Source organism: Ammospiza nelsoni, chromosome 8 (genome assembly GCF_027579445.1).
Source record: "Ammospiza nelsoni isolate bAmmNel1 chromosome 8, bAmmNel1.pri, whole genome shotgun sequence".
Classification (NCBI taxonomy): domain Eukaryota; kingdom Metazoa; phylum Chordata; class Aves; order Passeriformes; family Passerellidae; genus Ammospiza; species Ammospiza nelsoni.
Window position 1 is genome coordinate 22,971,592 of NC_080640.1, and position 102,778 is coordinate 23,074,369.

Genomic DNA, 102,778 nt, shown 5'->3' on the forward strand with positions numbered 1-102,778 from the left:
AAAGTCTGCTCTATTGGGTATCTGTACTTCTCATAGCATTCTCTTCAGTTTCCAAGCCAGTGCATATTTCTCTAGTGTCAGTCTACTTTAACAGAAGCTGTCCATGTGAAGTGCAGGCACAGAATTGTAGAAATTACATGAAGCCTTGAACCTAAGTCTAGAAAAGATTACAAGATGGTATTTTAACCACGAATACATCCACCAGAGACAGACCTAGGAGAGCCGTTCAAGACTGCTTAAGGCAATGTTTGCATTCACAACAAAGGATTAGGATATGGCCTCCAGCTTCATCAGGCACTGAAAAAGAACCCTTGTCTGAGGCAGAGAGGTTGGCAGCTGTCACAGGGTAATTTTGGATCAGGCAAACACTTGCCCTGCAATTCAGGTCAATGTGAACAGAATGTAGAGATTTGAAAGGAAGTAGATGTTTGTCAACAACAAAACATATATATGGGCTGCAGTATCTTCAGCCATTTTATGTCAGTTTAGCTGTGGAAAAATAAAGTTCAAAGATTTTTATTTCTAGTTAATTCTACCTGCAGCCACAAATGCCCAACTGTGGCTTGTAAGAACAAGGGTGAAATTTTCAGACTTTTTGTTTCTAATGTTACTATTTTGCAACTCCTTTAAAAATATCCACATAACTACATTCTTTATTTAAACACTCTTTCCAGAACAAGGGCTAAATCTATGTCTGGCATGTTATTATAAAAGAAAACGGTATATCAGGAAACTCCTGATCTGAGCTAAAGGCATCTCCTCCTAGTGTTCACTCATGACTTCACTTCTACTTGGTTGTGATCAGAAGATATGCAATGTATGGCTGTCACCTACCTGCCAGAACCTGACTGTTCTCATTTTCTTCATCCCCTATTAGATGCTGTTACTGTGGTGTGGCTTTTTCAGGAGCAGGTAAGGTGCAAGTCCTTATGACTAAAGGCTATTACTAGTTATGCAGATTACAAGACTTGTCCATCCACAAACTGGGTTCATGCTGAAGCTGACTATCTGGCATCTGAGAATAAAGAAACTGATAAAGCAGAAAAGTTAGTACATAATTATCTTCCCTAGGCTTTTGGATAACTCAGTGAACAAAAGAGACTGGACTGTCACAAGTGTAAAAACTGAGAGCATTCTACGATGTGCCTTTGAGCAAATATCCTCACTTTTCCCCAGTGACACTCCCCTGAAAATATCAGTGATAGACTCATTCTTCAGTTAAAGCCTCCATCCAAATCAGCTGCATTTCCATTTGAAATCCTTAACACCAATGAGCCAGAACATAAATGTTGGTTTGTGTTAACATTTTTTAACTTCTCGTGTCCTACAGTCTGTGAACATCTCTGGTATTTATACATCCCAGGATAGGCAACAGCAGAAAACAAACTTGTTCTTCTCAAGGTGGGTATTCGAAACTATCAGGTGGGTATACCAATTTTAGTCAGAAATTCAAACCTCATATGAGGACTCAACTAAACAGAGTTAAGAAGAGCATGAGCTCTATGCACCCGTTATACACAAGTGAAGTTACAGAAATTGACCTTTATTTAGCAATCAGTTTCTTTAACTTTTTTTTTGATACAAAGTGACATTTTCATTTAGTACAGAAAAATCCATGTCAGAACAGTACCTGTCTGTTTCAGTTGTACCACTGGAGTCTACTATGATCTCGAACTTTAAAAAACAAACAAAACAAACAAAAAATTGAGATAAACAAAAAACAACTTCTGTCCCTCACCATGAGAAGTACTTCAACTACTAATTACCCCATTCAATTTAATATTTTTTAATTTATATATACAGTATTATAATAGTATGGTATAATACTATATATATTTTAGATGTTTTTATAGTTCAGAATACTGTATATAGTGTATAACTACATAAATACTATAAAAAGTACTTTGAACTATAAAATACCAACTGTAAAACAGAATTTAAATTTAGGACCAGATCTTTCTTGAAGAACTGTGCAAGAAGAATCCCTTTTTTAATTATAAAAGCTGCAAACAGAAGCAAAATTACAGCCTGTAGTGTAAAATTAGAAACCCTACATAATGAAATGTTAGAAACAGTGACTGAGAAGTGAGTCTACTCAAATAATATTTTAAAAACAATTAAAATACAGTACCCAGGAAACATGGCACAAGAGACAGAAAAAACAGGTACAAAACCTGTGTTAGGAACACAGAGTCAGAAGTGCAAAAAACCAAAAAGGGAACCGATATAATAGAGTTTGGTACAACAGGTAAATAAGTATTGCAACCAAAACTAAACCATCACTTATTTTTTGACAGTGAAAACACTAACAATTTAGTACCTTTCTAAAGGCTTTTAACCAAAGCCCTAAAACTGGGTCTGCTCTTAAATAAAAACAGTCTATGTGAATGCTACACACTGAAGTACAAAGCTTAAGAATTACCCTGCAAAATTGCACCAACATAAGCTTTCCATATTTACAGTATCTAAAAGTGACAGAACACAGCATGCTAGGCCTAGTTTATAACTCTACCCCACCTGTACTTAATCCAGGCCCAACAACCAAAAATTATTACTTGTCAACACATGTTAAACTTGGATTGTTTAGATACATTATGATGTTTAAATATTAGCTTCATGCATAAAACAAGAAACGATATCTTTGACAGACAAGCATTGACAGGATACAAACAGTGGTCTGCCCTGTGCAGGGGTCTACTTCCTTTTGAGCTCACTCCCAAGACGTACCGATTCAATCCCACATTATTACCTGGTTGTCAAGTCAACAATGTGCTTAGAAATGGTCAAAATTGTAACTAAGAGTCACATTGCGCATAAACCATCCACTCATTCTAAGAAATTTCACTCCATTTTGGAGAGTTACCTCATTAAGTGAAAGGACACAGAGTTAAAAAAAGAACAAAACAAAACAAAAAGACATTCAAGTAAACAGCAAGAACCAAATACTTTGAAAAGGTTTTTGTAAACGTGTCATTCTACAGGGTTTTGCAGCATTGTTAAATTCATTACTCATGGACAAGTACACACAGGTCACCGCCCTCGTGACGACCTGTCAAGTGTACACATACGATGTGAGAGACAAGCTCGGTGAAGTGATCATCTACCCTTCCCACATGCCTCGTCAGGTCCTCGTGTGTTCAGTGTTATCATTCCCCTTCACAAAACAGAAATCACTTATGGATATCTTTATAAAGACAGAAATGAACTGAGTCCGTTGGGTAGAAAGTTAGTTGGTTATTTACATCTGGAAAGTAGTTTCACAGCAAAATAAATCTACAGTGGGCCAGCTGGGATCCACAGGACCTTGTTTTGTTCTTGGTCGACAGTTGTCATAATCTGAGTGCAAATGCTTGAAAGGGCTCCTCCCTGGACAATGCCTGCAGAAAAGGAAACCCCACATACAAATGAGATGAGAGCAAACAGTTATGAGTAATTACCAAGAACAGTCTTCTGCATTTATATCCGAAGTGTTTATCAACAGATCAGAATTAAGCAAGTCAGCTCACTATCTGACAGATGCATGTCTCTATTTAAAAAAAAAATAAACAGAGCAAAGAGGTCAAGCATTCAAGGCACAGTTTCTTCTGCTAGCTCCTAAAACAATCCAGGGAAGTCAAGGAACTGATGGCTATAATCAGCTAAGACAACTGTTTTGTAAGTACCCTCCATGTACTATTTTCAGAGGCATCAGGTGGCAAAGTTTAAGTCTAAAGATGGTCAGAACCTGCTATAATAAACCTCTGTTCAACATGTGGTGCTAAGAGTTTTATATTTACGGGGTAATATACATAGAGACTATAGCTGTAGCAACTAGACACTATTTACAAATATTAGAAGTAAATTATGAGCAGCTCACAGATCGTTGAGCTAAATAAAACAGCAGTGGTTGCTACTCCAATTCTTATCGTCAACCAGATTCAAGGAACAAAACGCCAACAGCAAGCAACTCCCTGAAAATCAATTCACAAGATAAATGAAAACCTTTTATTCTATCCTTGCTAAACAAAAAGTAAAATGCCACCACTGACATATGAGAGGACAACATACTGTCCTCAATACTTAAAAACAGAGGAACTTTTTGACTTAAGAAATATGTCAGCCAGCAAAGCCTCTAGCTACAGCTAACACTAATGCTGAAAAATTATGGAAAGTCTTACACAGCTTAAGGCATAATTTTTCTTTTTGAGAAGAGAAAATAGGATGTCACACAAATATATAATGTCTGGCTCTGCAATATATACTACAGTTAATCATGTCAGGTGACTTCGGATACAGAACACAGTAACTGAGAAGGTCTATGAAAAATGACAAATGGCAAAAGAAGTGATTCAGATTACACACTGTATTCACAACTTGGTAGAGGAAACAAAGCCAAGTTGAAAGTCATTAGTCAAAAACTGAACTCCATGAAGCAGTTAAAGAGTATGACCTATAGCCCCATGACTAACCTAATAGATAAACCACGCCTATATCTATCTAGATACTATCTACAGGCTTACTTCATGTACAGTATTATAACTTGAATGTCAGTGCAATTTGAACACCAACTCTCTCTGACTACCAGCATCTGGAAGTGTTGATGACAGCTGGAGCCCACAGCACAGAGGCACCAACAGAAGACACACATAAGACTCTCTCAGACTAAAATGCCACAAATGCCTAAACAAGAAGCAGAAGATAACATGTGGTGATGTAATTTGGCCATGTTCATGTCAAGTTCTCTGTAGGTTTAGTATGCACCATGTAAGAAACATTTGTATGGCTAGTATATAACATTTGTTGAGAACATGGCTTCTCTCAGGATCCACTGAGAGAGCTCTAAACTAAAGACACCCTTTTGTCTCTCCGCATTGGCAGTTATGCCTCAAAATATTTTTGTAAGAATTCCATTGTTCAGGAGATGAAAAGTTAGGTTTTGGCTAATAGGGTGTTTGTTCTTCTTTTTAAATTTTGTTGCCACGAACATCAAGATACATTCAAAAGAGTGGGGATAAAATTCTAGGTATGTGGAACCACAGGGAAATATACTCTGAAATGAACAGAGAATCTCCAAACACTGTTGTTTTTTTTTCTCCAGTAAAAATACTACAATCCAAGACTGATTTCATAATTTTATGAAGTTAAAAAGGCTTCTAAAGTTGAATTTAATTATTCCAAATTCCAATGCATGCTCAAGAAGCCTTGGACAATTTTTTTTCCATTGTTGAAACATTTAAAGTATGTCTCACAAATCAAAATCACACAATTACAGAAGGGAGGTTGAGTTTGGAAAGGACCTTTAGAAATCATAATTTGTTAGTTTAAACTACCAGGAGTTTCTGCTGTTTTGATTGATTTTTACAATTTAGAAAACTCTTCTACTCCTTACATGGTATAACACTGACCACACTATGTGAAATCATCAAATCCTGACCATACTTTCTATACTACTGGCTAGTAATGAAACCTTTTCAGAATCTCTTTAGATCATAAGATTCTAATATTCAGAACAAAGGAGATTTCTATCTTGACATTTCCTCTTCCGGTAAAATAAAATAAGAGAACAAGAGTTAGTCAAAAGGGAAGGCAGAATGAAAAAACCAAGCTGCTCATTGAAAGGACATTGATCTCTTGAATTCAAATGCAAATGGATTAAATTACCACTGTGTTCCTACTGAAAGTTTTATTAAATACTAACCTGTAAAGTACTTGCTATACTCCTGTTCTATTTTTTGAGCTGTCTCAAATTGTTCTTTGGAATGCTTTTGTGTAACTTTGTCCCTCAGGAAGATTGGGTCTTTTTGCTCTCTGAAAAAATAAACAAACAAAAGAGAAAAAAATAAAAAGAAACACCTTGTATGAGAGTAATGTTTTTTTATGGACTTGAAAAGAGTGCCTCTAGTTGGGCAAACAGGAAAGGCTAATTCACATGCAAGCAGACTCCTAGGCCCAGAGTGCCATCTACTGTGTCTCAGCAGCATCAACAGTCATCAGGATCATTTCAGTGCTAACAAATTTATTTGCTCTCAGACCAAGATGGTATTTCTTTAAAGTTTCAGAGACTGGGAGGCAGTGGATGAAGAAAGAATATAAGTTTTCCCATTTCATATGAATTGGATCATCATCTCATACACATGCCAGTACTCCTTACACAAAGCTGGGCACAAGCATCACTCTTCTAAGGGCTTGTGAAGTATCAAGCACCAAGTAAACTTAGTATTCTCACGTTATCATATCTATTGACACATTTTTGAGATGCCTCTTTTCTATTATACAAGCTCTTGAAAATAAAAGATGAAAAAACAGAGAAATACAAATGCCAAAATAATTATTTAAAAACATAATTACTAAACTAACCTATCATTGCTGTGGTGCATTTCAGAGAATGCCAACTTATGCTATATCAAAAAGGGTGTTTGGACAAACTTTTGGTGCACACAACAGGCAGACAGAATGTGCGACTTATACCGATGACTGCCAGAAATCCTTGCTTGACTAGTTTGACCATTATCCCTTTGCAAAAAAAGGAAACAGCTGTAATGGTCACAATTTCACTTCCAAAGGTGGTCAAGCCATGACAGTTCCATTTATCACAATCCTATAGTGGTAATGAAATACACCTCATTGCTCTATGTCCTGTTTCTACATTAAAGTAGTGATACTTATCTTCTTTATCAAATAGATAGTAGTCAAATTTACCTACAGATTAAGAATATAAGGAGTCTTCAACTTTAGATACAAAGACAGCACAAGTATAAGATTTTTTTAGCAAAATGTTCCTCAATATTCATGTTGGGAGATGATTTCCCTTCTTGCCAAATCAATCTATCAAAATATGTGAAGGCTTTTTCAAGCATCAGGGGAGAGACTGGCATTTGCACGTCCTGTGCTTTATTCCTGGCTATATTCAAACAGGAATTTCACAATTACTGAAAGAACACAGCCTGAGAAGACCACAGTATTTGCACTATGTGGCAAAAGGGGACTTCCCTTGCTTTGTTTACTGGAGAATGAAGGTGGGAAAGCTGAGGCTATGAATCAATTGGCACTGCACCCATACTCTTGGCCCTTCTAAGAAGATGAAGAAAAGCTCTTTCTCATGGTCAACATGTCAATGGACCTCACTCACATCAGTCTTGCAATGTACCACAAAGGTTAGCAGGAAAGATCCTCCTAGAGGAAATTCAGTTTGGTCTCTATGGATTTCTTTGATAGATTCACTTAATTGTCATGCAACCCAAATGAAGTTAAGACCCTATACCTCATAGTGGGTTTTATAAGGACTATTTTCCCCATTTTACAGAATCTCAGAATGTTCTGAGTTGGGAGGGACCCAGAAGGATCACTGAGCCCAGCTCTTCAGTGAGTGGCCCATACAGGGATAGAACCCACATCCTTGGTGTTATTAGCACCAGGCTCTGACCAAGTGAGCCAATCTCCCTGGATGTCCTAAGAGATTTAAAATGGCTAGGATGAAATAAACAATAAAGGTAAACTTAGACTTATTTAAAGGTAGAATAAACATCCCTGAACTATACCCCTCACAGACTTACTTGATTTGTTTAGCATTTTTGTAGCGAATAAAAATTACAATAGGGTAGATATGAACACTGTGGAGCCGTTCGATGGCATGAGGAGCGATGTCAAGCAGACAATGACAATCCTAAGATCAAATGTAAATGCAAAACACTCATTCAGTTAAAAAGCACAAGCACACATGCCAATCCCCCATTTCTTCCCCCACTTAAATCATAACCCAACAATTTTGCCATACATATAGCATTTTGGGACTACTGAGCAAATTGTACCCGAAGGATTTATAACAAAAGATAATAGATGAAAAAATGCAAGAAATAGCATTCATAGTACCAAAAGCATGCATTGATGGAAAAAAACATACTTGAAGCTTATAGCATGAAAACTTAGATTGAAATATATGCATTACACTTTTTCAAAGTTTAAATATTCCTATTAATTTTCTCTTTCAGAAATCATGGAAACACAAGTGTTTTCATGCAAACACAAGTGTTAATAGGACTTTCATGTGGTTTGATTGAAAACTGTAAGCAGTGAACAGACTTCAGGTAAACATCTGTCTCCAGGATTATGATGATGTTTATAATCTATAAGACTGCATTAAATGCAATAGTTTAAAAAATTAAATCCTTTTTTTTGGAGGTGATAGAGCATGGAATTTAAGAACATTATTTCTAACTTTATTTAGTAATACTGTAAAAGAATAAGAACACTTCTAGTTCCTATAAAGGTGAGCTCATTTTAAATAGTCACATGCAAAAGTAAGCTAAGTTTTGTTTTATTTTATTTAGCAACCTGCAGAACAGTTCCCTGAATATCTTAAAGGATAACACTGCTAACATAATTTCCACCCCCCAACATAAGTATGTAAATTGTACAAAGAACTACAGCATTAAAATTGACTCACCTTTTCTGTTATCTCTTTTATTGAAGCTACAGTTGTCACATCGAAATGTCCACTCCTCCGTTTGTAATCGATGAACAGACAATCCTTCACACCCCGCTCTATGGCTTGCTGGGAAGCTTTCATAACCTCTGTTGCACAGAAGAGAGCCCCTTTCATTACTGTTCCTTAGGCACAGAACAAGGCTGAGACGACAATGTCTGCAAATCCAGATTCTTGGGACGTTATCCGTCTTTGTGTTGACATTTTGTTGATTTATACAGATGTTACTACTGTGTATTCTAAGCATGGGTAAAATAGCTGTATTGGCATACTTACCAAGGGGACACCTGCAAAATTTTCCAGGGGATTCCTTGACCAGCATGTCTTTCACAGCATCAAGTAAAGGTCCTAGAATGAGGACAGGCCTAGGGGAGGTACAGTCCACTTTCTGGACACGCTGATAAGCCAAACTTGCAGAATCTACACACACAGAAGATATTTATTTGTAAAAGCATACATTTCCAGGCATTCCTCAAACAAGCAGAAGCATCATTATAGGAATTATGAGAAGACCTCCTCCACAAGGGATGGCAAAGTACAAAATATGGTCATTATGGAAGTTTTTCCACTTGACAGCTGAAACTAGAAATTTTTTTAACTGAACCTGTTGTTGAATTAAAAAAACTGAAATCCTCATCTTCCCCAGTCATCCCTAAAAGTGTAAACAACACACAATATTTGATATATCTGGCTTGATTTGTTGAGCTCTTACAAGGCAGTAAGCATTATAACTAATGTGATTTTTCTAAAGGAGTGAAGAAATAAAAGAGAAGATTTTGAGTGGTGCACAGGATTTCTGTCTAGACTAAGCAACCTGGACTGAAATTCAATAGTTGAAAGGAAGATCAAAACCATGCATCAAAAAGAATCTCTCTCTCCAAATGAAATAATAATGCTAATAGGTTCAGGGAGAAATTAGGAAAATATTTTGAAACACACTGGCCTGTAATTTAATACAAAAAAAAATTCTTATTAGAGATAATGATCACCATTTGTATTCAGAGCAATTAGAAAGTAACATTATTTGTTGCACTGTGCTACACCTTCTTAAAAATGAAAGAGAAGTAAAGGCAAAACCCTCCCAAGTATAACAAAGGTACTTGCCATCCAAGAAAGGAATCGAGTCTGTACTGATTGTATCCAGAGCCAATAAATCTTTTCCATCTTTGGAACCACTTCGCTTATGTTTATGCCTTCTTCTGAAGAATGACCTCCTTGCTGCTGCTGACAATGTCTTAGATGAACTGTTTTCATCTTTAGCCTCAGACATGCTGTGTCTCCTGTAGAATTCCTGATCCATCCTAGAATAAAACACACAAAATGGCTGGTATTTAAAGTTATATTTTTAATACTTCTGACAGTATCACAGCTGGTGATGCTGTGCCTGATGTGCCCCAGGACATTGTCATTTCTAGTTTACTATTTAGCAGCATTAAAACCAACTTGATACAGCAATATATATAATTCAATGTATATTAAAGAATGCCATCCTTAAAATGGCATATCTAAGTATTACAATCTTCCAGAAAGAACAGAAGCAAGCAAGTCTTTTATGCATCTCACTAGTCAGACTTGTAAAGACAAATAATTTTTAAAGATGAATCCTGTAACTGAGGTCACTTACATATATTTACTGGGAATCTGTCCTCTTTCCAGCTTCTGAGCATTCTCATCTAGCTGCCAAGCCATCCAACAACCAAAATTTCCCTGTGGTAGAGTGTCATCCACATACAAAATGTCATCTTTCTTAAAGCTTAAATCCTGCTCCATCTCTGCCACACGGTCATAAAGTGCTCTGGAAAGGAAGACAAACAGGCTCTGCAACTGGTCTCTATCAAATCAAGGGAAGAACACCCCTTTTCTGAAAAAAGTTAACAGATTAGTGGCATTCTCTACATCTCAGGAATACATGAGTGAAAAGTGAGAGAAAGACTTGCTATACTAGACTGTGTACTTGCTGTGAGGGAATAGCTGGATAAATCAGTAAATTTCACATTTAAAAAAACATGGCAGTATTTCCTAACAGCCTTATGTTGTCATTACCAGTCATGCTCAAATACCTGATGTAGAATCCATCTCCAGGAAGGTCTTTTATCTTATTAAACTCTTCTATCCTATATTGAGTCTTTATTTTGATATTTTCTCCAGGCTTCAACATTTCAAGATAAGCTTCCTCAGCTGTTTTATTTCGCATGTCAATGGACCCGTACTGCAAAACACAAAAATAAACCTTTAGAGGTGAAATTGTATTCAACAAGCCATAGAAGTAGGTGAGCTTGTAAAACATGCACAATTAGTTTGTTTTTCTCACTTGCAGTTTCTATATTTGTCTTGTCACTTAAAACTCAACTACAGTTTGCACCTTCAGATGTCTAGCAAGAGACTGAGACATTATAGTGGAAAACAAAAAACTCAAGTGCAAACAGCAGACAGGTACTGTGACAGAGCATTTCTTGAGAAAGTTTTCCAAGTGTAAGCTGAGAATCATAAAATTCACACTGAAAAAATTATTATTTTTAGGGGTAGCAAGTGGTCTGAAGGAAGTCAAACATGATTACAAAGCAAAATCTGGACACTAGAAGTTCAAAGGGAGAGTCTCGGTGCTCACTTGTATCTGGAAAGCTCATAAACATTTAACAGTCTTGACAAGTAGATAAATATTGTCATTTCAGATACAGACAGCAGAGTCAAAGACACAATACATGGTTTTCCCTAAAATCTCTTTAGAATTTCATAGTGGTAAGATCAATATTGTTCTCTGTTTCACAGTGTCTTTTACATCCTTGCCTCTCTCCTACATACAGCCATGGGATTCAAAGCTTCCCATTTAGATGAAGGGAGCAGTTGTTAGTAATTACAGGCAGACATATGTGAATCCTTTCAACTTTGAGGCATCCTGTGCCATCAACAGTGATAGTACTCCAGGCTCACATCATTGAGCTCCTCATGTTCTGCAAAGCAAAAATTCAAGTTTGCTTTCTGACCATTCTTACCTAGGTTTTGGGGCAGGAACTCCACACTCACAGAACATTCCACACTGTGGGACCGCACAGCACTTGGCACCTCCCTCTTTATGCCATCCCAGCCATTAGTCAGTGCACTGCAGACAGTGCACTGCTTACCTCAAGTATCATGTCACCCAAGACCAGTCCATCAGGTCCTTTTGCTGGGCTGTCATCATCTACATCTGAGACAAAGATTCCATACAAGTTTCCACCACATATCTGGATCCCAAGATCAACTTGGGATTTTTTAACAACAACAATTCTAGGTTCAGGGGTCCTTTTGTTTGTGTCCACAGGGCCCCTTTTGACAGAAAGAAATAGAAATAACATGTACTAGAATTGAAAAATTTGCCATGCATAAAATCAACTTGCCATCTGAAGAATACATATTTATATAAATATTACTCAGAATAGGTCACCTACAGACAGAGTATTCAAAAACAAACAGCACCTTTCCAACTAAACCAATCTTGCAGAAAGCTTTCTTCACTCCTTGCAGATCTTTCAGAAACAGTCTGAAAACATGTACATTTCTATCCTGGGGTCCACTTAACTTTTCTGCTGACTTATTTTAACCAGACACAGCATTCACAGGAGTACACTTCCAGATTTAATACCCTTCATATCCCAATCATGACCATTTATTTTCCTTTAAGACATAAGTTTCGCTCTCTACCTTAAGGAATTCCGGGGACTTGTAGTTGGAGTGGTTTGTTTGGATGGGGGTGTCATTGTCCCTTCGTCCTGCTCACTCACAGTGTCGATCACGGAATGATTGTCAGGCGTTGCAGCTCCGCTGCCTTGGGGGGTGGAATGATTACTCACAGGTTCCAAGCGAGAACTAAGACAGGGGAAAAAAACCAGAAGAAAAGACTGGTGGGTTAATGCTAAATATTTTCCACTCAAAATTTTTAATTTGGCTGTAAGTCAATTTTAGAGTAACAAGAGATAAAACCCAAACCCTATAACTCAAATGGGCATGACAAAAAACATATGTTCACCATAAGTCTATGAGAAAGACAAAGCTCTGTTTTGAAGTGTGATCATGCATCAAAATCAGATGGGTAATTTCACCAGGTCATTTGCCTTCTCTAATTGGGGGAAAAAAAAAAAGTAAAAAATACTTGAAGTATTAAAATTTCATAATCCTAAGAAGAAGTCATCTTGGATTTTATGTTAGTATATTTAGGGATTATGCCCAAATAGAAGAGAAAATATATTTTGATGCATCCAGCATTCTTCTTTTGACAAACATGCATTCACCAATTATTTTTCAAAGCAATCACACTTTTCAGCACACGCGTGCTCGCATTTGCAAACATATTAAGTGTACAGAAGTTAGCTATCAGCTAAATAATTGTGTGGACAGGACAGCTGTCTTTTTCCAGGTCTAGGCAGCCTTACCTTGACCGTGAGTGATTGCCAAGCTGATACATGTGTGGGTTATACTGAGCCAGAATAGTGATGGTGTCGCACTGCTGCCCAATGATTAGTCGAGCTTGTTGCTCTGTAGCATTTCTCAAATTAATTCCATTAAACTATGGGAAAATTGCACAAACCAGAATGTCAAGTTTGCAAATGGAAACCAGCAAGCTCATTCTTTCAGTGTCCTAACTAGAGTAATGTCTAAATGCTCACTTATTCCCACTGGAGAAAACAGGAGAATGAAAATGTTGCTATACAGTGAGTTCTAGGGTTTACTCCTTGGAAGTAATATATAATAATCATAATTTTCAAATATCTTGTAACTTGACAAGGAGTTTAACAATACTTTCACTCTTACAAGACATACATATTCTGAGCTGTGCTATGATTTGATACAAATTGATTCAGATCACTAATATGAGTAAATTCAGAATTTAAAGATAAATTCAGATCTATTCAGGTCTATTTTAGTATCAGAAACACGCTGTGCAACAGAAGGTGCTTTAACACGATATTACACTTACAAAGCAGTTCTGTACTTTACAAAAGGCTACTCCATGTGTTTATCTAACACAGTATGCAGAAACATCATTGAGCCTACATAAATAATTGTTAACCAGGTATCTTAGCTAAGAATATGGCACAGCAACAACAGCATGAAACTTGGTAAAAGCCAGCTGCTTGAAGATGGACTCCCCTTACCAAGCAGAGCATGGGATTGGGACTGAAGTTTAAGATTAAGGATGGAAACTAACTAGCTTAAAATTTAATTACATCTGTATAAGACAAGATGAGGATATACCATCAAAAGACATGATTTTTACCATAAACCCTGAAAATGTCACAACAATCACAATTATGGACTATTAGAATAGAGTCTACCCTTGGCTACATCTCACAGTGCACAAGGCTTCACAACATACTTGTTTTGGGCAAGGCAGATATGGCTGCAGCCATACAAGCAGATTTATCAAACCTTAGCAATAGGAAGCAAACAATTACCTCCAGTAACTGATCACCATATTCAAGGCCAGCTTGATGGGCAATGCTCCCACCTGTTACTTTAGAAACAAATATTCCACCATTTTCTCCGCTCACAATGGAAATCCCGAGTGGCTCAGAACCCTTCTGCACTTTAACATGGCGTGGCTCTTCCATGTAGGGCCTTTTAAAAAGAAATTTAAAACTGAGTTGGAAAAAATTGCACTTGAACCATCACAACACCAAAGTTACATGCAATATTTATGCCTGTCTGAACTGTAATAATAAAACAGCTTTGAACAGTTACTTAAAAAGCCCCACTAATTGCCAACAGTCTTAAATGCATTCCTTTATCACCATGCAATGTACAGTGGCAGAAGTAAGTGTACACCAGGTACATGACTGCTCCAAAAATGATGGCAAATATGAATTATAAACAGAATGGTCATGAAGTTGATAGGAAAGAAGCTTCCAGATGCATATTATATCAAAGTAATTGAACCACTGTATATAATATGTCATTGTAAAACCATATTCCAGAAGGATATGTTACAAATACAAATGCTGGGGGTCTTCATTGCCAGTGAAAATAAACAAAATGAATAATAAGGTGGTAAACCAAAGGACAACAAAGTACAAATATAATATTTCATATTTGTATGCTGGGAAACACAAATTAGTAATGAAAATTAAGCAGTTACAAACTCAAGCCATTGGGACAGCAGTTTGCATGGTAGCATTACAATTACCATGCAAATTCTCCTTAGGGCAATTATCCAAACGTAAAAAAAGCACAAAGTGCGCAATACTGCTCGAGAAGGACAACCTTAGATCAGGCCAACCTCAAACTCCTTAGTGATGAGAACCTAGGCCTAGGAGCCACAGGGATTCTCAGAAAAGACCTATTACGGAACAGATATCTGAAAGATGCAGAAGATTTGAGAAGACAAGAACACTTAGAACAAGACAAACAAGTAAGACACTAGTAAGTATAACAAGAAAAAGGCTTATACAAAGAAATACCCTGATACCTTCCCCTTTTCTACCCCCATATTTGGGATATATCCACCTGTACAAATGAGGCTGGTCCATCCATGATGTGCATAAACCAAGAGTAGCCTTCTAAAAAGTCCTGGTTTTCACTATTATAAACTTTAAAATGTCTACACAGCAAGAAGCACCACCAGGCATTAACAGTTTAGCTCAGTGCAAATGAAATAGCTTAGTGGTGTATTTTTTATTTTAATAACACTATACTGCATTTGGCATGCATTAATTTGAATGCTTTCTTTCCTAGCATTTCATTATGCCACATAGATGGTAGCTAAATTGTGCCAACTGCTTAAACTATTTTATTGTGCTAACTGCTTAAACTATTTTATTGTGCTTTTCAGAAACAAGAAGAGTTAACTGGACTTCGCTGACTACCAAAGTGCACGAGGCTGAGGAAGGGTATTTTTGGGAAAAGTAGGATTTGGGGCTGGGGACAGAGGGAAGGGGACATTGTTTCATAACCATGCATATTGCCAGTCTTTGAAGGGATCTTTTTGGTAGCCTTCTGCAGCAGAGGCACAACAGTTTGCCAGCTTATTAATGCATGAGATAAAAACTGTTGGCTGCTGACACAAATGCAAGTCTGGAACTCAGCCATCTACATCACCATTAGAGGTAATGCCCCCAGCAATTGCTTACCCATGTAGTGAACTTATTACTGATACTCACATTTTTTGCATGTAACCTAAATTAACTAAATTCTGATAACTTGCAGAAAACTGATTTTTTTTTCACTCACTTATGAGCATGTAAGCAATATTCTATGAAGTTTCTTCTTGTCACAAAATTTACCAAGGTCTATTCCCACACTAAAAACTAAAACTGCATCTTTTGGAGCTTTGTTTATTGTATCTTTCTGTTTTTTCATCCACCACACCCATTATTAATTTGTTTCAGATTGGAGTAAGAAGGAATCAAACCTATACAAATGTATCTGAGAATTCTAGTAAGAACAGAATGACAGATAATTATGCCTGTACAGCAAAGCACTAATAAAGTAAAAAAGGATAACATTAAAAAGGTATTTTATTTGATAAGCAGTTTTATCAAAATCAAGTTAAGCACTTCCCTATAATATTCAGACTGCCTGCCAGAATCACTAGACACGGAGTAAAAAGTCCTTATTGATGAGATCTTGTAATTTTCGTTTAAATTAAAATAAACGAATAGAAACATTGATTTTTTTAAAATCTATTTAATTATTAATTTTATCTGGGGAAAGGCCAAATGAATTATTTGTATTTTGTGGGAAATGGAAAGCTTATTACAACCCCCCAAAATTCAAAAACTTCTTAAGATAGATTTAAGTAGCTACTTTCCTAAACTGAGAACGGTTTAATAGTTTGTTTTGTTTTAAAAACCCACCACCAAACCTTAGAATTATACTATTTTTAGAAAATCAATTCAGACTATGGTTTATACATAAGCACAGCAAGAGCGATAGGGCTGGAACCCGGATGTACTTCAATAATATGATCAAGAGTAACAAAAATTGTTATTTCCCAGAGATCAGAACACGTATCTTGTGCTCTAAGACACAGAGATACAGACTGCCAAAACCCCAGCTTGTTCAGCTGAACACTCACATCATTAGTCACGAGAAAGAAAAAAGACACTCGGAATTTGTAAGTGACAATCAGAGAAACATTTATACGAGAACAGAAACTGAGTACATGTACTACAAGTGTCACACTGAAGTAAGAATATAAATACACAAAAATCTCTTTATGTTTCCCTTCAAATAAAGCTGTTCTTTGTATACAAGACATTCTATAAATGCTGCAATAACTTAGTCACAAATTCTTCAAACAAGACAAAAGTTTCAGGTAGTATTTTATGAACAACTTTTTATTACCACCAGAAAAGTTAAAATACAGAATATCCTCACAATATTATCATTCACATTTTTATGGTCAGTGTTTTTACATAAATTAGGCATACAAAAGTGTCTCGAAGTTGACATAAATCTGATTTCAACACATCAGAGCTCTTTTACACCGCCAGAATGGCACTTAGCTGTCTTACTGGAAATAAAAGTCTGATTCAAATTTGTATCTTACTATTCTATGCTTCAAATTTGTGTAAACCTTTTCATATATTCAATCTAGCCAGATTAAGATCAAAGGAAAACAGATGTCCAAGACTTACTATAAGCAATGTAACTTTGAAATGTTCATTGTGAGACATAAGGTCATTAAACACAAAGCACATGTTTTTAAGAAAGCTATCATGTTAGATTTCAATTCTGCAAGCACATACACATATACTAAATGCTACTACTAGCAGTGGTCCAGGTACAGCCAAAGGGATCAGTCAGAGCAGTGAAATTGCATCTGTATATGTTCTGTACTGTTTGCAGTAAAACTGCATCTGTACTGTTCTTCCTCAGTTATGTGCTCAATTTTTCATGTTATCTGGTTACATGTAAACAAGGCACAATGGTTGGAGCATGTATTCTGCCATGCTAAGGCACTTGATATTTAGCTATCTAATGTTACTAGGTCTTAATTTTGTTTAGATTTCTAGAATATAGAACAAGGCTATCATAAATAAGCATGTGAGGTAGTTGAACTGAAAGGGTATATTCCAATTTAAACTGCTCTTACTTAGTGTTACCATTGGTCTAACATGGAAGAAACAAAACAAAACCTTTATGAAATTACCTATTCTTAGAATCCACAAAAAGATCTCTTACATACTTTCTAAAGAAAAAGACATTCAATAACAGGACCTGAGATGCACTTCTACATCTCTATGTTTTTCATTTAAATTAAATGTTCACATTCCTTCAGACTAATAAACAAACACACAAAATTTCCTCAGATACATTAGTATTATAAACAAAAAATGTGGGGGCCTTACCTATCTTTTCTACGTTCTCCGACAGATACGGGGCTAATGGAAATCCGAGGTAATGTGGAAAGGGAGTTCTGAGACTGGCTGCTGGTGAAGGAGGACGTTTCCAAGTTCAGAGGTGACTGGGGAGGAGTTATCAAGCTGGGACTGCTGCATTCTGAGTGTGACAAGGAGCCTAGGAAGAGGCAACAGTTGAGTGTTAGTGTCCTGCATCTGTCATGGTTGGCAGATCTACACAGACACAGTGAAAGACACCACACACACACATCTGAGACGTGAAAGAGGAGGTAATAGAGGTTCACTATCTATTAGTCATGGCTTAGGAAGACCAGGTAACTCATTTCAGACAGTGCAAACTCACTGTCAATGACTGTGTTAAACCTGTCCTCTCCAAGTGCAAACAACTACAGCCATTTTCAACAGGAGACAAGCTTACAGACAAGCTACAACATGAGCGTGTCTGAAAAGCATTTTAAAGAAAAACAAAAGACAGGAAAGAAGTAAAACAAAAATCTAATATGTAGGTTTGTTTTCAAACAAAATATTTATGTACAGCCCTTCCCTTTACATAGGAGGTACATATGTGACACCTGAAAAAGACAACAGAAGTCAAGCATGCATCCTACACAGAGACAGGAAAGCTCTGAAATTTCAAACAAGCTTGACATGACTTAGATTGCATCTTTACCCTGGTTGCAGCCTTCCTAAGTAATCTATAGAACAACTGCCCTGACATTTTGCTCCCTTTGAAAAGCTACAGAAAATAAACCTCAAATTATTAATCACAAATGAAAGTGATTTTTCAGAACTCTCTCAGCTCAGTAAGGAAAAGCACTGCACACAATACATTAAGGCTGCAGAAAATTTGAGCAATGATGGCAGCAAAGAGTTGCTGATTGCTGTCAGCCAACTCCTGATTCTACAGCACTCCAACTACTGCTTGTCTTGAACCATCTTCCACTAGGCAATTTTGCGTGAAGTACTGAAATATTTTCACTGCATTTCAAAGTATAACTTACAACCAGTGATACAACAGTAAGCAAATAATATACTTAAAGAAACAAGCAAAAAAAACCCCATGTCAGCTCACTGTTAAAATTTTCAAGGCATCATTCTAGAAGAACAACTACAAAAGATTCAGCAATGCTTATTCTTACTTCTGTCTGCACTTTTACTCACTGTGCCAGTACTCGAGTCAACCACCAGAAAAAACAACTTTCACTAGGAAGTTTCTTTTCTTTTTTAACATTTCTCTGGCAAAATGTAGATTTTGTAACCTTAATAAAATTGTCCTACTTAGACTGTGGCACAACCTGACTTAACAACTGCCAGGGCTTTGTTTTGGTTCTGCTGAAAACAGTATAACTACAATTACTAAAATAATTCACCTCTGTCAGAGCCCATCATGGACCTTGGATATCTTGGTGTTAAAGGGATCTTAATTCGTTCGGTTCTGTACTGCAAGTTAGTCGAAGAACCTATTTTTAAACAAGGAAAAAATAAAAAGACAAAAGTAAAAGCAACTACAATTAACAAAAAAGTACATTTAGATTGTACTTCTTCAATGAGCATTAAAGTGACCTCTAAAGGATCAAGATAAAAACTTTGATGATTACCCTCATAAATGTGAATACCTCAATTATAGCAAATTATCTTGATTACACAGTCAGCATAAACAGAACACAATGCAGGTACACAGTATATAGGCACTATACATTCTTGTACAAAAAAATATTTTTAGTATTTTCCTACCAAATTAAACTTCACTCCAAGTCCAAGCAAGAATCTAAAATGCCTGTTCACTAAGAATCCATGGGACTTTGCAAAGGGCATTTAAAGTATTTTGATTACATTCTGCTTGGATGAATACAGGACCACTGATACTGGTTGCAAATGGTTACATCCCTATTTGCTGTGCTTATAAAGCTACCATGCTCTATTCAATATTTGATGGAACACAGGAAGACAAACACAGATAAAACCCCCAGTTATTACATAACTAAAAAATTAAATAAATCTAAAATATTAAAATGCTACCGCTATAAAGCATGCATTTGCTTTGGTATCATTAGGCTAGGCATAACAAAATATTTACATGTCAATCAACTAGACATAAGTATACTTTATTTTCCAAGAATACAATTTACATTTGGCCATTACTCATCCTTGACATTTTGTTCAAGGGGCTCTCTCCTTTCCTTCTCACCAGCTCATTGAACCTCAGCCTTTGGCCCTGTGTCCCAACTCTCTAAGGATACTTTTAAAGGGTAACAGGCATGGAAAGGAGAATCCCTCACACACAGAGACCATTTCAAAGAGACTGTAAAGAACAAATTAAACACAGCAACTTCTAGGGAACACCTTTAGTCATAAACCCACATAAAAGAAATAAAGAATATTATTTTCTTCATCAAAAAATGAAGCAAAGGAACACCGGAAGCCTTCAGGCTTTGCCAACCATGAGAATCCCATAAGAAGGGTATTTAAGGCGTTTTCCATTTATAATTTTTTCCAGTATACAGGAATCCCACAGAAAATAAATCCGAAAAGTTGGTTACCAAGTCTGGCACTAGAGGGCAACGAATTTGAGCCATGAGATGCTCTTGTACGTGAATTTTCAGGGTAGTCATTGGAGTGTTTATGACTTAGGTCCAAACTCAGGCGACCTTGATGCTGGGAACTACATCAAAAGAAAAGTAGAATAGTGCAACAGTTAGAACTGGGCAAAGAACCTCAGCAAACAGAAACTGGCCAACCAAAAATTTTGGTTAGCCCATGTATGGAATGAAATGAATGCTTCTTTCATTTCCACTTCCACATTGTCCCACCATTTTATGAACTATTACAAGCCAGAAGAAAAATAGCCTGAAGTACTATAAAACAGAAGAAAGCTTTGTTTGTTTTGGCAGTGACAAGAAAAAAAATTAGAAATTAGTTCATTAAAAAAAATTAATTTCTTTGTCAGTATCAGTCAGTGGGACAGAGGAAAACCTAATCCATCAGTTACTGAAAGACATGAAAGCAACTGGCACATCATTTATATGCCATAATGGTTTTGAGACCAATGGATCAAAATAACACACATGAGCAGCATATTTCAGTCTGCACTCTACCAAACTGCTAGAAGCAATTTTACCCTAATGAAAAAAAAATTTTAGGGAGACATAAATTTTAAAACACCTGGGATGCAGATGCTGATGACATATCTGGCTGGCAACTGATGGGCAATTGCTGGTGTGAACTCTATGGCTCCAGGCAGTATAGATTGGATTTCTCATGACAGCAGTCACTGCAGGACACGGTGCTAAGCTTCTTGGTACTGTCCCTGCTTCAATGATAGAAGCATATTCTTATCAACATTATTAGCATATAAAGTCCAGATTTAAAACATACCTTAATATTTTATAATAATATATATTTACATTTACACTTATGATAAAAATATTAGTATACAAATACATTATTATGCACCATATGACACCTTTTTGATAATACATGCATGTTTAAAATCTTCTTTATAACTCTGCAATGAGTCAGTAATAAAGTGGATTGTATTACCAAAAATGAATGCACTCACAGAATAGGATTTTAATATGTGCTAGTAAATAAAAGATTTTCTGTTTTCAAGTACAGAAGTTTTTCAGCGAGGAATAGAAATGCAGAATTTAGTCATCCAAGCAGCATGCAAGATTTCATTTGGCACTTGAACTGACTGCAGCTACAGTTATTCTGGTTCCTCTCTTTTGTTGCCTCAAAGAGTCCCACTTCTATTGTGACTTTAAAATCTAATATTTATTACTGGAATTTATTATTCAAGCTGCTTTAAGTATATTCATCCTTCAGTACTAAACAGAAATCTAACTTAAAATTTCCTCTTAAATGAGTTGGTAGCATAGAACACAGTAGCAAAAATTTCAAGACAGACTCATATTATCTAATATTGTCTATAGTAGGCTTGACTTGACTCAGTTATTGTGCAAAAGTATCATGCTAAGATAAAAGTTAACTACAAGGTTAGACATAATACTTTTAATACTATTGCTGCTGCAATTAAGATACAAAGTGAGAGAAGAGTAAAAGAAAGCACAGAAGAGCAAAAGCTTCTTGGTCTGAGCTACTCTTGAGCATGTCTTTTCAACTGATTGGGGCACCATTGCTTGAAGCTGTCCATTGTTCCAGATACACAGATTATTACCTTCATGTTCTCCAGTAAGAATAAAATCTTCCACAACTTCTAGAACTTAGAGGAGGAGTTTGGGGGGGATTTTACAAGAAGAGAGGATAAACTCAAAAATCAGTATCACCTGACTGGAAATATAATATACTACTGCTGAAAACTGAAACCTAAAACTAGACACTAAAGACTGAGCAATCTATCTAAAAAACACATTTACCAAATGCTTGGCTATAATATCCTAATTACCTCTTAAGCACTCCATTTAGTCAGTGCCAATTCAAAACCTGCTAACATGAACTTCAATACTGAAAACTGTTCTATCAACTGAGACAAAATGCTGTTTTCTGTTCCACCTGATTATACTGATATATATTGAGCTTCTTATGAGTCCCCTTTTCAATATCTTAATATCTCAAACATACTCACATTTAACTTTTCACTATGATAAAGATCAGAGCCAGTCTGGGCACTCAACATTAGATACCCCAAATGCTTCAAACAGGTAGAACTTAATATGTTTCAATGCCTGAATATCAGATTTTTTCCTTGGAAGAGTTTCAGAAATAAAGCAGCTAAACCCTGGGATACCTTCATTTACTTTCAAAAATACTAAAAATCTTATTTTTCCTCCTAAAGGACAGGCTACACCTTGTTCTGCACTAATGTATTGAGAACTCCTCTGCACAGAAACTGATGAAACACGAATCCTTCAGCCAGAAGTTGCTCAGCTTCCTTAGTGATTCTTAACCAGGCTTCACTTCTTTACAGTCCAAAATCTGAGCACACCATGTTCAGACTACAACAGACCATGGAAACAGGTTTGGTGAGTCGAGTTTCTTCTGTACTCAACACGACTAATCCCCAATGTTGTCCAATGTGGACAAGTGCCTTGGGGCACTCCTCGAAAGCAGTCTGGAGTTCTGCCACTCACCTGCTGACATGCTGCCAGGGTATAAGGCAGGAGGCACAAAGCCATCGCTGTGCCTAGCAGAACGTTTGGGGGAATATGGTGCCCACTCCTGTAGCTCTGGAGACAGATGCTCCTCACTAGCTGGAGCATATTTCTGCACCTACAAGAACAGAGAAATCGGATTACAGGAAGTTAGAGATTTAAAAGAGTAAAACAGCCAAACTGTGGGACTATAAGCAACATCAACTTCCAAGCAACGGTTCCAGAATGTGCCACCAGAGTGCCTCTTAGACATTTGTCTTTCAATGATGTCCTTCTATCCATTTTTGCTCCATCCTACTTTGTTACTATTTTTTATTATTTTGTAATCTTCTTAGGCCAATATTTGCAATTTAACTGATATCTTTTGCATCAATGAAACACCCAGCATACAGTTACGTTTTTCTGCTTTCACAGGATATTTCAGCTGCTATTGTCATGAGTGGTTGCTACAGAAAATCTGGCTGAAAAGTCAGAAAGCATTTTCCTCTAAGCCTGCATTTCCAGATACATGTAGAGTAACCTCTCTTCAACAAGCAATTCAACTTGTTATTGAACAACAAGTTCTTCTTCACAACTTCTGTTCTGTATATAGCAAGTAGACACTGGTGAGTTAAGAACATATACAAGAATAGCTCAGACATTGACAGAGATGCAGGAGAGCTGCAAATGCAGGGCTCAGCACGGGGCGTTCACACATTTCACATGTATAATACAAAATATGTGATTGATGCATGAAAAAAGTGAAAAATAATTATTGAAAATGTACTTGAAGTTTTTATGATAACAGTATTTTAATTAAATGAAGAATTACTGAGAACACCAAGACTCAAAAAGGCAGAGGGGCCTTCTTAGAACAGTACTTGATCATTTTCATGTCTTCACTAGTAATTGTTCCACCTACTATTCAGGAATTAAAGCACACCTAAATTTATCAACTTATGAAAGTAGACAAAATTAGCTATGTATATACACATCTAAGAAAAATTACAACACCCACTATGGCTACAAATTTTGCCATTACAAATACTACTTCAGGAGTGAATGCATGCTGACTGGGCACCACTGTCACAAACAGCGTGATGTAGTTGACACAGACAAGGGCAATTCCACCGGAAAAAAAATTTTCAGAGTGACTAATGACTACATTTTGAGGCACAATATCACTTGTGCTCTCTGGCCAACAACTTCAGAGTTACAAAGCTCTGCCTATTTTCTGGGTGGACAGGGGAAAGAGAAGAAAAATTAAAAAGAATCATAGAAACTAGTTTTAACTTAATCCTAAAACCAAAAATTAACAAAGACATAAAGTAACCTTAAGAAAAAAAAAAAAGTCATTGTAATTCTATTATATAATTTTCTTTTTTACCTCAAACCAACACCTACCTTGCCACCTGAAACACAGCTTGGCAGCACATTGAAGCAAATTCAACATGTCCCCATGCACCCTTTGGGTCTCTTCAACAGTGAGTGCCAAAACCACCCACTCTGTTCCAGCTAACAAATCTCCTGGGCATAAGTCCCCACCTACATGTGTCCTTCTCACAACTGGCAACTCTTTACACATTACCACAATTATAACCAGGGCTGTGCATATGCCCATGACAATGCACTACAATGAAGAATGGGCCTATCAGTGCTAATGGATCGACCTGATATTCTATATAAAGCAAACAGCACCTACTCAAATGTGTTCAGTATCTTGATCTTGTTTTGTTGTTACACACATGCTAAAATATGAGATCACAATACGCCCTCATTCACTTCGTGCAGTGCCGTTCTTGTGACCCCTTCTCTTAGCCATAATGCTCTTCAGACCAAATCTGCTGATCACAGCTACAAAATTAAACTCTTATGCTTTTCAGTCATTTGTTGTGCTGGTTTTGGCTGGGACAGAGTTAATGTCCTTCATAGTAGCTATTATGGACTACAGGGTTTTTGATTGTGTAATAGAGGTGTGTTTCATTTTTTGCTGAGCAGTGCTGACACAGGGGCCTAAAACTCTCCGTAACTATTTTTCCCTAAAAATGTTTGGAAATGCATAAGGAATGGAAGTAGACAAAACAAAATGGAAGCAGACCAAAAAAAAAAGGCATAAAAACCTGCCAGGTGTTCTCTTACACCAGTATTTTTGCAGGATATGGCTCTTATCCTGCACTACTGCCAATTCAGCTCTGCCATCTGTATTGCTTCTAAAACTCTGTGAACTGGGTGGGATTACCCAGGTATAAACAAGTAAGGGAAAAGAATATGACCTTCTTAGTCATTATGATGTAGTTACACTTAAAAAAACCCCACTTGTACAAATTTCTGTTTTCAGTTGGAAAATAAAAAAAAAAAAAAAAATCTCTATCTGCTAGCTGAGCAAATCTGAGGCAGTAGACCTGAAACAGCATTATTGATTATGTCAGTTTATATAATGCACTCATCTAAATAGGACCTTCCCAGAGCACAAAGTTTTTCTTCCATCCGTTCTGTCAAGACATGGCCCACCATTTTCTCAGCAGGGTTCTTTATTCTAACAAATTATATGCTGATTTTGAACGTGCATCATAGCCTAATAAACAGTTCACCTTTATAGTGTAACGGGCCTAACATCCTTTGAATTTCAGATAAGATGTACAAAATTATTTTGACACATCAAAAGAATTTGAAAAAAACAATATCATGGGTGGCACACCTTAGTCCATTAAATTGTACAGTGATCTGGACAACCAATATGACTTAGTAAAACCTCAGAAACCCTATTTTCAGTTTTTCTAAACCTGATGCTTTGTGGTTTTATTTATATCTTTCCATATTGTCAAAAGTATACAAGAGCCCAGATGTTCCAACAAGCAGCATTAAAACTCCAGGTACGGCAGCCAAGCAGAACACCATCTTTCTGTGTGGTGGCCACCACTGCCTGGTAAATACTGGAACTCCACATATTGCTTTTGTATTTTGTGCTACTGCCAAGGGCCAACTGAGCCTGAGTTCAGAGGACCTGAATTCTGAGGATGGGCTATGCTTCTCCTGCTCTGGTACATAACTGGGCACCCAAAACCACACTGCTAGTACACTTCAAGGTTTCTAGTTTTGTGCTTCAATATACCAAGATGCTACCTGAGGTGCAGTATTAGGAATGGGCACAGGGGTCATTTTATGCCTCAGAGCAGGAGCCGATTTTGGCCGTGGTCTTTTGATCTCTGGCTCTTCAACTCTCTGAAAGCCAATGTCATCTTCACAGGATTTCCTTGAAGCCAGGTGAGTGCAGTCAATTCCCTCCTCCCGATAATAATGCCCAGCATTCCTGCTGCGCCCCTTGAGAGTAGCAGAGTCCTGTTTAAGTGCCAAGGAAACTGGAGCTTGGGCAGTGGCTGGGCTGGTGGGTGGTGATCCCGTTGTTACCGTAGACTCTGATGCAGAGCTTGCCTGCTGTTTATGTTTAAATTTGATGGAGTCACTTCTCTTAGGAGGAGTTGGAGGAGTTGAAGCCACTTCAGCTTTTGATGGCTGAGGTGAATGGCCTGTCACCTGATTAGGGGAAAGGTAGTCCAGTTTGGGAGGAGTTGGTGGCCTTTTGAAAGTATCAGGGTCAAAGATAGATTTCCTTTGTTTTGGCTTTTTATACACAGAGAACTTCTCTGTTTCTGTTGCTGAGATATTAACCATGACTTTTGGCCAGGTACCACCACTATGCTTGGTTCCATGTCCTTTGTCAAACGCTGTCTCAACCATCACACAGTCAGTTCCTGTTGGTTCGTAAGGCAGCCTCCTGTTGTCCAAGTCAACAGCTCCATAGCCTTGGTCCCCATAAGTCTCTGGGCTGAAGGAGCTGAGACTGTGCTCTGAATTACTATGGCAACTGTGCACTGTGTTCCTACGAGAGTCAACTCGTAATGTGTTACTAGGGAAAGGTTTGTGATCACAAAATGAAGTGCTGCTCTGATCGCTCTGCTCCTTCTTGCCATCCATGATGTCTGGATTGAAAATGTCAGTTTGGGTTGAGCTGTTGAGTTTCAGATTTCTTTTATTTTGTGCTTGTATCTCTGATGCATGAACTCTACAGTTTGACATTTTTTCTGAATCCTTCAAATTTTCAAATATATTTTGACCACTCCAAGATGAACTCTGAGGAAAAACCTAAAACAAAAACCACATGTGATCACTTTATTATTGTGTTTCATTTGTGTTTAGTATGAGTCATAGCCTAGCCTCCTTGATCTGAATATACACTTAATATCTTATCTAAATATACACATAGTATCTTACAATTCAAAACACAGAACATCAGATGAAATGAAGCAAGAAAAATTATTGTAACATTTTCAGAACAATTCCAAAAGGGCACATGGTGGCAAAAGTACTCAGTTGAAAGTGAAGGGCCTTGCATTCTACTTCTGCCTCTGATAAGTGCTGCCAATAAGATAAATTTCATTGCCCACTTCCTCTCAAACATTTCATCTTCTTACTTTCTTAAAACCTCAAGCTCTCTAGATCTGAAATTACAACTCAAAATCCATGCAACAGGGCCAGAATAATGGGATTTCAAACTCAAAAAGCAAAACAGAATAACTATTTTATAGAAAGAAGACTGAAAATCAAAGCCTTGTACTTAATCATCATGATAGCAAGAGTTGAGCTTTGTGCACAGCTCCCTCCTGACTAAAAGAGGGAGGCAGTTTATCTTTCATGTACAAAAGTGCTGCAGCTCTAAAGCAAAACCCAAGAAGCAGCAAGCAATTGTGGTAGCACTCATTTCATGTAACCACCAAATAAATGGCAAAGAAGACAGCAAGTTAGTCTAACTTCCTACTAGATGGCACAAGAACCTTACTTTGGAAATAACTGTTGAGGAAGTGTACCACCAGAGAAATGCATCCAGATGGTTGTCTTGTTCCCATTTTGATATACTCATTCCTTGCATGTACTCTTCCTTGAACAACTACAATAATTCTGCACAAGTTCAAGAGAATTCTAAAAATTTAGCTTCTGCTACTCACCTTCATGAGTGACAGAGTAAGGGAATCCCTACAGTTTCGTAGCAGAGCTTCACATTCAGTGAGTGACTTATTATCTAGTGCAATGCCATTGATCTGCAGAAAAAAGAAACCACAACAGACATCTGTAAATCAAAGCTAATAAGTAGGGAGGATTTCAGGTAGATGATCTCTGAGACAGAGAAAACACTAGTCTACATATGTATATGTGACTGAAGTCTGGTTGATGTTTGTGCATTGTCAGAAGTGGAAAATGAACAACTCCTAAATCCAATCTGCTACTCCTGCAGGGACACAGGGTGACACCACCAGTTCACTACACCCTCTGTGCAGTTGTACCAGTAACAACCACCCCCCCTTTCATAGTGCACAAACCACACCAATCCTGTAAGGCTGCAAAGGCTGCAGGGACAGAATCCCTCCCCAGAACAGATGACAGCTATGGTACCAATAGGAACCTCTCATTCAATGAAGGGATGCCTTTTTGGAACTGACCCTTCCTAGTCAGTGTAAGAATGACAGATATATATATGTGTATATATATATGTGTGCGTGTGTGTGTGTGTGTATATACACATATATATGTATATGTATATATACAAGCCAAGTATAAAGAATAAGTTAATGCTGCTGACAAAAATTCTCATATGAACTCAGGAAATAAGCTGCACGTTATATTCATCCCTCAGCACACAAAAAACATTAATTTAGAATTAATATCCAGTGAATTTACAAAAAGGATTTAATATTGCAAAAGTAAAAATTAATTGGAACGTTTGGCATCTTAATAAGCAGCACCAATGATAACACTACAAAATAAATAAAAGTTTAAGAAGGCAAATGGATTTTTAAGACTTACAGCAATTATTCTATCTCCCACAGTAAGGGAACCCTCTTTGGCAGCTGGGCTTCCGGGCACAACAGCAGCAACAAATACTCCATTTTCTAGACTGAGCCCACTATCTGAAATAGATAAAGAAGAATTTGATTCTGCAATTCAAATATATTGCTCAAACGGCATGTCTGACATGTCTGCACAAGAAAGAAATATGACTTCCAATCTAGCTGAATTTCAATTTCTGAAAACCATTTCAAAGAAATAACAAGACAGGGAAAACAAGGACTCTGAATATCCCAGAAATTAATATCATCACACAAACATGGGGTAGCTGGGTTTAACAGACTTTTTTACACTCCCACAAACATTCCAAACAGGCAGCCAACTAGAGACAAGTATTTAAAAAAAGAATCAACTAAAACCCACCCAAGGACAAAAAGAAAACCTGTACGTACAAGATGAAGCTATTATCAATAACAGCATTCTTGGTTTTCTTAAAAAAATAATGAAAACTGCCCTCTAGGAGGCCATTAACATGTAAATGTGATTTAAGCAAAGGCTCAGAGAACATGTACCTTTATGTCAAGCCTTATTTGCTGAACAAACATATGCCATTTACATCCATTCTTTTTAGTCATTACCTTTATGTCCAGAAACATTGATGTGAAGAGGTGTTATCACTCGCCCACCTAAAGACTTCCTTCTTCGAACCACCATATTAATAACACCTCCTCCATTCACAACAGCTTTTATAACTTGCTTTTTATCCTTATTGGTAAGATCCACATCATTTATCTTCAGCAGCCAATCATTCACTCTGGTAGATATACAGAATTAGGCAGGTCAGTTATAAGCACACTTTGCTGGACACAGCACATGAATAATATTCCATGAAAAGGCATGCAACAGAGCTGATCTCAATAAAATCATCCTTCATTATCTGGAGTTATCCATTCCTGAAAAAGCATTAAACAGCAGCTAGATGAAAACCAGAACTACTAGTTTGCTCTTCACCAGGAAAAGAATAACCTCAAATCACTAATGACTACTTCTTCTTTAAAAGAAATGCTTTGTACTGAGAGGAGTTAGTAAAAAGCTTCTATCAACACCAAGAATAACAGATGCTTCCAAACGACCCCTTGCTCTACTTCCCTTTTCTCTTGCCCTCCCTCAATAACTTACCCTCATGTCTTTCCCAAAATTTAAATAAATATAGGTTTGAGGGGATTATAATAATGGAGTAAACAGGGCACAGCACAACAAAAGAACATTTCAAATTCTTTTGAGTTTTGAGTGCTGAGTCAAACAGTGTTTAATTTCTGTAATGCTTTTAGGCATCGGTCTTCTCAGTTTGATTTCCCAACCAACATTAATAATACACACATGGCAAATGATAAAGAAAAAAAGAACTTAAAAAATGAGAACAATGATGACAACTCCCAATATGCTGAGATTTAGTTTATTATGATCAAAAAACCAACAGGTATCTTCCAAAGTCAGGGCCTACCTTAACCGACCATCAGCAATACTTCCTTTGTCTACTTTGGTAACGAAGATCCCGCAGTCTCCAGGGAGGTACGGCTCGTTCACACCTTCTGCCACATCAAAACCAAGTGCTTTCAAGTCCATATCATCCTGGAAAATATTAATAACAAGTGATACCACTGCACTGTTACCAAGAGGGATTACTGCATGTTTGCTCTATGTACTTCTATTTACAGGGTTCCTGCATCAGGTAAGGTTTTATTTTTTTATATATAAATATATAAACTCCCATTTCCATTAGTCTTCTGGCATTAGAATGATCCTTCTCTCTCAGATTAAGGCTTAAATAATACAAATGGGAACTTCGCCAAGGAGGAACAGAAAAGCACCTGAGCATGTGAAAAAGCCCATTCAGACTCATATAACCTGTTGTAAGGTACAATATTGGTTGTGTAGTAGGAAAACAAGGACATGTTTCCTAAGAATGGGGGAAAAAACAACTGGCAAGGTAAGCAAACAGCATTGTCCATTAGTGATGAACTCAGGTAGATCTCTGCTGTGGTATGACTAGAGACCAGAAATAAACAAGAAAAACAGCTCTAACATTATGGGGGACCGTTTCTAAATAGAGATTTAGAGGTGATATTCTACCTAGCCTGACCCAAACTAGATCATTCTTGACATGAAAAATTACAAAAAGCTTTAAAAGATTGGTGATTGAACAAATCAGGGAAATTTTCATCTAGTTCTTGCTTTGGTAAATAATAAGGTCACTGTAAGGAAAAAAACTGATCCAAAAAATAGCACAATGGTATCAACTGACCACAAACTGAATTATTATTGCTTTTTTCACTGTTAAATAATGCACTTCTAAAAATTAGAGAACTCTACTTGAAGCTGTCAACAGGATCAACAATCTCAGCATAATGAAGGGTGATGGTACTTTAAGTTTAAAATCTAATATGAAAAAAAATCCTTATGATTCTTCAAAATGTCCCATGTAGGACAAAAACTTCATAGAGAAGACCATGAGGCTGCCATAAAATAAGGATCAAGTAGAGATCACAGTATCATTACGCAGCATCAGGGCTGAAAAGTGAGCATTATTTCAGTTTTGAGCTGAATGACTACATATAACACAAGTTTAATCAGATAGGTGAAGTTTAAGCAAAAATAAAACGACTGAAATGTATTAAACTCTATAGTCTTGACTCTGGAATTCAAATCCTGGTAGGTCAGCAAAGATTTTTCCCTATATTTGATCAAGGTTGGCACAGTATTATTACTATAATTTGATAGCTGCAAGTGTAATCCCTATGTTTAAAAAAAGGAAACACATTGAAATGATGAAGTGCACATATTTGATCTCAGTGATGCAGACATGTAGAGCAATCTTTGAGGTAAAGAAAAACTAAATAACTACACATGAAGGGAAAATTCATCACGCTGCAATGTTGTTATGCTTGACTTACTACTTAATTAAACAGACAATGGAAAAGTGAAACTACTAGTTATCAGTTAAAACTGAGGAGATGGCAAGGAACAAAACTGATGGAGCTGATCAGAAGTGCTGAAACAGCCTGGTCAAAGGGGAATTATTACTTCAGAAGCAACTTAAAGATGGTCATTCTGATGGATCAACATTGGTACTCAGTTCATCTTATCTTTCCAATATGTATTTCAAAATATAATAATACTAAATGATATTTTTTGTGTCAAAAAAGAAACATACCAATGATTTTGTAGACATGCACTGTCAGAACGTAGACAGATTGGAAGAGCATAAGAAAAGATGACCCCTGAATACCGCAGTAGAATAAAAGGGATTTAATTGGACAGAATTTAATCACTAAAGTTTGTCATTCAGGAATGACAAAGAAATTGTGGTATATACAGAAGCTATGATAAATTAATCACAATCTGGAAGACCACTGCATATTTTATATGTTCAAAAAAGTTACCATTAACAGTGGGATGTACTAACCAAGCATTTCACAGAGAAGAGCATAAAAGAATTACATACATTGAAGCAAATAAAAATTTTAGACTACAATAAAAAAAAGCAAAATTATATAGAGAAAAATACTACTAGGATAATAAGAAGTAGAGGTTATCTGGATTGCTAAACTTAAGCACCTTACTTAATATGCCAATATAGAAAAGAGATTAAATTTCCTCTACAGACAAGCAAGAGATTAGCATTTCCTTTCATCTCAGATTTTCAAACTGAACAGTAATGTTGCCCTAAAATACATGTTCACCATGAATAAGTACTTTTGATACTTTAAAATTTCTAATCAGCATATATGAGCAAAAGTAGGATAAATAGCTTAATGTAAAACATTAACTATTTTATAAATAGATTTTAAGGGTTGTTGCCAGTAAAAGATTAGCCTCTAATATCCCTGTTTCCTTCACATTTTAAGTTTTGTCTGCCTTAGCAATACCATGTCTGCACTGAATCACAAACTTAAAGACCACTATATTACATTACATGGACCTGGGTACCCTGCAATGTTAGATGCAGGAACTATTTTTATTTATCATGCATATGAAGAAAATTATAAAACTTGTATATAACAGCATGGTTTTATCAACTACTTTCACATAGCTATAACTGCACTTGTTGCCTCCACGTGCACCCATACGGTTTTTTGTCAAACAATAAAGAACTAAAACAACCAAAATCATATTTTTAATCTTAACTAGTACTTAAAGATTATAACTGGCTTCAGAGCTATCCAATACACAAGACAATGCAGTGTATGATTTTTACTTACTCTGTCTTTTTCAAATTCTACCACTTCTGTTTCCCATTCCAGAGAATCTGTGTCTATGGCTGAGTCATGGGAACTGTGGGCCATCAGTTGACGAAATCTGGCCTCCTTTTCCAATTGATTTTCCATCTTTTCCCTAGGCAAAGAAAATTATTACTTGCAGACACAGACAATCCCCTTTTCAATAAACTGAAAAATAATGGTAAGATTGTGATGGATATTATATTTGGTTTTCTAAATCACAAATCCAAGCTGTCAAAAATTTCTTTCGGCTTCTGTCTTTCCAATATTTTTGGTCTGTTCTCAAATTGACTTTCCATTTCTATATACTGTCTTAACATAGTCTTACATTTTTTGCAATATTTTTACATGACTAAGTGCACAACTAGGTTTATCACATCTTCCAAAATGCATTTAATTTACCCTCAGATGAGATTCATTAGTATGTAGGGCATGATAAATACCAATGGCAAAACATCTCCCATAAACCAGTGAGTAAACAGTTGAGAGGAACTAGGCTGCAGTTGATAAGACTTCAGTGAAAGGATACAAATATTGCTTAAGTGCATCTCCACAGCAGGAAGTTTACACTAGGAGTCTCATTAATAAGATAAAACAGATACTGTCCAGCATAATAATTTCCATGATAACTAAAAATATAGGCATTGTTTCCACACACAATAACATGAATGCATGCTGCCTACAGCTGCAACAACATATGGCTCTCTTAAGAACACAGCTAACAAACCTAAGTTTTCATCACCAACTGTAATGCAGTTTGGTCATTTCTCTAACATACTTCAGTTCCTTCAGTTCACGAACAGCATCATTTTTCTGCTTTCTCATGTCATCCAGGTTGCGCAGAGCTTCAGCCAAGTCGCTCACAGCTCGGTCTCTCTCCCTCCTTAAGTTGTCACACAAAGTTCTTCAAAAGAAAAAGGTTTCAATCTAGTTACTTAAAATCTTACTGAAGTAAATGGCTTTACCACATTGTATAGTTAATGTAAAAGTTCAAAGAGCAGTTTCAAAAGGTTTCTATCTGCAAAATAAAAAATTATAAGGAAGAAAAAATGACATATGCTAGGTGTTAATTCTTCATCCCTTTCAGAATCTTATTTCTATTTATCTTCTTTAAACTAGCAGAAAAAAAACCTTATTTAAGTATTTTTCTTAGTTCCTTAGATATATTTAGTAGCAAATTTGTTGGATACTTTTGATGCATGTCCCCACAGGCAAAGAATTACGTGCAAGACTAGAGCTACAACAGGATTATTAGTATAGCATGCCTAAAAGATTGCATGATTGGCTGGTCCTACACAGCAGTGCTGATAGACTGAAGGGTATTTACTAGAGACATTTTGGTTATGAAAGCACAGAAAATGACAAAGATCTTGTAAGGTGCCCTCAACATTTTTTAAAAAAATCACCATGTGACAGCTAATGCAGAGGAAGTGCTGGCAAAATGCAGCCATCCTAGAACTGCATCAGCTGTGCAGCCGGTGTTACAGAGATCACTCAGGTATCATCTAGCAGTTGTTTACCGTATGCTTTCCCTTTCTGCAACAATCTTATCCCGCTCTTGAAAGGCCCAATCCCTCCTACACTTGGCTACTTCTGCTTCCTGGACAGCTTCCTTTAGTTCTTGTGACATTGCCTCATATTGCTTCCGAAGCATTTCAATTTCTTTGTTTGCTCTTTCTATGTCTAGGGTAGCAGAATCTTGTATCTAGGAATTAAGAAACAGATAAGTATTTTAGGCACAATTTTTAGATACATATGCACAAACAGCTTTTGCTATCTTTATGTTGCTGGATGTATTAAATTCTTATGATTTAATGAAAAATATTAATTTATTTCAGCAACAACTTTGGGAGGGTTGAGAGGAAAGATAAAACCTGCTGTAATGCATTTCATCCAGCAGCACACAAATTGGTACAACTACATGAATAAGAATCCTCACTTGAAAGTAACATCAGTGAATGTGTCATATTTCAGAGATGGCATTCTGTGCTTCAATCTTGATCTGCTTAGCAGACAGGAGAAACCTTCAAGTATGCTTAGAAATCAAGATACACTACCATATGCAACTGCATATAGTATATATATATATATATATATAGTATAGACAGACACCACATATTTCCCACATTAACACCTATTATTTACCCTGAGACAACAATCCCAATACTTGGAATCCATACAGGTCCCTTAATTCCAAAGCAACGAAACTGAAGAGCAATGGAATTGAAACAAAGTTTTTCTTTAATGCTTCTTGTTTTAGATAAGAATTACTTTATTCTTAAGTTAACTTGTCCCTCCCAAAACTCCCTATTTTGAATAAGAGAGATGGTGACAACAGTAAGACAAATACACAAAGAAAACTCCAAGCTTGCAGCACAATAGCACAAGCCAACTACAACAGTACAGCCCATCAGAAGCTGTGGGCTTGCAAACAACTGCGTGTGGTTAATTTCAAGAATGTAAATGAAACTAATCAATCTAGACGTATTGACTTACAATTTGGTTAAAATGTAAACTTTTTCTTTTCATATTTACAAACAATCTTAACACAAAGCACAACCACATTTTTTCCAAACAAGAATTTCTGTCAGTATGTCTTGAAGAACATACATGCACATGTTTGTATTTTAGAGTGACTTGAGAAAAAGAGGGAGGACTCCCAATGTGCCCAGACCTTTAATGTCTTGCAAGTTACTGACTTAACTAAGGTAAGAAAGAAAAAGGCATCATTAAAGGCATCACTTGCAATACCTGACGGGCTTGATAATATTCCCTCAGCAGATGGTCTCTCTGGATGATAGCTTCTGTTCTCTCTTTCCTGGCAACATCTCTTTCTTCCTTCACTGTCTCTATATCCTTGCAAGCTTGATCAAGTTCCTTCTGGGCCTCAGCTTTGTCCTTCACTTCATGACAGTATTTTTCCAGTAACTCATTCCTCTCACAAATCGCTCGATCTCTTTCCACTAGAGCAGAGTTTAGCTCCTAAAACAAGATCCATTGTTTGTAGTAGGTTAAGTTCAGAAGGAAATAGTTCATCTTTCCAATTGAATACATGTCATGACACCTTGAAAGCCTAAAGATTTACCACTAATGTTCTGAATAATGGGGGCAGATCACATTACATACAAGTAAGTACTACCAAAGAATATTAAATATGGTATTAAAAATATCACACCATCACATGAGCACAGTGCTTTGTCAGAAGTAAGCAAGATTCTGGGAGCACTGATAGGTTTGAGGAACCTAAATGAGAAAAGGTTATTAATCAGACAGACTTGGTATTTTTTAAAAAAAATGTTGTTAAATATGTCAAAGGGTAAGAATACATCAAAAAATATATTTTAAAAAATGCTTCAGTTTTACAGGACTGAAATAATGTAGACAATTTAGCTACGTAAGCATCTTACAGCTTCTCTATAAATTTTAAAGGAACCTTAAAGTTATATGCCATTAAGATAGCAATGTGCTACAGAAGGTTGAAGATAAAACTACAATATTCTATAAAGTGGAATGACAGTACATCTTAAGTGTGGAATTCAACTGCATTGTAATAAAAAATATAAGGCAAATGTAGTAGTGTTCTAAAATAATATCTGCCCTTCTAGAATTATTTAAATTAGACATCCCATTAGAAGAATGGGTCATTGAAACAATCCAATTTCATGCCACTACATTTTCAAGATGGCTCAGGTCTCTAGAAGCATTCAGTCAATGGCTACAAAGCAGTCCTCCTACACATAGGCACTCCTAGCTGGAAACTACTGATGTTTTGATTGCTAAGAGCTCACCAGAGACAGCTGGCATCTCAAAAGCAAAAGAAAAAGTTGAAGTGCTTAAGGATAGAAAAACACTATGTCAAACTGATTTTAATCTTATTTTCTACTACAGTTTGCAAAGAATAAAACTGAATATTTAAAGCGCAGTTGACAATTGCATTTTGCCATACTAAGAGAATTGTTTTTGAGATGTGCATCTAAGTAAGGCTAGTCAGACTTTTAACAATGACATGAAGAGTGTCATTTCTGCTGTAGAGTGTAGATGAGCACTGAATTAATGACTCATTCTGTAGGTGAATCTCAATTACCATAACACCCAAGTGCTTTCAACACCAGTGAGACCTTCCTTGCTCAGTAATTCTGAAGAGAGAAAAATCCCTGAACTGTCTGTTGTTGCAGGCTAATTTTAGTACTGAAACCAGAATTTTGCACAGTTTAACTAGAGATTGTATAAAATCTGCATTCAAATGTGTGTATAAAACTTACACAATAATATTAAGTCTTTTTCCACAAGCAGTTGAGATAAAATTCACCAAGGCTGAGAGGAAGTTCTCACCAAGACCTCCACTAAACAAGAATTTACAGTCCTTTAAAGTGTTTGGAAAAAAAACCACACTATCACAGTTTAATTCAGCATGCTCAATATAAACTATCTGAATAGGAGCAGGCATTGCCTCTGGTGGTCAGTGATAAAATTTCACCTCTGCCTTTTTCCTAAGACATTTGCACAAAATTACAACTACACAGCACAGGGGAATGCACCACATTTGGCACTGACTAGAACAGCTTCTGCTTGATAACAGTACAGCAGTTTGAGTTGAATGATTCTGAATTTGTGAATTATTTTTATATTTTAAGGAAGTTCTCACACCTGAATAAAACATAAGGACAAACTATAACAGAATAGTTAAACTGAGGGGAAAACTGACTACCACTGAAATGAAACATAACATTCTAAGTATTTGCCAGAGTAAAAAATTATGCTAAACAAAAAAACACCATTGGAGAAAAGAGAGGGGGAAACCTGTAACATCCAACCCCTGGCTTTGATTGGGTGAGTTCATTAGACCTTAATCCTAAATTGTCCATTAGCGGAAAAATACTGAGATTTCTCCTATAATTTATAAATACCAAATTTGTACATTTTAGATGTCTATTAAACCAATAAGTTTGGGCATGTGTTACTAATAAAAGCTTACATATCTAACTTGGAAATTAACTGTGTGATCTCAGCAGTAGCTGCTCAGATATAATGTTTAAAAAAAAAAAAAAAATCAACCTCTTCTCCATTTCAGTTGCTTTACAATTTCTCTAGGATACCAAAGATGCACTAGAAAATACAAGCTTCAGGGGAGAAACTACATTTAAAATTACCTAAATGAGTTCAGTGCTGTTTTTAACAATCAATGAGCACTACATTATAGAGCACTTAGAGGTGCCATGTATCACAGGCAAAGTGAAAGTCACTATGTTGCCTTTTCAAGGAGCACCAGAACAACTATGCACGGAGAGGGCAATCCCACTTACAGGGGACACACTTCAGGATACTATTTCAAGTCAATTGATGCACTGATTGACACACTTTTTTAATATATCAAACCTTTTCCTGGGAAGAGTCGTGGCTACAAGAAAGAAAAACAGGAACAACAAGACAACTCAAGTATGGCTATTTTACACCTTTCAGAATATTACAGCAGCAGTTATTTCTGATTTCTGAAGGGCCACTTCTGGGAGTGAAGAAAAGTACGTGTCTCCACCTTGCCAGCACCACACTCCCCAGTCCTAGGTTCTTGCTGGTTCTTGTTCAAACACCCATTTAAGTCAATACCCATGCATTTAAAACTTTAATTCCCTATCCCTTAAGGCACTTTGGCAAATTACTCATAGTGCCACAATGACAGATAAAACAAATTGGAACAGAACAACTAATTGTGGCTATTTCTGTGAATATTCCTAACCTACCCAGATCCCACTGAAATCAAGAGATGTTTTGATTGGCTTAAATGCTTTGATGAAAGTAGAAGAGGTATGAAACATATTAAAACCTCACTCACTGTAGAGCTGAATTACTGAGCTGACAAATATGCAGGGCTGGAAAATATGACTTCTAAGCACCAGAATTAAGTCATACTTAGAAGCTCTGATGCCACATGTTCACTTATGTTCCTCAAAAAATAGTGTTATTTATTTAAAAGAAAGCTCCACCTTTAATTTTTTGTAAGAATATTTTGTTCAGATGTAATGCTATGAAAAGACTAAAATAAGATTTACAGGTAACAGAATACATTTGCTTGTACGTATTTCATGCTGAATTAAGTATTTGTAAACCAAACAGTAAAGTGAATGCATGTCAGCAGAAATGAAACTCAGCAGCAAACTGTTCTGCAAATCATAACACCTTCATTCTGACATGGCTGTTAAACAAGCATTTCAAGAACATATTGGAAAGTTCCCGTTTTACACACTAATGCATGCCTAAATTCTAAAGAAAAAAAATCTTGAAAATATCCCTTTTAACTTAGAGGCAGTAGAAAGGCAAATGAGTAAGAACATGCATGTCAGCACAGGCTTTGCCTAAGCATTCAAGATTACTTGATCATGTACTGTCTTAAGTCACAGCAGAGAGTATCCAGTGGTTCCTGTAGAGGTTAAAGGTTTAAAATAATGGACATTCAGAGCTATATTATTATAGAAAGTATTACTTAAGAAGATTTAAAAGACTAACATAGCAAAGGAAAAGATTTATAATATGCAGGACAGAATTAAGTGTATAGGAAATTTCAGCAGGCAGGTACTCTGTTCAAACACGGAAATTGACAGTAAAAAGGTATTGTATAGGAAAACATCAGAACACAATTCCCTCTTTGCAGTGGATCCTGTTTTCCATTAATCAGTGATACATTCCTGGTTCCAGCATCAACAGCATACACCCATTTCCCTTCCCCACTAAGACAATAGATTAGTACCTGTCTCAAAGCTTCCATCTCTTCACTGGCCACTCGCTTCTCAGAAGAAGTGTTCTTCAGCTTGGACTCAGCAAGCTCCAGTTCTGTTTGCAGCTTATCTACCTCTTTGATTACTTGATCCCTCTCACTCATGATGAGGCGGTACTCATTGAAAACTGAATCCCTCTCTTCCTTGTATTTTTCTGCATCCTTGGCTGCTTTCAGCTGCATTGTTTTGAACCTTGTCACCTCTGACTGTAATCTCTCCATCTCTCTCTGCAACTCTTTGTTCTGTGCTGTGGCATTGCTTAGTTCCTGCTGTACTGATTCAAACCTGAAAACAAGCAGAAACATCAGTAAGACACTTGTTACTCATTTTCGTACATTAAGGATTTGGCTGGGTAACCACACGTGTCCATGGATAAAACATAACACCAGAGGATTTGTTAGAAAATGTATTCTCTATGCTGCAAAATAACCACTGCTTTAGGAATGTTAGCGAACCTTAAGGAATAGTACAGAACCTATTTAAGGACTGAACTGTAACAATTATAAGGAACCATTTACGAAAGTGGAGAAAACCATTTTTGGCTTTGGTCTGTGGGAGTTGTGTATCACCCCTAACAGTCAATGAAACCATTCCTAACACACCCATGGATGCTCTCTGCAGTCCTCATGCGTGCTGATGTTAACCCACCCCATATGGTTAACTGTGCAAGCTTGGTACCAAGGAGCAGAGTGGGGGTAGGTGTGCTATGAGTGTCTGTGCCCTTGTATTTTAACATGTGTGCTGCTCATAGCAGCACCTTCTCAGTGAAGCATGACTCCCAAACACCTGCAGCCAGAGAACTCTGCTCCTCCCTAAAGCCCTGTCTCACAGTCCTCCACAGTCTGCAATTCTAACACCATGAAAAGTTAACTTAGGCTTGAGATGATCTTCATTTGCGAAACATCTGTAGAAATTATATTCCCTTACTGATTTGCTTTTAGTATTTAAATAAGGACATATATACACAGGCTTGCCATGAGTTAAAGAATTTGTTTAGAACAAAGCCTGAGGTTTAACAAAGTTCTGGTTATATTTGACTCATGTATCTACAACTAAAAATAAACATAGGTTGAAAAGTAGAGTATGCCTTCCTCACACAAGCTAAACAATGGTTAAAATTCCTCATACAATTCCAAAACTGTAAATAGGAAACCCTTTTCGTAAGAAAATTTCTCCACCAATTCTCCAAATTAGCAACCCCATCACACATTCTAGGATCTTCCAGAAAATTTTATATAAATACACATGCTTACTCATCACAGCAAGATTACATACACTAGAGGAAAATTTTAGAAAAAATATTAGAAAGGTATTTATGATTCTAGCACAACGGAAGTAAGATGCTACATTAGCATTGATAAGTCAAAGGTATGAAAATTCAGTTATACCTCCTAAGAGAGGATGAATATTGCTGCTGGAAATGAATTGCTGTGTCCCTTTGCTTCATGAGCATGTCAATCTGTTTCTGCAGACGCCGGTTCTCCTCCTCCGCCTGCTCCAGGCGGCTCAGGTCCGTGTTGTGGCTCGCGATCTTCTCGTTGTACCGTTTCCTCAGGGCGTCGTAGTCCTTCTTCACGCCCTCCAGCTTGTCCATGGCCGTGTCGTAAAGTTTATTCAGTATCTCTGATGATCCATTTTGCTTCATAACCTTAAAAAAATGCCAGGAATCAATAACCTTTACTGTTAATCAGTTCAAGAAATTTGATTTAAAATGTATACATAAGAAACAGAATTAGAACAAAAATATATAGACCAATTTCAATAATCTTTTTTTTTAATGACTAAGGAAATACTGAACTTCTTTCAAGTGCCACTGTTATTCTAAGCATTATTACATCTGCTTTCTGTTGAGTTAAACATCTGCTTTATCACAAGAGCACAAGTGTATGAAAATCTCTCTTATGGCAATTGTTATGAACACCTATTAAAACCAAGTTGTTTTTGAAGAACTTGTAGTTTTAACAAGAGGCAATCACTACTTGATCACCAAGATAACAGTGGCAATTCAGGAGATGCCCACGAGGTGGCATTCATGATAGGTTGCCTGTACCCTCTGGCTTAATTAAATAATTAAAAGCATAATGAAAATAAGATCTACCCAAAATATGTTATACACTCGGGCATATTATTTTAATATTCATACAATATTTCATCTGAGAACTTCCCACAGAGGTCTGGGTTTCAAAAAGCATACAAAAAAGTTGAACAGGAAGAGAAAAATCCATTTAAACATGAATAAAACCTGACCTGAATCTTAGTTTTAAATTAATTTACATCAACGTAGGAATCTTGCTGTAAACTGCAACACTGATGATACATGACCAGCAGCAACATAAAGTCCTAATGAGTGTCAGCAAATCTAGTTCTTGTTCATTCTCAAAAGGCAAAAAATATGCCTGAAATAAAGCAGTAAGTTTTTTGTTGTTGTTCTATGCTTCTTTTTTCTGGTTTTGTCTTTTAAATTGAAATCTGGCCCTGATGGAGCAGTGCGAAGAAACAGGAATACTCTATATATAGAGAGGTGCCAAGAATTATATAATACTGACAATTAGCCTACAGAGGTATCCCTAACTATCTGAAAATAAACTAGGATTGAAGAACTAGAAGGAAGACAGAAGAAAACATGAGCACTGTAAAAATTTGAAACCAAACATGCAGCAGCTATGCTGCACAAATGGGCTCCTCATCTTTTGTAACTTATATTTGAGTAAGGACCAGTTCCTGAACACGGAGGAACCTGGATGCCTGCAGACCAGAAGGGAAGGGGAGAGCAAGAGCCTGCCCACTCTTCACTGCCCAGAGGTGAAGGCTAACAACTGTCACTGCTAATAAACCACTTGGCTACACAGGCAAGATTACAGAACAAAAGTTCTGCAGCCTGACACTGGTCTCCTTTAACCTGCCAGGATATATAAAAGTGGCCCTGGAACAAGACTGCACTTGGGCTATTTCCACACATATCAAAATCCTCAATGGATTCAGCAGCACAACCCACACAGAGCTGGACACATGATTAGCCAGCATACTTCAGTGAACCACTTCAGATAAGCTGAACACGTGGTAAACTGTAGGCATATGTAAAACGCAAATACATAGACTTAAACCCAAGAAAGCCATTTTCCTCAAGACTACTTCCCAAATGAGTTTAAGAATAGCTTTGGCAACAAATTATTTAGCAATTCAAATAAACCACTTTTCACTGTCCAAAGCATATATAGAATGTCTTTATGTTGAAAACACACTAAATAATTAAAGAAGACTTAATACACAAGAAATTTGATGGAATTCAGTATAAACTTGCTAACACAGACCTACCAAAGGAAGATGGAGGCACCAGTGCAATAAACATCTCCCATTCAAAACCCCAGCGAAAGAAAGCAAATAGTCCCAGCTGGCCCAAGGAACACAGCCATGGCAACATGAAACTCCATATGTGAGCAGCAGAAACTTAAGCTGGTCAGCTGCTACACAGCAAATCCATGACAATCCCACACAAAGAGCAATTTGATCAAAAGCTTGTGCTCTCTGAGGCCACCAAGATGCATTTTGTTATGGCCTGACAATGAAACAACACGTCAGAGGGATCAACAGAGAGTTAGACTAATTCATATGAGAAATTACAGGGACAAGATAAGACTTTGGCACCCCTTCAAGACACCATGAATCACTCTGACAAGCTGAGAAATGGAGTTAGACGATTTTCCCACTAAGAGTCACATACATCATTTTCTTTAAAGGTTTAATCATGATGTTGACATAAGACTGGATTTCTTTAAATCAACCCTGACAATGATACATCAGCCTCCTTCTGTCCTTCCAGATAATTCCAAGCTTCAGGACAGAATGGCAAAGAAGAACAGCCTTCTCTCAGAGGTTTTGCATCCTTGCTTTGCAGACTGGGAAACTGAGGCACAGACTAATTATGGTATTTGCCCAGGATGACACAGTAAATAATTTCTGCTATCTTCTGAACCGATCCACTAAACAGTTTCACACCAGAACTCACAAGCCAGAACTCATTTATCCAGAAAAATGGATAAAAAGGAAGAACCTATCTTCACTCCTCCTTGCACATCTTCAAGCACCTCCTAAAGTACCATTCAGCACATCCAGCTTGCTTTGACCTTTGCCCCTCCTGCCCTAGCAAATAATTATTTTGGCTTGCATAGATTTTGCTTCTGAAGCCTAATGTTTGACTTGCAAGTTTGTCCTGTGATTCAGCCTACACACAGTGAACCCAGATACTCTGTTTAACCATTCCACATGCTACTGTAACAATTCTAACTAAATGAACAGACTTTTTCCTAGGTAACAGTGGACCTGATACAACCAGTTGCTCCTTAGCATTACTGTTTTTTAAATTTCTAGAATATGTGAACAACACTGACCTGTAAACAGCGTGTGATACAAATATCTGAAATGTCCAACTCTTCCAGTCCTGAAAATTTTGTCTCTTTTTGTTTCAAGTTCAAAAACATGAAACAACTTTTTGTGATTCTTCCCAAAAAATCAACAACAAACATTGCATGCAAGTTTAAAGTAAACCCTGTTCCCATAAAAATACCTTAGGAAAACAGTAATCTTTTTAATCACTTTGCAGCTTCCAGTTAGGTTTCTGATGCCTTTCTACCCATTGAAAAAAAAAAATCATGCAAATACCATCTTCATGTACACTTTTTCATCTCTGCATTTAAATACACTTTTTTTTTTCCAGTTAAACAAAGAAAATGAATTAGTAATCACAATGTCATTATCTCCCCAATACTGTACAAGGCAAGGAGGCTGTTTGGGACCCATTAAGACACTCTAAAGGCAGCAATGCTGCACAACCCCATTTCTCTATGGAAGGAAGAAGCCAGGATCTCTTCCAGCACAGGCCGTGGCTCACCTGCTGCTGCTGGCTGCGCAGGTCTGTTATCTCCTTCTGATCCTCATCGTGCAGCCTCTTCATCTCCTCACAGGACTGCTGCAGGTGGTTGTGCTCCCTCACCAGCTGCGTGTTCTTCCTCTTCAGGGTGTCCATGTCCTCCTTCAGCTGGGACTGGTCGCTCAGCAGCCGGCTGTGCAGCGTGCTGTCAGGGCACACAAAGAACACTGAGAGGCCAGCTTGCAAGGACAAAGTCCTGGAGGAATTCATTTCAAGCATGAGTTTCCTACCAAGAAAGCAGGTCAAACTAACTCAGTTCTGCATATTTGTGTATTCCAAGCACCAGGGAAAAAAAAAAAACCAATCAACGAAAACCAGAAACCAACAGGGGCTTAAGTGTGAAAATACACAGACATATACAGCACCCTTAAACCTCATCAGAAGAGATGATGGATTTATGCCACCTGTCAATGCCATTTCATAGCCATTAAAAGCAGGCAGACAAACACAAATGTCATAATATGATGATTCTTGAGATAATAGCCATTATCCCACCAATCATTTCCACTTTGTCTTGAGCTCCTCAGCTGAACAGCAGCTAAACAAAGCACAGATGAAAATGACAAAAATCTCCTTGTGTGCTACTGTTTCAAAAACAAAAAACCCATTAAGTTATAAAAAAAACTCCACAACCAAGAAAACCATAGTGTGTGTGTTTCAACTACACTCAAGATAAAAATTTCCTCCAAAGTTCATTATGGCAGCTATAATTATTGAAATAAATACACTCTCACTTCAACAGCTGAGAGCCACAGGAGGAGGCTATCATCCAGATTAAAATTCAAGCTGCAAGCCTAAAATTATACTAAAGCAATGCTGAAAAACAGCAGATCAGTCAACTGAATGTATTTTACTACTACAGATCAAAACTTAAGTTTTGAATACTGACAAGTATTTTTATTGTTGAAACAGAATGATTCCACTTAAACTCTCATACTTGCTGGTAAATATTTAAATATGTATTTATATATAAAAATTTGTGTTCTAAGATATGTTGCATTTCTTTCTCAGGAAATGAAGTACTAAATCCTCCCTGCATAGAATGACCAAAGCATTAAAACATTTTCCTTAAAATTAGAACACCCTGCTAAAAAGAAAAGCATTTTCACAAGTTATATTCCCAATTATATTCCCACAATCAAGCAAATGTAATCTTTGCATGCAGATTACTAATCTGCTGTCATTCAGATTGCAGTGCAAATGATAAAGTCTTTAGAAGGCAAACATTTTTTTTAAAAGAACACAAAGGTTTAACAACTACTGCAGGAGAGAAGAACAGCCGAATTAAATCTGTGTTATAACTTACACAGATTGTCACAAGAACTACCACGATGTATTAAAAGAGAGTAAGAAATTCCATTCTCTTGGATTATATTCTGCTCTCTAGCTTGACAGTAAAACTGTTAGATTGCAACTTCAAATCAGTAATCAGGCTTCCTTTTTTGATCCCATGAACACACTGGAGATCCTATCTCAAACTCCTAAAAGTAAAACAGGCAGGCCATACTTGTTCATTTCAAACAGGCCAGAAATGTTTTATCTTATGGATTTTATCTATCTTGCAATTTAAGTGGAAAAACAGCATTAAAAAAATTGATTACCACATTCTAATACTGTTTGATAGGGCACAGACTGGTAAACTCTTACCTTGAACAGCTTTACTAATACTTACTGATAAAAATCTGCCTCTTTTGCTGCTTCTTCACACCTTTTCAGTGTCTTGGTGTGCTGATTCTGCAGAGACTGTAGGTCTGACATGGCCTTCATACACTGAATCTTCAGCCTTTCATAATCATGATTTGGTTTTGGACTAGGCCTACCATAGAAAAAGAATATGGGATCAAACACCAGGTACTAAAGTGAATGGAAAGCCTGGGAAATTATTATCCAGTAAAAGTGTTATCACACAACTGTTGACACTAAGGTTATAATGTGCGTTAATTTAAATACTGACCAATTCCCTTTAAGATGCAGCTACTAATAAAAAGTCACTGAGTTGAACTTACATTAATTTTATATTGCAATGTAACATCCCATAATGGGATGATTCTGTCTAATTATCACTAACATGGCCAAAAATACTGAACCTGCATGTTCCTCTCTTCTGAGCAGCAACACCAGCACAGAACATGACAAGAACGAGCTCATCACGGCACACTTGGCTTTCCTGGGCCACCAAATTCAAGTGGCAGTGACAAAGCCCAGACCTGCAGTGAGGGCAGGGCTGGAAGAGGCTGCCAAAGTCAGCTGGGTGTGAATGGAGGCCTGGGCTAAACAAAGCTTCTCAAAGGCAGCATCTAGAGGACCTTGTCTTTAACTCCCTAGGAAGGACAGTTAGACTTGAGACAAAGACTTCCAATGGAATATAAAACACAGACATCTGTGCTGGCAGAGTTTGACCAAGTCATTGTGCTGAATTACACACCTGTTTGTGTGCTACCATATTATTTTAAGCTATGATAAATAATGGGAAAACATGTCAGTATCTACCACACATTTCTATAAGATAATTATTTGAACAAAATTTGGGTTATTAGTAATCTCCAACACAATATAATCTCTGACAAGCATTTTTCAAAATAAATGCCAAAACCTATCAAAATAAATTTTTTTACTCAAATTTCTTTTGGATGATTGGGAGAGCAATTTTCTAAAACAATCTACATGGTCAAGCAATTGACAGCATAGATTATGTCTAGAATGTACAGTACTTGTACATGATACCTTTTTTGTAGATTAGAATTAATTAGATTTGTATATATGCTAGAAACTAAATTAGCAGGATTATATCTTCTTGCTTTGTAGCACTAAGCTTCTAAGAGACTGAATTGAATTGTGTCTCCTCTGTACAGTCACAGGATTTTTCACACCATTGAATTTTCTAGTTTCAAAATGAAGCTTCTGACATCTGTCCCTGTATTATCTCCTGAGTCTCTTATAACCCCACAGGCAATGAGAAAAAAAACCAAGCAAACCATCAAAAGAGGAAACTAATGCCTCCAAAAGAAAACAATTGCTTTCTAATTCAACTCTGCTTGTTCTCATATCAGATTTGCTCCATTGCTGCACAGATCACTCTTCCTCCCTCAAACCTCAGACTCCTCCAAATGGCTTCTCTGTAAGCACAGCCTGAAAAGCAATCAGAATTTTCTCTGCCTCATACAAAAACCAGCAACATGGATTCTGGAACTGAAATGCAGCTGGCAATTGAATCAAAATGAAAATGGTTTTGCACTACTGAAGTGGTAACAGTTGTTAGAAAAATAATAATAATAAAAAACTAAAACCTAAAAAAAGAAATGCCAGCCACATCTGGTTCACAGATTTTCTGGGAGTGTGTGTATGATATAAGGTACTTTTTGGCAACTCAGCTGCATATGGGTTGCTGAATACTGAGGCCTTCGAATCTAATTCCTCCTTTTCTCCTTTCTCTAGAGAAGTGCTTCTGGGGAGAAACAAAACAAAAACTCCCTCCTTGATTAAAAACTTGACCAACAATTAAAATCCAAAATCACATAAATCAAATGTTCAAGTCTTGCCTACAGGGGTGTCTTTTATGGTATTTTTAAATTCATTCTTGATGGGTATCAAAAACTGTATCTTGCTCATACAGTATTACACTTATCACTGCAACTAGTGAAGGGTTATTCTTTTAAAATACAGATGTAGTTAGCATAAGTTAAACTTGATTTGAAATGTTTACACCCTTGACAGAACCATTAAAACCCAAGTTACTGATTTAAATTAGACCTCAGGGTGAAATTATTAAAAGTAGATACCATCTGTCCACCACAGTCTTAAATGACAGCATTAACTGGAGTACAGTTTTACTCTCAGCTGTGACATCAAGCTTACTGCAACCTATTAACTGTTGATGTTCATATTAAACTATTAGGCCAGTCTGAAAGCTATGGTGAAACTTGTTCTACAAGTCTAACATCCATCATGTGTGTTTTATATGTTGTTGAAGTAACACTAATAGTATTTAAAAAAAAAACCAACCAAACAAAAATCCACAACCAAAACCAACCAACCAACACCCAAACCAACATTAAAAACCCAACAAACCACCTATGAACATATGCAGACCACGAAGGTAACTACACAAGTTAGCCAACCTACACAGCGAGGAAAGACCAACAATGCCACCAACAACATTCTGCATTCTACCTCACATACAAGAAATAAAAACCACATGGATATCCTAGGCCATATGTTCCACACTGCTGTTCTAAGGCTTTATGTCTCAGCAAGAAAAACAGGAATAAGAGAAGAAAGAATATTGGTGAGAAGTCAAAAATCAAAACTGTTGCAAGACAACACTCAATTCAACTGCATGTAGTGGCTGACTCTTGTTTAAGCAAGACCACCAGAGTTTTATGCTAAAATGCCCCAGAAAATACTAAAAGTTACAATTTCAATAAAGGAGAAGTATCAGTTACTACTTTGGAAGTACTTGTTCAAACATTAACAAAACTTAAAATGCTAGTGTCAAAGGCCCAAAATCCTTCATGCTATAGTGGAATTACCCTGGCTGTAAAACAAAGTCACAGTCAGACTGACATTTACATATATCTGATGCTCACATAAAAGCTAATGCCAACCACAGGTCCAATTTTGTGGGCACTCATACCTAACACTTTCTAAGGAGTTATCATTTACTAATGTAACTACAACAATTATTACAGATAACACACAAAACAGTCTCTTATGAAACACAATTTTCAGGGCATTTCTTCATGTTGTGGTTCTCTTCTACTGTTACTATTATGTGAGTAATAACAGCAGGTTTAAGTCTATAAAGTGTAACTTGAGCATGCTAAATTACTTGGTCAAACCTTCACCTAATCTCCAGCACACATGCACACATACAGTCACTGTCAATCCACAGGCAGAGCGTGAGCAATCCTACTCCTGGCCAGCAGGATGGCACATGCTGATCTGAATCAGCACATCACAATCCACTGCTGTGGCACCTCTGCCACTGCTCTAGACTTAGTCAACATTTGCTTTGGAAAACAGCTCTCTGTTTTGCAACCTCCTCAGCCAGCACAGTCCAGACTCAAATGCGCTGTGAGCTATTGTGAGACATCGAAGGTGACGTGCCAAGGTCTGCCTCTGCACCACCTGCGTTTGGTACAGCCATAGTTACAGCAGCACACACAGCCAGGAAAATAAAGCCAGGGTAGTAAAAGTCACCACCCACATCATCATCTCTCAGCTTTCACACTTCAGTATTAACATTTTACCAAGTCTGAGCTTGGACTCCTGGAGGGATGAAGATTAATTTTATAAGAGGAAAGAATTCAAAAAGTAAAACAAATACCAGTAAGATTTCAAAAAACAGAGATGTGTATGCAGGTGGGAGCAGTAGTTGCTTTTACACTGAAGAAAAAGTAAGTCAATAAAAATCTTCATTCATTTCCCACTCTTGAAATGTTTGATTGTTTGGAAGCCAGCATTCTCCATCTAACACGTACTCTGTCCAGGGACTGCCCAAATGCAAGGTTTACTTTGATGGGCTGTTCTGGAAGCTGTAAACGTTCATGTTTTATACAATATACAAATCCTATACTGAAAGTAAAGGATTGATTTGAGAAAGGAAAACTAGGGCAGGCTAGAGGACAGCTCATCAGAACTTTATTAATAGCATCCTGGATTATGCAGAAGATTATTGTGAGCTATAAAATCCTCTATGCCTAAGCTCCAGTAACTTCAAAGAAGAAATCCTTCTATTTAACTAACTGGAAGCTGAGCAGAAGATGTTGACATTTGACAATCTTTTCCTTTGCCATCCCCACAATGCTTTGAGATGGCTACAAAGAAGATGATGCTCTTAAAGGAGCCCTCAGAACTCAAGGAGGGAGGAAGGGGGCATTAAGATAAGAAGCTATCGAGTTTATAAAAACTCCAGATTCTCTCTATGCCAGTTCACTGGTTCAAATCTTAACCTTCTCATACAGACAAAAAATCTAATTAACCACCTGACTGCATACAGACAGCTGATTAAGTAACAAGCAGCAACAACATTAAGGTACAGAAAAGTTACACAGGATGGCAACACCTCCCAGAAAATTTGTTCTCTGCTCTTATTTCAGACTCAGTGATACACAATTTTTTTCCAAGGTTCTATACATGTACAGGCAAAAAGTTCTCAGTGTACCCAGACACATTTAAACATTAGCAGATCCTTAACCATTCAAACCAAAATAATTATATTGCCTATCCAATAAAACCTTTTTTTGATAATTAATTCATACTTGGACTACTGTCTACCTCATAATGTCAGGCCCCAAATTAGAATGAGCTTGACAAGCCTGCTGGCTGTTAAATGACGTAAAAAGCATGTTCAATCGAGGAGAATTCCTTATTCTCAACATATTTCTGCTACAAGTTCCCCAACATATGTATACCAGAAAGCTGATCTTCTAGAAACTACTTACTCCACTCAGCAGAAATCCAAACCTCTCTCTTTGCAGGAGCATAGGAATAGCTGAGATTTTTTTTCGTCTCCTTATTTCTGTTCTCCAGCCAAGTATTCTGAGCTATTTCCCTTTCTTCACTCTTGTTTTCAAAACACCAAATACTTCATCACTGTCCTTTTTCTCTTCCTACAACAAAGCCCATGAAGTCTAAGCAACTTTTTTGCTTTCTTTTCTCAAATAGAGATGAAACCTTCTCCCCTCAGTCCCACAGAAAAACTGCTGGACAAAGTGGGATAGGCACTCAACAGGAAGCTCTGAAACATGGACGTAGCCACTTCACCAGGATGCAAGGAGGTTATAAGCAACATGTATACATTGCAAGCTCCTTGATGCTTTCCAGGCAAGCAGGTGCCAAGGCACGAACACTATTATTTCACTGGATCAAAGCCTAAATGCAAATGCTGCATTTCCTCCCTGTTTACCTGCAGTCATCGAAGGTGGAGCCAGGAGATGAAAGCGCAAGTTGCTTGCGCAGCTCGTCCCTCTCCCGAGTCACCTGGCGGAGCTGATACAAAATCGTCTCCAGCTTCTCACTCATCTGTCTCGTGTCTATCACGGGTGGTGGAGATGATGCTTTACCAGTCGTACCTGATGAAGAGAGAAATACTTGGCAATGAGCAAACAGCTCAAAAGAACAATACAACTTCACTAAAGAAGTGAACACTAATGTTAAAAAATCCTGTCTTTCTGTCTGCAGAATCCTGTTCAAAAATGAAGCAATTGATATAAGCTCTCACCAGCGAGTTGAAAGAAGAATAACTCCAGTCAGATCCCTTGCTAGCAGAAAGGCCCTGTGTTGCGAGTTCAGTTTGCATGGGCAGGTGCCTTGCTTACTCAGGAACTTACAAGCAGCTCAAAAGGCAACGCAAGTCAGCAGTAACAATTGCAAAGACCTCAAACTGACATACTGACAGAAGTCAAGTTCCTTGAAATAAAGGACAATCCCCATGCTTAAAAAAAACCCAAAAAACAGTAAAATTGACATATCAGCTTATTCCAGAGATAGCAAAGAAACTACTACAGCACAGGGGCTCTTCTCCCCTTTGTTTTTCTAGTAGCACAGAAATACCATTCTGCCATGGGCTACAGAAAACATTTACTTTTAATGCAATTCTGTGTCTTCATAGTTCACAATTTCTTAGTCTAGTATGTGAAGTTAAGGATTTCACTTAACAACAAATCATGAAAACAGGGCTTAATTTTTAACAACACTGGCTAACACAAGCACATTACAATCACTGCAACTGGACTAGACATCAAATTTCCTCTAAGGGGCAGTCATACTTTAAAGTGTTTTGTGGGACTTTTTAATTCTCAGCTTTCCTAATATCAGAGTTGAACAATGATGGCTACTGTCCTCTCAGACAACTGTGAGAGCACAAGGTTGTCTCCTTCCCAAGAGAACAGAGTCTGGTATATCACATCCTAACAACTGCTGACAAGTAATTCGACTCTAATTTTAGTTCTGCTCATTTAAAATTAAGTTGTAAATGTAGTTTTGCTCATGTATCTCTCAGACACATGAAAGCAAACCCAAAGATACAGGTCACAGATCTGAAAGTTAAAGGCTTAAACATATACAGGCAATTATTTTCTACCCAAAAGAGAAATTTTAGAAATAGTTTGCAAAATTATACAACTCAAACAAGTTGCTGACATATGTATTAACTTGTCAAGATGTACCTTTATTAGGCCATTTTTTAGTTAATTAAGCAACAACAGAATAGAAAAACAATGCTCTCCACTCATTGTCCTTTCAAAGAAAGAAACTCAAAATTATTTCACTGGATCAAATGCTAATGAATTGTAAGGACTGGCTTTTTATCCCTAAATCCAGTTCATGAAGGTAGTGCAGAATGTAAAAAACCCCTCCAACTTTCCAGCAAAACTACCTGTGCTTTGAAGTTCCCACACCAAAATAACTGCAGTGTCAGGACTATCATATGTACAGCATCTGCAATAACAGGATCTCTGGTTTTATACCTTCCAGCTGCTACTGTAATGACAACTTATGAGCACAGGCTGTTCTTTTAATCTATTTCCTAATAATATATGCAAACACACTAATAGCAAACTGAAGAAATAAAAAAAAGAGCAGAAAGAAGGTACATTCTGGAAAAAGACAAACTCACATCACTCTGAAGAACTCTCAATGCAGGCTGCTTTTCTTACTATTTTGTTTCATTCCTGCATCTAGACAAAGCCCCTTCGTCCATAACGACTAAGGATTTTCACTTCCAAAATGAAGTTAGCCTTTCGTTTAGATGAGAAATATTCTACATATTTTTATGGCAAGAAACCAGTAATAATACACATGATACAGGGGATAGAGAGAATAAAAGAAGGAAATAACTAAGTAGATACAAAAAGGCAGAACACAATCATTTGAAAGAGTTTAGACACATCGATGATAAAGGAATTTCAGATAGACAATCTAAAAGGTGAAGGCAGACAAATCAAATTCAGGTACTGAGAAGCTGCATGGTCTGATAAATTCAGCAGCAACCTGCACATCATCTCAATTGAGCTGACACATCAGAGGATGTGTAACATGGAAAAAATCCCCTTCTCATCCTTACAGAGAGGTTCAAAAGCTTATGTCATCCTGAGGCTGTTTGCAAGCAAAACAGATGAACAGGATGCAAGAGGTCAAGAGGAAGGAGGAAATGAATCAGGAAGGCTGCTGTGCTATCCAGGGAGGAAAGGGCACTGGAGGAACAATGTCCATCACTACTATCACTGCTAACCCCATGGCAGTCCCATGGACAATATCTGCTACACAAGGCCTAGACAGGCACACAAGGGCTGCCCTGGGGACCTTTAAGCACAATAAAAGCAGGCCAGAGATCTACCTCTGCTCCTCAGCCTCCCCTGACAGCTTTAACAGCATCCAAGTGACAATCTTCTTCAGGCAAGAACATTTGTGCACAGACCAAAACTGTGCCAAGAAAGAAAAGTCTGCTTTAAATAAAGACAGGCTAATTAGCCTTAGGAAAGAAGCTTTTTTCACAATTGTGAAACCATTTGTCTTAGCACCAAAAGGGGTTATTTTTCATTAACTTGTCAATTTTTACAAGTACATCAACAGATACTTTCGTCTCTAATGCAATGATATTTTTGACACAAAATATCAGCCACAAGATGTATACCTCTTAAGTGCGGTAAAAACACGGATCAATATAATGCAGTTCTTCCTACTCCTATCCTTAGAAGGAGACTCAAAATTTACCTCTGCTTTATTTCCTGACAGGCTTCCATTTTCAATAGTTGTACAAAAGGTCTTATAAAACTTAAATCAGATTTCTGAATGCTTAAAAAATAAGCACACACATTCAGTAAAATCCTTTTTCACCAGAAAAATTCCAGTCTTGGTTTCTTTTAAAGGAGCTTTTAGAGCTGAATGCTAAAATTCTTTTATTGCATCAGACATCTTGATGCAGCAGAAGAAAAGTGACCTGTGCTTCCAGCTTCATATTCTTTTTCCATTTGACTGCGTATTTAACGCAAAAGTACTTCCTTTTTGTACTTCAACCCATCACACAGATCTTAAAACGCAGGAGCCTGAAGGCTAAATCTCCATTATCCAAATTGTGCCACCTTTCAGCAACTCGCCTCCTTTCTCCGACAACCTGGATTTCTGAAAAGGCATTTACTGCATATCCTGCCAAGTGTAACTCCTTCATCTGCTTCGATGAGCCCCACAACTCATTCCTGACAGGAGCTGCACTTGGGTTCTGAGGACTCAACTCTCTCAAGTCACACCCTGGCCAGTCTCCAGTGAGCAGCACTCACCAAGCCCTGGAGCAGCTGGCAGCAGGGATGTGTGGTGTGGACAGAACACACTTCACCCACAATGCAGTACAGTCACTAAGTCCTGACCATGCACTGACTTCATCCAAAGTGAGATTTTGCAGGATTTCCATCACAGGTTGTATAAAAGAAAAGCCTTAAAAACAGAAGCTGGAGCAATCCTATCTTCCCTGTTACAGCCCAAATGCTGGACTCCACAGAAACTACAAAGATCCATTACTGTAGGACATACTGAATAGAACTCTTGATGATTAATCAACAATGACTGAAGAGATGATATATCCACACAGAAACTACAGCTTAAGAAGTTAACTTCATATGTGAGGAAGAGGTAGCATATTTTTTGAAGAATAAGAGAACATTTTAACAGAAACAGGGTTGAAAAACTTAACCTGACCAAACTGTACCATAACACCAAATATGTGCTGTAAAAGTAAGTTGTGATAAGAGTAAGTTGTGATAAGAAAATGGGTACCAATGCATAAACAGCCAATTTTAAGAAATAACATAAACATATTTTGAGTTATAATAAAATCTTTGGTCTTTGAGAAATAAACTTGTACAACAGATTTAACTAATTCAGAAGGCAAGCTAACAGAATGGCTTATTTTTACAATGATTTTTCATAAACTCATAAATTTGTGCTCCTTCCCGCTTGAAAACAAGCAGGAGACTACTCATGGTACAGTCAAGCCTTTTGCATTGTTTTCTTTCATAAAAAAAGAAAATGAACAGAGATATTCAGGATATTATTTCTTCATGGTCTTGTAAATCATGATAGAAAGTGCTAAAAAATACTTGCAAGAGGTATTGCAAAGCATGATCAACAGGGTTTCTCTCCAAGCTAGGGAAGGTATTGAGAGTAAAGACTTGTGTAAGAAAATTGCATTCTAAAATATTTACTTTCTTTCAATAATTTATGAGCGCTAGAAAAGGGTTAAAATCTAAATTACATTCTAGTTATCATTTAGATACATTTCTTCAGATGTACCTTTTGAATTGATCACGGAACAGCAGAGAGCACAGAACAGAATTGCATGCACGTAAATAAAACTTCAGAAAAGACAAGCATCAGTACATTGAGGAAAGAAAAATGAAAGGTAGAATAATGAACTGTAGAAACAGTTTCATCTGACAGACAGAAAACCTAACAGATTATGAAAGCAGTGACAATCACGTAACATGCAAGGAAAAAGGATGGGTAGCATTTCAGTATATAGTTTTAATTCAGAATATAAAAACCTAAACAAAGCCAGCAGCATCTAAAATAAACTTTCAGCCTCAATACGTTTAAGACTATAGAAAGAACTGAACAGTGGTTCTAGGAAAGTCAACATGAAAAAAAATCTACAACTTAAAACTAAAAAATAGCAGAGATGGGGCAGTGGGGAAAAGGCAGACACATCAGTTTGAGAAGCCCTTGCAGAATTTTGCTGAGCTGAAATACAACTGAGAGTAAAATCTGTTACCATGACCAAGGCATATACACCTGGCAGCTTCTGAGTTTGAATTTACAGGAACTCCCTGGCTCAAATCCCACCTTTGTCAGGCTTAAAACTGTGTACTGAAAATATAGCCTACATTGAAGTTTGCTCACTGAACCCAAAGGGGACAGTGACAATGGTCACCAGCTGCACACCAACCCAGGGGATGAGGCTCCTCCAGCACTCCATCCTCCACATCTTCTCCTGCAGGAGCTGCGATCACTGCCTCACCACATCAACTTCTCAGCTCCAAAAGAAAACCACAGTCACCAAAACGATTTCCTGAATGCACAGACTGATAAATGGTCTCAAGGAGCAGTGAAAGACACCATGCTCCAGAGGTGCTGTCTGGAGTGCAGGAGATGGACATTCACATACACTACTTCCATTGAAATCATTGCAGACCAACCAAATCTTCAACAATTCCTATATGGAGCTGCCAAATGTTAAGATGCTATAATAAGCAAAACACCAGCAAGTGGACAGCTCTATTATTAGTTGCTCTCTCACCAAAAAAAACCCACTGTCCCTTTTTCAAGGGATTTATACTGCATCAGTATAAATGAAAAGTCAACCTTTGCATTGTTATGTTGCATTTTTAAAAACAGGGCATGATGTTCATGAAGCACACTCAAGTACCTTTGAAGAGAAAGAAGCTGAGAGAACCTTGTGCATGACTAATATCAGACTGCAGCTGCCTGAAAACAGACACCAAAGAACATAGCAATAACACACTAAAGCTATTCATAATGCTTATTATTTACAGGAGATATTTATTAATAAGCACACTAAAAATCACCTAGAAATTAAGCATCAGTCCTAGAGACAGTTACATGATTTGCCAACAGTAAAACCAAAGAGTGAAGTTTACTTTAAGTGTGTGGAAGTGTTTATTTCCAAGCTGAAAGTCTTGCTTCCAGCAAACTAAATGGGTAGTTTACTACAAAGGAAATAAATCTAGATGAAGAGTTTTAATTCAGTCATTGAGACCAAGGAAAACGACTTCTGAACAGAAAAAGGGATGGATGAGGAGGCAGAACATCAAAGGTAATTACTGCTGTACAGAAAAGCAGTATGATGTGACATCCTGGTAGTGTCCCTAGTATCTCTCCTTACTTATTCATGGCCTTTCAGCAAGTGTAATGTCACCACTTTTTCCTTTGTGTTAGCTGTTGAGGAGTCTTTAACAAATATGAACATTTTGTCAGTAAAAAAAAAAAAAAAAGGCAAGAAATACAAGGAGAGACTACTATGGGTTGTCAGGAAAAATAAATAACTCTTTCAGACAAGGATAGAGTGTTTATTTTAGACTAAAAGTGCATCATAAGCCACACCTGCAACTGAACCGTTCCTGTGAATAGTGAAAACAATTACTTTGTTACATCCAGCTGTAGAAAGTATGAAGCAATAAACTGAAATCACAACAACATGAAAGGACACTTGTCAAAATGGCCAACATGAAAATGAGGAGTGAAAGACTAACATTGTTGGGAAGGAATCTGATGGGAGGGTAGGAATGTTTGCTTTGGAGTAAGAATTAAGGCTCTCAGATTAAGCAACTTGAAGTGCAATTAGTGAAAAAACCCAATTTGTAAATAGCCTGTCAGGCTGATAAGCTAAACAAGTGTTAAGCAAGGAAATACTGTCAGTTGAAGTCAAAGTTGGACAAGTTGGTGCAGACAGACATATGACCACCTGATGGCTGCAAGGAAAGGCATAAAACTGTAGAGCCAGTGGTGGTGGCTCTACATTAAACTGTAGAGCCACCACCACTGTTAATCCCCATAACAATCTACATCTACTCTGGAACAGAAAGCCTCACCTCCTTCTGAGAATGAAAATTCATTATAAACTCCAAAATCCCCATCAGTCTAAAAATAGATTTCTACTTCCTTACCTTCTTCCCCATTGCACTGTTTGTATCATGATCTATCCTACAATTTGCAACATTATATATAGCCTCAGACCCCTTTATCACAAAGCCCTATATCTATGTAAGCTCCCACAGCAAAATGCAGCACAGTGATATGAACTGAGAATAAGAAGAAACACTTTTGATGAAAAAGATGAGACACCATTTGCAAAGAACTGAACAGCTAGAAAAGTAATAGTCTGTTAAAAGAGAAAGGTGCTAATATGCAATGTGGAATGAAGAGGCTACAAGATTGACAGCTGTAATCAAAACAATGCAAAGAGGTCCGGCTGTGGAAAGAAGAAATTTATACATGTGAAAAGACAGAAGGTCTTTTCCATTCCAAAATTCATCTAATTAGGAACTCAGTATACTTTAAAAGAATGGAAGAGTATGCAATGCCTCTCTGTTAAAAACTATTGTAATAAAAAAAACTAGTATGGAGCATCTTCCCAGTCACAGCCTGTCACCTGCATGCAAACTGCTGTGTTCCATTAAAAAACATTTCCTAAAACCAAAGCAGAACAAACCTCAAACATCTGAGCATTGAGGACAGGAGGAAAAAAAACATTTTTATAGCACTAAAGAAAATCTCTGAAGCTTCATTATGGTACTAGGATAGGTGAAAAATGGCTTGATTCTAGAAGCCATAATCCTGTCATGGCATCAAATGCCAAATTACTAAGTGCACTAAACAAACTGACACTTTTTAAAATCTTTGTTTTTTAAAAAGGGCCTTGATTTTTTGTTCTATTCCTCTCTGTTATCATGACTGGTCAAGTGGAGGCTTGCCAGGGACTGTCCCACAGAGCTGTGTTACTGGTTTCTATCCAGTTCCCAAGTGACACTGTTGTTCCGTGCTTGGCACGGCAGGCACTGAATCTCCATAAAAAATTGTTCTGATATCAGAGACACAGGACTATAGTTCTGTTCAGAGAGTTTGCTGGTCACAGCGAGTGGGCAGATGAAGGATGCTTTTATTTACACACAAAAATCTTTGTCTTGACCAAGAACAAAGGGAAAGGATCTACAGAGAAAGACCATGACAATTTAACGAGGATTTGTTCCTTCGAGGGGACAAAGCTGGGGCTGACAGCCAGTGCCGGTATTACACCATTACAGCAGTTTATATGGTACCTCTTTTGGAAATAAACTGTGAGTATTTGCTCACCACACCACCAAAACCACCTGTTTTACACTCACAGAATGAATTTTATTAAAACATCAGGAAGAAACGGAAGAAAGCAAAAGAGGGAAAAAAAATATTGCCATTTAAATAATTTTGAACAATGAAGAAAATACACAAGAAAAAACTGCTATCACTCAGCATTTTTATTTACATACAGATACAAATGAATAAAAAGGCAGAGTTTCTTCTTCAAGACTGCTAACCTGCCATTACACAGGGAGGGAAACTGGTTTCCACTCAACTGCTTATGCTATCACATGTACATGAGGATGGAAGTTCATTTTTGCTTCCCTCATGCTCTGCAAGCCACACAGAGACAGGGAAAGAGAAAAAAAGCTTGGATGACAACAGAGTACTCAGAATAGACTAGCCCTAAGCTTATCCCTGAGTCACACTGTGCAAATTGCATCACTCTCTGCTCTACTTGTATATTGACATTACTGAAGACTGAGAGAACTCAAAAATAGCCATTTGCTCCCCATAAAGAAGCTGCTGGATAACTGTTCATTCATCTATGTTGCTGCTCTCCATGCTGATTGCACTCTTGGCTTTCAATGAGAGAATCAGAACTGCAAACACCCAAGACTTCAGTACACCATGGTTTTACACAGTGATCAAATGATGTAGTCTTATCTTTCTCTCCTTTCAAAATACTACCACTAGGCTTTATTTATTGGACTGAGACTGAGCCCAAGTTCTCAGAACTAACAACAATCTTAGTTCTATTTAAGATTAGTTCATAGATCAGAGTCTTTTTCTGGAAAATAAGCCCATTGTTATATACTATAGCTTCATAAATTAACTCAAACCCAGGATAGCTGTAAAATGTATAGCAGCATCTCCATTTCACAACTTCCTGACTTACTTGGAAGTATTTCAGAAAAAGATCATGCAATTAAAAATGCTGGCAGCAGAACCATCTCTAACAATAGCTAGGGTAATTAAGGCTTGGGAAGAAAAGAAGAAGCACATGGACATATGAGTCTCTAGTTACATTTATGAACTATGGAGTCTAACGACTACATATGAAAGATGGTATTATCTCTCCTAATTATACGATGCTAAGCTTAATTATCTGAAGACTTATCTGGGTGTACTTAGTGGCCCCAAAACCTTTAGCATTTCCCCTAAAAAGTCAAACGTGCCCATCTGTTTCTGAGCTACTCAGCAAACAGAATCAAGGTATTAATTTTAAACCAGTGTTTTGAACACAGCTATAATAGAATAGATCCCTTATCTTTCCCGTGAGGAAGGTCTGTGTGAGCGGGGAACTAAAAATACTCCTTTATATATATGTGTGTGCACATATAACTACCAATGTCAAACTGCACAGATTCAAAACCTTGCACTACCTCCAAAACATGACATATTTACCTCTTTTCACTGATGCATTCATTTCATAGTTTAAACTTACTATTTCAACTGCACAGAACTACCCTTGTGAAAATTATTGGGACAGAGAGGGGGCAAGATGTATAGGAAATTCCTCAAATGCTACAGCACCTCAGTATCTGTTAGGATTCCATTCAAACTAGTCATATGAAGCCTTAGGGGAGCTGGCATGCAGTCAGATTTAGTTATGATGGTTTGTCATTCAATAAATCCATCAGTATTAAAATAATCTTTGAAGTGACTTGCAAAGATGTCTATTAGTGTATGTCAGTTATTAAGCAATTTTTCTATTGATATTGGATCAGAAAAAATACTGTCTCTTGTAGAACAACACATGAGGGTGACAAAACAGTTGGAGCAAAAATCAGACTCATTAATAACAAGTCTATAATCACACCATAAAATAAACAGTTTCAAACAAAGAACATGCCTGGCTGTTAATCTCTTAAATATTAAATACCCAGCATTCATTAATAATTTGAATAAAACAAAATAATGGACAATAGTAGCATTTAATTGTCAGGTCATAAAACAACTTCAATTCACTGCAAACTCCAAAGACAAACTAATTCTGAGGACAGTCTCTTATATCAATTCCATAGATCCAAATTCAGTATGAACTTCAGGATCCTAAAATATGAACAACACATAGCTTGTGGGAAATAACATAAAAAAAAAGTAAACAAAATTAAGATTTAAATGTGCCACTCCTTTTTAAAATGAAGAACATGGAAGTAGACAGTACCACCCACATTTCTCCTGTCTCAGCCATCACTTCATACAATTATCCCACAAACTTACTGGATTTTGTTTTAGAATAACTACCTTCTTTGGAAGGTGCCTTTCTGATAGTCCTAAAAATTTAGTAACTTTTTTCTTTCTATTTCCAGTCCCCAGTTTACTTGCAGCAAATGAAATCTACCCTTCCTTCAGGCAGTAGCACACAAGTGTGGTCTTGATTACAATCAAACTAACATGTCACAGCTTCCAGTATTTTCAGTAAATAGTTCATTCAGGCCTAAAATCTTGTTCCTGCTTGCTGGAGTTAAAAGTTCAACTCAATGACTGCAACAGATGTCTACCCACATCCTTAAAAAGACAACTGACTTGCCTGGTGCGGTCAGGGAAGTCTACAGATGCCTGACACAACATTGGAACCTTAAATATGCAAGAGCCTGCATTCCCTATTCAGGGCAAATGACTTCTATACAGATTTCACAACAGAAGGTATTTGTAAAAGTAAAGATGAGGAAAATAATAGAGCTGCTTGAAGAGCATCTTGTGGACAAAACACCTCTAATACTGTTTCTCATACCTCCAATTTTTTTTCTATTTTATACCTCCAATTTTATCTTCCCAATGATTTTAAAAACAGAGAAAATGTAGCAATTCATTGAACACAGGGGAAAAAATGCTAAAGCTTACAGCCACTGTCAAAGGTTTAGAAGGCTATGGCCTTGGCTAACATTATAAATAAATTTCCATGATGCTTTTGACTCTCATCATAATTTTCAGATCTACAGAAATTCATACACACACACATGCTTAAATATATTCTCATATGTTCAGATGTATAAACACAATGTTGCCACTTTTACACCATTTTACTAAGTAACACAAAGCATAGTTACATCATTTAATATATCCAAATGTAACAGATTTTACATGCAACAACTGCAGCCAGCCATGACAAGGCTGAGCTTGCACTGCAGGAAAGTACACTTGTTCCTGGTGAAGATGGATGGTTACATCTTATAGGCCAACTTGTTTGATTTTATGACCAGGATATCTCTCTACTCTTCCCAGAGGCAACCTTAAAAAGTTGTTCTCCCAGTTCCCAAAAGACACACTCATCAAGTTCCAATATCAATGCTTTACTCACCAATGCTGCTCAGAGAACTGCTGCTTTCTGAGTCAGAAGGCATTATGGACAGCACACTGTAAGTGGACCCTAGAATCAGGAAAATAAAAATAGTATTAACTTTTTCTCCCCTTTTCCTCTCTGCAAAAAAAGCTATGATTCATTTCCTTGATACTGTAGATGCCAAATAAATTAACTAAAAATACTAAAATTATTCAAATTACTAAATCAGAGAGAAGACACATCACTGACACAAAAATCTAACAGGCAAAGCATAACCTGTAAATGAACACTTCACTGAGCACTTTTTGTGGTAGAACACCATTTTGGATAACATGGCAAAAACGAGTTCAGCAAAATATTAAGTACATCAGTTATTTCAGACAGACTGAAAACACAGAGTTTCAAGTCTATTACAGAAGATTAGGAGTGATACTTGTGACAACAGTAGCAATCTCTTTTGGTTTCTCCTGTCTTTACATGTACCAACTCCTAATTCATGGTGTAATTACTTGGTATTCTTCTTCTCAAACTTCATTCAGACTTAAAAATTTCATTTAATTTGTAAATAAAATTTGCTTGCATCCATTTGCAACTTTCAGTATCTGGTCTTAAGAGCAAGGACCCACAAAGCAGCAAGTTTACTCATGTATTACTAAATCAACAGACAGAGAAGCCCTTTATTTTAGCTATTTTAGAAGTATGCCAGATTTTATTTACCAGAAGAACAGGTCCTACTTCAAAACATTAACCAAACAGCTCCACCATCCCTCACAGACAGAATAAACACACCATGGTAGAAAGAAAGGCAATGATTATGTACAAAAGCCATTAAATCTAGGCTATTTTCAGCACTTGCCAGGATGAGAGAGCTGTGCTCACAACAGCCAAGCCCTAAGGCTGCTTCAAAAAATTCAGGAGCTCCCTTTGCTAGAGTCCCTCCTTCTTATATTTCAATATTTCTCTCTTATAGTTTCTTTGAAATGAAGAAATAAAAACTGAGAAGAAGCAGGAATAACTGCATGGAATAGACTGAAGGAAGGATAGGCTAGAAAATAAAAAAGAAATTAGTTTTTGTTCATCTCCTCTGCTTCTTACTAGAGAAGAGCATGACATCTGTAACTACATGTAACTATGATGTTAGATGAATGAAAGCCAAGATTTGATAAAATAATTTTACAAACACAAGTAATAATGGAAAAATCAATTCAAAAAAGAAAAAAATTGAAAATAAGCAAGAAATTGCATCTTGAAGTAGACTGTTTAAACTGAAAAATCTCTATGAAGAATGATTTAAAATATATTTGGTACAATAATTCTATTCAATTGTACGGGACCTAATTTTTTTGTTTTGTTCAAATTCTTAAACAAAATACAATAAGTACATCACTGACACACTGGCTTCAGAAAAAGTCTGCTGCACCTTTTTGCTTCTATTTCAGACATTTTCAAATAATAGCAATTTAAGCTGTATTCCTATTTATTTAAAGCTTATTAAAAGCTAAATAATTTCCACATTAGTTATACTTAACCTCCTTGCATATTCTAAACTCATATGCCTTGCAGTATTTCTTGCAGTCTGGACCTAACTGACTAGAATCACAAGCTGAAAAAAACAAATCAATATATTAAACAGAGTAGGACATCTTTATGATAGACCACATGTACTGAGATTGTATCAAAACCGTGTGGGACTCAAGCACAACGAAATCTTGTACCAGGAAGTGATATTTAATTATGCTCAGCAATTGAAGGCAAAATCGCCCAGTTCCTCTAAAAGATTACACAGGAGTTCCACACCTAAAGAAACTTGTAGCAATTATTAGCTGCTTTTGCTTTTAAGAGAGAAGAATTAAAAGACTCAAAAATCTCATCATCTTAACTGATCTTCATTTCACTTATCTTCAAGAAACTAATCCTCTCTGTCTTCTTGTCCAGCATTACAAGCCAGAGACGGGACTTAAGATGAGTTAAGTTCTGCTCTCTGGAATGGACAGAAAGGTTTTGTGAAGCTGACTTCATGAATGGAGATATATGACTCTCCAAAGCCATGTTCTTAAAACATTAGCTCGTATTTGTAGACACAAGTTCCGGTATGCATGGCATGCTATCAAGAAAACCGACAATTGTGAAGAGGGGAGGAATCATCTGACCCGTTCATAATTCCTCACTTACAATAACAACAACAACAATCTAGTCACATTGTCTGGTTTTGTTTTGTTTTTAAGTTACACAGGGTACAAGTTCACTATCTGTAACAAGTGCCACCTTTGTCATCAGAAGCATTAGTATTAGTAAGCATCAGAAACAACAACCAGGTCCCTACACAGCTGTCACAATATTAAAATTCATCTTGAGGTACTGTCCTGACATACATCTTTGTATTAAATCCAGGCTAAAGTGGCATTGCACTTGGCATATTTTGCTTGATCAAGCTAGCAATATATCATTGGTACCTGCAAATGCTTCAAGCAGTATTTCCCCACTCATTAGAATGCCTCCTTACATAAATGAAAACACTCAAAATCATCCCAACAACAATTTAGATACAGGTTTAAAAAAAAATAATAATAATAAAAGAAAAAGGCACACGTCAGTTTCTACAACCAAAGGCACTAGAACACCCTGATTATTTGTAAGCTGCACAGCCATGGTATTCTAATTAACTTGTTGAAAATTCACCTTCCCCCAAAAGAATTTTCCACTTTATTTCCTGTTCTTACTGTTTTCTGACTGTCCATCTTGTCAAATTGCACCAAAAGAAAAGAAAATCTGAACATTAAACCCATTAAGAAGACAAACACTTTTTTAGATAAAGGTTGAAAGTGCTTCACACCTAGTTCACAGGCATTTCATCACACTTTTCCAAATAGTTCACTTTAATATTTTTCTGTTAGTATTCACTTTGCATACTGAAATCCCCCAGTGGTAAAACTTGCTACATTTGATTTCAATTCACTGATTTATAATAATTGCTGACATGTTCCTAAAGTTTAAGACCACACTTGCAATGACAGGATTCTGAGAAACACAGTAGAACCTATACCCACTTAAAAATAGAAATAAGAAAAAACTCTAAACCCAACAACTACATCAAAAAGAAAACCCCAAGAAGCACAAGCAAACCAAAACCCAAGCATATCTTCTACAGATTCACATGGCGAGGGAAAATACATGACCATCCTGTCCTGACATGGCAGACTTGCTTTCTCTTTTACTTATCCAGACATGAGCTTTGGATCAGCTCCTGGCTGTATTAAACAGCTTTGGCAGAGCATAGGGATTTAGAAACTGCTACACTATATACTTGAGAACCTTAAGAATCTAATTTCCTTCTATTTTCAACAACTAGAGCAAGTCAAATTTCTTTAAGTTATTACTGTCTTTATTAATCAGATTACAGGAAGGCCACTTGAGAACTCACAGATTCAGGAAAGGAACTTGTTGTTTAAGTGTGGAAGCCACCTCCAGGGACAACAAAGAAGTGTGTTCCAGTTTGCCTTCATCTTTCACACAACAGCCACACAGAAGGAGTGATATGTATTTTACTTGACAAGAAGGAAAATGATGGTGGAAACAGGGAAAAAAAAAAAAAAAAACCAGAAAGAAAAAACCTAAAGAAGAGTTACACATCCTGAGAAGACTGCAATTGTCTAACCCAGAAATATCCTCATCAGGAGTATCAAATCAAGACTGGTGGAATTAAACCAATCATACAAAATGAAAACAGAACTTTTCTCTCTTCTAACTTCTGAATTGTGAAACACCATGTAACACTGGACATCACCTGTTCTTAAAGGAGAAACTACAAAAAGCCAAGCCAGCTGTCTCCAAATAATGTCTCCAAAACAAGCTTGAACTTGGTACCTTCTTTAAGAAAGTAGTACAAAGGATCAAGTATGATATCTGAATGACTTGTGAGAAAAAATACAGTGTTCAGATTAAGAGAACTAAGCTGTCAACTGGCAGCACTACACAGAAACTTCTCATCCTCCTCCTCACAAATACGCAGGCTCTGCTCACAGCTCTAAAGCACAGCGTATCCCAGGGGACTGCAGTGGCCAAAGAAGGGACAGGGATTCACCGTGGCAAAATTCATTGCACATATACCTTCAATCCTCTAATTATTCCCTTCCCCCCTTATCTTACAACTCGACTCAAAGAAGGCTATTTCATCTTGCAAGCTTCATTATATGAACTAAACTGTGTCACAACAGCTCCTCTCTCCGACAAACACCCTCAGCACAGGGCCAAAGAGACCAGTATAGTGAACCTGCTTCAGTGTGTGAAAAACAAGGGGGTTTATTCAAGGAGCATGAGCTGTTTTATCTCGCATGATGGGGAGTGCTCAGATCTTGGCTGCACAGCTCTGGGTAGGTCATCCATCTTTAGGGATGGCATTTACATCTGCAGTATGGTTGACTCCTAAATTAGGCACAATTTCTAACCAGGAACACTTAAGTTAATGTAGGACTGAGACTGGAAGGAGCCTTTGCCCACACAAATTTCTTTTGCTACTTCTCTGTGTTTAAGGATAATGTTAAACAACCCTCCACGCTCCTCAGCTACAAATTGTTAATTGAATTCTGCTCCTCCTCCCACCTCCCTTTGCAGTGCAGTGACTGCCAGCTGATTCAACTTATTGTCAGCAAATGATTTTTCTGACGGAAATCCAACGCACCGGATGAGAGGGCAGCACAACAAACATTGCTTTATCCACATCTCCATGCACCAAACCAAACAGACATTGGCAGAACTCCCACGTGCTGGGGGAGCAGTTGTTTGATTACAACTGGAAACAACCCAAAATTCAATGTTCCCTTTGCCTTTACAAAAACAAAACTGCCCAAGGAGCTCAAGACTACAAGGATCTGCCCTGCTCTGTGTCTGAAGCTATTCTTTCCATGGCAGCCTGTGCACCCAGGTTTGTCACAAACCACAGGACATGGTCACTGCTTGCAAGCTGTGTGAAATTCAGACACTAAATTCTGATCTCATACAAAACCTTCAATGGAGTATTTGCTTCCACCTGTGTCACACTTATTTCAGATGTTTCACAGCCATTTACCCAGAAGGATATGAGCAACTCCAAGAACAAAGGTACAAACTTAGCAGTAAAGGTCAAACAGAAGTAGATGCTATTTCACCAAAAGTTAGCTATTTCTTCCTTGTCTGCTTTCAGGCACAGCTTTGTTATTTATTCTGTATATCTATTTTTAGGACACCATGAAAACTAAATGAACATGAAATGGCTTTTTAAATAATTAAGCAGCTAAAACTCCACATTTTTTTTATTTCCCAAATAGCTTGGTCTGTAACAGTTTTACAGAAGTGGTGAGGCTCAAAAAGCTTATTTTCCTTTTCAATAGAAAAAACTTTTTATAACAAGGTATTAATGAGATATTTAGATATTAATATTAAAAGAGCTGTTTGGGAAAACATAGCTGCTTTACTGTTTAAGTCAATCTGGAATTTTAAGTGATTACAAATACACTCTTGTTAAGGACAGAACACTTCACACATGAAAAAGGACTGAGGCACCTTTCTCTGAAACATTTAGTAAAAATGAACCTAAAGTCAGATTTAAGTAATAATCATGATTTAATATGACAATTTATGTTAAGGCCTAGATTCAAAAAGTTGCCAGAAGCCAGAGACATCCATAAAGATGCCCTGAATTCAGTTCCTAGCTGTCAGTCAGTACAGCATCAGATCTTCAGCTATAAAAAACAATGCTAGACAAATATCTGTAAAATTGTTATTTTCTTAGCAACATCTGAACAAGAGAAATATTTACGTCTATAGGCTTATGCACAAAAGGCAGAGAAAAGAGTAACTGATTATGAATTCTTCAACATCAGTATTTAGTGCAGATGGGAAAAATTTGAATTTAAAATCAAGTTTTAGTAAAAATGCAGTGCAGGTACATGAAGCAAATTATCTTATACTTGAGCTTGTGGATTGCACATGAGCTGATTATTATCAATGCAGCAGCGCTGTCTTCTGTTCTAAAACATGATGTGGCACTACAACTATCTTATCAAACAACTACAAATTTCTTATTAATTATTTTAATTTTTGTTTTTAACACAGATGCTTTAACAATTCCTATTAATATATTCTGTGGAATCCATTCCACTTGACTGGTAAAAAGGCAAAGGCATCCATTTTTTCTTCCTTCTAGCTATCAGGAACATTTCAGTTGTCTGCTGGATCATGTATGATAAACCTTGCTGGATTATGTATGATATGCTGGATTATCTATGATAGCATCTCCTGATACTATCTACCTTTTTAAACTCATTAAGTACAATACAATCTTATAATACTATCTATTTTCTCTGAATATCCTGATTTTTATAACCCTAGCACACTGACATGGGCCAACTGACAGTGGCCCATGTCAGTGTGCTAGGGTTATAAAACTATATAGTTCTAACAGTGTTCTTGTTAGAACACTGACTTTGTTCTAACAAGAGCCAGAACAAAGTAGATGGAATGCTCTTCTCAGAAAGCAGCCCACTACTACTGAAGAACCAAACCAGCAACTGACTGAAGAAGTTACTTACACAATACCTCCTCATATGAGCCTGATGTTTCTAGTCTGGAATCCTCATTTTGCTACAAGTTACAAACCAGTTCACATCCTCTGCTCTTAGGACTGCAAGAGACCTATCAACACAACCAGTCAAACTTGGACTACGTGGGAGTCACTACTAAATGTGCCTCCTCTGAAATTACGAGTCATGTTGGGAGATTTGACTTTTCCAACCCATGCATCTCTCAAAAGAGTGGTTCATGTTACTTGTGTGACATCTGGCATAATTCTCAAGAAGCTTCCTTGCAACCTTGAAAGGAGATGCATACTCCCCAGCTAAGCCCTAAAAAAAATGAATTCTCTCTATATAGCTCTTCATAGCATACTTCAATACTCAAGCCTTACTCAGAAAAACACAAGGGGAAAAAAATGTCCCCAGATGGTTCCATTAAGCTATGTTACAGAAGGGTTTTAAACTCAACTTTGTTGTGTTGTTACAATGGAAAAAACTATACACACTTTCATACAGAAGAGCACTTAGATCCAAGCTTCGTCTGTCTCTGTTTATAGCAGTTTTTACTTAAAATGCTAAGAGAAAAGATATATCTAAGCTAAACAATTTGATTTGAATCTTCTTGTCACCTTGGCAAGTTAATTTTATTCCTTGACACTCAATTTCATTTAAGATAGCACAAGTAAAGAAGAACAAAAACCACAGCTTTTTCCCCTCCCAGTGCTGTAGATAAGGAAATCCTACTGCCAGTAGTAATTCCATATTAAACACAGACACATTTATTCTGTAGGCATAGAGTACAAAACTCTGCTCAGTAAGAGAGGTCAGTCCTTGTCACCTAGAGACTTCAGGCCCAAGTCCTTTTCAGGACATCTGCAGTTACAGGAAGGTCATCAGAACTGTGTGAAGCTACTTGCACACACCAAGTACCACAGACAAAGGAAAAGTCAAATCCATGGCCAAGTGACCAAGACCCTTCTCAAAACCCAGACAGATTGGAGCAATCATTCTGTGTGCCTCCATACAGGATCTTCCCAGAAATCTATCAGTTTTCACAAAGCTAATAGCTTCACCAGACAACTCTTCCAAGTTCCAAGCACAGCTGTGACCTCAGAAGGGGCAGAGAAAGTAACAACATCAATTAAGAATATATTTGATCCACAGACTGTATTTTTTCCAAAGACAAACACACAGATATAAAAAAGAAACTACACCTATACTCTCATTCAAACAACACAACGAAGTACGTCCTTAATTGCTCTGCTGTACTGAGTGATTATTACAGGAGTCTATTACCTATGAACTATTTACAAAAATAGCTTGTTGCAGAAATCCCCAGGCATGAACTTCATGCCTCTTCTGGTTACAGCTGCACCACCCACAAGAACTGCCCATCCCTCACCAGAGGTAACCTTTGGCTGTGATGGGGCAGTGACAGCCCGATAACCTCAGCCACTGGTCGTGTGTGAGCAGATCTCTCCCTGACACACACATGGAATACACAGAAAAACAGTGCTTAAGCTTCCTAAAGGCAAAAGTAACACATGTAACTAAATAGAACTAAAAGCCATCTTCCTCCAAGTAACAGAGTGCTCATGCATACAAATGCTCACTCTACCTAGGAGCTGAGACTGCTGGAAAAATAGAAACTCATCTGGAAGCAATTATAGCTCCAACTCCTGCTTTTTGCCTCTTCTCTGGAGGACACCAGTGCTGCTACTTTTCCTTCTCTCTCAGTCATGGCAGGACAAGGAGGAGACCATGTTCCCAGCCTCTGCTGTGGCTTGATAGAGTGGGGAGGCAGCCACACAGTGCTTTTCACCGTCAAAGGAGTTTCCTTGCTTATACACAGATGTTCCTAGTGGCTTCTTAACAACAAGACCCTGTATGGAGACTAAAACCATTTGAGTATCTAGAGAGGATGTTTCCTACATAGCAAAGGTATCAACATACTAAATTGGCCTTTGAGCTTTTTTGTAGTTATTTTGGGAGAAACGCAACTGCTGCAAGTGTAGCAAGTCACCTAGTGCCTAATGACTTAGTTAGGACCTTTTAAACCAACAGGTCTGGGTTACCAAGCAATCAGTTACTGTGTGTGTACACAGCAATAGGTGGGAACTTGAGGCCCTAGTGAGAGGCAGGCAGATCTTACTAAGGGGAGGATTTCTAGAACCCAAATTTTCACTGTAAGAGCAACTTTAAGGGCGCAGGGGGGAAAGGGGTGGCAATGCCTGCAATATAGGCAGCCAAATGCTATTGGCTCTATCAATTCTGGAAAAAGTTTTAAAGCTTAACAGTGTACTGATAAAAGCCTGAAATCACACTCTGACAGGAAGCAATAGCATTAGCATTACTTGACACCACACACTAAGCTATATGGAGTGCAGCTGACTTCCTTGGGGTCTGTGGAAGAGACACAGGCTAAAAATTCAGCACATGCACTTGATGTCCAGCATGCTACTCCAAATGCAAGTATAATACCCTAGTCCACTAAGACAGAAGTGACAAAAGAAAAGAAGAAAGAAAGAAAACAAGACTACAACACAGAAGAAGTAGAACACGGCGTATTGGACAGCAGAAGTCAGAGCTGTTGAGGGGAGAAAGAGTGGCCTCTCACCCAAGAGAGGTGACTAAGACAATAAACAAGTCAAGGCTTGTCATGACTGGGAAGTCACCTGCCTGAAAGAAAGGTCTGGTTTCTCCTTAACCATCTCGCATCTTCATTTTGGAGCAGAGGAGCAAATAAAGAGGCTACCTCCCCATCAGCACCACTTGTCAGGCATGAAGATGGAGTGGGGACAGTTTTAACATTCAGGTTCACCTACTGATGACAGCACAAACATGCCCTCAAATATGCCAGGTGGTTGGGCATAGCAAACTGCAACACTGTGCAACCTCTTCATTTAACCAAATAAACACCCACATTTCATTGATTCCACATCAGTAACAGAAGAGCCAGTAAATGTTCTGTCTCCAAAGGTAGCCTTGAGCAAGCTTTGCTGTGCAGGCTTCATGGCTGGCTTGGACACTTCTCTTCTACCGCCTTTCATTACATCTTTTTTCCTTGAACAGATTCTGCAGATATTGGAGGTTTTCCTAAAGGAGATGGCATCAATAAAACTAGCTGCCATCAGGATCAAGTGTTCCATTGTGCTTCCCATTTCAGCAATAGCTATGAGAATAGTGATGTTAAGAGTGCAGAGGACAGAAAAAAACATGAGAATGTTAGTGGGTTTAAGGAAAAAAAGGTAAACATTCATTGCATCCAGTGTTTTCCTCACATACAGCTTCCAGCATGAAACACTGACATACAGTTAAGCACTAACTAAACTATAATCAAAACCAAGTCCTATAAACTAAGAAAAAGCTTCCCTCTAAAAAACCCCTCCTAAAGCCTGAAGTGGGATGAATTACAGTGCTACTGCACCCACAAACACCAAATATTTGAAAGACATTACAACGAAGACCAAATTCAACTACTCTGTAACATGAGAAACTGCTTAGGAAATAAGGACGACACAGGTTCAGAACCATCACCATTTATCACAGTATTAAATCTCTCATCATGAACTACAGCCATCTTTGTTAGAGCAACTCTTCTCTACAAGACATTTTCACCACTTTTTTCTTTATCCTCTCATAGTACCGCTGCTGTTACAGAGATATTCTTATTCTACATTGCCATTACATAAACAAGAATATTCAAGACATTTAAATTACAAACAAGTGGATTACATTCAATGACAATTTTCCCAAATCCCAAATCCTTATGTTGCTGCATGATTTTACTGTTAAGAATACAAAGTAGTAAAAAAAAAAAAAAAAAGGAAGTCTAATTGTGTAAACAGAAGTATGTGAAAGCAAACAGGCGACTGGAGCTCAGCTCAACAGTTTCATCTTTCCTAGGAGTGCTATAAACCACAAATTACTCATGGGAATATTCAGCCCTACATCTTCTCTCTGCTTGGATAATATCTTCCAAAAATCGACATTTTGAGTACATTAGAAGATATGTAAAAAACAACTATGAATATTAATTTGGATCCATTAGAAAGCAGTTCACATTTCAAAATCCACACTGCAACAAATCTCAAAAGGGTTTTAATTTGTACAAAAGCATATAACTATCTCTTTCTTTCACAAATAACATCACAGGAAAACTTCAAAGAAAATTTAAATTCTTCAACTAAAAAGAGGATTGATAGCATGTAGCTCTTTAAATCATTGCTTTCCCTTCCCTGCTACCCTTTACCCTGATGGGAAAACAAATCCTGCAACTTTTCACTTAAGGGCTAAATTTGCTTTTTAATTAAAGATGCTTGTGCTGATTCTGTTTTATTTAAAATGCAGAGATCCTCCAAAAATGCTTAATAAATCATTACTTTAAAAAAAAGTACAGAATTAAGATAATTGAAATAAGTGAGGGGAAAGAAATCAAGCCACTAAAGAGATCCTGAAGGTAAAAAAAAAAAAAAATAAAAAAAAAATCAACCAAACAAAAAAGCTAAACACCCAGCAACTTGTTCCCAACTAGAGGAAACATTTATGACTTCACAGACTTTCACAGAGGCTCAGACTTTTTTTGATCAAGAGCAAAAGTCAGATTACCTACATGCTGCTACTATCTTCAGTATGAGGACAATGGGATGAACCAGAAAGATTTAATCCCATGAGCACTCTTATTTTTTGGCATGTTCTCTGTATGTATCCAGTTACATCTCCTGACAGGTGAGACTTGGAGGTTGGTCATATTTATTTATTTTTCAGCTTCATAAAGCATGCTTCTCTCCATTCTCTGGACAGATTACCAGAGGGAAGAATCTCAATGCACAAATGTATATTGTTTGAGAAAACAAATAAAACCCAACCAACCCTATTCATCCACCCAAACAGAGCTCCTGTCTCAGCCCCCTGCACTATTAACAACTCCAAGCATCAGAGTTCTATAATACAATAGGCAATACAACAAAGTTGTTACCGTCAGGTAGGCTAATAGAGAAAAAAAAAACCAAACAAAACAAAACCAAGGAGCTGATCAATATTTGCAACTACCCAAGATGCACCATGCAGAAACACCCTCCCAGGAATACAAAGAACTTTACAATTTAAAATTGAGCTCAGTTTGTATATAAGATCATCTAGAACCTGTTCATTCTACATTAAGAAGTTGGCCCATCAAAAAGCACAACTGGAAGTGCTCATTGGTGACACCATCAGACAGCAACTATCATACATAAAGAGAAGCCATCAGGAAAGTTTTGAAAAACTGAACCCTGAATATCTGAGCTACCATGGCCCTTTGAAGAGATGAGCAACAACCCTTTACTAAAAGTCTGCATCAGGGAAGTATGTTGTTCTGAACAAGTCAGAACAAGCCCTGCCTGGTTACAGAACTTACCTCCTTCCTGCTACTGTCAGGCTGAACCCCTGTAATCATCCCTAGAAGTGCAAATACTAACCATGACTATTAATCACTTGACATTTAGGCACAGCAGACCAGCATCATCTGGTTTTCAAGGCAGGATGATTCTAGTCACAACTTAAGTGTTTTTAAAATGTCACCTCCCCGGTTCCTCAGCTCGAGCAAAAAAGGACAAGTATTTGCACAGATTAAATGATCATTCACTGATTCATGCCTGCCTGGCAAGTAGTGCTCCCTGGGCAGAACTCATCAGAAACAAAGTGCTGGCAGATTGGGAATTGAGATGCTTTGTCACACACAGAAACACAACTGCACATTTATCACCTACACAAAGTAAGAGCAGATACAAATAAAAGCAATATACAGCAAATAAATAGCAGTGACAATGGACAGCTAAGGAGATCACAAGACACAATGATTCAAAGAAATTGTGGAGATAAACATTCAAATTGAAAGACTATACACAAAACAACCATTATGTTTTACTGGCACATCTCATGAGGGACTAGAATTTGCTTTGTGTTTTCAAAATAGAGTGGATCTTACAAAGCATCCCCCTTCTACTGGATGGGAAAAAAAACCCCCAACTACTAGAATCAATAGAAACAGGGTAAGGAAATCCACACTGCACCAGCAAAGTTATTCTTGGTCCATGAGGGCAATGGAAAGCAACAAACACACAAGATGCTCCCCCTAGTAGTACAAGTCAGAGCCCTAAGGAACCTGCTGACTCCTGTACTAAACAGATCTCTCCTATCTTTTTATCATCATCTTTCACAGCTTTCTGAGACACTCTTCAGATCTTCATACTGAAGCCAACCTCTATAAATTTTCCTACTTTTAATTTTTTGTTTGTCTTAGCATGAAAAAGATTAAAAATTTGATTATTGTGGGGAGAGGGAGCTCTTATGATTTGTATTTTTGGGGAAGAGAATGAGAAGCTGTATTCTGAAAGCAAAGAGACCAACATTTACAGGGCCAGAAACACCTTAGCACGACCTTGGCTCCAAACACACATATGATAATCTTTCAAAACACACATCACCTCATCAACATCCCTGTCTCCTACCTAGATATCTAGTATTCTATTTTCAAAACCAGAAATCAAGTCTATCTCTTATACTTTTCAAGAAATGAGGTAAGGAAAACACTTGCATACTTTTGGTTTGGCTTTTTTTTTTTAATATAGAATACTGTACCTGAAGGATGTATGTTCATTAAGCAGAAAAAAACTGAAGTCTTAATTGGCAACAAGAGGTGTACAAACACAGGTGGATTGCATATTTAATTCAATTTACCAAGGTGGGCTTTCTGTGTTATGAGTTAAACAAACAGCTGTCACTTGGAACAAATGACAACAATTTTCTGTTGCAAGCCTTGGCACAGAACAATAAGGCAGCTTGATTAATTTCTTTAAAACTAGATTTCTTTAAAAAATTAAGAATGTCACTGTTAATACACAGAAGCAAGATTATGTTTAGGCTTACCTTCCCAAAACGATGACCTATCAAAAAAAAAATTCCGACTCCTATACCTGAGGTCAAGATCAACAGTATCTTATACTAAGTGCTCTGGCCTACATTTACAGGAGCATGAATACAGATCTAGTGATGACTGAAAGCATTATTAGTGGTTTTAAAATTTCTGATTAAAATTCGTTAAAACACACCATGTCCATAGACTATACATGTATTGTTCTTCCCACAAACAATGAAAATAAAGCAGAAAGATAACAGATGGGGTTTCAACAGCCGGACATTTTAGCCAGCAATATTCAACATAAAAAAAAACCAGAAATCAACCTTAACAATTGTTAAATTACTGTTTATTTTTCCCAAAATTAATAGGAAGCAGAAAGCTTCCTGAGAAACAGAACACTCATAGTAGCTCAGTCTGTTCTCTAGTGGCCATCCATAAACCACTGCATTTTAGTGAGTGGCACAGGCATAGAAAAAGAGGATAAAGAATGGGGAATAGGGTATACACAATACTACCATGCTAATTAACAGCAGGAATAGGTTTGGACAAAATGCTGTGGTGTGAAAGGAAATGTTCACCTATCATGGAGTAATACCCATGTTAACACATGCTTTAGTGTTTTGCTTCCTATGCCAAACTTCCAGGGCACTTGACACCTCCTGTGTCCCTGTGAATAGAAGGTCTAAGCACAGATGGCATGAAGTGAAAATAACGCAAAGAACAAGGGCAGGAGGGATAAGCAGGGAAGTTTTCTCGACTGCACTCTGAACTGTGTTGAGGCACACAAGCTCTCCTGCCTCTGTGATCTCATTGTGACAGCTCAGCCTGAAACACAGCTCCCAACTTCATACACCTACAACAAGAAGCAGGTATGGTATAAGAAAAATCCAGAAACCAAATCACAGTCATGTAAAATATGATAAATCTTTAAAAAGTTGACACCTTTTTCATGTAGTTTGGTATTAAGTCAAATTATGTTAACACCTAGACAAAAAAAAAAAAACAATTTGAAAACCAAAAATTAATGCTAGCACATTGACTTTTTTCTACTAAAAACTTCCAGCAAACTCAAACCAAAAGAATATCCTGGATAGAATGCCTACAGTTACAATGTAGTATGCATAGGTTCTCTATGGGTCTAGTCAAGTAACACTAAAGCTCTAAAAGTGTGTTTTAAGAGAAGTAAGATTCATGACCCAGAAGCCCTGTTCCTTCTGTCCTGTGTTTAGTTGTCAACAGCAGAATATCTGTCAGCATGGCTTGTACACACAAAGAAAACCAGAATGACACAACCCACTCCTATTACCAAGACAGAAGCTCCAGTATGGCAATACTGTGGTTGTTAAAAAGGCAGGCCAATAAAATTCTGCTTATTGTCTGAATGCAAATACTGAAGAGGAATGTTGCAAAAATTTTCTGAGAGGGATGCTGAAGAGCGCTTTTAAATTGCTGGACAAAGGGATGAAATTGAAAACCTGGAGAAACCTGATCTACAGTCAGAGCCAATGCTCACTTGTCTCAATATTCCTGTTTCCGCTCAAAAAACAAATGCTCTAATGTGAAACAGCAAAAGAAAAAAAATTACTTCCCACATAAATTCTATGTCTCACATAAATTAAGTTCTATATCAGTGAAGCAAGCAGTAAAGGCACATTATCTCTATCGCTGTATTTCCCTACAGACTGAAAAAGCTGCTGACCTCAAATCTTAGTCTTCACACCAAGCTGACAGAGATCCCCATTCTGTTCACTTTTCATCAAAACAGACAGAAGATCTCTTTATAACTTGCAGGAGACATAGGCTCCTCAGAAGCTGAGCCTCAGCACAGCACCAGCAGAAGACAACTGCTGTGCACCATCTAATGCTTATTTTCGTCCTCAGGGACTTTTCTTTTGGTGTGGAATAAGAAGCTAATATGCAGGATGAAATGCTACTCATGTTTCCAAAACTTTGAACCTTGTTACTTTATTGCAATTTGCTCATTTTGAAATCTGTTCTCACAACTGAAATACTACAGTAATTATTGCACCAGTTAAAGAACTGAGCATGTGTAATATTTCAGCTTCATACAGCCACTAAAAGCATAACGTCCTCTGTCAGAATGTCTTGCAGTGGTGTACATTATAGATGTGTCTAGGAACCTGTGTGTGTACATATAGGTACAAAAAAATCTGGAAAATGTTTCAACATCAACTACACATCTCACTCTTCTAATTAAATGTATTGTTTAAAACATAAGTTCAACTATGAATGACAGTTTCATAAAAAAGCAACACCTCTGAACTGCAGCCCCACTTATGCCTTCAGTACACCAGGTCTTCTGGAAGAGCCAGGAAAGCTTCAGAATCGATGATTTCAGCCATGCCCCATTTGACACAAACTATGCAGAACCAACATTGTGCCAATCAACTTATACAGCAGAAACTATGGCACTCACTTCATCTAAAATACAGGCTGCAGAATGTCCAAAATACAGCAACTTCCCCCTGATTCTGCAGCTGCCACAGCTCAAGACTTACATACACTGCCAATACAAACTCTGCCATGGGATTTCCAGGAGAAGTTCCACAAGATTTTAAGACAAGGAATAAAATAATGGAGGGTGTGGGAAGGATGATACAGAAATGAAAAAACCATGTCTGAGTACAGTGACTCCCAAAACCTCTGTTCACATACAAGTCACTTGCAGAAAACCCTGATGTCCAAGCCAGATTTGCAACGCTTTCATTTTCCAGCCTCACCTGGTAGTAAGACTATATCCTCTGTACATGATGATAAATGGAGGAAGTTATAAATTGACACATCACACTTGCACACTCATTACTTCAACATCACACTTACAAGGACCCTTCCCTTCTACCAAATTCTACATGACACATGTGGACCAATAACTTGCTTGAAATTTTTTGACATGCCAGTTTAGCTCCTGGCAACCTGTTACCAGAAATCCCTTAGTTTGTCTCTAGAAAAGCTGACTGCCTGGGAAGCCACCCAAGACCTGAAAAGTTATCCAACTGCTCCAGGTTCTATACAAAACTAAGAAGGCAATGTGGTTCAAGGAGAAATTACTTCTCAGCACATATATGGCAATGGAACATACATCCTGGGCTGGGAGGGACACAACAAAGACACACACTCGTCTCGGAAGGAAAAAAAATAATTCTTTTCTCCCACATTTTGCTTTTAATCAGTCTCCACACGAACACAGGAAGCCGAGGTTGTGGGGACTTGAGCTGAAGAACCTCCCATGCTGCTGAACACTGAAAGAGGGAAGTAGGTTTTGACACTACCACAACCAAACCACTAAAATACTCTGATTTTGGCCACAGAATGTTTCACTTCTTCATGCTGCACAATTCTTAATATGAACCTTATAAAGCAAAAGCTGTATTGAATATTTGATTTTGATTTCTCAGTCAAAATATTTTTCCTTCTTTAAAGGAATTTTGGTAATTTATTTCCATTAGTTTCTGCTTGTAAACAGCAATTAGCTCTATTTTACAGCCAACTTACTCAAAAGAATGGCTGAAATAAATGTATTCACTGTTCATCTAACCATAGATAAATGCTATGAAAAATCAAATCCTTCAGAAAAGGAGAAGAGTAACATAAAGGAATTATAAAAGGAAAAAAGAAACATTACTCCAAATTTTTCACAACCTTCAACCATTTCCTTTCCAAAACCAAGCAGAAAGCCAGAGGAATACTAACAAAGAGCCCATAAAGATTCTCAACAGCAATGCAACCACTCAACTTTCCCATACCTTTCAGTGAAGCTTTACAGTAATGCATTTCTGCTTCTGCTCTCCTCCAACTCATCTTCCCTCTCAACTCCAAAGATTACAGGTTGATTCTACAGACAGTATCTCATATATGCTGCTCCCAAATCCTCCCAACCGGGCTAAGCTTTGTCATTATCACGTTGTTATTGTCTTCCTCATCAAGTCCGTGTTCCACAAACATGTCTCTGATTAAAGACAGACAAGTCTGCTTAATAACCATAGTCATTATCACCTGGTTTCAGGTGCTGCCTGCATAACACTTCATTTTCCTTATTTCTACTATGTTATAGCTATAATTGTATTTGTTCCCCTCTTCAGCATTGCTTTCGGGATGAATGAGATCAGCAAGCAAGCCCATAACATGAAATAAGCCTTAAGCTTAAGTTAATGCAAGCTGGAAAACAAAAAGTTGGAATAAGAAACTAGGTAAAAAGCACACAGGAAGCATTATTACAAGCAAGCATATTACTTTTGCCAAGCACTGCATATGTACCAACACATATACTATAACTATTATCAAACAATTGAGCTCAGTCTCTGTGATTTAAAAATATAAGTCAATGCTGTGGTGTGGGGGCCTAAAGAAATTACAGTTCTGTATGCCCAACAACCAAGAATTACTGGAACACTGCAAGTCAAGCTTCAGAATGAATTTATACTAAAGTGGCAAGAAGCTATAAAATCAGCACTAACAATCCTAAGAGCACTATCTGGATAAATAAAACACAATTTCATGTCTGCATGCCAATCAGTTTAGATACAGGTTCAAAATACTTCATGCACATCCTGGCACGGCAATATTCTTTTAAAGCAACATCTCTGTAATCACTCAGATTTTTGGTTCTCCAAACACTTGGAATCATGAGACAGTGTGTATGTATCAACATTTTTCTGTTAAAAAATTTATTCTTGATAGCAGAACATTTGTCTGGAGAAGACATTCCAGCGTTAGTTTTAACTGTAAATGAGTAGAAGTCTTTGCCCAAGAGCCGCTGAAGAGAAGCAGTAGGAAAAAAAAAAAAACCCAAAACAACAAAAACAACAAAAACCGCACCCCAACTAACCAGCCAAAGAAACCCAAACCACTTTCTAGTAAGCTTTTACAAGAAACTCCACTGGTATAAACTGAAACATAAGCAGATTTCCTGCAATAGCACGAACTGGGAAGTCGGCTAAGTAGCCCAGAACCGACAGCCACATTTCAGGCGCTACAAGCCGCGCACAGAGCAGATCCCTTCCCGGCCAAAGCCCCGCAAACACCGCCCGGCCTCGCTCGGGGCCGGCCGGGGCAGGGCCGCCGCGGCTCCGTCCCGCGCACAACAAAGGGCTCTTGTCCCACGGCAGCGGCAGGCGGCAGCTGAACCAGTTGGCCCAGTACCCTACCGTGCTCTGTGGCACATCAAAGGCTGGCTGTGACCTAAGCAGACAATTAGGATGTGTGGGTGTAGAGTTACAGAGTTCCAAGAGGTCACTCACGGATGAATTTTAGCGCCGCGGTACAACCCCTTTATAAAGCAGTATTACTGGCTTTGCGCAACCAGCCTTCGGGCTGACCCCAGATCTAGGCAAGGGACTGCAACGCTGCTTGATTTTTTTTTCTGTATAAAGTTTACTGCAAAATTAAAGTGCAAATCCTGAGATGAGCTAAATAACTTAAACATATGTATAACAATTTTAGTTTGCAAAGATACTGTGTTACCTCCTCTTAAAGAACTATGTAACCAAGTTAGCCAAGGCACTGATGAGGGAAGGAGGGAGCAGCTGCAGAGCAATTAGCAAGGACAACAATCACACCCCATTGCCACACACTCAGGCACAGCAATAAGGCACAACACTCCAGCACAAACAAGGCTTGTCAGTTCTGTACACATGGTACAAACATAAACTCAAGAGATACTTCCTCACAAAGAAACCCAGGCATGGTTTGTTCTCTGCAGAGGTCACCACCAGCATTAACACCATCTATCCCACCACACTGCACTGCCCTTCTCACCACCTCCATCCCAAGGTGCTGTCACAGGACTATTTCTCCGCTCAGTTCTGCTGCTCCCCCAAACACAACTCTCCTCATTTAACCACCAGTTCCAAACATGCATGCCAAACTAATAAAGACATACTCGAAACAAGAAAAAATTGGGGCAAAAATCACAACACATCTATATCATGCCAGTAATTTAATCATGAAACGTCACATAAAGTCGAAAAGTTCCTAGATGATGCAGTAATAAAAATATCAGAACAGATGCTTTCCTTCTTCACTCTTAGTCTGGCTCTAGCAGTATGACTAAAAAAGATCACTTGCTAATCAGAGATGAGTTTGAGTCAGGTACTCTAAACAGTTACACAGCCTTGTGGCAGACCTTCATGCAATCCTGTACTTGGGATTCACAATGACAACAATCAGTACACAAATCTGCATATTTTTGTATTTTCAAAATACATTATGTTTGGGTTAAAAATCAACTTCGTTTAAAAATTGAGAACATGATCTTAAAAACTATTATCCCATGATTCAGGTGCTTAACAAAAAGTTTTAAATAAAAGCAGTGAAGTCCTGAGGTTTGAAAAAATATCTTAATGCTTTAGCTTCAGTCCAGCATCTCCTTTCCCATTTAAGATGATATCCGACAGCAAGGAATCACCAAGCTGGGCATTTAACTTCCAAATGCTGCCAAACTGGAATGCAACTGACACTATGAGAAAGCAAATTTTGTTTGCAAATTATCATATCAGGAACTCAGGCACTGGTTTAACAACATGAGGGTCATACTTAATCATCTTAACTCATGCAAGCAGCAATATCTGAACACAACCCAAGAGACAAAGCGTTCTCTTGCTAAAGAGGAGCATATGCTTATGCACCTCGTTAAACTGAATTTTTCAAGTGATGCTGTTTAAGGAAGGTCTTTAGAACTTCCTCCTTTTTTTTTCTTCTCCCTCTTTTTTTTTTTAAGACCTAAGAGATTAGTGTATAGAAACTCACTTCAGCTGAAGAAAAATCTCTAGGGACCAAACAACTGATTTTACAAGTTGAAAAAAATGAAGCAAACAAAACAAACAAAAATATCTAACACCAAAGTTACATTGTAGCACTTGACATGAAATTAATCAAAATGAAACATAAGCCTGTATTTTCCTGCTTTTTCTCTTACACAACTCATTGAACTGACAGAATTTTCTCTGTTTTCACCAAATTGCATCCCGAGAGCTCTCAGAACGTTGTAATCATTAATTCCTACACATTTAATTAAATACTTCCAAACCACAACTTGTAGGAACAGATCTATTTCTGTCAGGACACCATCAGAACATAAGAGTTAAGTGTAACAACCTTACCAAGGATAATGCAATCCCTGTATGGTAGTTCAAGAACTGAACCATATATTTCTGAAAAACACTCTATTTTACAGAATAAAATTTGATTAGTTACACTAATTAGAATATTATACACCCAAGTCAAAGGGACTTAGTATGTTCATGTCAGAGCTATGTTCAATAACAGTGAAACCTCAAAACACAGAACAGCACTATTTTTCATAGCATTCAATAACCTTTGAAATGTTACTGTGATCACAAAAGTAATTTCTACTGCTTTTTCCTTTAATTAAAAAGCCAAAGAGCAATAAGCAAGATGACAGAAGCCAAGAGTAAGATGAAGAGAGAAATAAGTATATATAAATATATTCCTATGCCATCTGGTTTAAGTTATTCACAAATTAGGAAAAAAGAAATATCAAAATCTTTTCATTTGCCCTATAATCAGTGTTTTTTTAAAAGAGTTTTCAGATATTTTTATGTAAAGAGGATTGTGAATTCTAATTAAGATATAGCTTTAAGCCAGGCTCCTCCATCATACAATTAACCTTAAATCCAGCCTCTAGCCAAGCAGGGTACAGATGGAGATAGACAGATGTAATTACAAAGTCCATCAGCAGTAAGCCACTGGGAGAGGTTACAGGCTTTCCTGTATTTCTACTTTGTATTTGGTAGGCTATTTTTATCAAAATACACCAGGAAGACACAGCTACTGTGATATACTTACAGCACTTTTATATTAGCTTAGGCGTGCATCATATACTTTACGGCACTAACTTTGAAAAAATTACAGCTGCACTCTCATTTCTGCAGGCTGCACGTCTCACAGAGCACTGGAGAAGGTATTGCACTCCCAGCTTCATTTCTACCCTTCAGAATCAATTCCTCCCTCCTCTACTTCAAACCTCTCCAATTGTAAAACTCTATTTTACCACCATTCTGAATCTCTCAAGTGAGATTAACTGTATAAAACACATGATTTTGAACCTAAATTCAAAAAAAAAAAAACCAAAAAAAGTTTGAAGTTGGACCTTGGCACATCATTTCTGGTTTTGTGATGCATGTTCTGCTCTGCCATCGTGTCTGGATGCACACCTTGGTTTCCTCCAAATAATGAGTTGAAGGCTTGTGGACAGGTTTCCATCATTGTCACTAAAGCCATGCATTCATGGAAGTTCACAACTGTTGTCAATTTTGAGATAAGAGCCAGCAACATCACGATCCATTTAACAATCATCTAAGAATCAACTTTTCACGTGAATTTTGTAATCCTACATCTAAACATGGTATAGCAACTAGAACTCAACTATCATTCTATAGTTTCTTATACCAAGAGTATTGAAGAGGAATATCCAATAGCAAGGCATAAAGCATGTAGTTTGGCATTTTCCACTAATCACAAACAGTTTCTGCTTCGTGTCTGAAAACAGTACTAAGATTGCAAAATGTTACTAAGTTTCCATTTAAGATGTGCAAGTAGCATTTAAGCATAGCAAAAAAAGAATACTTTATCCTCACATAATGCAGAAAATTCACATCCCACCATAATACATGAACCATTTGTTTATCTGAAAGCAGCAGCAAAGATTAAATTTGCATTAACCATTTTACCAGTTATCCCATCCAAGCTGGGGAAATCAGCTACACCTCCCATGCACTGCAAAGGGCTTTCTTGAGGAGTTTTACACAGGAATTGAGAAAGGAATCACAAAATAGACAGATGTGGCTTTCTTGAGGAGTTTTACACAGGAATTGAGAAAGGAATCACAAAATAGACAGATGTAATGGTAAAGCGTTCAGACTCCAACTATTAACTCTAGGGTCATGAAGTGACACATTTAAGAACAGAAGAATTAAGGGTATTCATGCACATTTTAATTATGGATCACTGACTATCTGACCATGCCAAGGACCTGGGCAACAAATATCCTGACCTAGATGTTCAAAATGATTTGTCAAAAGCAGATGTACTTCACTAGAGTGGCAACTATAACAGCAGCAGTGAGCAAAAAGCTTTTAAACATTTATAATGCGTGGCAAGGAATTCTTTGTGCAAACTCTAACCTTTAGTGAGGACAATCTCAGCTATTTTAACTGACTTCATAACAAAGCACCCAGGAAAAGCTCACAGCCACCACAGCAGAGGTGGCTGAGGTGCTCTCACTTCTCTCAGCCACATTCTACACATGTCAGCCCTGAATCCCTCCTGCCACAAAGCTGAGAGACCCTGAGCCCAGGCTGGCTGGTTTGCTCTCCTCTGACCCCAAGCTCACAAAACACCTGATTTACAAGGCAAGTTGAAAACACTTAAATGCCACCCCAGCCTGAGCCCATCAAAGGTCACTTAGGTCTGCCAACAAATTCAGAGCTTAAGCAAGCACACCTAATTTCCCACTATATATATTTTTTTTTTTGCTCTTAGAGAACTCCACCTGATTTCTATCATTAAAGCAGTCCTTGTGATCAGTTGCCTCATGCTTCATTTACAACGCATTATTCACATCATGCTCTGAATACACATCCTTTCCCTCTTCTCCACAGCAGAGAAGTCCTTCAGAGATGATCCTTCCATGACCAACATTCTCACACTTACCTACATGATGTTCCTTCTTTACTTTTGCACTAGGAAACTAATGCAGAACAATTACCATCAGTAATGCTGAATGTTCAGCTCAGACATCCAGAAAATGGCTGAAAAAAAAACATCAGAAGGCAGCTGGCAAAAAAAGCTTCTCTCTGAAGTGCCATTTTTAAAGAGCATTATTTGAAGCTGAAATTGTTTTTTATGATGAGATGAAATGAGCATTTTTAACTTAAGCATTAGCAGGTTTGCTCTTAATGAAGTTCTTAATGAACACAGCCCTAGAGCTGCTTGGAATACTGAGAATGGCATCATTTCCCCATGATGCCACTTCCAGACAAAAATGAAGATACACACTATATTTTGTAGTATGTACAGAATAAAACTAAGACTCCATGTTACTTTATTTAAATCCTAATCTTGATCTGAAAAAAAATTACAGGGAGAACGATATATTTTTCATTGTCTTCATTATGATAACTAGCCTATGCTTACTGAAAACTAGCCTTTGGGTAATTCCTCTTTAGACAAAAGTCTGTAAATTTCTTGAGGCTGATATAAAATTAAGACAAAAAAGCACGACAAAGCATTTTCTTTGACATGTTTTAAAAAAGAAGGAAAAAAACCCCTGAAAGTTCAGCAAGATCTCTGATAGGAATAAACACTTTGGCAAAACCAAATTTTATATTCAAAATGCTGCAGATACATGTATTTAAGATGCACTTATTAAAACACCCACACAACATGAAAAAACTGTTGGAGCAGAAAGGCTACCTTCCATAATTCACTTCTGTACTTTAATAAGAGAACTCAAGAGAAATTTTATTTCTTCAAGGACTTTCTAAATCCTTTCAGGAAATGCCTAGCCCCTGGTATACCCTGCAATCCAATCATCAGACACAGACAATTCATTTCCCCTTTCCAACATGTCACCTCATGTATTAGCTTTATTTATAAATGCTCAGAAAAACTGCATTAACCAAAATAAGTTTGTAACATGAACATCAGAAATTCATGTTTTAGGTAATTATAACTTTTGAGTCTCACTGAAGAAGCTGTGCTTATCATAAGGATCTCTCTTCAGAGTTATTTCTCCTATTAGGCTCTTTCTCATGTTTATCTTCCACAAAGCACATAGGTAAACAGAGAGAACAGGTCCTCTACCACAACCATCATGAACAGACACTGAGTACTCAGCGGGAAAGCTGAGAAGCCTGTCTTCACAACACACCACATGTGAACTGAAAAACACATGAGCACAGCAGAAAATCGAGAACAGAGATTAGCCAGCCAAATGAGATTCCACTCCATAAGCTAACAATGTTCTGTTGAAATCAAGCAAATGAAGCACGCTTTTGGTTATTTTCTGAAACAGATCATACAAAATGCAGACACTATCTACATTAGGCACTACTTAGAATTAAATCAAGGCCAAGGCTTCATGATCTATTCCATTAGGTCAGAAATCCTACAGCCTCAGTGATCCAAATTCACCTCCTCTTACTGTCATAAGACATGGGAATTATTCTGAATATTTATTATCTCTCAAAAGCTATTATTTTACTACAAAGTGCAATAAAATGGCTTTAGCTATTGCTGTGCATTTGCGTCTTGCACAGTAACAAAAATGCATGCAACCACACTTCAGCAAAGCTTAATTTAGGGGTGCACTGTAGGAATAAGTCAAAATATTTTGATAGGGGAAAACTAGTCTTGAAAAATATTATCTACTTTCAATACATGTTTTTTTAAAGTATTTCTCATTTAAAAAAAAGCATGTACTAAAAATTTCCACACACAAATGTACCCATATAATGCAATTGATGAGATGAATGCTTAGAACTTATAATGTGGATTTCCTCCATCAGCACCTACAACCCTCAGAAAGGATCTGGCTCATGTGCCCACAAGAAAGCTGAACATATACAGGGCCAAACAAATCAACTCCAAATTGTATTGTTGCAATGCAGAGCTGCATAAGAAAAAGAACTTTTCAGAGCAGTACCCAGAAATTCCTTACAAGAGAACACAGTGCAACAAAATGCTCATGACTGCAGCCAAGCAATAGCCACTACAATCCTTCCAGCTCCAGTCTGCCTTTACCTTCTGCTTATCACTGGTATGGAGGAAATCACAGGCCCCAAAAGACAAGCTCAGAATCAAAACCACACTTACAACTTGGCATTTTGCAGCACTGAAGAAATTTGCTATAGTTAGCTCTAAAATTAAATTGAGATTTGACATTCTAGACAATATAATGAGGTACTCCCTGACAAATGAAATTTTATGCAAGTCATGTATGCACAGCATATCACTGAAGATCAGCTCAGCCAGGGATAGAAAAACAGCTCAGCATTTACACTGTGTTTCCTTCCAGTCCAGCACACACCACACACAGGTTTCAGCCAAACATTGTTGCACAGAACAGGATTGCCACCAGCCTTGACAGACAAGTTTCTCTTGTATGTTTTTACTGATTTTCATATTAATACCCATGCTCCTGATACCCTACCAAGTCCTAAAATTCTGAGGCAGAAAATACCTCTGACCCTAGGATCTGAAACTAGGACTCTGTGTTATCAAGGAACGTTCTTTTCAGCCAAAACACTGCTCTGACACTTGCAGCATGCAGCCCCTGAAATACTCCTGATTACCTCAAAGGTGCCAGGAAAATAGGAAAGGTTCATGAACCAGGATAACAAATGAATATATCTGAAATACAGCATACTTTAAAGTGCTGGCCTACACATTTTCAAGGGCAGCAGTTCAGAAAAATATCTCACTACATGTCTCTCAAAGTTCATGTCTTCAGCCTATATTAAGTCAGCCTTTGGTTATTCAACAGGGAGGGAAGCAGGGTTAAAGCCTTGAGGCAAACTAATCAGACCCTTAACCAAAAGTAGTCAATGCATCTTCCACAAAGTGTCCTTTCACAATATGCCCTAAAGGTAACTAGAAGCCTCAAAACTTTAAATTTCCCCATCAGAAAAGCAAAGACTGCTTGTGCACAGCAAAGGAAAGCTGTGAGAGAATACCTAAATAGAGAGAGGAAAACAGGCAGCCTGAGCAGCCTATGGTTGATTGCCACAGAAAGCAGAAAAAGGATCGAACAAGTCAGATTTTCAGAATACCCTTTATTAAAAGAAGGGAAAAATACCAATACCTCAAGGTGAAAATAATAGAACTGAAAGTGAATGCCCTCTTGAGACTACCTCTTCTGTGATCTTGAGAGGATTTTGTACTGCTTTTTGTGCTTTCAGTATTGCTAAAATTCAGGTACACCTACAGAGTTTGTTCAGAGTCCAGTCTTACTTACATCAGAAGCACAGGATGGAACAGCTGATGACAATAACAAACCAGTTAATCAATTACAAAGGGAAGCCTACTGTTATGACTTGTTGTTTGGTGGGGAGTTTTTTGTTTGTTTTGTTTTTCTTTAAGGCCTTAGCATTTCATATTCTTTTTAACCACACCTACTTAAGTCAAATGGCCTTTAAACTGAAAGAGTAAAAACACATCCTACATTCAATTAAAGCTTAAGCAAGCTCTCAAATAACATTGCTCTCTCCCATCAAAGTGTTCAGAAAAGAAAAACCAGACTGGAAATTCATGACTACTTTAAATATTGAGAAGTGAAGTTAATAACTGGGTATTTTTGTTGTGCTGATGCATTTAGCCTCAAATAAAACCTTTAGATAACCTGATTTCACCACCATTAAACAAATACACTTGCTCACCACCTGAAAAACACATCATCATGACCTAAATGCGAATGAGACCTTCTTAAAAATCACTGCAAGCGTTCACAAGATTATGCATGAAGTGTTTAAGAGAACTTTAAAATTAAGTATCAAGATTCCCTGAAAGAAGTTATTAAAACAACATCTGTCAATCTTGTGTCACTTTCTAGTTGAAGAACTCCCAACAACTCAATCAACCGCTCTTTCTGCAAGAGGATCATAACTCTGGAAGGCAAACTCACATTATATAAGTGCTCCAAAAAGAGCTAGATCACATGGTTACCCAAGTCTCAAAATTCCCCCTACAATGATTTTTCCACAAAAGCATGCAACAGAGGAAAGCTAGCCACAAGAAAACCAAATACAAACAAGAAAAACAAACAATAAAGATAATAAATATAGTTTTGTGCTTATTAAAAACCCCCATGAACACCTATGCAACAATTCAGACTGATTGGTAGTTGTCTACACCAGCTTTATTTCCCCAACCCACAAGTTCTGATTCTTCTACAGAAAACCATACTTATACTTGTCAGTTGGTCAGTCTCAGAAAAAGAGAACAGAGTTGAAAGGGGATTTTGGTGCACTGACATCAAAAGAACACAGTTCACTTACACCAAAAGTGAGTTCACAATTCCCACTAGATTTTACATCCATCCTCAAGGAAAATACCTTCCTACCTACACCCCAGCTATCTCTTCCCACACAAACTCCATTTTGAGCATTACTGAGCAGCAAACAACCATCAGCCTCACTTTCTAAGGTACAAGAGGTACTTTACTGATGACATTGCTCAACCCAGGGAGCTCAGCATGCAAGGCCTGGATTCTGCCAACATTTGCACATGCCCAACCTGATACATATAAATGGGGATTACTCACATGCTGGAAGGTAAGTACATGAATAATAAACATGTTTGTGAATCAGCAATTATGTGCAGGTAGAATAAAAACCTAGAGCGAAAGGAGAATTTTTTAGGAAAACTGATTTTGAAATTAGTTTAAAGAACATTGGCTTTGAGGGTTTGAAGGTGGGGAAGTAGTTTTTTGGTTATATCCGATACATAATAAATTGTCAACGACATAAAAAGTCTCCGAAAATCCAACCCCTCAACTCTCCAGTTGAAACACTTAATGGTTTTACAGTCTCACTTGCTTCTTCTCTCCAGCTGCAGGTCAGCAAATCTTAATCAGGATGATACAGGCTATTTAAAATACATTGCCTTCATCAGCCAGCTAGAAAAAAATTTATGATTTTCAAAAATACAAAGACCAGCTCACCAGAACAAACATATTAATGCTGTGAACAAGCAAACTGCTGAGCAGCTCAACCCATGAACTGTGAAATTAGAGGTTTTGAAAGCTGTGAGGAAGAAAGTGGTGTTATATATATGAAACAGACTGCCTTTAACTTCCTCTGACACCAGTTTGGGTAAGAAGGGCTTTCCAGTTGTAGGATGTTATTCTGTATGCCCAGTAATCATAGACTGTCTAGAAAAATGTCATTCAGCGTTCACCCCAAGTGGCCAAGTACTTCCATCAACTTCAAGGGCCATCAGTTCTTGCTATCACGAGCTCCTGGTGCCTGGAAAGGGTGTCCCATGGAGATCACACTCTTGCACAACAGCTGGCAGCAGGAGCTCCCAGAGTTAACCTTATTTGTTAGCTACAAGAGGAGTGGATGCTGGTATTACCCCATCAGCACCAACACACCTGCTAGTACACCACAACCCATGACAGGCATATATTGCACATCACACTGTGCACTGGCTTTTTTGAATTAGTTTCTAAGTAATAGCACTACGGACCTCCTTCAATATTTTAGTAATTTTGTCTCCCATTGACAAGAATTAATATACCAGAGTATCACTGAAAACTCAGAAAAAATGGCCCTTCTGGAAGAGCCAGGCTCCAACATTTGAGACAGACTAACAACACCGGTCTCTTCAGAGGACAGCACCCCTCTTGTCTGCTTCTACTAGAAAAGCATTGTTAGCCTCAAGCCAAAGCTCAGCCACTGCAAACTTGCCAGCTCCTCCATCAGAATGATTCAGTTCTAAATTGCCACTGTTCCCAAAAAAGCAGCCAACGACTTGCATCTTGAAGGTCACAAACAATGTTTCACCACGAACTACTCAATATAGCTCCATAACCTAGATGTCTCATCTACGTGACCACAGCTCTTTTCACAAAAAGTTACATCCACTAACAACACGTTTTTCTGTCTCCATCAACACTATGAACGGCTTACATAAAGAAATGTTTTAGCATTACTATACATACAGCATTTTTCAATTCCTCTTATGAAAAGAACCCACAACAGGAACTAACTGCTTCACACTAAAACCCAATATGTGCTGGTGGCTTATCATGGTTTAACCCCAGCCAAAACCATGATAGGACTGACCAGCTCTGTCCTTGGGGTTTTACAGAGTAAGGAATCCTTACAAGCAGTTTATCAACACTTACTGGTATCTTTCTAATAACTGGAATTCTGAATAAGGAATTTTAATGCTATAAAATAATAATTAAAGTAACAATTGATAGGAGCAAGGAAAAATAAGAAGCAAAAATAAAGAAATTAAAGTAAAATCTAGAAAGTGGCAACAGCAAGCAGCAAATGGGAGAAAAAAAATACTTAGCTCATATTAGAGACTGCTGAGAGAACTGGAAAGCCCAAAGTCAATATCTGTGTGGTGGATTGATTTTCACTAGCTAGACAAGGGGTCCAAAAAATCTGACAAACTAGGATTGGTTACAGCTGCAAGAGAACAATGAGACTGAGAGCAGTAGTTAAAACCAGCTAAAGATCTGAAACCTCTGAAACAGGCAGTCTTTAAGCTTTAACAAGTAAGTAAGAAGCAAGTTACAGAAAGCTGTTGGCTTTCCTTAATGATCATGTCTAATTTTTTAAGACACCAAGTCCTGTGTGTGTCCAAAGCAACTTGATAGCTGGACGCACCAGCACCACCAAAATGGTTATTATTCCCTTTACTCTGATGAAAACAATGTCCCTGGGAGTTTACTGTGGGCAGCTTTCTTTCCACTCCCTCCCTGAGCACAGCAAAAATGTAATTGAGAACTACCACCCTTGGGATTTATGAACTACTACAAGATGCATTTCCTTCTTTGGAATTGAGAGCCTACTTCCATGAACTTACCACTATTAGACATTTCATTGGGAATACCCATCCGGACACTTGCCAGAATCTCCCTGCATTTCTTCAGCCTGGCAATTCCACAAGATAGCAAAAATCTGAGATCACCAAAAGACACAGGTACTGCTAAACTACTGCCAGGTGTTTTATCAAGGTTAATTGCTGCTCAGTGCTGCTGAGGAGCTGCACTGCTCCAAAGGTGACTTCTGAACACTGCCTGCTTTTTCATCAACACGATTTAAGAAATCCTGCAACACGACTTGCATAGCTACCCTGGGAACTAATAACAGGTCTGGAAAAACCCAAACACACTGCTCTACTTCTCCCACTCTTCAATTTTCAGTGACAGAAGGGAGTATAAATTGTACTTAATTAAAAAATTGCCAGTTCAGTCCTTGAGTCAGTAAATCATGTTTTTACAATTTCTCCTCATTCTCCCCTCTCTCCGGGAACGCACACTTACAGCACTAATTCTCATCTCCTGGAGAAGGGTGTCTGCTCCCCTTTGTTCCACCTGGCTCCTACAGGAGTGTCACAGCACATGCCACGGTTGAGACAGCCACAATACACAGAGTGTCACCACACAGTATCAGAAAGCTTTAAGCATCCCCATACAGAATAAGACCATACCACTTTAGAAGGCCTTAAGCTTCTACCCTTCTTGTTCTTCAGCCAACCTTTTATATTCCTCACCCTGCATGCTTTACACCTGTGTGCCCTCTGTTCCCTCGGTGGTTGGTCAGCCCCTGTGGCTCATTGCTGTCAATGCTGCTCACCTGCCTCTCACAGCTGTTTCCACTGGGGATGAGGCTCAGCCCACCCCAACCACCACAAACTGTGTGCCTGCATGGAAAGCGCATCCTGCCTCCCCATCTCACACCCTTCCTCCAGAGTCTCTCAGCTCTCAAACCCTCTCCTTTAGCCAGTCACCAGCCAATGCTTAGGGGGGATCAGTCAAGACTTTGTGAGAGATGGGAAAAAAGAAACAAAATGTCGATGTCCCAGCACCAGGTCCAAGCAGCCATGATTCCAGCTCTTCAAGGTCAACCCTGGAATTACTGCATTTCCTGTGGGTCTCCAGTGATGCTGTCAGAGAAGTGGGTCCCAGCTGCCTATCTCCTAAATTTGTACTTACAGAGCTTAACTTTTGTGTTTGGTTTTAAATATGCTGAAAAGCTTTGAAATATCTAGAACTTTGTGATTTCAAATCCCATATTGTCCAAAACAACTTGGTTCATTTTTTCATATACAAAGCAGACAGAGGAAGTTGAGATAATCCCTCCTTTTTTCCCTACTCTTAAACATGTCCACATTTACTTTCTGACTGGGAATTAACATTTTATGTCGGACCAAACACAATTAGAAAAAAATAAATCTTAATAAATAAGAGAAGAAAAATTTTCAAAGTCAATCTACAATCATCTTCTTTCTTTCCTGCCCCTTTAAAGATATTTTTAAATATGCAATCAATTTTGAGTTCTAAAACTTAAATTCTCATCTTGAAACTGTTAAAGAAAACACCTTTAAAGCCTAACACAGTCAGTCTGCAGCTGGAGGAATACAGAAGACCAACTGCTAATAGGAAAGAGAACTCTGAACCTAAAATATTATTAACTGTGCAAGCCATAATGAAACTTTTGAGTTCAGCAATTGACTCTGCTTCAAGATAAATTGCATCTCTGTAGCCCCACGTGTTCATCTTGGAAACAAATGCCAAGCTCAACAACCAAACCTGCCTTTACCCATCTTTGTAGTACCACAAAAATGTAAGTACAAAGCTCTATGTTATCTGAAGCAATTTGAAGACTTACATAGGTTCCTCAGATTTCCATTCTGGTCTTTTAATTACACGTAAAGAAAATATATTTTCATAGCACTTGTCACAATGAAGCACCTTCCATTGCATTATTGTCAAGGACTCTTTATATGACATAAAATTCACATGCAGCAATAGTAAGAATGAAACATTTTCTGGTAACCAAGATATCTAAGAGACAATTGAATGCTCAGAAATCATTTATTTTGATATCATAAAGGATATGTACTTCTTTAATCAGGATGAGGATTTCCCAGATGTGTAATGGAGGTCATTTGCCAAATCAAGTATTTAATGGTAATCTATATGTTGACCCCCAAGTAAATAAACAAAAAACATAGCACACTACTTAAAGAATTCATCCATGTGCAAAACACTAGGAGATTTCAAAACAGCCAAGCAACCATTCTCACGTGGGCAGAGTCAATTTCTCTCAAATGTTTATAAAGAAGTACAATGTAGTAATCAAAGGTTTTACTTAAGGAAGAACTAAAGTCTCCAAACATGATTAAATGAAACAGAAAATCCCACTTGGTTTTAGCTTCTGCTTTACAGAAGGTAATTTCCTGTTTGATCTTGCCCTCTTAACTAACATTAGTTTCGCATACTATGCTTTATTTCAAAATTGAGAAAACTTTAAAAACATACGTTTTATTGAAGAAACTATACAGTTTAAGATTTAAAATCAGCAATTAGAAGTCCCCATAGAAGACAAATCTCTTTAAATGGTGACTGAACAGGGGGAAACTCTATAAAGATAAAAAACCTCTTTGTAAAGTAGAGAAAGAGTGAAAAAACCTTTCAGCAGCTACCAGGACCCCAGTTATTTCCCTTGAGCAGTCTGCCCAGCTGTTTACCTCCCTCTGTGTGGCACAGATAAATACTTATAAAAGTGTCAGCTCTACATTGTCCAGCCAGTCACAAGAACTGCTGGTATAAATAACAACCAGAGTTCCCATCAGAGTTCACACATCACCTTTAAAGCACAAAAGGAGGCAATATTTAAACTGAGAAGAAAGAAAACACAAAGTAATGGTACATGTTAACCACATCAAAATGGATGAAGAAACACTCATCCTACTGTAGTGAGTGGTGTGTAAGCTGATTTCTGAAACTTTGAACAAAATTATGTTGCTAAATTAGCTTCTCACTTCCCTCACAACAGCAGCATACTGGAAAAAAGAAATTCGCAAACACCACTACAAGACATTATTGATTACAAATAGTTATCATCTCCAACAAGCATTCAGGTGATATGCATTTTATTAGCCTCCTCTTCTAAACAATATTAAAATTACATCTACCACTGTAAGCTATCATTTCTACACACACTACTGTATGTAAAAAACTTATTCAACTCAAACTTATTCACCTCTACAGGTTTAATCAAAGGGATGTTTGATATATATATTTTTTACTTGTAAGAATAAAGGCATTTTACGTGACATGGGCTGTTTCACTTTGGTATTTTAAATACATAATCCAGCACTTCTCACTGCCACATGTACATCTTACTTCTTGCCAAAAAACAAAAAGTGACTTGACTCATCCACCTCCAATATCTCCAGTGAAAAGGAGTAGAACTCCCAAATGGCACAAGAAGAGCAGAGGGGTGGTCAAACTTCCTAGAGGGAGATATTGGAATAAAACTGATTACATGTTCAACATGAACCTTTCCATCACAGTTACCCTCAAACATGAACTCTTTGTGAAACACATCCAGGACAAACGCACAAAAAGACCAGGATTACCAGAGATTTTCAGTGGACACAGAAGCAGTCTCATGACTAATTGTCATAACACCTCTTCAGGGGGGTGCTGGAATATATGCACCAATATTTGAAGGCTCAGGTCCACTACCTTTCTATGGTCTACTATTAAATAAGCTCGCTGTCATCAATCTCCTGTGAACTAATTTTTAAACATGTTTATCACAAGAAAACTCTCAAAGTTAGCTTTCATTACCATTGATAAATGAAAGCAATAACATTTTAAAACTCATCACATTAGGAAACACTATTCCCCACACACATTAGTTTAACTCAGATTAAGCCTCCAGAACACAGTCAGTCAAACAGGATATAGCTCACTGTGACAATCAAACTACTTTTCCCTGGAAAATTCTGTGTTGTGAGACATTCTTCGATTCCAACTTGCATTTTAAAAATTAAGACTATTACTGCATCCAACATACACTTTATTTTTTTTCTACTTTTCATACTTTACACCTTTGATTTTAAGCCTGGGGAGTGCTGGTAGCACAGTACCATCAATTCATCTTCTCAACAAGACAAGAATGAGCTTTACTCTAACCATACAAAGCCATCATGGATGCCATTCTGGAAGGCAGCGAGTGCCCTCATCTCCCATTGATGTCAGACCACATAATGTTTCAAGTATTGAGGTCTATTGTTCAGTCCATTTCTCCCCCATCTTGTGAGGTCCTGCCATATATTCATTAGAAAAGGCCATACACTACACTACACTGAAATAAAACAAAACCTAAGACCCCCAAGCATTTGCATTTACAGAACTCTTACCATCCACAGCATCATTCAAGCAAGGGCACAGTACACAGTGCAACCACACATGCAAGGACTACTTTCCAGACAGAAGCAGCTCTTAAAGGGCTTTGTTTTCTTAAAGAAATTGTATCATTTGTAAGAGTCAGGAAGCCCTTTGAAAGCATTTCTTTATGTAAAATAGGTAGTGACACTGTAAATCCTGAACCCAGTGACAACAGTGGAGAGACCCCACATTTCTGAATCAGTCAACTGGGTCGCGCTGGATAATGATACCTGCACATCACTTTAATACAGAATTACCATTTACTCCAATTTTTTATTTAGAAACAGAGCTGCACTTGCAAGACCTTATATACTGTCAACTATTGTAATTTTAAAGCTTTGGTTTGTACACATGAAAGTAGGCTGTGACTTGTTTTGGAGGGAGGAGAACAGGGAAAGACCTGTGGATCAAAGCCCAACTTACTTAAGGAGGTGTTTTACACCCAAAATCTTCTCGTCTGGATTTGCAGTTAAATCAATGTTCTAATCTGTTATAATCAATGTTCTTCCCTTTTCTAACCGCCAAGAAGAATTACTACAATATAGCCTCAAACAAACACATGGCTGTCCAGAGAACGAGTTACGAGATTTACTCCAAGGCACATGTGCTGGAGCCCTGCCCGCCGGCCAACTCCGGCAGAGTGGCTGCACGGGGGAGTTTCGGCTCTGCCCGGCCGAGGAGCGGCTGTGGAACACCACCGGCGTCGGTGCTAGGGGAGAAAACCCCTCGGGGTTCGGGTTTCCCGGGTCCCCAGCCGACAGCCGACTTAGGGGAACGGCAGCAGCCGCAAGAACCGGGCTAGCCTGGCCTCTCCAAAGGGCAAGGAGCAGCATCCGCGGCACCTCTCGGGGACCAGTACCAGTGCTCCCGCCAGGACAGAAAGCGAAAGGGTCGGAAGCAGAAAACAAGCATCGAGAGCCCAAGAGCAAACACGGGAGAGTTTTATTCTCCACCGGAAAAGGAGGACCCCCGCCCGCTCCCTTCCCACCTTCGGGCGGGGGGCCCGAGGGGCCCGCGCTGCCCCGGCGGGGGTGGGCGGGGGCAGCCGCCGCCTCCTCCCGCTCCCGCCCCGCGCCCCCGGCCCCACTCACCGCCCGTCTCGGCCGCGGCCGGCGTCCCCGCCACGCCGTTCAGGTAGAGGATGGAGAGCAGGTGGGGCTGCGTCTTCTCCAGGGCCACCCGCAGGTCCTGGAAGTGGTCCCGTTCCTTGCCCAGCAGCAGGGCGATGAGCAGCTCGGCCTTCCCGCCGCCCGCCGCCTCCAGGTCGCGCAGGTCGCGGGGGCCGAGGGCGCCGGCGGCCTCCAGCAGCTCCACCACCTTGTCCACCTCGGTCATGGCCTGCGCCAGGCTCTGCCGGCACTGGGCGAGCAGCTCCTTGTGCTTGGGCTCCATGGCCGCTGCAGGGCCGCCGCCGGCCAAACTTCGCCCGCCCCCGGCCCCGCCGCTCCGCCACCGCCGCCCCCGGGGAGGCGCGGGCCGAGGCGGGGCGGGCGCCGCCGGCCGCCCTCCTCCGGCACCCCGCGCCCCCGCAGCGGCCCCCGGCGAAACTTCGTCCGGAGAGGAGGAGCGGAGCCGGGACAGGACCTGGGCCGAGGGCGGCTTTGCCTTCTCCTCTTCTTCCTCCTCCTCCTCCAGCAGGCGGGGGGCGAGCCGCCGTCAGGGGCTGCTGCTCCTCTTCCTCCTCCGTCTGGCGCCCCGCTCGCCTCCTTTCCGCCCCCCCGGGCGGCGAAACAACTTCTCCTCCTCCTGTCGCCTGTCCGCGGGAGGCGACCGCCGGGAGCAGGAGCCGCGGGGAGCGCCGCCGCTTCCCGGCACCCCGCACCCCCGCGGGGCAGTCGGGATAACTTCTCTCCGCCGCTCGCCGCAGCCACACGGCCGGGAGGGGGTGCGGGGAGACGGGCTCAGCTCCAGGCGCCTCCTTTCATCGGCGGGCGCACGCAGCCATATTGGCTACACAAAGCTGCCGCCTGCGCCGAGACGGGGCTGCGGCATCGCATCGCCCGCCCCGCGCCGCCCGCCCGCCGCAGCGGCCGCCGCTCCCCCGGCCCGCTCCGGCCCGGCCCGGCCGCCGCCCGCCCCCGGCCGTCAGTCAGGGGCGCCCCCGGTCCCCGTGCGGCGCCGAGCGGGGCGGGCCGGGGAGGGACCCGCGGCGCGGCCTGCCCGAGGTTCCGCCGCTCCTCCCTCCGGGGCTCCGCCGGGCCAGGACGGGGTGCCCGGGCCGGGTGTCTCGGCGGCGAGACAAAGGCGGCGCTGCCGCGCTGCTGACGGGCCGGGGCTGGGCCCGGGCGGGCCGTGCCGCTGCCCTCTCCCAAGGCGGGAGCGGCCGCCTGTTGAGGCTGCCGGAGTCGGCACCGGGCGGCAGCTCCAGGCGGCAAGGTTTATTTCGTCCTAAACCGGGAAAAGCTAAACGTCAACATAGTAACAGACTGCTTACGGGCTTTGTCCATTAGAATTTGCAAAAACAAAAGTTTGCAAAGCTATTACTAAACACTAGTAATAGCTGCTGGCTCATCTCCCTTGTAAATTTCTTCAGCGTTTTATGAATGACCAGAGACCATGCAATTGACGAATAGAGTACAGATGTGTCCGTAGTCAGCCGTAGCAGGGGGACGCAATTGTTTATCAAAGAAATAGGAGAGTAACAACTTTTCTGTCTGAAAGTAAAAGGGCTGCCAACATCACTTGCACCATATGTTAGCTTAATTTGCAAACAGACTGCAGAATGACCACAAACAGTTCTCATCTTAAATTCACATTTCATACATTTCAGTTAAACTGAAAGGGCTTTACTGGTTGTGGTGGTAACCCAATTATATCAAGAAAAAACTGCAATTATCTGACAGTCTCCGGTCCCACTAACCCTGCGGTTTATTTAATGTCCAGAGACCTGGACTCAGTGAGGTACAAAGGACAGCCTTTGTTGCCTAAAATTTCCTGTCAACGCACCTGGTGGGAGAATTCAGGTCCTGAACTGAGTTTCAAGCCACTTTATATAGCTCAGTAGATGATGATTTCTCTCATGTGAAAACATGAGAGAAATGCAATTGTGCTAGGCATTCTACTTCTGGCAAAGGCAGACAGAGAATAAGAGGAGTTAGGGATTGTTTTCAACCTTAAGTCATTATTTACAACAATACTTGAAACTACGGGGTGATTTTGAAATAAGTATCTTCGCTTTTGGCCTATTCATTTTTATTTTTTGGTACATTCATTTTTATTTAATGCTCTTGTAAATTAATTTCTTCTAATTTTGCATCCATGTTTTTTTTCAACAACTTTCTTTGCTATGCAAAATACACAGAGGTTACCTTTGTTGTCTAAGGACTAATGCTACAAATTCCTGCAAACTATGTTAGTTCTCGTCTATTTGAATTTATAAGAAAATCTGCCTATTTCTCTCTAGTTAAAGCTGGGCAGTTTTGCAGGTCAAGTAATTGCAGAATCCACAAGTGCTAGGTAACCGGAGTGCATTAATTGCTGGCCTCCCAGCACGGGTGAGAAGTGAAAGCTGCCTGGTGTCACCCACTAAGCACGCCTCCCTTGGCCAGTGCCACAGCAGGGCCCTCTGTGCCTGCCTCAGGACACTGTGCAATGCAAAGCTTTTGGAAGGCACATGCACAGGGAGACTGAAGAAAGATTGCACAAGTTATTCAAATATGTCCTTTTTTAAAGACTTTCTAATCTCAGCTAATCTCCTTTAACAATATTATTGTACTGTGTATGTGCTTAAACAGTTTCCTGTAAAGGAAAGGAAACATGCCATCAAATTTCATTAAGAGGCATTATGTTAAGAGCCCTGCTCTAGGTCGATGCAGCTGTTCTCTGCTACTTGAAATAATAAAGACAATCTTGAGTTCCCTCCTCTTCCTGACTGGGCACTGAAGAGCACCTTTCACCAGGGGTTACAGTAACACAGGAATGGTAGTGTTCAGGCAGGGCATAACTTGGCTATTTGAGTCTCATTTCAAAACCGAGAGGGAAGTGGTGGCTCTAGGTACTGCTGCTCCTGCCTCTCCCAGAAGTGTGTCTTAGTCCTTTGCCTTCTCTGCAAAATAAAACATTGATCTTTTCCTCATGCCTTGCCTGCCGATGCATATGCCTGTTGCCCTTCTCAGGCAGTGCCATGTAGCAGATAGATCTCTGTTGTACCAGGTTTCTTTCTTTCTTTTTGGAAATGCAGTTTCTACCTTTTTGTCGTATCTGAGTCTCTAACATTGCATTTGTCTTGCAAATGGTAAGTCTGCTCTCAGAAAAATGCAGATAAATTTCTCATTGCACAAATGTCTCTTCCATGGGTCCAGCTGTCAGAGCCTTGCCTGTCTAAGAGAGGGACCTTGCTGTTACCTAACTCAGTGTAGACCTTCTCTAGCAAGTGCAGGGAAAGTTTTCATAAAACATGGGTATATTTTGAAGACTCAAGTTAGGAAATGGAGGCAAATTTATTATGCCAAAAGTTATACAGTGACCCAAATTCAGATCACTACAGTATGCCAGAATGCTGATATTTTCTGATAGGACACCCTTTAGATTTATCTAGGCTTTAAAACAGGCTTATTATACTCATTCTAATGGAACTTTTCATTGGACAGTAGTCTTCTGTGCAAAATTAGTTGTCACTCCTCAAACATTTCCTTCTTTGCTTGCTTACTGCTGCCCAAGTCACAGCAGCAGCTCTGCTGCTGTAGGTTTCCTGGTAAATCCCCTCCTCAAAATCCTTAGTTTGAACCAATCACACATTCTAATGGCCAAAACCAGAGGATTTTCTTCAAGATTAGAGGATTTTAAAATTTAGTTTAAGTACATGGTAGACATTTCAGTTGCTTTTTGGTATTGGAGCCCTTAGGATACAGGTCTTCAGGCTCCAGTGGCAGTTGTGCATCCCAGAAACAGCTTTGTAACAAAAGCCACACATGTAATCATGTGATTCAAACCATCAGATGAAGGTTTAGAGAAAAATATTGAGAAATTTACCATAAATTAATGGAAGGAAGGTTATGCAATCTCCAAGACAGGCATATGAAAAATACAAGAAACCACCAAGATTAGAGCTCTTTAGGTACAACGTGAACACCACAGAGACTTGGTCATGGGTGTAACACAAAACACTAGCAGCTAAGCAGCTCTCAACAGCAGCTTGTTTTTTTTATATTAATATAACTGATAGACAATTAATTAGCATTTGCAGGATAGTAAGGTGCTGCTTTAATGTGCCAGCAGATCAAAGGATCTCATTTAGCCATTAAAAAAAACCCAAACCATAATGTGAGAAGTCTGAGCAGTGCCCAGGGAAGATATTTCACCTGGCAGTATCGTATCCAGGAATGGGCTATGCCCATAAATTCTGAGCTCCTCAGAGCTCCTGCTGCAGCTGCAGACTGAGGGAGCTGCTGTTGGACACTCACAGAAGCACAAGGATCATTTATCTTCCCAAAAATGTGTAACTGTGAACTTCAGGAAATGTTTTAGCTCTTTCTTCACTGAACATCCGTGACATACCATATGAGGGAAAGCAGACCAGAGGATTATG

General features: G+C 38.3%; 1 protein-coding gene across 3 annotated transcripts; it reads right to left on the minus strand.

The window, feature by feature from the left end:
* Window positions 1–1,522: 1,522 nt before the first annotated feature.
* Window positions 1,523–99,195, minus strand: DLG5 (discs large MAGUK scaffold protein 5). 3 transcript variants are annotated; one of them, XM_059477147.1, is made up of 34 exons: window positions 93,331–93,500; window positions 92,871–92,938; window positions 62,862–62,930; window positions 51,615–51,780; window positions 46,380–46,523; window positions 44,669–44,852; window positions 41,169–41,428; window positions 39,753–40,065; window positions 35,762–35,992; window positions 34,531–34,715; window positions 33,789–33,914; window positions 32,993–33,125; window positions 30,235–30,362; window positions 29,369–29,544; window positions 28,749–28,852; window positions 27,893–27,985; window positions 26,013–27,032; window positions 22,890–23,028; window positions 20,962–21,109; window positions 20,340–20,461; window positions 19,170–19,259; window positions 17,788–17,956; window positions 13,894–14,056; window positions 12,871–13,004; window positions 12,143–12,307; window positions 11,584–11,767; window positions 10,522–10,670; window positions 10,086–10,256; window positions 9,566–9,762; window positions 8,738–8,881; window positions 8,423–8,550; window positions 7,533–7,642; window positions 5,678–5,787; window positions 1,523–3,377 (listed from the first exon to the last, which is right to left on the minus strand). In XM_059477147.1, exons 2-34 carry the CDS (start codon window positions 92,899–92,901, stop codon window positions 3,274–3,276), a joined length of 5,790 nt encoding a protein of 1,929 aa, XP_059333130.1. In that variant the 5' UTR covers window positions 92,902–92,938; window positions 93,331–93,500; the 3' UTR covers window positions 1,523–3,273. The 3 variants fall into 3 exon arrangements, with proteins under 3 accessions (XP_059333130.1, XP_059333129.1, XP_059333128.1); XM_059477146.1 differs by lacking the exons at window positions 92,871–92,938; window positions 93,331–93,500 and adding an exon at window positions 98,343–99,195 and having other exon boundaries at window positions 20,962–21,106; XM_059477145.1 differs by lacking the exons at window positions 92,871–92,938; window positions 93,331–93,500 and adding an exon at window positions 98,343–99,195.
* Window positions 99,196–102,778: the final 3,583 nt, after the last annotated feature.

Excerpts from the sequence above, each read along its gene's own strand:
- DLG5 (XM_059477145.1), bottom strand. The coding sequence starts at position 98,643 with ATGGAGCCCAAGCACAAGGAGCTGCTCGCCCAGTGCCGGCAGAGCCTG. Across the intron at positions 14,057-17,787 it reads GGAGAACGTAGAAAAGATAG|GCCCTACATGGAAGAGCCAC; the intron begins GTAAGGCCCCCA and ends TCTTTTTAAAAG. Across the intron at positions 10,257-10,521 it reads GGAGATGGATTCTACATCAG|AGCACTTTATGACCGTGTGG; the intron begins GTATTTGAGCAT and ends CTTCCTTTCCAG.